Source organism: Eucyclogobius newberryi, unplaced genomic scaffold (genome assembly GCF_026437365.1).
Source record: "Eucyclogobius newberryi isolate DKJ021-1_F unplaced genomic scaffold, fEucNew1.0.hap1 SCAF_4, whole genome shotgun sequence".
Lineage (NCBI taxonomy): Eukaryota > Metazoa > Chordata > Actinopteri > Gobiiformes > Gobiidae > Eucyclogobius > Eucyclogobius newberryi.
The window spans coordinates 10,324,097-10,468,275 of NW_027316056.1; the positions used below are offsets into that span (position 1 = coordinate 10,324,097).

Sequence of the window (144,179 nt, forward strand, 5' to 3'; positions counted from 1 at the left end):
AACTGAGATAGAACGAGAAGTGGGATAGGGGGTAGGTGAAAACAGTTATCTGAGCAGTGGAGCCCCAAATGCAGGACAATACAAGACCAACTCAAACAAGTATAAATCGATCAAAATACAACTCGTTTATACAACTTGTGTAAAATGTGTTTTATATTGTGTTTTCCTGAAATGCACTTGACTTGTAAATAAACTTAATTTGTTTAATTAGGGAATGTGCAGTGAATCTGGATCAAATCGTGATCCAACTGCTTCAAACAGGGACTGATCGGGTCTTTTGAGTCGTGATGTGTCAGTGAAATCATGTGGTTTGGAGCAGAGTTCAGACTTTGGAGGAAAACATTTCACTTTTCTAACTGGCAACGTGAAATGTCTCTGTCCAGAGAGTTTTCTGCCACTTCTGTCAGTGTGGTTCTGTTTATCTGTGAAGAAGAATCCAGTAGCTCTTGTGTTTGTGTTGTTCATCTTGTGGTAATTACGTGATGCTGGAAGCTGCTGGAACTCATGAACTCATAAATTGCAGACAGTGGAAAGTCACTCATTGTTCTATGGATTTGTGTAGTTTTTTGTTGTAGATTTTTAAACATGCACTTTCTAGCTTGTAATTGTAATTTAGAATTCCCAATCGTGAGACTGTGAATTGTGGCTTCAAACAACTTAATTCAGTTTAAAACTGTTTAATCGATCAGGTTTTATACAAAAAGCTGATCTATATGTAACACTTGGTTGTAACCAATGGCAATAATTACAACTTTATTAACTTTTCTAGATGATTAAATCAGGCCGCAAAATAGACGGGGGCCCGGGGCCCGTAAGCTGTCAAATCTCCGGCGGCCGTTTTGACAGACATGCCAACTTCGCAGTCTTCTCGCTTCTCATTGGCCGAGCGGGGTCCGTGAAAGCGGGCATCTGATTGGCCGCTGCGTTCGCGTCTCCTCGGAAATGTCTAATTTTGCGGCAAAAGTGAAGACTGTATAGCGGACTGAGAAATTCAGTATTTATGCTCTTCCTTCATATCAAATAAAAGAACTTTGTTTTAAACCTCGTTATTCGTTATTTAAACCTCGTTATTCGTTATTTAAATGTATCTTGTTATTATGATGCCGCGTGCGCTTGTGGGCCTCTGAAATTGCTGGGGGGCCCCTAACTTTTTTAGGAAGGGGGCCCCCCTGGTCCCTAACTTTGAAAATCTATTTCTCAGCCTGCAAATGGAGAATAGTAAGCACAAACAACTTTTGATTTGACCAAAACAGGATTGTTTAATCAAAAAATAATGAAATTAAAACATTCCACATGTATAACTTTTTATAACAAAGTGTCCACTTTTTTAAAACGGGTAGTGTCATCCTTTTCACAGTTTATTTTTGTTCAGTCAAGTTTTACTATGTGGTATAGTTCGTGATCATTAATCCAAAAGGGCCTCGTTGCAATGAGGAGCCCAAGTGTTCTGGATCGTAGGGTTGTCCTCGGCCTCAGTGTCGAGGAAAAGCAGCGGCAGGTGATGTGGTCCTCGTAAAAAAACAACCTGCATATTATGAATTATACGTTACTGTCACAATCCATATGCAGGGCTGTCTCATATCTTATTTACATTCACATTTACAAGCTTGTATTAATCTCTCAATAACAGTCTTAGTTTACAAGTAAAAAGCATTGGCCAAATGCTAAATTTAACAGCAGACCACAGTTATACACACACAAACCACATTCTGGTACATTGTTCCAAAATACAGTCATCTCCGATCGGTTTTTTCCATTCCTTTCAGTGAATTAGCATGGAAGCTACAGTTAGCTAGCAAGATTAGCTCAACTCAAAACACCCAAAATGACTCACCAGAGAAGATCTCTGCAGAAAACTGTTACTGCCGGGATGAATTACATCTGTTAACCCGTGAGCTAAAGTTTTAACATATATTTTCTTAATAAGAACAGACCAGAATCCCAACGTGTTCTTGACCCATGTCTTTACCATGGATGTATTATGGTCTTTACCTGATACGTTTCTTTCCATTTCCGCATTTTACTGACTAGAGCAACCGAAGAAAAACAATAGAGCGTATATTGCCACCTGCTGGCGGATAACTGTAACTGCACCCAAAACGTCTATAGTCGAACAAGTGAACAACTTAAGATAAGATAAGATAAGATAATCCTTTAATGTCCACACATGGGGAAATTTAGTTGTTACAACGCAGTAGATACAGAGGAAAAGGACAGATAATAGGAAGTTTAAAAAACACACTCTTAATAGAAGAACTCTTATGAACAAAACAAAAAACTCTTATTAACAAAACTCCTCTCATATCTTAAAGGTCCCATAACATGCAAAATCGACTTTTCAGAGCTTTTAACCTTCTTACATTGCTATTTGTGCTTCATATATGTTCCCGGAGTGTTTTTTTTATTGATTCCCGCAGTGTTTAGCTATATTACAGACTATCTCCTTTCCTCCAACCTCCAAACTGACGGGTGGTGGGGCAAGACCGCGTCATGACGGCAAGCACGCGTAGCATAGCTAGCATAAGACTAAATAATACTAATAGTAAGTATGTAAAAAAAAAATTTACTGCGGCAGTTGAAAATAAAAGATAAATAATGAATAAAGACAATGCTCCAATTAATGGGGCTTACATATAAATATATAAAAGTTATACAATTGTACTTTTTGGTTTTACTTAAAGCAACAGTAACTCTCCGGAGGTGGAAGTCCCCTGCAGGTTTCAAATAGAACATGTTCCATGACTATAGATACATTTAATGTTGTACTGTGGAATATTATCTCCAAAGAAACAACATTTCCATGGAAACAAGAAGATGGAGCATCCTCCAGGCCGCTCACAGTCAGGATGAGAACGCCACCTGCTGGTCAGTGGAGGTATAAGATGCCTGAGGATGATCTTGTTCCTGTCAGAGCTCAAACTCACGAGGTCATAAGAGAACTTCCATCAGTCCAGCTCCAGCTTCCACTTGATCTGCTCAAACCAATCCAAACCTTTTCTCCAAGTAGTTTATTCAAAAACATCTAAGGACAAATGTGATGGAACAAAGTTATGTGATTATTGTTGCTCTTTTTAAGTTCTTGATATAAAAGAACTCACCATTTCTTCTTGACTTTTGATAACAGCCAGGTCTGCACCCATGACACGACATCCACGTCCGCTTCTGTCCCAATTGTCCCTGACTTGAGACAAAATGTAACATCTGCAGCCAAACCTCTTCCATCCAGCGGGACAAGACTCTGTGACTTCAAATAATAACAGCAGAAGTTAGTGTTTGACAAACGTCCGAGAGAGAGAATGTCTTGTACATTTGACTCATTCGTCAGTGTCGGGACCTTGTTCGTGACAGAAATGAAGAATCACTAAATCTTTAGGTTTTTTCTCACAATAACCATAAAAGTACATTTGTTACAGTGACGTTGGGAGCAGCTGTAGCTCATTGCACACTTCCATGTGACGATAGTTGCATCTGCAGTATCTGTACTTTACTTTTTTACACTGGATACTTTTACTTTTACTTCACTGCATTTGAGAGCAGGAATCTGTATGTTCTACTAAAAGGTCAAAAGTACTTTCATGTTTTAGAACGCCTGAAATGAGGAGAGTTAACAACACAATTTACAATATACAAATAAACACATTAAGAAAAAATAGGAAATAAATTCAGTTGAACAATTATTTTTATAGATGTTTTTTTTTTATTTTGCTTTTATAGCTGTTCCTTTACTTAATTAACACAAATGAGCAATTCCTCCTCATTGCACATTCAACAATCAAAAATGAATATAAAAAGTACATAGATAGATAAATGGATGGGAATATATAGTGATAGATAGACTGTACTGAGCTGATGGACTTAAAATATCTTTCAGGATATGATTTAGTTTCAGCAGTTCATTTGTACAAACAGCAGATTATAAAAGTTGTGAAATAAGGGTCAGAAGTCTCACCCGTGTTCACTTTGGCCGTGTCCAGCTCTTTCTTCACAGAGAAGTAACTGGTGTTGATCTGGTCTCTTTCCACGGTCAGGTTTAGGATCTGGATCTGCAGAGCTTGTGTTTCCACAGAGAGGTTCACCCAGTGTCTCATCAGCCGGCCACACGCTGTGCTGTCTGTGAATATATATATATATATATATATATATATATATATATATATATATATATATATATATATATATATTACACACATTGTGTTGTGTAACACAGCAAGATCAAGACTTGACACTGATTGAGTTGATTGAATTTGAATGTGTTTTTTTGTATCACAAACAGAGACAGATACATTGGGCACATGAAACGTGCTTTGACTGACATTCTATCATCAGGTCTGTGTGTTTTCAAATATATATTAAAAACTCATTTAAAATGATAAAAAACAAAGAAGAAGAAACTGACACTCATGGACGACATGATTTTAACACATATAGAACCTAAAAAGCTACTGCTCTCATTAAACATTACGCCGCCTGATCAAAAAAATAAAATAATGTCCACTTGGATATAACTGAGCAAATACCGTGGGTGGCGCCTCCTACTGGAGAACTGCTGCATGTGCCATGATCTTTCAGCTTCAACACGGTATTTAAACACAACTGATGCAGTGAGTGGCTTCTCATTTCTGAAACAACCATGTGGAGAGACAAATCCCGTGGTCATGGAGCAGATGTCAGTGTGTTTGAGGAGGGTCAAATCACTGGTATCGAGCAGAAACTAATGTACTCCAGATCTGAACCCAGTGAGAGTGTTTGGGACGAGCTGGAGGAGGCTTTGTGCAGCGGTCACTCTCTCACATCATCAATACAAGATCAAGTGTGAAACATAATTCAACACTGGACGGAAATAGAACTTTAAATATTGCAGAAGCTCATTGAGACTGTGCCACAGAGAATGTGAGCTGTGATCAAAGAACTTGACGGTCCTACCAAATATTAGAATGTGTGTGTTGCTCATCTAGTTTATTGTGCTGATATTTAATTGTGATGCTAAATTATTATTACTTTTGTGTGTTAGATTGTACATGTTAGCACGGAGCACTTTAATTAGAGTGAACGTTCATGAAAGGGGCTGTACCTGGACGGCGTAGGGCGTTAAAAGTAGGTCAGCCACGCCTATTCATTGGTGTTGAGTGTGGCCCAGGTGTGTTGTGGGTGTTGTACCCCTGCGTGACTCAAATGTGCCTCAAATGTGTTATTCTGAACCGTGGACTTAATAAAAGTTGCAAAACGGAATGTATCGGCGTATCATTCGAGGGTGCAACAGAAATCTTGGTGCGTGACCCGGGATTGGAGATCGCATTGGGACAACACCCCTGTGGTAAAACAGCTGAGTGGAGGTGACGTAAGCCACCAGCTGAGAGGCCACAGCGCCGAGGCCCATTCACAAGGACTAAAACGCTTTTAAACCTACACGCTAAGGTAAAAGCACAAATCATGTCTACCGGTCGGAGAATGTCCGTGATCTGGGAAGACACTGGGACAGATCGAGGAGAAATTATTGACTTTGCCTGCTTTGGAACTCTATGATCTGTGCACAATGTTGGAATTAACTGTAAGGGAAGAGGACAAGAACTTACCTCGCAAAATGAGAAGGATTATCCTCCACAATCTGGAAGGAGAAGACATCGTTTCGCTGGAGGATGAAGGAATGTCTCTGTTGCTCCGAGTTTGTGACCGCATTGACGAACTAAAGACGTTAGCTCCGTCTGCTTCTCCAATGCAAGAGCCCCCTCTGCTGGACTCATCAGGTACTGCACCTAACGCTCAAAACGTGCCTAATGTGTCCAACGCTCCAGTTGCTGCCTCTAACGTGAGTGTTCCAGTTTATAATGCAAATCCAGCCTTTGTTCACCAGTTTTACAGAAAGGAATTCAAAATTGCTGGGCAAATTGGTGAACCACATCAAAAGGATAAACTTGGCTACACTAGTTTGGAGAGGCAGATCCAAAAAGCCCTAAAAAAAGGATACAGTGAGGCTGACATTGTGGAGGCTGTAATTCAGGCCATTGTTCCAGGAATAAAATTAAAAAGCTACCTGGAAAGCAGAGTGGACTTGACTCTTTGTGCATTGAGACAAATTCTGAGGACGCACTTTATTGAAAAAGATGCTACTGAACTTTATCATTCTCTGACTAGGGCAGCACAGGACTCCAGGGAGACGCCCATTCAGTTTGTTCTCAGAGCAATGGACTTAAGGCAGCAGATTCTGTTTGCATCTGAAAGGGTTGAAACTGGACTCAAATATAGCCCTGAATTAATAAAGAACCAGTTCCTGCAGACCGTCCTTACAGGTCTGATGAATGACACAATCAGGACTGATTTAAAGCCATATTTGCGGGACCCAAAAGTGTCGAATGAGGTGCTGCTGGAGAGGGTTACAGATGCATATACTTTGGAAATGGAAAGAAGAAACAAGTTAGCCGCCATCTCCAAGTCACGAGCTGCCAGAGTTTCAGCAGTGGGGGAGGAATTTAACATGGACCGAGAGAGTCCTGATTTGACACTCACCAGCAAAAAGTCCACTGAGCCCCCCAAGCGTGAGACACTTCTGGAAAAAGTAGACCAGGGCAATAAGGCAATCTGTGAGGCTATTCAGCAGCTTTCCACCCAGCTCTTCAGCCTTCACCAAGCCCCAAGACCCCCACCAGTAGAGAAGTTCAGCCGACCATATGGCAGAAGAGCCAGGTTCCAGCAGAGACCACCGATCTTCCGGAAATGTCAGCGCTGCCAGACAACGAACCCCGACGGCAAGTGTGACCACTGTTTTAAATGTGGCAGTTCTGATCACTGTCTGTGATCGTAAAGTTACTTATGCCTGGCTCAATAAGATAAATACCACAGTACATCTTGGTAAACTTGGCGTCCAGTTCAGCCAGGCTGCCCCTCTAACTAGCAAGCAGAGACAAACAGCTAAGCTAGTGGGAAGAAGGTGCCTGGTTCGAGCTTCTCTAAATGGTGTGGACACAACTGTGTTATGGGACAGTGGCTCACAAGTGTCAATTGTTGGAGTGGACTGGAAAGCAAAGTACTTGCCGCATGCCCAACTGAGACCAGTGGCGGAGCTCCTCGAAGAAGGTGGGCTTGACCTGTCTGCAGCGAATGGGACAGAAATCCCCTAATGAGGGGTGGATTGAAGTAGAGTTCACCTTGGCTCACAAGGCTGTCCCAGGAATGAGCGGGCAGTCTGTGTTTGTTCCTGTCCACGTGGCCAGCAGTGACCTGGAGTGTCCCATAATTGGATTCAATGTCATAGAAGAGCTGGCCCTAACCAGTGACGCCTCTGGGAACTGTAACCCAGTGGGTCACATGGTTCAGAGACTCTCTTCAGCTTTAGAGGTGGGCTGTCGCACTGCTTATGCTGTGTTGTCTGTATTAAAGCAGCACCAACCCGAGAGTATCCCTCACATTGCTCACCTCAGCCGACGCCCCATCACTATACCCCAAAATAGTATTCTAAATGTGTATTGTGGACAAGTAAACGGGGGGATAACTTACGCTGTGCTGGAGCCCAACCCAGAGGCACCATGGCCTAGTGGGCTAAAGGTAAGAGAGCAGCTTGTTGTGTTCCCCCAGGACAAGACACGATTTACGGTGGCGGTGGAAAATACAACTGACAGAAACATCACACTGTGGGGCCGCACCACACTTGGCTGGCTGCATAGTGTTGACGGTGTATACCCACTTGAACCTAAGCAAATACCAGAGGGAGGAACCACGGATGTAATGGAGCAGTCTACTGAGATGCCACCAGGGGAGCTGTGGGATCCGCCTGTGGACCTGAGTCATCTCTCCCAAGAACAGCAGCAGAAGGTACGGCAAATGTTGAAAGAGGAGAGTCAAGTGTTTGCCAAAGATGACTGGGACACGGGCTGTATTAAAGGACTGGAAATGGACATTCAGCTAAAAGACAATATCCCAGTGCAAAGGACATATAATTCCATCCCACGTCATCTCTATCAGGAAGTAAAGGCACATATTCAAGACCTGTTAAGTAGAGGATGGATCCGGGAATCATGTTCACACTATTCTTCACCTATTGTCTGTGTCCGGAAGAAAGATGGGAGTCTCCGTCTCTGTATGGATTACAGACTATTGAACCAAAAAAACTTTGCCCGATCGCCATCCTATCCCTCGGATCCAGGAGATTCTGGAGAATCTCGGGGGCAACTCGTGGTTCACTGTCCTGGATCAAGGAAAGGCCTTGATCCAGGACATCAAGGTTTTGTGAGTGAGAAGAGCCGACCATCTACAGCCTTTATTACACCTTGGGGACTATATGAGTGGGTACGCATTCCGTTTGGACTCACAAATGCCCCAGCAACATTCCAGCGCTACATGGAAAGCTGTCTTGGGGATTTCAGGGATGAAGTGTGTGTTCCCTACCTCGACGATGTCCTGGTCTTCAGCCATAGTTTCGACCAACATGTACACAATGTGAGACAGGTGCTCCAACGGCAAAAAGTATCTGGCATCAAACTGAGACCAACAAAGTGTGAGTTCTTCAAGCCTGAGGTGTGTTATGTGGGGCGCATCGTCTCGGCTGAAGGCTACAGGATGAACCCCAAAGAGGTAGAGACAGTCCAAGCTCTCCGATATGAGACCCCATCTACTGTCAGAGATGTGAGGAAGTTGATGGGATTCCTCAGCTACTACAGGTCATACGTCCAAGACTTCTCAAGAACCGCAAAGCCACTCTATGACCTTCTCTCCAGGCCCAAGTCTGCAGAGAAGAGACCCCAAAATAAGCCCTCAAGTGATCAGTCAACTCAGCTTCACCCATCACATCCAGTGCAGTGGACCACAGTTCACCAAGCACCCCTTCAAAAACTTGTCAACCACCTGATTAATCCACCAGTGATGGCCTATCCGGACCTTGAGAAGCCTTTCATCCTACACGTGGATGCTTCAGAAGAAGGACTCGGCGCGGTTCTCTATCAGAGACAAGGGGGAGTCCTCAGAGTAATTGGGTATGGCTCCAGAACATTGTCTGCCACGGAGAAGAACTATAAACTCCATTCTGGGAAACTGGAGTTTCTGGCTTTAAAATGGGCTATTACGGAGCGCTTTCGGGACTATCTCTTCCATGCACCCCACTTTACCGTGTACAGTGACAATAATCCCCTTACCTATGTCACCAAATCTGCTAAGCTCAATGCTACAGGACATCGGTGGGTTGCGGAGTTGGCTGACTACCGGTTTACAATTAAGTACCTTCTTGTTAAAACACCGACCTATTCACACATTCATTGAAGAGTGCTCTGAGGAATGCCCTCAAGAGGACATTGAATGCATTGGGATGGGTGTACAAGGAGAGAGCAACGGTGAAATCAACTGGATATCAGCTGTCACCTGCAACATTGACGCACTGCCAGAAGAGGTCAGCATTTTTCCACCTGTTCAGCCCTTGGTAGTTAAAGACATCAAGGCAGCACAAGGGTCTGACTCAACCATAGCCAGAGTCCTGTGCCTGAAGAAGAAGCTGTACCTCAAGTACAAAGAAAAAGTGGCAGAGAGTGCACCAGTTCGACACCTGCTCAGAGAGTGGCCCCGCTTGCATGTAGATGAAGATGGAATTCTTTGAAGGGAGACAGCCTACCGAGCACAGTTGGTTGTTCCAGAGTCCATGAGGGCCCTTATTTATAAGCACCTGCATGAGGATATGGGACATTTGGGAGCAGATAGAGTTGTCATCTTGGCACGCGAACGTTTTTTCTGGCCTAAAATGAGGCAAGACATTGAACATCATGTCACACGTGTCTGCTGCTGCCTAAAGAGAAAAAAGCCAAATAGAGTCACTCGGACACCAATCCAGAGTATCAAAACGTCAGCCCCGTTCGAGATGGTCTCCATTGATTTCCTGCATTTGGAGAAGAGTAGCGGTGGGGAGGAGTACATCCTTGTACTCGTCGATCATTTCTCAAAATATGCGCAGGCCTACGCTACGAGAGACAAGTCTGGGAAAACGATGGCCAAGAAAATCTTTGATGACTTTGTTCTTCGTTTTGGATTCCCATCAAGAATTCATCATGACCAGGGGAGACAATTTGAAAATCAGCTCTTCCGTAAGCTCGAGAGTTATTCTGGTGTCAAACACTCCCGTACGTCTCCTTACCATCCACAGTCTAACCCAGCGTAACGCTTCAACAGGACATTGCTAGGCATGTTGAGGACACTGGCAGACACCCAGAAGACACGTTGCAAAGAACATCTCAGTAAAGTTGTCCATGCATATAACTCAACTGCCCATGAAGTCACTGGATTTTCTCAATTTTTCCTCCTCTTTGGCCGGGAGCCTACTCTGCCCATTGATCTGCTCATCCCTCGCAGGAGAAAGGAGAAGGAACATCAGTCTGTGGTGGTGTATGCAGAGAAGTGGAAGCCATGCAACAGGCTTATGCCATAGCCATGGAAAACATGTGGAAATCGGCCAGAAGCGGGCAGCAGTGCTACAACCTGCGCACATGGAGTTCTACGCTTCAGCCTGGTGACCATGTGTTAGTTAGAAATCTGACCCCTAGAGGTGGTCCTGGAAAGCTGCGGAGTTATTGGGAGGAAAACATCTACGTTGTTAGCGAGAGGAAGGGTCCAGACAGTCCTGTTTACGCAGTCGAGCCCCTGCGAGGTCCTGGGAGGAGACTGGTGTTACACCGCAATCTGTTACTGCCCTGCCCTTACCTGGTAGAGCCTCCAGCAGACATTCCTCAGCCAAGCTCAAGTCCCCGTCAAGCTCAAACAAGGAGACCGAGAGTCCAGCCAGAGCTGCAACGATCCAACACTGAGAGTTCAAGTGAAGAAGAATTTGGTGTATGGACCGCAAAACAACCAGTTCCCCCTGTCACCAGAGCAGCTGCAAGAGAACCCCTGATAAGAAGGAGGCATGAAGAGAGAGCTATGCCTGCTCACCAGCCGGAGGTTGTTGCCGCTGAAGTTCCTGGAGGCGAGCCAGAGCCCCAGGAGGGTTCACAAGCCTCTGACAGAGTCTGAAGGAGAGCAAAGAGCGCTTACAGCCGCGCCATCAAGACCTGTGAGGGTGAGACAGCCACGACGTCTTTACACCTACGAGCAGCTAGGAGAACCATCGGTCCAAGAGCTGCACAGCTGTACCGTTGATGTGAGAGGAGCAGGAGGGGTCTCTGATGACTACAAAAGACCCTATACGTATCCTTTTTCACGCTATTAAGTAGAAGTGCCAATGTAAATAGTGGTTTATTGATTAAGGTTTTGACAGTGGGTGAAGTAAATGGTAACAGTAACAAAGTAGAAAAGTGGATGTACTAATTAGAATTATGATATTGTGGAAGTATCTAGTAATTTTAGGAAAGTAAGGATTATGGTAGAAAAATTATGTAGTAATGTTTTGGGTGAAACAAGTATTTTCCTTGTCCCATTGTGTGAAGTGGGGGAGGGTGTTGCTCATCTAGTTTATTGTGCTGATATTTAATTGTGACGCTAAATTATTATTACTTTTGTGTGTTAGATTGTACATGTTAGCACGGAGCACTTTAATTAGAGTGAACGTTCATGAAAGGGGCTGTACCTGGACGGCGTGTGGCGTTAAAAGTAGGTCAGCCACGCCTATTCATTGGTGTTGAGTGTGGCCCAGGTGTGTTGTGGGTGTTGTACCCCTGTGTGCCTCAAATGTGTTATTCTGAACCGTGGACTTAATAAAAGTTGCAAAACGGAATGTATCGGCGTATCATTCGAGGGTGCAACATGTGCCCCTGTTTTCTGTGGCGACTCTTTTTGCTCAGGCAGTGCAGTTTAAAGTCTCTCTCAAAGGGGTAAAACACACACTGGCCCCATGTTGAAACTCACATTTGGCCCCGACTCCTACAGCAGCGACGAGCAAAGCCAAACTGAGGACTCCCAGACAAACTGTGGCCACTTTGAAATGTGCAGTTTCTGAAGCGAGCACAGCTTCTGCTCCCTCAGTGCGACTGTCTGTGGACACAACAGCACTTTAAGAACACGAGCACCCTTTAATGCACTAAAGTGAGGACAATGTGTGTTGTATAATAAAGAGGAGAACACCTTTTATTACAGATTATGATTGTTCACTTAAAGTACAAAATGCTCCTATGTCTCATTAAGCTCTGTGTAAATGAGGCGTTGGGAAGGAGACCCAATCTTGCGACCTCTGAAGGACTGTATAAGTTCTGGATATATATTTCCCTAATCTTCCCAGGTTGTCCGGCCAGAACAAAGGAGGACGTCAGCTTTGCTTATCACTCTTTATTCGCTTGATGTTCGGGGTTAGATGTGTGGTTTGATGTTTGGTTTCTACAATACAGAAGTACAGTGAATAGTGGATATTAAAACACAATAATTCAATGAATATGGACAGATAAACATAGAATATATAGACAGTAAAGGTGTGAATAGTTTGCTACGTTAAAACAAGTTCAAATGAGAAATAAACAGTATATAAGCAGCAACATTCACAACAACACAACAGAGCAATGATCTCCAGCCATTTTCTCGCCAAAAACTATAAATTCCGATCGTCCTTGAACGCATCACTACTAGCGCCAGCGTGCTGCGGAGTGATGCTGGCCTATGGGCCGTGAACGCATCGTCGGCGCAGATTACACTGCCGAGATGGAGCCGGATAAATAAGACAAACTAACTACAGGTAATGACTAATAGTAGCACAGTTAAAACAGACAAAGACGAAGCATTAGGAGGATTAAACTCACATTCTCAAGGACCAAACACACAGGAAAAGCACACGAGGAACGGGAAGCAGACGGAGGCACCGTGCCATACGAAGGGGAAAAACAACACAACAACTTTGCTAAACACACAGAAGTCCCGTCAGGTGCTGAACTATGATTGGTGGAGAGTAAGAGGACGTGATTGGCTGGACTATAGCTGGAGATCAGGTTACAACTGGTAAATAGAAACGTAAAAGAATAGCACTAATAATAAACTAATAACTAAACCGGAGTGATGAACAAATCAAACACTATATTTACATGCAAACACTAGACCCTTGTTAACACTCTGTGTTCCTCTATGACTCGTTTTGTTATCTGGACTGAACCCTGCAGCTGTTCTCATATGCAAACACATATGTTCAAGAAAGGAATTTAATAATGACTCAAACAGAATGGAAACTGGACAGGAGCCAGTGAAGAGACTCCAGCACCGGCGTCTTTTAGTTCCTGTTGGTAATTTTGCTGCTGCATTTTGAACCAGTTGAAAGCTTTTTACAGAGCTTTTAGGACACGCTGCGAGCAGGAGTTACAGAAGTTTAATCCAATTTCCCTCAAATCCAATTGCCCACATTTGGCACATTGATGATTGGACGTATTTAGTCTTAGTTTATGTACAAAAGCAGACAGCCAACATAAGTCTGATGTTAAACACAAATAAATCATTATCATCAGTCTGGCTCCATCATGTTGTTGGATGACTCAAAACGCCCGACGACAGAGGACTGGATCCACATAACAACAGGAATCAGACTCATGGAAACAACAACATTCAAACTTAAGTTGGAAAAGGACAAATTTGACCGACTCTGGACTCACTGGGACTTTTATTATTATTTTCTTTAAAAATCAAACAAATTAAAGAAATTGGTAATAGTGTCTCAGACCACATGCCCCTGACCTGCCACAAGGGTCAGTCCTGGGACCCCTTCTGTTCAACCTCTACATGCTGCCGTTAGGTCAGTTGATACGCAGTGAAAATTTGTCCTGTCACAATTATGCAGACGAGTCAGATCTTGTCATGGAATTAGACATACACCGATGCTATTCCTTAACACACAGAGAACACAATTCAACTTAGAATATGAAACGACACAGAAATATCAGACATTTGTATGGCATGCATGGGAGAAAACGCCGGACTGGTCACGCCTCCTGCGTCTCACGCATTTTTTCCCATGCTGGTTGGTTTTATTAGATATTCTGGAATAGGCGGGTCACATTTCTCATTGGTCAGCTTCACATCAAGGCACTTGTTTTACAGCTGGTATTTTTCCTAGAGATCAAGCCTTGGGTAAACATTACCCAAACTCCTCTGGGCTGTCACACCCCCCCCTGGGGCAACATTCTTTACGACACCTTCACAAACAAACGCTGTCACACACCCGTTTTTCTCTCAGACTAATGATGCAGATAAAATATCACTATTATGCAGATAAAATACATCACAGAAATATAATCATATATTCACATTTTATCACAGATCTATGTGAGTCTGTGGTGAGAAGAGATTCTTTATTTGTGCCACAAACTGTAGTTTTGAACAAAATGCAGTAGAAAAACAAAAAGCATCAAACAAACACTAAACAAACAAAACTCTCCCAGCGTCATGAGCCAGAGCAAAGACAAGAGCTGGTGTAAATGGAACACAGAACCCAAGGCTCGTTTGCACTGATCAACTGTTCTATCACAGACTGAACAACTGTAAGGTTCTTCTGCTGCGTGAACGTGAACACTGTAATGCAGGACTCGTCCTGGTTCTCTCACTGAAGGAGCAGCTGCAAGAGCCACAAACACTCAACAACCCAAGAGAAACAAAAGAACGAACGAACAAAAGAACTCAGGAACTTTCAGCAATATTAATAAAGGAAGGCTAAAGTTCTTGATTGTTTTCTTGGTGTTACTCCAAGTGTTCATGGTTCTTCTGGTTAGGTGTTGTGGTGCAGGGCCTGGATCTGGTTCCGCTGGAGAACCCTGCTGAAGGTTCCTCTTCAGTGTCAGAGTGTCTGTCTCTGTGAGTGCGCATGTGGTCGTTGAGATGACCTTTTTGGGCAAATGTTCTCTTACAGACTGAGCAGCTGTAAGGTCTCTCTCCAGTGTGAGTGCGCATGTGGTCGTTGAGATGACCTTTTTGGGCAAATGTTCTCTTACAGACTGAGCAGCTGTAAGGTCTTTCTCCAACGTGAGCGTACATGTGGTCGTTGAGATGATTTTTTTGGGCAAATGTTTTCATACAAACTGAACAGCTGTGGGGTCTCTCTCCAGTGTGAGTGCGCATGTGGATGCGGCAATTACCATTATGGGCAAATGTTTTCTTACAAACTGTGCAGCTGTAAGGTCTCTCTCCAGTGTGAGTGTTCATGTGGTCGTAGAGATTACCTTGTTGGGCAAATGTTTTGTTACAAACTGTGCAGCTGTAAGGTCTCTCTCCAGTGTGAGTCGTCATGTGGCGGGAGAGATGACCGTGTTGGGCAAATGTTTTCTTACAAACTGTACAACTGTAAGGTCTCTCTCCAGTGTGAGTCTTCATGTGGCGGGAGAGATGACCGCTTCGGGCATATGTTTTCTTACAAACTATACAGCTGTAAGGTCTCTCTCCAGTGTGAGTCTTCATGTGTGTGTTGAGAAGGGTTTTTTTGGCAAATGTTTTCTTACAAACTGAACAACTGGAAGTTTTCCCCCCTGTGTGGATTCTGGTGTGTGTTTCTAGCATCAGTTTAGTCTTAAATCTCTTCTGACAAACAGAGCACATGTGTTTCTTCTCTCCTTCTCCTGCTGCTCCTTGTGTCCTTGTGTCTTTTATCTGGTCTTGGTTGTCGTGGTCTCCATCAGCCTCTGTCTCCATCTGTGCAGTTGAACTTCTGGCTGGAGGTTCCCAGTCTTCACTGTCAGTGTCAGAAGAGTTCTCAGTGTGCTCCTCAGTGTCTGAGTGTAACTGTGGGTCTAAGCTGATGTCTGCTCCTGCTCCTCCTCCTCCTGCTCCTCCTGCTCCTCCTCCTGCTCCTCCACACTGCTCTCCCTGGGTCTCTCTGTGCTCTCGTTGTTCCTCTGAGTGGAAATGCTTTTCTCGGGTCTCGGGATGTTCTTTTATATTAGAGGTTTTATCATGGACTGGACAGCTGAAGGGTTTGTCCGCTGAATGATCAGTTTTAGCATCACACAGTGAAAATACATCACTAATAATAATGTCTGGAGTCTCTGATCTCTGTTCCTCTGCTTCCTCTTTAATCTGAGGAGTCTCTGGGTTTTCCTGCTTCACTCCGGGCTCCTCCTTAACACCTGCAAGACCTGGCTCCTCCTTAACACCTGCAAGACCGGGCTCCACCTTAACACCTGCAAGACCGGGCTCCCCCTTAACACCTGCAAGTCCGGGCTCCACCTTAACACCTGCAAGACCGGGCTCCCCCTTAACACCTGCAAGACCGGGCTCCACCTGAACACCTGCAGGACCGGGCTCCATCTTAACAGCTGCAAGTCCGGGCTCCTCCTTAACACCTGCAAGACCGGGCTCCACATTAACAGCTGCAAGTCCGGGCTCCACCTTAACAGCTGCAAGTCCGGGCTCCACCTTAACAGCTGCAAGTCCGGGCTCCACTGTAACATCTGCAGGACCTGGCTCCACCTGAACACCTGCAGGACCGGGCTCCATCTTAACAGCTGCAAGTCCGGGCTCCACCTTAACAGCTGCAAGTCCGGGTTCCTCCTTAACAGCTGCAAGTCCGGGCTCCTCCTGAACACCTGCAGGACCTGGCTCCACCTGAACACCTGCAGGACCGGGCTCCATCTTAACACCTGCATGATATAATCAAAATTACCTCAAACAAAATGACATAACTATTAGTGTAACATGACAAATAATGTTTTCAGCAAACTTTTAACAATAATAAAAAAAAAAGTAGGCTCCCTGTGAATGAATATTAATTGCAAATTGTTTTTAATAATTGTCTTTTTAAGTATGAGCTCACTTAATGAATCACATCACTGTATAAAGGCAAATAGAATTGTTTTAGGGGCATATAGTTCTAACCAGGACCAGATGTCTGCTGCCTTTTGGCCACTCATGTGTTACATTTGATCTTTGTTCATTTACTTCAGTCTTTGAAAGTGGTAAAACTCTGTAAGCTGTATTTTAGGTGACTTTACATTATAGTATACAATGGTATATAACGGTATAGGTTGAAAGAAGTTGAAAGAAGCAGTTTTTCCTTGTAAAAATGTGGACTTACCACTGGAATTGTATCTTGGAATCCTTTTTTCAGATTCTAATGTGAATATTTGTACTTTTAGCTCATGAAGCTCTTGTTGATATTCCCTTCCTCTCCCGGACTGGCTCGTCGCTGGCTCGATGTTGTTAAAACCGGGGTTAAAACTGTAAAAATGTTCTTCCAAATCCTTGGTTTACTTTAAAAAGTCATAAGCAAAAATGCAAAAGAAAGACAAAAACTGATTAAAAAGCAAAATAAATAAGGAAAGCAGCTGGAGCAAGCAAGAACACATCTGCACAAGAGAATGCAGGAAGCAAAAGAGAGATAACGGGAGCCTTTTCCTGTGGGCGGGGCCAGGGCGCTGGAAGCTGGAGTGGGATGTGCCAGTCCATATATGTGACCGGCCGTATGAAACCCAGTTACATGTCTACCCGGAGACATTTTGAGTTATTCACAGATTCTGAAAGTGTGAATTCAAAGCTTTCCAATGATGTCTTACTCATGTAGATCTGATAAAATTTGAGTAAGTTGTGGTCATTTGAATGTATACAACTCTCAAACCCATTCACTGAGAAAACGGCTTCCAAAGTTTCTCACCGGAGCGAGCCCAGAGTCACAGGGGGGCTCATTTGCATCTCATTGAGATAAGCCCTCCCCCCTGTCACACTGACACCACCTCCCCCTACAGCTGTCACTGAAGACTCAAGAGGAGTGTTGTTATTGATGGTAACTGGACTTGAATCAGAATTAGAAGTTACTATATTAAAATGGAAATACTTGGATTACAAAAGGCCCTGAATAGAATCAAAGAATCAGAATGAGAATAGGGTTCATTGCATTTGTCGATAAACATAATTCACAGGTGATTCAGTGCACCATCAATGGTGCACTGAATGATTCAACACAAACAACAAAAAAAGATAAGATAAAATAGCCTTTAATGTTACAACGCAGTAGATACAGGGGGAAAGGACAGTAACTTATAGGAAGTTTAAAAAACACTCTTAATAGAAGAACTCTTATAAACAGATGCCAGGGCCAGGTATACGAACTGCAACGGGTCCATGGCTTGAATATATGAGATATGAGATAATAGATATGATATGTACACCACCAGAGTCCAATTACATCAGAGATCACATCCTCATCCTCTTCTTTGTCTGTGCACTCTTCTGTGCTGTGACTCTCGGCTCTTGGCATCAAAGCTGTAAACAAATAACAGGACATTTAAGAAATGGCTAACTATTTCACATAAAACACTCATTAACTATTTTTTTTTTTTAACACAACGTGAGAGTTTCAATATAAATACCTGAAGTGCTGATAACTCTTGATCTTTGGAAGCCGTCTGAAGAAGTGGGATATTGAGGTGAGACTCAGGAGAGCTGTTTTCCACTACCTGATGACAAGGGCGACACTGTAAAAAAATGAGAACAGAAGAAACATATCTTAAGCAGAGAGCAGCACTGAAGTTTTGCCAGGCTAATGTTTACACATTACAGTAGTCAAATAATATAAACTAACCTCAGCGATGTCTTCCAAAGTGTCAACCCTGGTCTTCATGTATGCTCGCTTGATAAGTCCAAAGCCGCAATCAGGGGAGAATTTGGTGTGGCCAGCAATGAGGAAGTGGATGTCCATTGTGTAGTGAAGCTTGGCCCCGTCTGCAGAGGGTAGTAGACAGAGAGAGAAAAGGAGATTAGATTAATACATATGACATTTGATTAAGACGTATATGTCTCTATAATTGCTATTCTGCATTTGCACTATCATTAGTACCTGCTGTGCAAAGTCAAAGCTGTAATGCATCCTGATGTCTTTGCTTGCTGGCGGTGAGGGTCCGAAAGACAGCACATTAGATTCTGTTGTAGAGATCTGTGCGTGGCCTGCAGCTTCTGATGTGTGGGAGAAGCTGTTTCCACAGTGATCTGAAGCTTGATTTACAAACTGCAGGCTCACCTGAAAAACAGATGTTGCTTATGGTTAATTATACTCTAATCATTAAAACACAAAAATCACCAAAATAATGTTTTACACTTACCACGCTCCTTAGCAGACTTCACGTAGAGACAGGTCATGTCAGTCAGGGTGTCTTTGCCAATTCTGAAAAGGGGGATAAAAGGATTAGGGTTAACAGTAATATGGGAATAACACGCTTCACAGATAACAGTTCACATTGTGACGTTAACGGTGTATTTAAGATGCAAAACGCGGAGATATTGGGACATCTGCCCTCGGCTAGCGATGCTAGCTAGCTCACTTGAGATAACACTGCTCGTAAAAGCAAAACACTTGCAGAACAGCACACCAAAACATAAACATACACTCAAGTTTAAAACCGGCGCACATTAAAGTGATTAAAAGCGGGTGTTTTAGTCGCAAAGCTTACCTGGTTCAGCCGTCCTGTTGTCTCTTCCAACACCGTGCTCAGAGACACACAGGAAGCTGATAATGGCCAGGCTAGCGCGTGATTGGTTCGAGTGACGCAGTGCGTGCGTGACGTGCAACGTACGTAAGCCACGTGACCAGAAGTGGTATCGGGAGTTGTAGTTTTTTTCTCTTCCCACGCCGAAACAGACACAAAGCACGACCCACGGGTCAAGAAATACTACATAAGTATATAATTTGTACAGACAAAACGCCGAAAAATAACCCGATAACATAGCAAAGTTTAGCTTACAACTTAGCTCCGAATAGCTGCGTTTAGCTCCGGGCTGTGGGGCTAACAGCCGGTTTAGCACCATAAAACACACGCAAAGCACGACCCACACAACCCACGCTGAAAAATAACCCGATAACATGGTGATAACAGCAAGTAGTCACATTAAGCCCGTATTGCAGAGTGCACTGAAGCAACATGTTAGCTTAGCATTAGCTCCACCGGAGCAGACAAGTAAGATTCTAAAGTGATCACGAGACCGCCTTAAAACACAGCGTTAAAGCAATAATTTAGTAGTAAAGTAAAAGTGTACCTGAGTAAACAGTTCCGTTGCAATGTAGTCCAGGAAATGTAAGCTCTGAAGACTGTGCTCTGCAGACGGTCTGGAGTAATGAGAGAAGCACACAGGGCACGCAGAGCACGCAGCTGTAGCCATGCGGATCACAGCTGATTGGTGGAAAATGTAAACAACACGTTGGCTAGAAAAAGGTGACGCCCCCCAGGAGAGCAGGAAAAAGACCCGAAAACTCCACATTTTTAACAGCTTAATGTATACGTTTAAGACAACCAATAGTGTTATCTGAAGCACACAGGGGCTTATTCATAACTTCAACTAGCACATTCTGCAAAAAAACGAAAATCACAAATTTGGGGAAAAAAAAGTAAAATGCTGTTTTTCTCAGTTTCACCGAGGCCGACATGGTCCGACAATTCTCGTCGGACCATATTATGGTGATAGTGTTTGAACCAATAACCGAGAACTATGGCGTTCTAAAGCGCCCCCTGTGGGAGATGTTTGTCATGGCCTCAAAGTAGATCCATGAGTATTCCCCACGTCCAGCTCCCGGTGGAGTATTTCTGGACTTGGAGCACAAACTGATCCCGATTCTTCCCAGAAAAGTTTATTTAGGAGCTGTTTTCATGTTTAATGAAGGTTCCTCATCAGATGGTGGACAAAAGGGAATAAATGAAGACAGTCAGTGGGCTCCTAATATTAAGAGGTGTTAAATACCTGTATTTAGGAAATTAATGCATATGACTTAGAAATGTTTTTGGGCCGGATTAAAACGTCTGGGGGGGTTTTCTCTGACGCTTTGTGTGTCACGCTTGTTTGGCAATAAAAAAGCTGTCTTCTCGACAGCAATGATTATTTTGCATTAATCAGTTTAATAACATGATATTCTTTATTTTGTCAAGTTCTTTACTGATGACAAAATGTTCTGAAGTTTAATGTTGGCCTCACATCCGGGTAAACTTTGTCATGCTCGTGCAGTCAGACATCTTAGGCTAAAACAACTAGATTAAATTAACATTCCTTATATATTTATTATCTGAGAATGATAGACGGACCAGACATACTTTTTATCTTCAACATTGTATTTCTGTATTCATAATCAAGCGTAATATCATACTTTGATATGACTCATACAGACAGCAATAAGCTCTGCAGTTTGTCACATGGCCTCACGATGGCGCTCTTGTCTTCTCGTCTTCACTCGTGACCTGAGGAAACTAGAAGCTCATTTCCACCTGAAATCATCATCTCAAATCAATAGATGTGGGAAGTGATAAGTGAAGAATGAATGACTGAATGAATAGTGTGTTCTACTTGAGTCATAGTATTTTATTAATATAATCAATAAAATATCCCTTCTCTTTTTCTAGTTTTTGTCTGCAACTCTTTTGATCAGCTTTTTCTTCAGCTTTTTTAAATGTACCAATGGAGAAGGTGGTGCCATAAACATGGAAATATGGAAATATCTGATAAAGTCTGTGCAAACTCATGAACCCAGTCCCCAGTTTGCCACGTGAAACCACCTGCTGCAGTGTTAATACGTGTTAGACATTTGTGTACCATTTCTGACAAAGAAATACATGTATTCAGACTGATCATTTTATCTATTTACAAATGAAAGATTATCAACAACCAAATGTCATTAACAGGGACATTTTGCCTATAAAGCTCACGATCCAAAAGGTCATTTCAGAGTTTTGTATAAGTAATATCTAGGGCGATGGTTCTATACATCAACCACCCAACCACACGAGAGTTACACCAGAACTCATTACCACAGGTAGAAGTGTTTATAGGTTGTTACCATTAGCAACTAGCATGCATGCTAACAACCTTAATAAACAGTTCTTAAAATGTCATTGGGGACATGAATACACATAAAACAGTGCAACAGTTTGACAATTAAATTCATGTTTTGTTTCAAATTGTGCCACAAATAAAGTATCAGGTGGATTTTGGGTCAATTAGTTTTGTAGTTGCCCCATTAAAATGAATGTAATAGAACGTTTACACGAGTACCAGGCTGTGTGTGCATTTAAGATAAGATAAGATAAGATATTCCTTTATTGTCCCACATGGGGAAATTTCATTGGTGCAACGCAGGTAGATACAGAGGTAGATACAGAAGAACAGATCACTTATAGGAAGTCTGAAAAACACTTTCAGTAGAAGATCTCCTATAAATAAATAAAAACTCCCATAGACAAATAAATAAATAAATACATAAATACCATTGCATGTGATCACGACAGTAATTGCACATGAATATGTGTCACGACAGCACATAGATTGCACATGAATTTCACAGTAATTGCACATGAATTGCACATGAATTCCAACAGCAATTGCACATATGACAGAATTGCACATCAGTATTAGGTTAGGTCAGTATTGCGAGTGTTCAGGACTAACAGTTTTTGTTATAAAGTCTGACAGCAGCAGAAGGAAAGACCTACGGAACCTTTCCTTCGCACATCGAGGGTGGATCAGTCTCTCACTGAAGCTGCTCTCCAGAGCGGACAGAGTGTCCTGCAGGGGGTGACACTCATGGTCCAGCATAGATGTGAATCTAGCCAGGACCCTCCTGTCCCCCACCTCCTGCACCGAGTCCAGAGCACAGCCCAGGACGGAGCTGGACTTCTTGATGACTCTGTCCAGCTTCCTCCTCTCCCTCTCTGTGATGCTGCTGCTCCAGCAGGCCACACCGTACAGGAGGGCTGATGCCACCACAGAGTCGTAGAAGGTCTTCAGGAGTGGCCCTGTCACTCCAAAAGACCTGAGTCTCCTCAGGAGGTAGAGCCGACTCTGGCTCTTCCTGTACAGTGCGTCTGTGTTATGAGTCCAGTCCAGTTTGTGGTTCAGATGAACACCCAGGTACTTGTATGAGTCCACTCTCTCAATGTCCCGTCCCTGGATGTTCACTGGTGAGGGGGCAGTGGGGTGGCGTCTGCGGAAATCCACCACCATCTCCTTGGTCTTCCCCGCGTTGATGAGGAGGTGGTTCCGCTGACACCAGTCCACAAAGTCCTGCTCCAGTCCTCTGTATTCCGCGTCATCGTCGTCCGTGATGAGTCCGATGATGGCAGAGTCGTCAGAGAACTTCTGCAGGACACAGCTGTCCGTGTCATGTCTGAAGTCTGCAGTGTAAAGGGTGAAGAGAAAGGGCGCGAGGACAGTGCCCTGGGGCGCCCCCACACTGCAGGTCCGAGTGTCAGACACACAGTTCCGGGCTCTCACAAACTGGGGTCGGTCTGTGAGGTAGTCCAGGATCCACTCTGCCAGGTCATACTCCACACCAGCCGTCTCCAGCTTGTCCCTCAGGAGCAGCGGCTGGATGGTGTTGAAGGCACTGGAGAGATCGAAGAACAGGATCCTCACAGAGCTGCCAGGCTTTTCCAGGTGAGAGAGAGAGCGGTGCAGCAGGGAGATGACGGCGTCCTCCACTCCGATGCCAGACCGATATGCAAACTGGAGCGGGTCCATGGCTGAGCTCACGGTGGAGCGGAGGTGGTCCAGGACTAGCCGCTCCAGTGTCTTCATCAGGTGGGACGTGAGAGCCACTGGCCTGAAGCTGTTGAGGTCTTTGGGGCGCGGTGTCTTGGGCACAGGCACCAGACAGGAGGTCTTCCAGACCTGTGGTACCACCCTCAGCTTCAGGCTCATGTTGAAGACATGCTCCATAACTCCACACAGTTCATCTGCGCAGGACTTAAGGAGCCTGGGGCTGATGCCATCAGGTCCTGCTGCCTTCCTCACTTTAATCCTCTTCAGCTCACTCCTCACCTGTGCTGCTGTGACAGTCAGTGGTTGGCAGGGGGACCGTGTGCTGGGGGGATGGGTGAGTCCAGGCGAAGTGGGGAGCTGATGGTCCGGGGCAGATAAGCGAAGAGGAACAGATGCAGGGCATTGTCCAGCTGTGGAAGAGGGAGCATGCAGCTGTGCAGGGGGAGGGGCGGGTGACCGATCAAACCTCAAGAAGTGAGCATTTAAATCATTCACCCACTGTAGATCCCCCTCTGTCTGGGCAGGGGGGATTTTGAAGCCTGAGATGGTTTTCAGGCTCCTCCACACTCCCTGAATGTTCTTTTGCTGCAGCTGCTCCTCCATCCTCCTCTTGTAGCCGGTCTCAGCCTGCCTGATCTTCCTCCTCAGCTCCTTCTGCACAGTCCTCAGCTCCTCCTTGTTCCCTGACCTGAAGGCTCTCTTCTTCTCCTTCAGCAGAGCCTTCAGTTCACGGTTAATCCATGGCTTGTTGTTTGGAAAACACCGCACCGTCCGGGAGGGAACAATGTTCTCAAAACAGAAGTTGATGTAGTCCGTGATGCACTCTGTGATGGTGTTGATGTCCTCCCCATGTGGGTCATAAAGCTCAGTCCAGACAGTGGTGCTGAAGCAGTCCCTCAGAGCCTCCTCGCTCTCAGCAGACCACATCCTCACCTCACGGGACACCACAGGCTGCCTGCGCACGATGGGTTCATACACAGGCCTCAGATGTACAAGGTTTGTGGTCCGAGCTGCCCAGGGGAGGGAGGGGGGAAGAGGAATAAGCCTCCTTGGTGTTGGCAAAAAACAAGTCCAATGTTCTATTCTCTCTGGTGGGGCAGGTAACATACTGGGTGTATGTTGGTAGGACAGAAGAGGGAGAAGCGTGGTTAAAGTCACCAGAGATGAGGAAGAGAGCCTGTGGATGCTGTGTTTGCAGCCTACAAGTGCAGGAGAGCAGTGCTTCACAAGCATTTTCAGCATTGGCAGACGGGGTCACATAGACTGCGATTAAAATCACATGTGAGAACTCCCGGGGCAGATAGTATGGCCTCATGCCAATAGCCAATAGTTCAATATCCTTGTTACATAGCTGCTCCCTCACTGTGCAGTGTTCGGGTTTGGACCTGCTCGTGTTCACATACACCGCCAGACCGCCTCCTCTTTTCTTCCCGCATTCTCTCGTTCTGTCCGCCCGCAGCAGATGAAAATTGTCCAAACCTACAATAGAGTCTGGCATTTCTGCTGTTAACCAGGTCTCTGTGAAAATCAAGACGCTGCTGTCCCTATACATCCTCTGGGACCGCATGAGGCTCGCTATTTCCGTCATTTTATTTTGAAGGGACCTCACGTTACCCATGACTACGGCAGGAACCGACTTCCTGTTTGTCCCTCTCTTCTCTCGGAGTTTACGTCCAGCCCGTCTGCTTCGTTGCGTTTTCCTTAGGATATCCGCCGGGATAACGTGACGATCTCCGGGTAAGACGACTGTTCTCCGCAGTTTCATGAGTTCCTCCGTTGTGTAAACGCGGTACGCGCCGGCCGGGGGGCGGGGCCGGAGCCGGGGGGCGGGGCCGGAGCCGGGGGACTCAGAGCCAAGACACATCGCCACGACACGACGAAAACACTCAATCCAGCCGAATAAAGTCAAAACAAGTTAATTTAAAGCGATTCCAGTGCGTGTCCCGATCGTTCGTGAAGTTCCTCTTTCATATAAACGTGTATATAAACGTGTACCGACGACACGCCGTACTTTAGCGCGGCCGGAGGGCGCGGGGGGGGCTGGTGGGCTCGCTCGGAGCTAGCTCACGTCACAACAACACAACGACCGCAACGAAAAACGCTCAAATCCAGCCGAAAAAAGTCAAAAACAGTTGAATTAAAAAACTATTCCAGCGCGTGTCCCTATCGTACAGTAAAATAGTTAAAATATACTAATTATATTTACAAAATATAGGAAATAAAGCACAATAAGTGTGAGAAAGAAGAGAGAGCGTTTACACCGGGCTGCCAGCTGTACCAGCGCCTTATCCCAAACACATCACTCCTGGAAGGCTCAATGTGAACGTCAAGACATGTGATTGATGGAGAACCAAAGGCTGTGATTGGACGACAGCCGAGTATATTACTTTTGCTTTGTGGTATATTTCTTGTGGTACATTTTTATCATAGTTTTACATCAGTGAAGTGGCAGTTTGTGAAGATTTTTTTTTAAATTAAATATTAAAATTACAGAAAGTAGTGCTGAGTTATAAAACAGAATCAGAAAAGGTTTTTATTGCCATGAGGGAACAAAATTCACAAACTATAGGAACTTGCTTCGGCGGTGCAACATACAACAATATATAATAATGTAAAGAGTATCTATACTATCTATCTATCTGACAGTTTAAACAATTTACAAAAATAAAAGTGTTACAAGATATTATTAATTGTCAAGTTATAATTCAGATCAGTTTGACACAATAGTAATAACATTAGCCAGAGCCTCCACCAGAAAAGTCTCACCTTTAATGATCATTAGAGTGAATTACATACGTTTTACACAGATACATTTCACAATAAGAGTCTTTCTCATGTGTCACGAAAGGACAAAAATGACAACAACAGATTTAATGTCAATAGAAGAATGAGAAGTAACAATGGGATCCTTGATGCATTTATCTGATGATCTGACGTTTTTGTGTACTTTTCTTATAATGATTAACTCATAGTTCATCGTCGAGTTCCTGTTTCTCATATCTGACTTGTGTTCGTGTCCAGACTTGTCATCAGTGAGTAAAGCTTGTTCTACTTGATCAAACTGAACTAAACCCTGGCTGCTCAGCAGGAGGTCGAGGATTGGCCCAAAACTATCACATGATTCATAATGTTTGTCATTTTTAAATCATACTCACAAAGCTTAAGGTCAGTAATGAAATCAATTTAACACGAGAAAAGATTAAAAAAAAGAAAATAATGATTAAAATAAGGACAGTTCTGCCATTTGGACTTAATTTGAAAATGGCCAAATTTGACAAACCTTGAATGAGACGCTGCTGTTCTGACGTGGTCTGTGTTTATTAGTTTTTGTTTTACTTTAAAAACGCCTTTAAACATTACATTTAAACATAAACATTACATTTAAACATTACATTTAAACATTACATTTAAACATTACATTTAAAAAGGAAATTGGGACCATTGCCATAGCAAGTAACAATGAAAAAAAAAAAAAATGAAATAAAAGATAATCTTTAATGAGATAATGTCCTCAAAATGATGCATATAACAGGAACTCTGAGAGTTACTCAGGACAGTACAGGATTACTCAAACATGTAGGAATCAATCAAAAGACAATTTTGAGTGAACAAATGATGATCAAATAATGTGACAAGGTCAAAAGCTCATGAAAGGTGATTTTGTGTAATATTTCCCCTTTAATGTAGATAACGCATGTTGAAAGTGTGAGGTCTTATGGCAGGGAATATCCATGTGGTTCAGAATGAGTTAGGATTGTTGCCGTAGTAAGACTTTTAAAACTCTATTACATCTTTTGAATGTGAGAAATGGAACTAACCTGTTGGCTTTAGAAAACATGAATAAATGAATGAATAAATAAGTGCATTATATTGTCATTTCAACGTGAGCTCAGGCACAAATCAATGAAATTCCGTTTCTCATCAGTTAAAAAAGAAAGTACAGTATAAAAACATGTTACTACACTACACACATTCTACACACTCTAGTTGTTCTGACAGTTAATTTGCCTGTGTTTCCACTAAGAGGCTGTGGGAGGATCACAATGATCTCAGTCCTTCTGCTTCTTCCGCCTCCTCGCCCTGTTTGAGAGAAGAATGTCAGGAGGAAGAAGAAAAGGGAGAAGTCAACGATGAGTCATGTATAAAATGTGCACAGACATTTCAGACTGTGATGGACCCGGAACGTGCTTCTCTCTTCATATTAAAGTTTCCTTTTCCACGGGCCCGGGACAGAAGAATAAATCATGCATAAAGTGCCTCGTGTCGGAGAAATATCATATAACGGGGAATAAATACATGTCACAAATTATAAATTGCCATCGTAATATAACAGGCTCTTTCAAACGTGTTTTATATGTTATATGATCCATAACACACCGTGAAAGTCAATGCGGGGGCGGGGCTTATGTAAAGCGCATCTGAGTCAAAGCCATGAAGAGCACGAGTCATTCTCCCACTAAACATGGATTTATTATTGTGGACATCGTTTCTTTTATCCACTTTTGGTGAGTTATTCCCGTTCACTTCCTCGTTTGGTCGGGTTTGGAAAAGTTGCCTTGTTTATGTGCTCCTCAGTGCACAGACTTTAGGCGTTTTATAACTTCATAAATAGTCTAGTTCATCTCTATAATGACGTACCCCACATCATAGAGGTTTATAGTTTGATTTGCCTAGAAATCACGTCTATATTTGTGCCTAAGTTTAGTTTTATGTTGTTAAGAGTCTAGATGTTGATGTAGAAAACAACATGCACTTTTCTCTCTGATAATGACCTCACTGGCCTGTGTTTGTGCTCTACACTTTTGCACTCTAAAGCATTAGGACTAAAGACTAACAAGGACAAAAGATCATGAAGGAGGTGGAAATCATAGGCTGCATTTGACTCCTAACATCTTATGAACTCAGAAGCCCTTTATTTGTGTGTATTTAGTATTGTGCCATGTGGGCTACTTCATTATTCTGTTTCTTTTATGTAAAGTGTGAATGAATGTGGGCAACAGACTGTGCTGTAGTTTCCTTTAGGATTCATAGTATTTGTTTGTCTAAACCTCTCTCTATCTTCACATTCAGCTTTAGTGTAGGCTTCACTTTTCACATTGTGCAAAGAATATGTGATCAGTGACTTTGGATGAAGATATTGATCTGTAAATAGGCTTAAATAAACACTATCACTATCACTTATTAAAACTGGTTCTAGAACAGAAGAGTCATAGTTTGTAGTTTGTTGTTCTGAGTTTGTGAATGAAGCTTGATCTAACTGTGTCGTGTTCATGTTTTCACAGTGTTCACATGTGATGCAGACGTGAAGGTTCCTCTAAAAGCTGTTGTGGGATCATCCATCACATTCCCCGACTCTGTGAAAGAGAGAGGATTTATATTATTCGGACCAAAATATATTGCTTCTGTTTCTGATGGAGTATTTGTGATTGAAGATGACATTTACACAAACAGACTTCACTGGAGCAGCAGCACTGGACTCTTCACTCTGTCACATCTACAACAAAGTGACTCTGGAGTTTACGACATCAATTCTAAAAAAGGAAATGTGTTTAAAAATATATATGAACTCAAACTTTATGGTGAGTAAACCTTTTTTATTTAAAAAAAATTGTAATAGAGTTGGCTGCAGTTCCCTCATCACTGATAAGTACCTGATGATCATCTGAATGACCAGAGCTGATGCTGCCACATGGCTTCACATGCTGTTGTATTATGTGTAAACTGAACCATAAACCTCCATTTCTGTTTAAATAAGACAAAACATTAACTAACCTGGCTCTGCTGGATTGTGTATAATCTTTCTGAATTGAGTTCTGCACAATATCAGTCTGCACAGACTCTCACTGAAAGAAGTCAGGAAAAGACTTAACATTATGACAAATATTTGAATCTGATTGGTCAAAGCTCTCTCTCTCTTTCTCCTTCTCCTTTTCTATAATTATTTATTTAATTGTATGTATGGTATAGTGTAAACACATACTTTAAAGAAGTACAACTACAGTAGGAGGCGATTGATGCACCTTTTCAGTCGCTGCCAACCGCCATTAAAAGTAACACAACAACAACAAGTCCAGAAATCCAACTGTTGTTGAATCCAAGTCTTTAAATACAAAGTGCTTCTACCTGCACATAAAAAAAACCCTAAATAGTCTGGTAAATCTGCTAAAATAAGCCAAAGTACGAGTTTGGGAAACAAATATCATGAGAATTCACCTGGTGGAGCCAGGTTACTCTTTAACTCCTCTTTCAATCCATCTCTTCTCCTGCTCAGAATCTTCAGCTCACTGTCTTCCATAGAGTGGTTTGTGGCTTTAAGATGAAGATGCACGGCGCTCTGTGGTCCTGAACTCCAGTGTCTTCTGTGTTGATAAATCCTCTTGTGCAGAGGCTGTTCAGTCTCACCTGTAATGCTCTTTACAACTTTCCTCACTGTTGGATAGAATGATATAATTTATTTTTTGATTTAAAACATTTTTCTGCATGGGTTTGTCCTCAGAGTGAGTCATCTCATGCACACAATTTATGTTTAGTTTAAACCGGGCAAGACTTTTAGACAAACTGGTTCACCCTAAGGACAAGATGACTACAACTGAATGTGTTACTACAATGAAACACTCCTGGAAGAATGAGGAATTACTCTGATTTAGACTATTTAATTTTGCATTTATATCTCCAAAAATCCAATGAATACAATCCATGACTTATATTTTCTCGGTTATTTAAAAAGAATAGGACTGTTTGTCTTTTTACTTTATGATGTCTTTAAATCAAATCAATAATTCACTTGATAAATGTATTTCATAAAAACATGAAGTACACAGGTGCATGTGCATGAATCCTGCTGCTGAACTGCTCACTCTCATACACGGCCTGTTCAGACTTGTACCTGAGTCTGAAACGCTTTGAACTGGAAAGAAGAATGAGCTGCTTTTGCTTTATTGTTTGTATAATTTGAGAGCCAAGTCTAATTCACGTATATTCACTGTAACTTCAAATATTTACAGAGGTTTTACTGAGTGATATTGATATTTCACATATTCACAGGATCCAGGATTTGCACATGTAAAAAGGTGTAGAGAGACAGAGATGACAAATAGAGACAGACAAATTCTGTCTTAATTCAGTTGTAAACAACACAAGTCCAAATGTAGCCTGGATCCAGACTGGTTCTCTTTACGTCTAATACAAAGGACGGCTCAGTCTGGTCATGACCTTCTCCTCTGCGTCTCAGGCAGAACTCAGACAGAACTCTATCACGTTTGATTATTTCATTGTCTAATCCACCTGTAAATCACTTCCATCTGAGATCTGGGAGATAAAACCTCTTGTCCAGACTCACATCTTTGGTATTGGAGAAGCATGTGTTCTTGGCTGGTCAGATAAACCCAAATGACCTTAAGGCTCATTAATGCTCTACATTCTAGACGCACACAGATACACTTAGAGGCTTTTGTCCGTCCTCTGTGTTTTTTAACCCAACAGTTTGTCCAAATATGATTTGTCTTCCACAGTTGTTTTGGACAATTGTCTAACATGACTTTGAGCGCCCTCTGGTGGTTATTTACTAAAACACAGCCTTGACATTAGAAAGGTTGAAAGTGTAAATCGGCTCTTTTCACTATTTCCGGTTTCCTTAAAAGTGCAGATCTTCACTCCTTCTTCCATTCATGTGGGAATTAGGGAATTATCTGAATCTTGCACACAAAAAAGACAATGAAGAGCGAGTTACAGATGGATAATCACTGGCAGCATGTTAAGACATTTACATAATATGTAAATATGTGACAGGAGGAAACCTATGTGTTATAAAAGTATGTGTTTTTGTCTCAAAGTAAAACTCTAACATTCACTGTCTGTGAAAGTCAGTGTTTAGTCCAAAAAAAAGTCGCCACAGAACCAGAGGGTCACGGGCTAAAGGCCTTTATCTGTTCTTACAGACACATTCTCTGTGGCGTAGTCTCAATACGCTTCTGTAATGATGATGATTTATTTCCATCCAGTTGATCTTGTATTGATGATGTGAGAGAGTGACCGCTGCACAAAGCCTCCTCCAGCTCGTCCCAAACACTCTCACTGGGTTCACATCTGGAGTACATTAGTTTCTGCTTCTCTTTAGATCTTTTCTTGATGCCAATGATTTGACCCTTATTTTGTTTGTTTCATTTGTAAAGCCAAATTAAGCTGTTGGAGTTGTTCTTTATCTTGAAATGTTTGGTGACCATCTGTCACGATCCTCAGAAGCATCATCCGACTGTTGTTACATGTCACTTATCAGCTGCTCTCCCAGACTGGCCACGCCCCCTGTCACTATGTGGGAGCATGAAAGCTTCTCCCTCTGCCGGTCCTTCTCCTCTGGGATGAGGCTTGTGAGTTGGAAATATGTTCTGATTACGGAGACTTTGTGTGAAGTGGATAGTTCTGAAGTCCAAAGCAGGTTTTGATCTGTGTGTGTTGGTTTTCTATAAAATGTAGTTTTGAGTTTTTTGTTTCTTGTTTATCTTGTTTGCTGAGCGTGTCAATGTCTTTTCTTTCTACTTTTGTAACGTTGCTGCATGATATCTGTGTGTTTTTTAGTATTCCTGTGATGTGTAACTCTACGTTTTCCCCCTGATCCTGTATTTTATTGTGTGCAAATTCTGTAGCAAAGAGGAAATCCTCATTCAGTACCCGTCTGGTGTTATTGCAAAAAATGGGTTCTTTATGCTTCGGCTCTTTGGTGTAATATCCTTATTCTATATATATCATTCTTCAAGTTAAATCATTGGTGTTTTTTGAACTTCTCCAAATGGCAGTACAACACATTGTTGTCTGTATCTTCCTCGTAATCCATTAACGAAATTCATCATGTCTTCTTTTAATTAGTCTTTTGTTTGTTTGGTTTAGAAGGATCAATACGTTGTTTTTTTGCTTTAACATGTTTCGGTGAGAATCTTCCTCAGAAGCTACTGTGATGTGTCACTTATCAGCTGATTGACCAAGAAAGTCTCATTTCAATGCAGCAGGTTCTAAACTGCAGATCGCTGTATATCACATGTACTTCCATCTCTAAATGAACTCTTTCAATTGCATCTTGTACTGATTGATTCTTTTTCATTTCCAGAGGCCGTGTCAGCTCTAGTCGTGTCCAGTGTGAACGTGAGCGCTGACAGCTGCACTGTTCAGTGTTCAGTGAAGCACACGGAGCAGACCACACTGAGCTGGTTCAGAGGAGAACAGCCTGTGGACAGCAGCACATCTGCAGTGCTGCTCCTCACTGTCCAACTGCAGGATTACACCTCCCAGTACAGATGTGTGGCTCAAAACCCAGCGGACAACAAGGCTGTTATAGTCAATATAACTACAGTCTGTGAACACAAGGAGACACTGTCAGATACATCATCAGGGTCAAAAGGTAAGAATTCAAATTCAAACGATAAACAACAAACAACAATTAACCTATAAATAATAATGCCTCTATCTTTTGTCTTGTCTTTTTTTGTTAGCTGTCTATATTGTAATTCCCATTGTCTTGACTGTACTCATCATCATCATCATGGCCTTCGTGCTCTATGTGATCAAGAAGTGCTCTAAAAAGGAATCTACACCACTTCAAACAGAAGGCAAGTATTTATACCTTTAGACATTTGAAAAGCTAAAGTGAAGAGAGCGTGTGAGAGCGCTCATTTCAGATCCTGTGAAACCACATTTAGGCCGACTGCATTTCACATGAAACACTGAGGCTGCTGAGGTTTTTGTTGCTGGACAAAAGCGTGACAGGAAGCAGTGCTAACTTAAAGGAATAATGGAGGATTTTTCGTCGATTTGAGAACTTAAGTGGAATGCGCATGCGCACTCCCCGTGCAGACGCACACAAAAACCTTGTTGCTGCACATGCGTTTGTTTATTAGCGCGGCGGATCGCATCGCATCTCTCGTCTCCGTAGATTTCCGTTTCTTCTGAGACAGCTCAAACTGTATTTATCGGTCTTAATTTTGTCCTGTACACTGAGGGAACTATATTATGATAGATCCATGCGCTTAGACACAGGGAAACGTGCTGCTCTCCTGGGGACGAGCCACACGCGGCTGCAGGTGAGCGGTAGGTGCGTTTTATGATTGATACGTGGCAGGACTAATCGAAAGTCCACGCCACGAGGAAATAAGACTCAGATTTGGTGCCAAAAAATCCTCTATAATTCCTTTAATGTTTTCATCTCTGTGGATGTTTTTATCACTAGTAAACCTAAAATGTGTGGTATTTCCTAAATATCTGACTAATTTCCATGAAGTTCTTGCTCAGTGTTGTCGTGCTTCCTATTCAAAAAACTATAGAAATGAATACAAGACTTAGAATATCATTTTTGTGACCAAACTGGAAATCAGTTCTGTTTCTGTCCATTGGGTTCTTGTGTTGGTGAATTTTTCTGCATTAATAACATTTACTTACACAACATTTATAACATATTTCCTCTGTTATTAACACTCACCTACTAATGTACTAACCACCTTTTTATTTTCACAGACTCAGTCCAATACGCTCAAATTACACACTGCATGAGAAATCAGGTTGGTTCAACTGCAGACTTTAAAGGCCAATGATTCTTTGCAGCTCACGCTTCTGATGTGACATTTCTGTCATTTATTCAGGCTCATTCATGACACTAATCAGAGGTGTGGACTTGCAAGTCGTGGCTCAGACTTTTGATGACTTGAGACTTGATTGATTGATTGAACTAATCACAAAAAAATATAAATTGCTAAAATATGAGCCATTTGACTTGAAATGTAAAGACTTGGACTTGGACTTGGACTTGAGGCCAAAGACTTAGACTTACTTGACACTTGTGAAACACCTCGGACTTGGACTAGAACTTGACTAAATGAGTCGACATCAGGACAAAATCAAATCAAGACAACTTTGAATGCATCTGTAGTTTGAATGTTGTTTGGTTTAAACCTACTTTCAGATCACCGCACACACTTGGTAGTTGTAGAATTGGTTAAAGCGTAAAACCTCCTGCAGTTTTCTCTAGAATGTGGCATCAGTGGTTTTCACCTGAGGGCAGCTTATATTCAGCAGGTTAAACCTTGTGTTTACAGTCTGCAGAGCCTCATATGGCAGACAGATGCTAATCTTGTTAGCCACAAAAGCAAAAACACAAGCCCACCCACCAAAGCTTAGGGTGCATCACTCTGGTCCTGGTCTGGTCCTGGTTTGAGCTCAGTTTAGTCCTGATGTAGATTTGGTTCAGCCTTGATCTAATCCTGGTTTAGGCCTCGTCTAATTATCGTGCATTTAAACCTTTGCAGGATCAAATCTGCTAAAATGTCCAAATTGTGAAAGAGTTTTGAATTCCATTGGATCCATTGGTAAATGACATCACATCTGTAACTTTAGGATTCTAAAACTGCATCGCACTGTTCAGCTTCATAACTACATCTGTTTTTGCAGTATCATCTGTTGTATATCTGTGAGAAGTCACATGAGTCAGTGATCTCACAGGATTCTGGGTCATTTCAGTAATGTGAGCCATTTGTTTTGTCTCCAGCTAAAACACGAGGAGGATTTCAGAGGCCGATAATGTTCAAATCTACATTATTCCAATTCACCCCAACCAATCCAATAATGTGATAAGGAGCTGAATCAAATGGGCATTTAGAACATAAATCATTGGCTCTAAAATATTCTGATTGTGGTTTGTTTGTTTGTTTGTTTGTTTGTTTGTTTGTTTGTTCGTTTGTTTGTTTGACTCTAATCTAATCTCTTGCTGTAACTATCTGTAATAACACCTGTGATTAAATAAATGGTATAAAATAGACACATTTAATGCTATACTCTGCAACATTCTAAGCAAAGCAATAACCTCTCCAAGTAGACAGGAAGGTGGCTGGAGCTGGAACAGAAAGGTTACATAGTGCACCTTTAATTATTATTCAGTTTCAAGTTCAAGTGCTGTGTAAATTTAACTATGATCATGATCATTTACATTTTAGTCACACTCACTTCTGCTAAATTGGAACCGTGGCCATAGCAATTAAAAAACTAATCCTTCTACATAAGAATGACCAAAATTCCTCGAATTGGTGCCTATAAATCGAGACTAAAGCAGTGAATTCAGTTGCCCTCCCCCTGGACGCTCTTGAAAAGCCACATTGTCTCAACCGCCTCTGCTCAGAGCTGTGCAAAACAGGAACTGCCTTGATAGCGCTCTGTCACGTACATCAATAGATCAATGCAAATACATTATTCAGCCGTGGTTATCCACTTGGGCTGGCTTCCTGCTGCAACGTTTCAGTTTCATTCTGAGTCCTACAAAAAAGAACACAACATATTTATAACAGAACAAAACAGACTAAAAACTTTATTTGGTGTATTTAAACTTGTTGTAAAGGTTTTTAAGGTTGGTTTTACACCCATCAAAAAGTTTAAACATCTGTAGAAAAAACTAAGGACACTCATTCCATCCAGAGTTTATGCATAATTTAATTTTAAAATAAATTCATATCAATTAAACATCATTGTAAATAATGACAGAAGGCAGTACATTAGTTTAGTCTTGGTATGTACTTTCCCAGTGTGATGTCATCAATTACAACCAGGAAGTCAAATTATAAACCACAAAATTTGCTAAAAAGTTGAATATATTTCTCTTAACTGCATTTCAGTTCAGGTCCAACCTGTAGAGAATTTGTGGTCACATATCTTCTTTGTTGCTGTTTATGTTTCCAATAAGTCATACATTTATCACTGTAAAACTTCCAAACTAAATCAAGTCCAAACATTCTGACATGTTTTCAGTCTAACTCTGCACTGGACCAGCACTGGCAGATATTGTATTGTAAACAAACAAAAGTATTGTTCATAAAACCTAATTATCCTTCTTGTTTTGTCTCTACAGTGCAGCGTCCCATCAGTTCCAATGAGAAGCCCTGACCGCCCGGATCTGACTACTGGCCATTTACTCAAACTGTGGACAGGAATTCATGTGACTTTAAACCAGGAAAACTGCATGTGGGCGTTTCCCAGTTTCCAGAATCTTCTGCAGCGCTTTACATCAGACACTGTCTGAAACCTTTACTCCACATGGTCCAGTCTCCAGGTTTCTTCTGCTCTGCCTTTCCCTCATTTTCCTCCTCTTGCATTCTACCTGGCACATGAACACGTTTAATCCAGCCACAGAGGGTCAGACTAGTGTCATTTCTGTGACCGTCCCAAGCCCAAGAAATGGAGAGGGAGTGTTTGTGTGTATGAACGACCAGAGTTTGAGAGAAGGAATAAGTCAGACTCAACCGACTTGTTCAGGAAAAACCTGTTCTAACGGTTTTCCTAACGAGTTCTAGAGTCATTGTTTGTCTGAGGTGAAGTTAACGTACCATGAGTTCCAGGACCAGACGATTACAACACATTCTGCAGGTATTATTCACCTGACTATGATTCCACACAAGGAGGTTTAAACAGTAGAAGACCAGATTGTAGATGAACTGAGATAGAACGAGAAGTGGGATAGGGGGTAGGTGAAAACAGTTACCTAAGCAGTGGAGCCCCAAATGCAGGACAATACAAGACCAACTCAAACAAGTATAAATCGATCAAAATACAACTCGTTTATACAACTTGTGTAAAATGTGTTTTATATTGTGTTTTCCTGAAATGCACTTGACTTGTAAATAAACTTAATTTGTTTAATTAGGGAATGTGCAGTGAATCTGGATCAAATCGTGATCCAACTGCTTCAAACAGGGACTGATCGGGTCTTTTGAGTCGTGATGTGTCAGTGAAATCATGTGGTTTGGAGCAGAGTTCAGACTTTGGAGGAAAACATTTCACTTTTCTAACTGGCAACGTGAAATGTCTCTGTCCAAAATTGTTTGTGTGTTTGTTTGTGAAATTGATATTGAAAGCAATTTATTTTTGTGAGAAAATGAAGCCTCAAATTGAAAATCATGACAGAGAGTTTCCTGCCACTTCTGTCAGTGTGGTTCTGTTTATCTGTGAAGAAGAATCCAGTAGCTCTTGTGTCAGTGTTGTTCCTCTTGTGGTAATTACGTGATGCTGGAAGCTGCTGGAACTCATGAACTCATAAATTGCAGACAGTGGAAAGTCACTCATTGTTCTATGGATTTGTGTAGTTTTTTGTTGTAGATTTTTAAACATGCACTTTCTAGCTTGTAATTGTAATTTAGAATTCCCAATCGTGAGACTGTGAATTGTGGCTTCAAACAACTTAATTCAGTTTAAAACTGTTTAATCGATCAGGTTTTATACAAAAGGCTGATCTATATGTAACACTTGGTTGTAACCAATGGCAATAATTACAACTTTATTAACTTTTCTAGATGATTAAATCAGGCCGCAAAATAGACGGGGGCCCGGGGCCCGTAAGCTGTCAAATCTCCGGCGGCCGTTTTGACAGACATGCCAACTTCGCAGTCTTCTCGCTTCTCATTGGCCGAGCGGGGTCCGTGAAAGCGGGCATCTGATTGGCCGCTGCGTTCGCGTCTCCTCGGAAATGTCTAATTTTGCGGCAAAAGTGAAGACTGTATAGCGGACTGAGAAATTCAGTATTTATGCTCTTCCTTCATATCAAATAAAAGAACTTTGTTTTAAACCTCGTTATTCGTTATTTAAACCTCGTTATTCGTTATTTAAATGTATCTTGTTATTATGATGCCGCGTGCGCTTGTGGGCCTCTGAAATTGCTGGGGGGCCCCTAACTTTTTTAGGAAGGGGGCCCCCCTGGTCCCTAACTTTGAAAATCTATTTCTCAGCCTGCAAATGGAGAATAGTAAGCACAAACAACTTTTGATTTGACCAAAACAGGATTGTTTAATCAAAAAATAATGAAATTAAAACATTCCACATGTATAACTTTTTATAACAAAGTGTCCACTTTTTTAAAACGGGTAGTGTCATCCTTTTCACAGTTTATTTTTGTTCAGTCAAGTTTTACTATGTGGTATAGTTCGTGATCATTAATCCAAAAGGGCCTCGTTGCAATGAGGAGCCCAAGTGTTCTGGATCGTAGGGTTGTCCTCGGCCTCAGTGTCGAGGAAAAGCAGCGGCAGGTGATGTGGTCCTCGTAAAAAAACAACCTGCATATTATGAATTATACGTTACTGTCACAATCCATATGCAGGGCTGTCTCATATCTTATTTACATTCACATTTACAAGCTTGTATTAATCTCTCAATAACAGTCTTAAAGCAAGTAAAAAGCATTGGCCAAATGCTAAATTTAACAGCAGACCACAGTTATACACACACAAACCACATTCTGGTACATTGTTCCAAAATACAGTCATCTCCGATCGGTTTTTTCCATTCCTTTCAGTGAATTAGCATGGAAGCTACAGTTAGCTAGCAAGATTAGCTCAACTCAAAACACCCAAAATGACTCACCAGAGAAGATCTCTGCAGAAAACTGTTACTGCCGGGATGAATTACATCTGTTAACCCGTGAGCTAAAGTTTTAACATATATTTTCTTAATAAGAACAGACCAGAATCCCAACGTGTTCTTGACCCATGTCTTTACCATGGATGTATTATGGTCTTTACCTGATACGTTTCTTTCCATTTCTGCATTTTACTGACTAGAGCAACCGAAGAAAAACAATAGAGCGTATATTGCCACCTGCTGGCGGATAACTGTAACTGCACCCAAAACGTCTATAGTCGAACAAGTGAACAACTTAAGATAAGATAAGATAAGATAATCCTTTAATGTCCACACATGGGGAAATTTAGTTGTTACAACGCAGTAGATACAGAGGAAAAGGACCGATAATAGGAAGTTTCAAAAACACACTCTTAATAGAAGAACTCTTATGAACAAAACAAAAAACTCTTATTAACAAAACTCCTCTCATATCTTAAAGGTCCCATAACATGCAAAATCGACTTTTCAGAGCTTTTAACCTTCTTACATTGCTATTTGTGCTTCATATATGTTCCCGGAGTGTTTTTAGGCCCGAGCCCCAGCAGGGCGGAGGGCCTATTGCTCCCGCAACGCTGCCGAAGGCAGCGTTGCAACTGTCTGACCAAACATGCGGGCGCAGCCCGCATGTTTGGTGCCCCGTCGCCCCTGGCAAGTACAGTGAACTAGCCCATGCCGAAGGCATGGATCATGCATACTTACTCCTGCTATGACAGAAATAGTCAACAATTTGTGAATGGGCATAGCCCATTCACAAATTGTTGACAACAGCAGCGCGAAGCGCTGCATTCCTCCAAAAACCCTCCTGGCATCGTCCCGTACGCGAGAATCCATGCCGCAGGCATGGGCCATGCTTGTTTCTGCTCAAATCAATGGAAGTCTATGGGGAGTGGGCGGGGCATCCTGACGAAATAGGGAGTGACGAGCGCGTAAGCGCGCGTAATGATGATTCCACCCCATGGCGGCATGGGGAAGGCTTAGAGCTTTCAAACGATGTACAATTTGTTGTTATAGAAAAAACGGCTATATTGTTTTTGCTAAAAATATTATTATTTTTATTTTTATTATTAGGCCCGAGCGCCACAAGCTGGCGAGAGGCCTATCAATCTCGTAAGGCCGTGCGAAGCACGGCTGCGAAAGTGCGCACGTAGTGCGCACGAAATCGAGCGCGAAGCGCTCGCCCACTTCCAAACACTCACTAACGCACTCCTCCACTCATGCACGCCCCGTGCATACTAATTAGTTGTAGGAAAATGGAACATTACCGTTGTAAACGGGCGAAGCCCGTGCAAAAGTTCGCACTAAACGAGCACTTTACATTGGGATGACGACCGCGAAGCGGTCGTCATCCCCATATAAGGCACTCATTTGCGCTAAGTAGCTCACGAATACGTTCCCCATCTCTTGCATGTTCCGTGCATATAAGCATGTAATGCAAAAATTGAACATTATTACTGTATAGAGGGCCAAAAACACAAAGTGGGCGGAGCCCACTCAAAATTATCGAAAGTACCCGTCAGTGACCAGGGACCCACACCATGAGGTAGGAAAGCGCGAGCGCTTTCCGAAAATGTATAGTTTATGATATTTGAAAAATGGGAAACATTGTTTTCGCATCGGAATATTATTCTTTCTTTCTTTCTTTCTTTCTTTCTTCTTCTCGGGACCAACCCCCCTATTTTTCACCCAGTGAACATTGACGAAAAGTCACAAAAATTTGCACACCTCTAAAAATCGTGCCTCTCTACATTCTGGCTATTTCCCTTTTCTAAAATAAAAAAAAATTGGCGCGTCAGCGCCACCAAATGTACCAAAAATGCATTGAGAGATGGGAAATGACCCAAAAAAAATCTGATCGTAGAATCATGAAATTTGGCGCAGAGGTAGATGGTGACAAGAAAAGTAAAAAATATTATTACGGCAACGCCGTCCCCCGAACCAAATGTCGGCCATATTGCTTCAAAAATGGCTAAACATGACTTCGGAGTTTTTCCAAACGTCGTACTTTTACGAACTCCTCCAAGGGCGTTGGCCCTAAAAAGCTGAAATTTGGTGAAAATGCTACTGAGGAGTGGGACATGAAAAGTTATCCAAATTACATTGATACCTCTCACGGTCTCTGTGCGGCGAAGCCGCAAACTGTAGCTAGAATTTCAGAAATCTCCCATATTTAAAATTTCTGCCGTTTGCGCAGATAAAGTCCGAATTGCGTCAAATTAGAATCAGTTGTTAAACTCTTTGCCCTAAACCTACTTGAAGTGAAATAAATTCATTTGGCGCCACAGCGCCCCCTACAGATTTTATATGGAGGTTAAATGTTTAGTTATGTTTAGCGTAATAAAAGGACAATTGGGGCGCGTTAGCGCCCCCTCCTCTTGCGGCGTGGCGGCGGTGTGGCGGCGGCGTGGCGAGGGCCGATCATTGCCGCTTGCGGCTATATTTTTTCTTGTTCTTCTTCAGCGCTTTGATCTCTAATTTGCCCCCCTGAACATGCTCAAAAACTCACCAAACTTTGCCCAAAATTCAGAATCGGCGAAAAATTTTGTTTTTTCTGGGCCATTTTTTTTTGCGTTAAAAAATGGCGCGACAGCGCCACCGACAAAAGTCAAAATACATTGCGCCTATGGAAGACGCCCCGAGGTCAACTTTGTCGTAGAGCTACGAAATTCGGGACACGCATTCCTCTTGTGAGGACAAAAAAAAAATATTATCGTGGCCACGCCCCCAGACTTACCCTATGGCCACCATCTTCCTTTGAAAATGAAAACACGCTGTGTTAGCCATTTTGTTCACGTCAAACTTTGACGAACTCCTCCTAGGGCTTTTTGCCCACCGACTTCAAAATCGGCGTACGTCCTCTGGACAAGTGGGGCATCTAAAGTTATTCAATTTTTTGAGATACCTTTTACGGTCTGTGTGCGGCGCAGCCGCAAAGTTGGACAACTTATTTTGGAATATTGCAGGTCTAAAAATTGCTCCCATTTGATCAAAACCAGTCCGATTAGGACCAAATTTGAATCATTTGTTAAACTTTCTAGTTTGGACCAGTTTAGGCTGACAAAATTGAAATGGCAGTGATAGCGCCCCCTACGGAGTGACCTTTAAATTAACATTGAAGGTCAAAAATTAGTTTTACCAAAATTGTCTAAACTTTACCCAAAATTCTATTTTGCCGTCCCGATCACAAAAGCCAATCACAAAAATGCCAAAATTTTTACGCCGTAGTCGTAGCGATGACAGAAACCTCCCATGTTATCCCTATGGGAAAACCACAAAATCTCTCAAATTACCACATTTTTATGTTTTACACTTTAACGAAGTCCTCCTAGTGCGTTTTGCCCACCAACCTCAAAATCGGTGTACGTCCTCTAGACAAGTGGTGTATCTAAAGTTATCCAAATTTTAAGGATAACTTTTACGGTCTTTGTGCGACGGAGCCGCAAACGTTTCCCAGAATTCTGACTATTTGGCCTTCAGAGTGGCCTATAAACAATAGAGTTTTTCCAAATGACATGATATTTTGAACAAAATTCTAATTTGCCATCCTGATCATAAAAGTATGAGAGCCAAAGTCATATTTTGTACGGCGTAACCGTAGCGTTGACAGAAACATCCCATGTTATCCTTATGGGAAAATCGTAGAATCGCTCAAATCACCACATTTTTACGCTTCACACTTTAACAAACTCCTCCTAGGGCGATTGTCCGATCAAGTTCATATTTGGAGAATATCATCTACACAAGCGGGCCATCAAAACTTACCCATATTTTGATTCTAAGTGCTACGGTCTCTGTGTGGCGGACCCGCAAATATATGTCAGAAATGGGAAAACAGCGAAATCTCTAAAATCACCACATTTTTACGCTTCACACTTTAACGAACTCCTCCTAGGCCGATTGCCCGATCAAGCTCATATTTGGGGAAAATCATCTACACAAACGGGGCATCAAAAGTTATCCATATTTTGATTTTAAGTGGTACGGTCTCTGTGCCGTGGAGCTGCAAATATACTGTCACAAATGGGAAAAACGCCAAATCCTTGAAATGTTCACATTTACGCTTCACACTTTAACAAACTCCTCCGTGGGCAATAGCTCGATCAAGCTTTACTTTGGGAAATATCATCTACACAAGCGGGGCATCAAAAGTTATCCATATTTTGATTCCAAGTGCTACGGTCTCTGTGCGGCGGCGCAGCAAATTTGACTGACACTTGTGTTCATTTGCACTGGATTGGCCATGTCCAATGTGTCGCCGTCTGTCAAGTTCTTTTTTTATTCAACACACAATAAGGGCGCCATCTTTATCAAGTCAAAAGCGCAGAGTCGGAAGGCCGGCGGCCCGCGAGGGCCGTTGGATGCCGCTTGCGGCTTTAATTTTTCTTGTTCTTCATCGCTTTGAACTCTAATTTGACCCCCTGAACATGCTCAAAAACTCACCAAACTTTGCCCAAAATTCAGAATCGGCGAAAAATTTAATTTTTTCTGGGCCATTTTTTTTTTCGTTAAAAAATGGCGCGACAGCGCCACCGACAAAAGTCAAAATACATTGCGCCTATGGGAGACGCCCCGAGGTCAACTTTGACGTAAAGCTACGAAATTCGGGACACGCATTCCTCTCGTGAGGACAAACAAAAAAAATCATTGTGGCCACGCCCCCAGACTTACCCTATGGCCGCCATCTTCCTTTGAAAATGAAAACACGCTGTGTTAGCCATTTTGTTCACGTCAAACTTTGACGAACTCCTCCTAGGGCGTTTTGCCCACCAACTTCAAAATCGGCGTACGTTCTCTGGACAAGTGGGGCATCTAAAGTTATCCAATTTTTTGAGATACCTTTTACGGTCTGTGTGCGGCGCAGCCGCAAAGTTGGACAACTTATTTTGGAATATTGCAGATCTAAAAATTGCTCCCATTTGATCAAAACCAGTCCGATTAGGACCAAATTTGAATCAGTTGTTAAACTTTCTAGTTTGGACCAGTTTAGGCTGACAAAATTGAAATGGGCGCGATAGCGCCCCCTACAGAGTGACCTTTAAATTAACATTGAAGGTCAAAAATTTGTTTTACCAAAATTTTCTAAACTTTACCCAAAATTCTATTTTGGCGTCCCGATCAAAAAAGCCAATCAGACAAATGCCTTAATTTTTACGGCGTAGTCGTAGCGATGACATAAATCTCCCATGTTATCCCTATGGGAAAACCGCTAAATCTCTCGAATATCCACATTTTTCTGTTTCAAACTTTGACGAACTCCTCCTAGTGCGTTTTGCCCACCGACCTCAAAATCGGTGTACGTCCTCTAGACAAGTGGGGCATCTAAAGTTATCCAAATTTTAAGGATAGCTTTTAAGGTCTCTGTGCGACGGAGCCTCAAACGTTTCCCAGAATTCTGACTATTTTGCCTTCAGAGTGGCCTATAAACAATAGAGTTTTTCCAAATGACATGATATTTTGCACAAAATTCTAATTTGCCATCCTGATCATACAAGTATGAGAGACAAAGTCATATTTTGTACAGCGTAACCGTAGCCATGACAGAAATATCCCATGTTATCCTTATGGGAAAATCGCGAAATCCCTCAAATCACCACATTTTTACGCTTCACACTTTAACAAACTCCTCCTAGGGCGATTGTCCGATCAAACTCATATTTAGGGAAAATCATCTATACAAGCGGGGCATCAAAAGCTATCCATATTTTTGTTCTAAGTGCTACGGTCTCTGTGCGGCGGAGCAGCACATTTGACTGACACTTGTGTTCATTTGCACTGGATTGGCCATGTCCAATGTGTCTCCGTCTGTCAAGTTCTTTTTTAATTCAACACAATAAGGGCGCCATCTTTATCAAGTCAAAAGCGCAGAGTCGGAAGGCCGGCGGCCCGCGAGGGCCGTTGGATGCCGCTTGCGGCTTTAATTTTTCTTGTTCTTCTGCTTTTTGATCTCTAATTTGACCCCCTGAACATGCTCAAAAACTCACCAAACTTTGCCCAAAATTCAGAATCGGCGAAAAATTTGATTTTTTCTGGGCCATTTTTTTTTTCGTTAAAAAATGGCGCGACAGCGCCACCGACAAAAGTCAAAATACATTGCGCCTATGGGAGACGCCCCGAGGTCAACTTTGGCGTAAAGCTACGAAATTCGGGACACGCATTTCTCTCGTGAGTACGAACAAAAAAAATCATTGTGGCCACGCCCCCAGACTTACCCTATGGCCGCCATCTTCCTTTGAAAATGAAAATACGCTGTGTTAGTCAGTTTGTTCACGTCAAACTTTGACGAACTCCTCCTAGGGCGTTTTGCCCACCGACTTCAAAATCGGCGTACGTCCTCTGGACAAGTGGGGCATCTAAAGTTATTAAATTTTTTGAGATACCTTTAACGGTCTGTGTGCGGCGCAGCCGCAAAGTTGGACAACTTATTTGGAATATTGCAGATCTAAAAATTGCTCCCATTTGATCAAAACAAGTCCGATTAGGACCAAATTTGAATCAGTTGTTAAACTTTCTAGTTTGGACCAGTTTAGGCTGACAAAATTGAAATGGCCGCGATAGCGCCCCCTACAGAGTGACCTTTAAATTAACATTGAAGGTCAAAAATTAGTTTTACCAAAATTGTCTAAACTTTACCCAAAATTCTATTTTGCCGTCCCGATCACAAAAGCCAATCACAAAAATGCCAAAATTTTTACGCCGTAGTCGTAGCGATGACAGAAACCTCCCATGTTATCCCTATGGGAAAACCACAAAATCTCTCAAATTACCACATTTTTATGTTTTACACTTTAACGAAGTCCTCCTAGTGCGTTTTGCCCACCAACCTCAAAATCGGTGTACGTCCTCTAGACAAGTGGTGTATCTAAAGTTATCCAAATTTTAAGGATAACTTTTACGGTCTTTGTGCGACGGAGCCGCAAACGTTTCCCAGAATTCTGACTATTTGGCCTTCAGAGTGGCCTATAAACAATAGAGTTTTTCCAAATGACATGATATTTTGAACAAAATTCTAATTTGCCATCCTGATCATAAAAGTATGAGAGCCAAAGTCATATTTTGTACGGCGTAACCGTAGCGTTGACAGAAACATCCCATGTTATCCTTATGGGAAAATCGTAGAATCGCTCAAATCACCACATTTTTACGCTTCACACTTTAACAAACTCCTCCTAGGGCGATTGCCCGATCAAACTCATATTTGGAGAAAATCATCTACACAAGCGGGGCATCAAAACATATCCATATTTTGATTCTAAGTGCTACGGTCTCTGTGTGGCGGACCCGCAAATATATATCAGAAATGGGAAAACAGCGAAATCTCTAAAATGACCACATTTTTACGCTTCACACTTTAATGAACTCCTCCTAGGCCGATTGCCCGATCAAGCTCATATTTGGGGAGAATCATCTACACAAACGGGGCATCAAAAGTTATTCATATTTTGATTCTAAGTGTTACGGTCTCTGTGCCGTGGAGCTGCAAATATACTGTCACAAATGGGAAAAACGCCAAATCCTTGAAATGTTCACATTTACGCTTCACACTTTAACAAACTCCTCCGTGGGCAATAGCTCGATCAAGCTTTACTTTGGGAAATATCATCTACACAAGCGCGGCATCAAAAGTTATCCATATTTTTATTCCAAGTGCTACGGTCTCTGTGCGGCGGCGCAGCAAATTTGACTGACACTTGTGTTCATTTGCACTGGATTGGCCATGTCAATTGTGTTGCCGTCTGTCAAGTTCTTTTTTAATTCAACACAATAAGGGCGCCATCTTTATCAAGTCGAAAGCGCAGAGTCGGAAGGCCGGCGGCCCGCGAGGGCCGTTGGATGCCGCTTGCGGCTTTAATTATGTTTTACACTTCAACGAACTCCTCCTAGTGCGTTTTGCCCACCAACCTCAAAATCGGTGTACGTCCTCTAGACAAGTGGTGCATCTAAAGTTATCCAAATTTTAAGGATAGCTTTTACGGTCTCTGTGCGACGGAGCCGCAAACGTTTCCCAGAATTCTGACTATTTGGCCTTCAGAGTGGCCTATAAACAATAGAGTTTTTCCAAATGACATGACATTTTGCACTAAATTCTAATTTGCCATCCTGATCATAAAAGTATGAGAGCCAAAGTCATATTTTGTACGGCGTAACCGTAGCGTTGACAGAAACATCCCATGTTATCCTTATTGGAAAATCGTAGAATCGCTCAAATCACCACATTTTTACACTTCACACTTTAACAAACTCCTCCTAGGGCGATTGTCCGATCAAGCTCATATTTGGGGAAAATCATCTACACAAGCGGGCCATCAAAACGTATCCATATTTTGATTCTAAGTGCTACGGTCTTTGTGTGGCGGACCCGCAAATATATGTCAGAAATGGGAAAACAGCGAAATCTCCAAAATGACCACGTTTTCACGCTTCACACTTTCACCAACTCCTCCTAGGCCGATTGCCCGATCAAGCTCATATTTGGGGAAATCATCTACACAAATGGGGCATCAAAAGTTATCCATATTTTGATTTTAAGTGCTACGGTCTCTGTGCCGTGGAGCTGCAAATATACTGTCACAAATGGGAAAAACGCCAAATCCTTGAAATGTTCACATTTATGCTTCACACTTTAATGAACTCCTCTGTGGGCAATAGCTCGATCAAGCTCATATTTGGGAAAAATCATCTACACAAGCGGAGCATCAAAAGTTATCCATATTTTTATTCCAAGTGTCACGGTCTCTGTGCGCTGGAGCTGCACATTTGACCGACATTTGTGTTCATTTGCACTGGTTAAGCACAGCATTGAACATGTCCAATGTGTCGCTGTCTTAGTTCTTAGACAATTGCGTTAGCGCCATCTCTGTAAAATGCAGAGAGCAGAGTCGGAAGGCCGGCGGCCCGCGAGGGCCGTTGGATGCCGCTTGCGGCTTTAATTTTGATTGATTCCCGCAGTGTTTAGCTATATTACAGACTATGTCCTTTCCTCCAACCTCCAAACTGACGGGTGGTGGGGCAAGACCGCGTCATAACGGCAAGCACGCGTAGCATAGCTAGCATAAGACTAAATAATACTAATAGTAAGTATGTATAAAATTGTTTTACTGTGGCAGTTGAAAATAAAAGATAAATAATGAATAAAGACAATGCCCCAATTAATGGGGCTTACATATAAATATATAAAAGTTATACTATTGTACTTTTTGGTTTTACTTAAAGCAACAGTAACTCTCCGGAGGTGGAAGTCCCCTGCAGGTTTCAAATAGAACATGTTCCATGACTATAGATACATTTAATGTTGTACTGTGGAATATTATCTCCAAAGAAACATTTCCATGGAAACAAGAAGATGGAGCATCCTCCAGGCCGCAAATAAACACATTAAGAAAAAATAGGAAATAAATTCAGTTGAACAATTATTTTTATAGATGATTTTTTTTTATTTTGCTTTTATAACTGTTCCTTTACTTAATTAACACAAATGAGCAATTCCTCCTCATTGCACATTCAACAATCAAAAACGAATATAAAAAGTACATAGATAGATAAATGGATGGGAATATATAGTGATAGATAGACTGTACTGAGCTGATGGACTTAAAATATCTTTCAGGATATGATTTAGTTTCAGCAGTTCATTTGTACAAACAGCAGATTATAAAAGTTGTGAAATAAGGGTCAGAAGTCTCACCCGTGTTCACTTTGGCCGTGTCCAGCTCTTTCTTCACAGAGAAGTAACTGGTGTTGATCTGGTCTCTTTCCACGGTCAGGTTTAGGATCTGGATCTGCAGAGCTTCTGTTTCCACAGAGAGGTTCACCCAGTGTCTCATCAGCCGGCCACACGCTGTGCTGTCTGGGAATATATATATATATATATACATATATATATATATATATATATATATGTATATATATATATATATATATATATATATATATATATATATACATTGTGTTGTAACACAGCAAGATCAAGACTTGACACTGATTGAGTTGATTGAATTTGAATGTGTTTTTTTGCATCACAAACAGAGACAGATACATTGGGCACATGACACGTGCTTTGACTGACATTCTATCATCAGGTCTGTGTGTTTTCAAATATATATTAAAAACAAATTTAAAATGATAAAAAACAAAGAAGAAAAAACTGACACTCATGGGTGACATGACTTTAACACATATAGAACCTAAAAAGCTACTGCTCTCATTAAACATTACGCCGCCTGATCAAAAAAATAAAATAATGTCCACTTGGATATAACTGAGCAAATACAGTGGGTGGCGCCTCCTACTGGAGAACTGCTGCATGTGCCATGATCTTTCAGCTTCAACACGGTATTTAAACACAACTGATGCAGTGAGTGGCTTCTCATTTCTGAAACAACCATGTGGAGAGACAAATCCCGTGGTCATGGAGCAGATGTCAGTGTGTTTGAGGAGGGTCAAATCACTGGTATCGAGCAGAAACTAATGTACTCCAGATCTGAACCCAGTGAGAGTGTTTGGGACGAGCTGGAGGAGGCTTTGTGCAGCGGTCACTCTCTCACATCATCAATACAAGATCAAGTGTGAAACATAATTCAACACTGGACGGAAATAGAACTTTAAATATTGCAGAAGCTCATTGAGACTGTGCCACAGAGAATGTGAGCTGTGATCAAAGAACTTGACGGTCCTACCAAATATTAGAATGTGTGCCCCTGTTTTCTGTGGCGACTCTTTTTGCTCAGGCAGTGCAGTTTAAAGTCTCTCTCAAAGGGGTAAAACACACACGGGCCCCATGTTGAAACTCACATTTGGCCCCGACTCCTACAGCAGCGACGAGCAAAGCCAAACTGAGGACTCCCAGACAAACTGTGGCCACTTTGAAATGTGCAGTTTCTGAAGCGAGCACAGCTTCTGCTCCCTCAGTGCGACTGTCTGTGGACACAACAGCACTTTAAGAACACGAGCACCCTTTAATGCACTAAAGTGAGGACAATGTGTGTTGTATAATAAAGAGGAGAACACCTTTTATTACAGATTATGATTGTTCACTTAAAGTACAAAATGCTCCTATGTCTCATTAAGCTCTGTGTTCCTCTATGACTCGTTTTGTTATCTGGACTGAACCCTGCAGCTGTTCTCATATGCAAACACATATGTACAAGAAAGGAATTTAATAATGACTCAAACAGAATGGAAACTGGACAGGAGCCAGTGAAGAGACTCCAGCACCGGCGTCTTTTAGTTCCTGTTGGTAATTTTGCTGCTGCATTTTGAACCAGTTGAAAGCTTTTTACAGAGCTTTTAGGACACGCTGCGAGCAGGAGTTACAGAAGTTTAATCCAATTTCCCTCAAATCCAATTGCCCACATTTGGCACATTGATGATTGGACGTATTTAGTCTTAGTTTATGTACAAACGCAGACAGCCAACATAAGTCTGATGTTAAACACAAATAAATCATTATCATCAGTCTGGCTCCATCATGTTGTTGGATGACTCAAAACGCCCGACGACAGAGGACTGGATCCACATAACAACAGGAATCAGACTCATGGAAACAACAACATTCAAACTTAAGTTGGAAAAGGACAAATTTGACCGACTCTGGACTCGCTGGGACTTTTATTCTTCTTTTTCTTTAAAAATCAAACAAATTAAAGAAATTGGTAATAGTGTCTCAGACCACATGCCCCTGACCTGCCACAAGGGTCAGTCCTGGGACCCCTTCTGTTCAACCTCTACATGCTGCCGTTAGGTCAGTTGATACGCAGTGAAAATGTGTCCTGTCACAATTATGCAGACGAGTCAGATCTTGTCATGGAATTAGACATACACCAATGCTATTCCTTAACACACAGAGAACACAATTCAACTTAGAATATGAAACGACACAGAAATATCAGACATTTGTATGGCATGCATGGGAGAAAACGCCGGACTGGTCACGCCTCCTGCGTCTCACGCGTTTTTTCCCATGCTGGTTGGTTTTATTAGATATTCTGGAATAGGCGGGTCACATTTCTCATTGGTCAGCTTCACATCAAGGCACTTGTTTTACAGCTGGTATTTTTCCTAGAGATCAAGCCTTGGGTAAACATTACCCAAACTCCTCTGGGCTGTCACCCCCCCCCCCTGGGGCAACATTCTTTACGACACCTTCACAAACAAACGCTGTCACACACCCGTTTTTCTCTCAGACTAATGATGCAGATAAAATATCACTATTATGCAGATAAAATACATCACAGAAATATAATCATATATTCACATTTTATCACAGATCTATGTGAGTCTGTGGTGAGAAGAGATTCTTTATTTGTGCCACAAACTGTAGTTTTGAACAAAATGCAGTAGAAAAACAAAAAGCATCAAACAAACACTAAACAAACAAAACTCTCCCAGCGTCATGAGCCAGAGCAAAGACAAGAGCTGGTGTAAATGGAACACAGAACCCAAGGCTCGTTTGCACTGATCAACTGTTCTATCACAGACTGAACAACTGTAAGGTTCTTCTGCTGCGTGAACGTGAACACTGTAATGCAGGACTCGTCCTGGTTCTCTCACTGAAGGAGCAGCTGCAAGAGCCACAAACACTCAACAACCCAAGAGAAACAAAAGAACGAACGAACAAAAGAACTCAGGAACTTTCAGCAATATTAATAAAGGAAGGCTAAAGTTCTTGATTGTTTTCTTGGTGTTACTCCAAGTGTTCATGGTTCTTCTGGTTAGGTGTTGTGGTGCAGGGCCTGGATCTGGTTCCTCTGGAGAACCCTGCTTCTGGTTCCTCCGGAGAACCCTGCTGAAGGTTCCTCTTCAGTGTCAGAGTGTCTGTCTCTGTGAGTGCGCATGTGGTCGTTGAGATTACTTTTATAGGCAAATGTTTTCTTACAGACGGCACAGCTGTAAGGTCTCTCTCCAGTGTGAGTGCGCATGTGGTCGTTGAGATGACCTTTTTGGGCAAATGTTCTCTTACAGACTGAGCAGCTGTAAGGTCTTTCTCCAACGTGAGCGTACATGTGGTCGTTGAGATGATTTTTTTGGGCAAATGTTTTCATACAAACTGAACAGCTGTGGGGTCTCTCTCCAGTGTGAGTGCGCATGTGGATGCGGCAATTACCATTATGGGCAAATGTTTTCTTACAAACTGTGCAGCTGTAAGGTCTCTCTCCAGTGTGAGTGTTCATGTGGTCGTAGAGATTACCTTGTTGGGCAAATGTTTTGTTACAAACTGTGCAGCTGTAAGGTCTCTCTCCAGTGTGAGTCGTCATGTGGCGGGAGAGATGACCGTGTTGGGCAAATGTTTTCTTACAAACTGTACAACTGTAAGGTCTCTCTCCAGTGTGAGTCTTCATGTGGCGGGAGAGATGACCGCTTCGGGCATATGTTTTCTTACAAACTATACAGCTGTAAGGTCTCTCTCCAGTGTGAGTCTTCATGTGTGTGTTGAGAAGGGTTTTTTTGGCAAATGTTTTCTTACAAACTGAACAACTGGAAGTTTTCCCCCCTGTGTGGATTCTGGTGTGTGTTTCTAGCATCAGTTTAGTCTTAAATCTCTTCTGACAAACAGAGCACATGTGTTTCTTCTCTCCTTCTCCTGCTGCTCCTTGTGTCCTTGTGTCTTTTATATGGTCTTGGTTGTCGTGGTCTCCATCAGCCTCTGTCTCCATCTGTGCAGTTGAACTTCTGGCTGGAGGTTCCCAGTCTTCACTGTCAGTGTCAGAAGAGTTCTCAGTGTGTTCCTCAGTGTCTGAGTGTAACTGTGGGTCTAAGCTGATGTCTGCTCCTGCTCCTCCTCCTCCTGCTCCTCCTCCTGCTCCTCCACACTGCTCTCCCTGGGTCTCTCTGTGCTCTCGTTGTTCCTCTGAGTGGAAATGCTTTTCTCGGGTCTCGGGATGTTCTTTTATATTAGAGGTTTTATCATGGACTGGACAGCTGAAGGGTTTGTCCGCTGAATGATCAGTTTTAGCATCACACAGTGAAAATACATCACTAATAATAATGTCTGGAGTCTCTGATCTCTGTTCCTCTGCTTCCTCTTTAATCTGAGGAGTCTCTGGGTTTTCCTGCTTCACTCCGGGCTCCTCCTTAACACCTGCAAGACCTGGCTCCTCCTTAACAGCTGCAAGTCCGGGCTCCACCATAACACCTGCAAGTCCGGGCTCCACCTTAACACCTGCAAGTCCGGGCTCCACCTTAACACCTGCAAGTCCGGGTTCCACCTTAACAGCTGCAAGTCCGGGCTCCACCATAACACCTGCAAGTCCGGGTTCCACCTTAACAGCTGCAAGTCCGGGCTCCACCTTAACAGCTGCAAGTCCGGGCTCCTGAACACCTGCAGGACCGGGCTCCTCCTTAACACCTGCAAGACCAGGCTCCACCTGAACACCTGTAGGTCCGGGCTCCATCTTAACAGCTGCAAGTCCGGGCTCCACCTTAACAGCTGCAAGTCCGGGTTCCTCCTTAACAGCTGCAAGTCCGGGTTCCTCCTTAACAGCTGCAAGTCCGGGCTCCTCCTGAACACCTGCAGGACCTGGCTCCACCTGAACACCTGCAGGACCGGGCTCCATCTTAACACCTGCACGATATAATCAAAATTACCTCAAACAAAATGACATAACTATTAGTGTAACATGACAAATAATGTTTTCAGCAAACTTTTAATAATAAAAAAAAATTGGCTTCTGTGAATGAATATTAATTGAAAATTGTTTTTAATAATTGTCTTTTTAAGTATGAGCTCACTTAATGAATCACATCACTGTATAAAGGCAAATAGAATTGTTTTAGGGGCATATAGTTCTAACCAGGACCAGATGTCTGCTGCCTTTTGGCCACTCATGTGTTACATTTGATCTTTGTTCATTTACTTCAGTCTTTGAAAGTGGTAAAACTCTGTAAGCTGTATTTTAGGTGACTTTACATTATAGTATACAATGGTATATAACGGTATAGGTTGAAAGAGGTTGAAAGAAGCAGTTTTTCCTTGTAAAAAATGTGGACTTACCACTGGAATTGTATCTTGGAATCCTTTTTTCAGATTCTAATGTGAATATTTGTACTTTTAGCTCATGAAGCTCTTGTTGATATTCCCTTCCTCTCCCGGACTGGCTCGTCGCTGGCTCGATGTTGTTAAAACCGGGGTTAAAACTGTAAAAATGTTCTTCCAAATCCTTGGTCTACTTAAAGTCATAAGCAAAAATGCAACAAAAGACAAAAACGGATTAAAAAGCAAAATAAATAAGGAAAGCAGCTGGAGCAAGCAAGAACACACCGCACAAGAGGAAGCAGGAAGCAAAAGAGAGATAAGGGGAGGGTTGGCACTAGGTCATATAGGGAATTGGACAGGAAGTGACGAAATCCAAGATGGCGGCGCTCTTGCTTTCCGTTTTCCTACACCTGGTGGTGAGAGAAATTACTGTCTCGCAGCATCAATTTATTGTTTGGACCCAAGAGTGAACATTATTGATGGATCAGCAGAATTAGCGGGACCGTTCGCCATGTTTACTACGGTGACCACCTGTTTACTTCCGCCCGGCTCCCGCCATGTCGTCACGGGCCATGTCGTCACTTCCTCCTGTCCAATTCCGTATATGACCTAGTGCCAACCCCATGAGTATTCCCCACGTCCAGCTCCCGGTGGAGTATTTCTGGACTTGGAGCACAAACTGATCCCGATTCTTCCCAGAAAAGTTTATTTAGGAGCTGTTTTCATGTTTAATGAAGGTTCCTCATCAGATGGTGGACAAAAGGGAATAAATGAAGACAGTCAGTGGGCTCCTAATACTAAAGGTGTTAAATGCCTGTATTTATTTTTTTCTTCATCCGTCTCATCCATAATTTAAAATATAACATCTTTATTAATATTACTTAATTATATAATCAATAGAAGCAGTCACTGGGAGTGCCCATATAGTGTAGTGACATGCAAACACTGGAAGTACCAGTGTACTATTAAAAGGTTCATATTCATAATTCAGTAAAAAGGTTGAGACAGTAGTTATATCCATTGTATCAATTTGACCTAAACATGTGGCTGTTTGTTCATTATTTTCTAAAGCTCAAACGCTTTGTTCAAATGTCTAAAAGCCAAACGCTGAGTTTTGGTGAATGAGCAGCCGCTGAAGAGATATTTGTACCTTTGAAAGAAAGAACCAGAGGCACCAGGAGCGGCTCAGGGAGCGTGGTCTTGGAGCATCTCTGGGGTTTATTTCAGAAACGTTTCAACGTTACTTCTTGGAGACGATCCACTGTGGTAAATAAACTAGCAAACGTTGATAATATGAAAAAACTTGGACAGTTGTGTTTCTTGCACTGCTCCTGCAGATAAGAATGTTTTTTTAATATGTTTTTTATATGTTTTTGCACTTTTAAAATCCTTCACATTATCAGAAGATAATGAATCAGATGTTACATTATAGTTAGTTTCCTCAAATACTACAATAACCCAGTGATCAAAACACAAATGAATAAATTAAACTTGAACATTGCTGTTGCTCGCACTTGTTTTAAAAAGCTTTATTGGTGCCAACTGTGAAATTAAAACGACTTATGTACACATTCAAAATAATGAAACAGTACATTTTATACAATAGAAATACTTTTGATTTTAAGGTTCATCACAGGCATGATCGTAAACGAGATATTTAAAAATGCAGATTTCATTGTCATTCGTCATTCACACGCTCATGTTCATGTTCGTCGCACACATTCAAACCAGACACTAAACTAAAACACATCGTCGTTAGGTTCTGCGCTTTAAAAATGTCAGATTCAATCACCATTCACGCCCAAAAAACAAAACTAAAACATCATTTGAGGGTTCTTTTACTGCTGCAGTAACTTCTACCTGGACAACGTGGAGATCCTGTGGACAAAACCACATCAAATATGTTAGTTTGTTACTTCGCCGTCATGACAACACACTAAAAACAATCTTCTATCAAAAAGGCAAACACCAGTCTCCCGGTCTCGATGCAGGATTAAGATGAGCCAAAGAATAAAAATGAAAAAGTACATGATTTATTTGGGGCCAGATCACAATTACGATACTCGCAGAGGTGGGATATTTATCGAAAAATGGATCAGATTGCAATTGTTGTTTATGCTAAATTAAAACAGCTAAAACTGAGCTCAGAGAGAATAAAAGTAACGTTTCTACAGTTCTGGGCTTCACTTTTTGTCCGACTCATGTTTTGTGCAATATTTGAACCTCAACAGACATTTACAGAGAGATTTTGCACATTCAAGAGAAAACTATCACAGGAATGAGATCGTGATTGGATTTTTATCACTGTTCCTTCCCCAGTCGTACCCCCAGTTCACTGCCCGTCAAATAAACCCAAGGGCAAAAGAAATCTGCAACCACTTACTACACCTTTATTCCCCTTAATAAAGTATTGAACAAGTACATTATTGAGTAGTTAATATGCATAAATCATTCTTAACAATTTGTGACATTGAAGTCTTTGTTCATCATTTGTCATCGAGTGTTAGCAACTGGTTATTGTTCAGTATAATCAGCATTTTAAGCAATTATACCTGTGCCTTTTTAGCAAAATGTATTGTAAAATGTGAATAGTTTACGATGTTAATATCAAAAGCATTGTATGGTTTAATATTGGGTGTGTTTATGTCCGTTAGACCAATCACACTGTTCATGTCCAGACAAAGGGTGTCAAAAGTAACAAAAAACAGATAATACTAGAATAATAAAACTAGAATCAAAACTAGATATTCACTTCGATACTAAAGAAAAAAAAAAATGGAATGGAGAAACATTTCAGTATGGCAACAAAGCTCTTCCTCCTCCTTATCGATCGGACCCTGGTCACTTCTACAGCTCGTTCGGACTGTGGCTGGGGCAGACTTTAGGCGTTTATCTGCCCAAAAAAAGAACACAAAAACAACACCAAACTTACTGTAGCTTGTCCTGTAACAACTCCAGTCTTTGCCGGTCGACGTAGCGAGAGAAGAGCGAGAGGAGGTTTGGAGGCGTGAATAACGGAGGAGAAAGAGACGCGGACGGGACGGAAAGCAGCTCCCGCGTCACAGAGAAGACCAGCTCAGTCCTGGGGGACACGGGACACAGAGGGTTAAACATGTGCAGAAGTCCACCATTATTCCTTCTGTTTTAAATACATTATCCACCGAATAAATGGTGTAAATGTGGTGACTGAAGGCGCCTGGATACAGAATATTCACAAATAAAGTAAAGTATTATTATTGTTATTAAAGAAGTATGATTTTTGATTTAATAATGTCTTTGTAATAGTTCTCAAAAAGACATTTTGTCAGAATCAAAATACAAGTACGTTTACTTTTAAAGTCACACTTAGATTGCAGTAGTGATGGGCAGAGCGATACCAAATATCTACATATCGACACTGACACAGGTATCTAAAAGTATCAATGGCCAACGTAAAGGTGTTCGCGATATTTGTCTTAGTGTACATTTGTATTAGTATTTCTTGGTATCGGATCGAATTTTTAAAAAAAATCACTACTTTGCAGCCTAATTGTTCTGTAAATCTTTATCTTCAAGTGTCTCAGAAATACAATAGTTTGAAGAATGGACTAAAATTGCTTCTTCAAAACGCTTTTGTTACTGATTTTCAAACTTTGAAAACATAACGTTAACACTTTGTGAAGGATTGAGTTGCTCTGAAGCGTCCACGACTGAAGGACGATCCAACCAGAGGATTAAACCCAGATCTGAACCTTCCATTGTCAAACTGGCTCAAATACTGGCCCATTTGTATGATACTCAAACTTTGAATTTGAGGGTTGAATAAATAAAGTGCAGCGTAAAACTATGACTTAAAATAATTCAAATAGTGTCGTTCTTTTTGAGACGAGAAGAGGGAAATCCAAAGCTTTTACCATCGGTTGTCGTCCATGAGCTGACAGTTTGGGTCCGAGCTCTGCATCCGCTCTCCTTCACTCAGGATCAGATACAGCAGCGTCACACCAAACTACACACACACACACACACACCAGAGAGCAAAGAGTTACACCAAACTACACACACACCAGAGAGCAAAGAGTTACACCAAACTACACACACACCAGAGAGCAAAGAGTTACACCAAACTACACACACACCAGAGAGCAAAGAGTTACATCAAACTACACACACACCAGAGAGCAAAGAGTTACACCAAACTACACACACACCAGAGAGCAAAGAGTTACACCAAACTACACACACACCAGAGAGCAAAGAGTTACACCAAACTACACACACACCAGAGAGCAAAGAGTTACACCAAACTACACACACACCAGAGAGCAAAGAGTTACACCAAACTACACACACACCAGAGAGCAAAGAGTTACATCAAACTACACACACACCAGAGAGCAAAGAGTTACATCAAACTACACACACACCAGAGAGCAAAGAGTTACATCAAACTACACACACACCAGAGAGCAAAGAGTTACACCAAACTACACACACACCAGAGAGCAAAGAGTTACACCAAACTACACACACACCAGAGAGCAAAGAGTTACACCAAACTACACACACACCAGAGAGCAAAGAGTTACATCAAACTACACACACACCAGAGAGCAAAGAGTTACACCAAACTACACACACCAGAGAGCAAAGAGTTACACCAAACTACACACACCAGAGAGCAAAGAGTTACACCAATGAACAACTGGTGTGTGCTGTGTTGTGTAGCTGGTGCGTACCATGTTGTGTAGCTGGTGTGTACGGTGTTGTGTACCTTGTTGTGTAGCACTGATGCTAGCTGTCCTTCGTTGCTCTGGAGCTCCTGGAGTAAATCCGTGAGGGCGGAGCTCGACATGGACTGGACCACAGCAGACACGGGTTCTACCAACCAACACAGCACCTACAAGAGGAAACGACTGTATTCAAGCAGTTAACCCTGTTTGAACCGCCCCCTGAACATGGAGGGCAAGACTCTTAACTACAGCACCACCGGCGAAGCGTGAGCATGAACCTTTCAAACAAGAACGGCATGAGAGTGTGCATTGTGTCGTGGTAACTTTGTGCTGGCTGGACGAGCTGCAGAGATTAAAGATGCTGTTACTAGTTCTAAAATATAATTAGAGTTTAGTTCTGCTTCCCAACGCATAAATCTATAATCTTGTATATTTTCCATTTAGATTTGATTTCAATGTATTTCTTATACAGGGAAAACCCAATGATTAAAGTTTATTTGAGTCAATATTTGATATAATTCTTCAAACATTACATTACTCAAAGTGTGTTTTCCTCACCTGGTCCTGTTTGTCCTTCTTGGCGAGCGCGGGCAGGTTTCGGGCGGTCGCCATGAGAACGGCAGTGGCCTGGGCAGCGGGCAGGAGGGGGAGGAGCCTGGATATTAGCCGCTTCCCTTTCCTCACGGACATGATCATCACCAGCTGCTCGTCACTCACCCTGCAGGCCGGGAAGAACAATGACTCTTACCGGTACTTTTCTCCATTTTGCACCAGTAATTATTTAAATGACGCTATATTAATAATGGCAATGTATATATTATTGTAATAAATAGTGGAGCTAAATAGAGACATTTATATTCAACTGTTTTTAGAGCTGAAACAAGAAATATGTCTCATAAGCCTTTCTATATGTTTGACAATTTCCAAATTTCCAAGCTTAGATACATTTTCCAAAACCTTTTCTTTGTTAAATCTAATCACGACGAGGAATTATTTCACAAACAGACTTTTTGATGAAAGAATCCATTTTGTCTGTAACGGTTCTCAAGACGTCCTTAAGCAGCATCACCAGATTTTGCTGCATCTAATTTAGTAAAAATCTCTATCTTTACAAGCCTTTCGAGATCTAACCACGAATCACAAATCAATCAGCTAAATAACAGTGAGTTGCTGCCCTAATGTTTTCACAAAACTATGTGAAAATGTGCTGTATGAATACAACGGAGAACTTAATGTCAATATTTAAAGGTACAAGATAAAAGTGTTGTTGTCAGTTCTAATCTGCTTTGGTCTCGTACTTGTCCTCCCACTCTTTCTCCCGCAGAGAGTTGCAGAGCTGAACCGTGTTAGTTTTGTGTCGTTCGAGCAGCGCCTCTCGCTCCTCTTCAGGCGTCAGGACGAAACGCTTCTCAAAGTCCTGCACCTCCAGCAACAAACTGTACATCTGCAGAAAACAAGCATTTGACCAGTTTAATAATAATAATAATAAAATACTAGATTAGTTTTAATGTCTCTGTGATATGATTATATTTCTGTGATGTATTTTATCTGCATCATTAGTCTAAGAGAAGAACGGGTGTGTGACACAGCATTTGTTTGTTGTTGTTTTATGGCGAAGGTATCATAAAGATGGGCCAAAGAATGTTGCCCCAGGGGGGGGAGTTGCACCCCCCCTTGCAGGCTTGATCTCTACGGAAAAATACAAAGTGCCTTGATGTGAAACTGACCAATGAGAAATGTGACCCGCCTATTCCAGAATATCTAATAAAACCAACCAGCATGGGAAAAAACGGGGTGAGACGCAGGAGGATCACGGAGGCTGCTTTCTCCGTTTTCTCCCATGCATTACATACAAATGTCTAATATTTCTGTGTCGTTTCATATTCTAAGTCAAATTGTGTTCTCAATGTGTTACGGAATAGCATCGGTGTATGTCTCCTCCCAAAGACATTTTCTAATTCCATGACAGTCTCAGCGCTCACGTTTACCTTTTCCACTGTGTAGAGGATCTGACGCCTCTTATTCCAAACCTGCTTCTCACGTTTTTCCTGCAAATGAACAAATATTATTCATGACCAACATTTGGTATAAACAGTAGTACTTTAAAAAGGTACGAGTGCAGAGAACAGAAGAAGTTAAACAATCTTACTACTCAACCCGTCCAACCCGGTTTCCCCCCCACTTTGTGCTCTTTGAATATTACTATGTTCACCAGATCTAGGTAAAAGTATTAGGTCTTTAATCGACTAAAGACATTCTTAATCTGAAGTGGTGCGAGCGTGAAACTCTCAATGATTTAAACTGACCTGATGTAACTGACCCAAACTGTTCTCAATTATCGAGAAAACCAAACACATATAAAGGAAAGCACCAGAAAACTGTATTTATGATATATGTAAGAAGGAACATTGGGGTTCAAGCTTTAATTGAGTTCATTTTCATCTTGATGTGGACTTGGTTTGGTCCTGTTTGAGTCCCGGTTCAGTCCTGATCTAGTCCAGGTTTAGCTTCAGGTTTAGTCGATGCATTGAATGTGTAAGTGTGAACGCACCGTTAAACTCATGATTCTCTCTCAAATGTTAAGCAAACTCTCTCCATGACTCTTGTGGTCGATTAAAACACCATCGACGGATTAAACGAACCCTAAAGTCTGAAAACTCTATAAAGTATATTAACTGACGACTGTTTGAGACCATTTCATATTTGATTAACCTTCGTTTAACCAGGTCACACCAATTGAGATCAAAACCTCTTTTTACGGAGTCAGTTTCTTTTCCGGTCCTCTCCTGGTTTCTGTTTTTTACCTTCCCGTTGCACAAACCTCGTCATCGGAGCGAGTCGTCACCACGGCGTCGATCATCTTTCGGGGGTTGTTGACGCTGGAGACGGTGAGTTTACCCAGAGATCCTGCGAACTGGACTGTGGACACAAGAGCGGCGCGTAAACCTACTGTACGTGGAGAGTAAATGGTGCTGGAGAAGGCAAATTATCAAAAGGTATCTGCATCAAAAGGGCGATTAGGGAGGATTCACAATTATTTAAGTAATATAATGCCCTCGACAAATTATCCAGTCAGATCATGTTCTCTCAAATGTTAAAGCTCCAGGAGAGTTTATAATGTCAACTAAATCATCTAATTGAAAATCGAAATCGAGTGTTTGTCACAAAATTGCAATTAAATATTTTTCCCAAATATTTCCGCCCCAACTGGGACACAGCAGCTCCCACATTACATCTTAACAAATGAACACAAAGACTGCCACAATTAATTGGAATATTGAGAATATAGTCGACTTAATATTTAAATAATTGCATAAGTATTTTAATAATAATGAAATTGTTATCACGAAAATACTGACTCTAAAAATTGAATAACCAATTTTCAACATTAATCCTTTTTATGTGTAAATATCCTCCATCTAGAAGCTTCAATCAGCAAATTTAAACCTTCAATTGGTTCAGTTACAAAATCTAGAAATAATTGCTGACTTATAAACTACTAAAAATCCATATTCAGTTCAGAGTTCACATTTGCCTTAAAGATATTATTACCAAAAGTATGAAGTAATGGAGTAGATTTTTGGAGTCCTGCTGTTGTTGACAATAATATGAAATTTCCCCATGTGTGGACAATAAAGGAATATCTCATCTTATCTTAATATCACAGCAAGTAGAGCAGCACAATAAAGAAACTAAAGAGTAAAATGTAAGAACGAAATTGCAATAAGTTGCGTTAAACTTAGCAATAAATGTCTAAAACAAAGGATAATACAAGAATCTAATATTTGTAGAGTTTTAAACTACACGTTCTATAAAAAGACAGAAGATATTTTGTGGATTTCAGATATTTTAATCGGAATAACTGCAGTGTTTGCGATTTAATAACTGTCAAGTCAAACTGTGATTTTGTTTGATTGCAACATTTTGTGCAGCAAGTTCCAAGTTATGTAAAGTTCACAAATTAACTTTGACTTTTAGTCAAAGTTACAACAAGTTATCTGGGATATAAAATAATTTGTTACATGATTGTGTGGATTTTGTTTAGCTGATATCCAATATTTGTCTTGCTCTGGATTTTTGCAGAAACTACTATTTTAATTAAGGTCATATGAAGGCCCACAAATCTATTTGAAACAGAAGATTATAAAATAATTTATTATACGATTGTGTAAATAGCAATGTTTTTTGTGTGTGTAGTGTGTGCATGTCATGTGTGTGTGTGTGTGTGTGTGCGTCATGTGTGTGCGTGTGCATGTCATGTGTGTCGTGTGTGCGCCATGTGTGGGTGTGTGTATGCCGTGTGTGTGTGTAGTGTCTGTGTGTCGTGTGTGTGTAGTGTCTGTGTCGTGTAGTGTCTGTGTGTCGTGTGTGTGTAGTGTCTGTGTGTCGTGTGTGTGTAGTGTCTGTGTGTCGTGTGTGTGTAGTGTCTGTGTGTCGTGTGTGTGTAGTGTCTGTGTGTCGTGTGTGTGTAGTGTCTGTGTGTCGTGTGTGTGTAGTGTCTGTGTGTCGTGTGTGTAGTGTCTGTGTAGTGTCTGTGTGTCGTGTGTGTGTGTAGTGTCTGTGTGTGTGTGTAGTGTCTGTGTGTCGTGTGTGTGTCGTGTGTGTGTCGTGTCTGTGTGTCGTGTCTGTGTGTAGTGTCTGTGTGTCGTGTGTGTGTAGCGTCTGTGTAGTGTCTGTGTGTCGTGTGTGTGTCGTGTGTGTGTCGTGTCTGTGTGTAGTGTCTGTGTGTCGTGTGTGTGTAGTGTCTGTGTGTCGTGTGTGTGTCGTGTCTGTGTGTCGTGTGTGTGTAGTGTCTGTGTGTCGTGTGTGTGTAGTGTCTGTGTGTCGTGTGTGTGTAGTGTCTGCGTGTCGTGTGTGCGTCATGTCTGCGTATTGTGTGTGTGTAGTGTCTGCGTATTGTGTGTGTGTGTGTGTAGTGTCTGCGTATTGTGTGTGTGTGTGTAGTGTCTGCGTATTGTGTGTGTGTGTGTAGTGTCTGCGTATTGTGTGTGTGTGTGTAGTGTCTGCGTATTGTGTGTGTGTGTAGTGTCTGCGTATTGTGTGTGTGTGTGTATTGTGTGTGTGTGTGTGTAGTGTCTGCGTATTGTGTGTGTGTGTGTGTGTGTGTAGTGTCTGCGTATTGTGTGTGTGTGTGTGTGTGTGTGTGTAGTGTCTGCGTATTGTGTGTGTGTGTGTGTGTGTGTGTAGTGTAGTGTCTGCGTGTCGTGTGTGTGTCGTGTCTGCGTGTCGTGTGTGTGGTGTGTGCGTCATATGTGTGTGTGAGTAGTGTCTGCGTGTCGTGTGCGTGTGTCTCGTGTGTGTGTGTCATGTGTGTGTCGCATCTCACCCGGCCTGTATGTGTGCTCCACCTTGGCCACTTGTGGAGTGATGAGTTTGGTGGTGTGCTCCTTTTTGCTGCTGTCTCGCTCCTTTTCCTGACGCTTCTCCATCTTTTCGTAGTAGTTCTGTGAGAATGAAGACGGACAACGTGCAAGACAAGTTTAATGTACGCTACCAAAAAGATTCGATTCATCGCAACTAATCCTTTATTGAGGTAATTGTCAACTCATTTAGTAATTGAATAATTGTTATATGGACAACAAACAGACTTCAAAAAAATAAATGTGCTGAAAGATACAAAATACCACAGGAAACATGAAAATCATGAGCATTACATTCGCTTTTTGTGGATCAAATGTAAAAATCTCACGAGTCGTGCGAGAACAAAACTATTAGATTAATTATGAATGAGAATAATCATAAAATTAGTCAAATGGCAAAATAATCTTAAATTTTAAATCAGACATTTTATATTATTTTCTGACATTATGATGTAATAATGCTGCTGTCGTTATTAAAAAAGGTTATTTAGCATGTGTTTTCATGACTCTAGTCCAGATCTAGATCAAAATATGATTACAACAGTTTTAATATTTACTGTACTTTTCGCTACTCTTTCCCCACGCTTTGAACCCTGCAGACATTACAACGTTGCGTCTAATTTATAGATCTTTATTGGCCAACGGCCACCGGGGGGCACTCCAGCAGGAAGAGGAAGCATGTGACACACTGTAGGAGAAGACTTCAGTGGACAGTGGACACTGTCCAGGGGACAAGTCGTGTTTTTTATATTTCAAGCCTCAAAACGCTGTGTGTTTAATTACAATCAGACTCATATTCACAGAGAAATAAGTCTAATTAGACACGGGATGCAGCAGACCACAGGTGCCCCAAAAGACAGCTGGCGCATCACTATTTTTCGTGACACATATTCATGTGCAATTACTGTTGTACATATTACATGACACATATTCATATACGAATATGTAATGTAATATGTAATATTACATTACATATGTAATATGTAATGTAATGTACATGTATGAATATGTACATATGTAATATGTGCAATTACTGTCGTGATCACATGCAATGGTATTTATTTATTTATTTTTACCTTTATTATTTTCCCCCTCCATCCCTTGTTGGGTAATGGGAGGTTTTGTCTATGGGAATTTTTGTTTATCGGAGATCTTCTATTGAAAGTGTTTTTCAAACATCCTATAAGTTATCTGTTCTTTTCTTCTGTATCTACCTGCGTTGCAACAATGAAATTTCCCCATGTGGGACAATAAAGGAATATCTTATCTTACTACCGTCTATTATATGTGTAGATGTCTCATGTTACAACGTGGGAACCTACGGTTTATTGTCAGGTACGGCCCGTACAGGTACAATTTATCTTTTCTTTGTAAATTTCGTTGGCGCTGCTTTTATTCAGGAGCGCCGCAGAGCCCGAAAATGATGGAAATTATTTGGATGAGGAGTTGCAGTCCTAGTTTAAATGGATTTCGTTTTTAATTAATGTGATGAAATATCAGGCCATTTGGTCATAGTTTTAATATTACATCATATTTTTGCTCTTCCATGAGTTCTCTCTGACCTGATAGTAGTAGTCGTCCAGATATGGGTCAGTGCTCTGGAGCTGCATCATCTGGATCTTGGTGACCCATTCCTTCTCCTTCTGGGTCATCAGGTTACTGTAGGGGTCTCTGCTGCGGCGGTCCAGTCCAGGCCGACACCTGACACAGGACAAAGGCTCGTTTAACAGACCGTTGTGACGTGGCCTCTGAACTTGAACTGTCTCAGAGTGGTTTTGATTTAAATAAAGATAACAAAAACATCAAAGTTATCATTTCTTAAGTGACAAGTCTATTATTGTGAGACTAAACAAAGTACAACACCCTCATAAACATTAAACTCCTGGTCTTAGTCCTGGTCCTTACCCTCCTCGGCTCTGCAGCCGCTGCGTGAGCATTCTCCGGTGCTGCGGGTGCAGGTGGGTGGTGTTATGTCGGATGGGCAGGGCGTGGTTGGGGGGTCCGTGGGGTTGTGGCAGTCCCATCCTGTGTCCGTGTGGAGGAGGAGGACCACCGAAGAACGGCCTGAACCCACCGCCGGGCATCATGGGAGGAGGGCCACCGCGAGGGAAGCCTGCCACCTTCAACAACAAAGTCAAACCCACAGAGGTCAAGCAGACAATAAGAGCTATGACACTCACATTTAACTGAGTCAAACCCACAGAGGTCAAGCAGACAATAAGAGCTATGACACTCACATTTAACTGAGTCAAACCCACAGAGGTCAAGCAGACAATAAGAGCTATGACACTCACATTTAACTGAGTCAAATCCACAGAGGTCAAGCAGACAATAAGAGCTATGACACTCACATTTAACTGAGTCAAACCCACAGAGGTCAAGCAGACAATAAGAACTATGACACTCACATTTAACTGAGTCAAACCCACAGAGGTCAAGCAGACAATAAGAACTATGACACTCACATTTAACTGAGTCAAACCCACAGAGGTCAAGCAGACAATAAGAACTGTGACACTCATCACATTTAACTGAGTCAAACCCACAAAGGTCAAGCAGACAATAAGAACTATGACACTCATCACATTTAACTGAGTCAAACCCACAGAGGTCAAGCAGACAATAAGAACTGTGACACTCATCACATTTAACTGAGTCAAACCCACAAAGGTCAAGCAGACAATAAGAACTATGACACTCATCACATTTAACTGAGTCAAACCCACAGAGGTCAAGCAGACATTAAGAACTATGACACTCATCACATTTAACCGAGTCAAACCCACAGGTCAAGCAGACAATAAGAGCTATGACACTCATCACATTTAACTGAGTCAAACCCACAGGTCAAGCAGACAATAAGAGCTATGACACTCATCACATTTAACTGAGTCAAACCCACAGGTCAAGCAGACAATAAGAGCTATGACACTCATCACATTTAACTGAGTCAAACCCACAGGTCAAGCAGACATTAAGAACTATGACACTCATCACATTTAGCTGAGTCAAACCCACAGAGGTCAAGCAGACAATAAGAACTATGACACTCACATTTAACTGAGTCAAACCCACAGAGGTCAAGCAGACAATAAGAGCTGTGACACTCACATTTAACCCATTGATAACTATAATGATGTAGATGATGTAGAGAGGTGGAAGTTGGGCCTATATTCTAAGAATCCAACAAAATTATTTAGAATAAAAAAATATTTTTAAATTCAACTCCGACTTTTGGATGGTAGAAATGTGATTTGATCCCCTTTTAAAAATGCCAAGGAAAATCTGGTGAACATTTTCAAATCAATTCATTTTGACAACATAAAGAATAACCAAAAGAGTATTGTTACTTCAAACAAAACATAAAACTGTCAGAAAACTAGTCTGAAAGTTTAAAGTCTAAAAGTTTAATTTCTTCAATAAGTTACTAAATGTAGCTTGACCAAATTAATACAAACAGGTCCCGTTTAATCAGAAATAATATATATTTTGTTTACACAGAAGGGGAAAAAAGGTCAAGTCAAACTCAAGCCTGGTGAAAATGAAAAGAACAGACTCAATAGTTCATCATAAAAAACTGGTGCGTTGCTGAACCAAAAGCAGAAAAAGATGTTAAGAGTCAAACCTGAGAGTTGAGCATTTGAGCCCTCTGGATCTGAGACAAAACTCCAGGAGGAAACGGACCTCGACACAGAGGAGAGTTCTGCAGAAACACAAAACACACTCAAATATACTGAAAATATATTCAATATCCTTAAAAACACATCATTTTAAACATTGCACAGTGTTTGAGGAGTAAAGCACTTATAATTATGTCTCTACTGAAACCACACATTACTTTCCATCAGTGAGTTCCCTCATCAGGATCATCTGCATCTACTGGAGACAACAGATGGAGCGGTAGATTTGCGGCAGAAATGCACAGAACGTCTGGCGATGATTTATAAACTTAAAAACAGCACAGGATTTCTCTCTGATGTCACAAATCTGGGAACTTTAAAACTTTGAAATGAGTGTTTTTGTGAGGCTCAGAGAAGACGACCTTGCAGACAGGAGTGCTGAAACAAGCGTGAATGAAGCTTCAACTCCAGGTGTGTTTTGGAAGAGTTGTACAGGGCGTTCTCACAGTCAAAGAGGAGGAGGACTCACTGCTATGTTGAGGAGTGTGTTTGGAGAAAGGCGATCGGGGAAAGGAGGAGGATGATATCTGTGTGGCACCGGGGCCCGGATGTGCACCGCTGTGGGGTGATGGATCTAAATACAACACACAAACACAAAGAGAGAGGGTCAGGAGGGACTTAAGTCACAGTCACTATCACAGATGTTAGAGGAAAGAAAAGACAAGGTGTTTCTTCTATAAAACAAATGGCAAAATCTATATTTACAAATCAATATTGTCAAGAACTTAACATATCTAGTGTCAAGTTGGGATCTTTAAACAATGGCCGACTGTTGAACATTTAGTATTTTAGTTTTCAAAATGTTGTCCTGGTTACACTTGTATGTATACAAAGCATTTATAAATGTACTAATCATTGACAAAAATTGTCCAAAATAGTAATATATGAAAAGTATTTAACATTGGCCTATAGAACGTCATCTGATAATCGTCACCTGATGGTTGAGCAAATGGCTCATTGGTTGTTTGGGTGGAGTTCCGATAGGCACCGCCCTCACAGGAGGAGAGCCAATCACAGGCGAGGATGACCGAGGGGGCGGGACCCTCTCCGACAGGTCTCTGGCTTCGTCGCTTCGGTTCTGAGGTCTTTTAGGCAAACCCACCTCTTTGATGATGGACATGAGCGGACTGTCCTGAGGAACAAGTGAAGAGAATTAATTGCAATAAAACACACAACGTTTTGAAGCTTAAAGGTCCCATATCATGCTATTTTCCCTGTTTCATAGTCTACCCTAAGGGTATATTTGATAATAATTGTGTGATTGAATAATTGTGTGTGATAATAAAGTGTTGTGCAACACCCATAACATAATAGTTATAAAATATCACCCATACCTTGGACCCCGCTCACAAACCCGGAAATGCAAACGGCTTAGTTTGAGATTCGCGCCCCACCCTCGCGAAGAGCGATCTGCCTCCCCCGCCCAACCCGTGACGTAGTCTCAGCGAGAGCGTGTGTCACCCGCCCACCCCTGAGACGTAATCTCAGCGAGGGCGTGTGTCCCCCGCCCACCCCTGAGACGTAATCTCAGCGAGGGCGTGTGTCCCCCGCCCACCCCTGAGACGTAATCTCAGCGAGGGCGTGTGTCCCCCGCCCAACCCGTGACGTAGTCTCAGCGAGGGCGTGTGTCCCCCGCCCAACCCGTGACGTAATCTCAGCGAGGGCGTGTGTCCCCCGCCCACCCCTGAGACGTAATCTCAGCGAGGGCGTGTGTCCCCCGCCCAACCCGTGACGTAGTCTCAGCGAGGGCGTGTGTCCCCCGCCCAACCCGTGACGTAGTCTCAGCGAGAGCGTGTGTCACCCGCCCACCCCGAGACGTAATCTCAGCGTGGAGACGGTGTGAATGTAAACAGAGGCCGAGGCGTGCGTCGCTACACAGCACAGCACATGGCAGAACATGTCAGCAGCAGCACTGGAACAAAAGAAGTAGCGTTTGAAGCTATGTGAGCCTAAATTGCCTAAACATAACAGCCAAAGTGGCTGGTATGTTTATATAATCACACAGGCTGCGAATTAGACGGGGGCCCGGGGCCCGCAAGCAGTTGAATCTCCGGCGGGCCGGCGGTTTGAAATAGGAGGGGGCCCGCCGTGCCCCTCCTCGAAAAAAAATCAAGATTTAACAAGTAATTTGGCCATGTTGTTGTTGTTGTTGTTTTATGGCAGTTGGCATCCGAGTGTTGCATTACCGCCAGACTGTAATCCTTAGACTTCCAGTGCTTTGACTTCCAGTGCTTTGACAAGTTGGCCATATTCGGGGCATTTTCATCGCTTAAGTTTCATTTTGACAGACATGCTTCTCATTGGCCGAGCGGTCTCCGTGACGTAATATCGATGAAAGCGGGCGTCTGATTGGCCGCTGCGTTTCGTGTTGCGTTCACATGTCCTCGGAAATGCCCGGTCTAATTTTCAGGGCAATGTATATATGTTAGTAGTTTATTTTGTAGGACGTGATTTCATATATTCCACAAGATCTCCTTGTGTCAAATGCTGTAAACAGTATTTTTGTATCTAAGAAATATAATTATATTGAAAAACAGTTTTAAAGATCATGATCTCTGGTTTATATGATTCAGTATTTGTGCTCTTCATATCAAATAACAGATAAAAGTACTTTAAATTGTTTTACATGCTAATAACCAGGTTTAAAACAACACATTTATCTTGTTCTTATGACGCCGCGATGCCGCGCGCGCTTGTGGGCCCTTGAAATTGCTTGGGGGCCCCTAACTTTGAAAATCTATTTCTCAGCCTGTCACACTGTCAAAATGAACGCAATTTGACCCAAGAAATGCTCAGAACAAGTCTGGCGATGATTTTAAACTTCAAAACAAAATATGTGGTTGTAACTACGGTTAGACAGCGCTTAAAGCACTGTCAGTGAGGATGAAACAGAAGTGCACAGACTCTAAACCTATGCAGCAACAATCCAGGAAAAAAAATTAAATGTGTAATTTCTGAGGCACAGAGCAAGACTTCCACATAAAAAAGATGAATGTAAAGATGATGAATGAAGCTAAATACAACTCCAGGTCCATGGTCTTTGATACATGGAACAATGTTATAACAAAAGTATATAATACAGCATAATAATATTATGCTGTATTATATACTTATGTGTCCTTTAAGACTACACTCACATATTTCTTATCAAACAGAACAAGTGCTTTTGTTTGCAAAGTGCTTCTTACCTCCATGTGTGTGCACAGCCCAGGGGTGAGACTGACCGGGCCAAACCCCATTGTGCTCTCCCATATACTGTGAGAGTTAATCTAAAACAGGAATAATACATATTAGCAATGAGCTCGGGAATAAACAAACAAACATAAACATTATTTGTCATAATACAAATTACATAAGTAAAAATGTAAAATGAAAGTTACAGACGTATCTATGGTTCTATGAATGCACTGAAGGAATCCCTACGCATGCGTAGGTCAGCAGGGATGAAATAGAACCATGTCTGACCTGTCCCATGGGAGACGCTCCTCGGCGCATCAAATGCTGCTGTTGCTGCTGTTGGAAGCTGAGCAGCGATGCAGGACCAGGAGCCAGACCTACAACAAACACAGACTTTACTTTGAATCACTACCTACAGTGGCATTCTGACTAAATCTGTTCTGATGCTCTGGATTTGGAAACTTTATATCCAAAGACACAACTACTGTCTCCAGGGTAATTCATGTAGATTTTTAGACCTCTTCACACTTGGTAGGTTTACTTTCACACCACACTATGTTTACATTTAGATCATTATCTGATCTCTGGAGTGATCAGATTATTGAAATGTAATATAAACATGACGTGAGTAAGCAGATTTCTGTGATTGATCCAAGTGTTTGTTTATTTTGGATCTATTTAAACTCTAATTATGAGTGTTAGTTAAGGATAATATGCGATTTTATAGTTGCTTTTAAATTTTTCTTTTTTTAAATCCTACTTTATCATTTCTCGAGGCTGTGGAGGGAAGCGCGGATACATTTTTTTATCTTCTAAGGGGGCGTACCAGAAAAAGGTGGAGAAGCCCTGTACCAATGTGCTTACAGTAACTGTACAGCTTCAAAAAGCAAGCCTCGAAATAACGGGTCGGACGCGGTCAATGTTTGACGCAAAAATCAGTTTTGACCGACTCCAAAATCAAGGCTCCGGACATACTTACCGACGAAATTTTTTCGCTGTGATATATTAGATACAGCACGGTGAACATACCCAAAGCGATTCCTATGCACAAACTGGGCGCGCTACGCTACAGCACAGCGGCGGAAGGCAGCATAGCTTGGAAACGCTTAGAAAATCATGGCAGATAAACACCACGCTGCTGCCGCTGTCAAACACAAACAAAACCAGCGATTGCAAGGACACTGAAGACGATCACTGTCAAGAAAAGGATTGATGATGATCTCGCTAAGTTTAGTGCCCGTGACTGGCCGTCCTTCTCAAATAGTGGGGCAACACGTCGGGAGCGTTTGATCGTCGGACGCTTTGGACACTCCAATTTAGCTCTGAACCTCTTTTATTCTTTTAACTAGAAGACTAGTGGGAGAGCTCTTCTGTGATTACAGAAACATGTGGCTGCTCCGTGTTGTCGTCCGCTCCGGGAGCAGGCGAGGTGCGAGCGGGAGCAGACAGCAAACATTGGGATTTAAAGGAGTACATCAGAGCGCGTTTTAACCACAATGGTTTCATAAGGAGCTTAAACGACACTGTGTAATCGTGTCTGATTAGCCCATTTTGCAGAACACCAATCACAGGAATTTTGCCGTGATCGTCCAAATCATGATCGAGGGCCGATTGATCACAGCACCTCTGAACAAAATAAGTAAGAAAAATAAAATGAGAAAATAAGGAAGGGGTGGCATCCAAAGAAAAGAAGGTTAAAGAATATCAAGACAAAAATAGAGGTCCATTGAGTCTGTCAAATTTGTCACTTCAGTTTGAGTCCAGAAATGATTTTCCCCATTTTGCATATGTTAAAGGCGGTATGGACGATTTTTCGGCGATTTGAGAACGCAGGCGGAAGTGCGCATGCGCACTCCCCCGTGCGGACTGATACAACACACACGTGCGTTTGTTTATTAGCGCAACAGAGCGCATCACATCTCTCGTCTCCCGTAGATTTCTGTCCACTTCTGCGTCAGCTCGAACTGTCTTTCTCCGTCTTCATTTTGCCCCGTACATTGAGGGAACTATATTATGATAGATCCATGCACTTAGGCACGCGGAAACGTGAGGAGGAACCGCACGCGGCTGCAGGTGAGCGGTAGGTGCGTTTTATGATTGATACGTGGCAGGACAAATGATTTATCCACGCCACGAGGAAATATGATACAAAATTTGCTGAAAAAAATCGTCCATACCACCTTTAATTATGATGTCAGTCCAGTCCTTAATCATCAACGCAATTTGTGCCATCGATTTTTTTCTGAGGGCCTTCATTCAGCTGCCTGACGTATGCTCCAAAGACATCCTTCCATTGTGTCCATGGCAGGGGTTTTGAGGCTCAAATACATTGTTCTGAAATTGTTCAGTTCTGTCCAATATTGCTAATTTTTTCATTTTAAGTGCAGAATATTATATGACGTAAATGAGCTCAGGCTGCACCTATTGATTATTTACAGATCAAAAAGTCTAGCGATAATTCTTTCCACTAATCTGTTTGTTGTTTGGATTGCAAAAGGCCGGCAAAGATGCAATGTTTACTAAATCTGACCCCATGACGCTAAAGCAATGCCACTTGAGATCACACTGACAGATCATATTTACAAGCAACGTAGTTTGTACACGTTTCCTGTGCTTTCTCACCGGACGTGGAGGGTCCCGGGGGCAAATGGGGGTGCGGGGGGAGCTGGTTGGGGACTCTGGATCGGTCTAAACCCTGTAGACCAGACAGAGCGGGGTTTGGTCTTTCCGCCGCGCCCACACCAGCGATAGCAGGGTCTGCGTCCAGGATGAACCGGGCTAACGACTCTGCCAGGTCACCGTCGCCTCCGCCCCGCTCCTCTGCATCTAGACATGAAGATTTAGGATGATTTTATTTGGTTAAAGACAATTACAAAACATTTCAAAAAGATAACATGGAAGGCCAGAGTTAAAAAAAACACTTTATTTCCTTTATTTCCTTTTTAACATGTGATTTAAAAGTTGACAGAGATGGACAGTGTCTTCTTGTTAAAGACAGACTATAATTAGACTATAATTGAAAGTTGATCTTATTACTTTCAGATTGTTGCACTGCATGGTTTACTTTGGTAACGTAACAATGACAGAAATTATGTATATTATGATCTCTACCAATTGAAAACTTGAACACCTATAATATAATTTCCCTGTTCAACTTCACTGACCTGGACGAGGAAAACCAGAGGAAGACGTGAAATTCATTGATGGCAAAGAAGACGCTGGAGGCCCGAGTGGTGGGGGGTCTCCTGCTCGTCCCAGAGCCCCGAGCCCTGATCCAGACCCTGGTCCTGATCCAGACCCTGGTCCTGATCCAGACCCTGGTTCTAATCCAGACCCTAGTTCTAATCCAGACCCTAGTTCTAATCCAGACACTGGACCTGGGCCAGACCCTGGACCTGGGCCAGACCCTGGACCAGACCCTGGTCCTGATCCAGACCCTGGTACAACACCTCCCAGTCCATCCAGCCCTGCCAGACGTTTGTGCTCCTCCTGCCAGCCGTCATCTTCTAAAAAAAGGAAAAACAAAACAATAATCATTATTAATTTGTGTTTTCTTTTGTCGGAAGTGACTGTTTTAAAAATGTATTTTGTTCTATGGACGCCACAATATAAAATGTTTGTGTTATGATAATGGGAGAAGGACTTTACAATGACCGTACTCACAATGATTGAAATGGCGAAACAACAGTAGTTAATGTGACACAAACAAGCTGATAAAAAAAGCACTTCACACCTAATTTGCCTTTTTGGTGTATTGAATTAGATATTATTATTAGGCCCGAGCGCCACAAGCTGGCGAGAGGCCTATTAATCTCGTAAGGCCGTGCGAAGCACGGCTGCGAAAGTGCGCAGGTAGTGCGCACGAAATCGAGCGCGAAGCGCTCGCCCACTTCCAAACACTCACTAACGCACTCCTTCACTCATGCACGCCCCGTGCATACTAATTAGTAGTAGGAAAATGGAACATTACCGTTGTAAACATTACCGCGCAAAAGTGCGCACTAAACGAGCACTTTACATTGAGATGACGACCGCGAAGCGGTCGTCATTCCCATATAAAGCACTCATTTGCGCTAAGTAGCTCACGAATACGTTCCCCATCTCTTGCATGTTCCGTGCATATAAGCATGTAATGCAAAAATTGAACATTATTACTGTATAGAGGGCCAAAAACACAAAGTGGGCGGAGCCCACTCAAAATTAACGAAAGTACCCGTCAGTGACCAGGGACCCACACCATGAGGTAGGAAAGCGCGAGCGCTTTCCGAAAATGTATAGTTTATGATATTTGAAAAATGGGAAACATTGTTTTCGCATCGGAATATTATTCTTTCTTTCTTTCTTTCTTTCTTCTTCTCGGGACCAACCCCCCTATTTTTCACCCAGTGAACATTGACGAAAAGTCACAAAAATTTGCACACCTCTAAAAATCGTGCCTCTCTACATTCTGGCTATTTCCCTTTTCTAAAATAAAAAAAATTGGCGCGTCAGCGCCACCAAATGTACCAAAAATGCATTGAGAGATGGGAAATGACCCAAAAAAAATCTGATCGTAGAATCATGAAATTTGGCGCAGAGGTAGATGGTGACAAGAGAAGTAAAAAATATTATTACGGCAATGCCGTCCGCCCAACCAAATGTCGGCCATATTGCTTCAAAAATGGCTAAACATGACTTCGGAGTTTTTCCAAACGTCGTACTTTTACGAACTCCTCCCAGGGCGTTGGCCCTAAAAAGCTGAAATTTGGTGAAAATGCTACTGAGGAGTGGGACATCAAAAGTTATCCAAATTACATTGATACCTCTCACGGTCTCTGAGCGGCGAAGCCGCAAACTGTAGCTAGAATTTCAGAAATCTCCCATATTTAAAATTTCTGCCGTTTGCGCAGATAAAGTCCGAATTGCGTCAAATTAGAATCAGTTGTTAAACTCTTTGCCCTAAACCTACTTGAAGTGAAATAAATTCATTTGGCGCCACAGCGCCCCCTACAGATTTTATATGGAGGTTAAATGTTTAGTTTTGCGAAATTATATGAAATTTGACACACAACTCAATTTTAGCATCCCCATCAAAAAAGTCAATGACTCATGTCATAATTGTTATGGCGTTGCCGTAACGATGACCGAAACCTTCCATGTTATTCCAATGGGGAAATCGCCAGAACATGTTTACACTTTAGACTTTCACAAACTCCTCCCAGGGCGTCAGCCCTATTAACCTGAAATTTGGTGAGACTCATCTTCAGGGGTGGACCATCAAAAGTTATCCACATTTTCATTCAAAGAGTCACGGTGTCTGTGCGGCAAAGCCGCACATTTTGCCAAGAATTCAAAATAAAATAGCTTTTTGATGGTAAAACAAAGGGGAGAAGATTCAGATTCAGCAGTAGGCGTAATAAAAGGACAATTGGGGCGCGTTAGCGCCCCCTCCTCTTGCGGCGTGGCGGCGGCGTGGCGAGGGCCGATCATTGCCGCTTGCGGCTATATTTATTATTATTTTTGCTCTTTAAATGATCAGTTATTTGTGTTTGATTGTTACAATGACATCGAGACGTTACTAATTGCGGTTATGGAATAATCAGATAATCTTGACTTCCCCTTTTGTATTAATATGTGATTGAGTGAATACAAGGAACCACGATGAACCAGCAATGTCCAGTTCTTCAGTGGCAGGTTAAGTATTGAAAATCAACAGCGCACTCAGTCCCGGAAGACAAACGCAAACTTAATATCTCTGTGCAGTAATAGATAATACTTTTGGATGACGCATTTAAATAAAATATAAACTAGACTTAACCCTGCCCAAACACAAAATTCAACAAGTAAAAATACTAATGTACAGACAATGCATTCCTACATTTTCACATTTACTGACCAATTGCGCCTGCTCCAAAAGTGTCATCGTTGAACTGATCGATCTCGTCTTCTTCCTCAATCAGCCCGTCATCCTCCTCCTCCAGCGTACAGTCGTCGTCCAGGGACTAAAACGCAAGCAACGAGGGGCACTTTGTTAGGAAAACAGATGTAACAAATGTACAGCAAACATCGCATTGAGAAATCTGTAGCAGTAAAGATGATCAGGTGACGTATCAATACATTGTCAGTCAAGAAATAAGAATATACCGTCTTGTTCTTGTCAAAGTCAGATTACTTATGATGTGATAACACCAAACAAAGTAAAAGGTGACGATCACAAGCCATGAGGAGATAAAGTATGTAAGGCCCAGTAAGTTTTTTTTTTGGGGGGGGGACCTTCTGAACATCTAAATTTTAAAGATGAGTGTTAAAGATTTCTGAAAAATAATCCATCCAGAATCAAGATGTGTGTTAAACCAAGATTCAGACACTGTACGTACTTACACAACATGCAAGACTGTTCTAATTTGAGTGAGTTGATGGATGAAAAATAAAATGCTAACTTTGAGAAGAATTACATGCATTTCTGAAATAGTTTTCAGAAGCTTAAACAACAAAAAAAGCAGGTTTGAAACACATGGAGACATGGTATTCAGTTCTTACCAAAGAAGGTTATAATATCTTAATTATCAGCCTTTGAGATTTACCAATTGTGACCATTCAATGTGTTTTTATGTGATTATTACTGTATCAACTTACTGTTCAATAAATCATAGACAGAACAATATATTTTGGGGCTCAATGTTTTTCGTGCATACTATTCTTTGTAGAATGGTAAATGTTTTGTTTCTGTAACTTCTATGTCTCATTCTGGATTAGGGCGGCAACAAGTTAATCGATTAATTGCAACAAATTGATTATTAAAATAAAAACTAATTTAGTAATTGAATAATCGTTAACGGGTAAATAGGCCTCAAAACATGCCATGACGGAAATTGAGCCGTAGTTCTATGAAAATGATATGTATTCGATAAAAAACACTTGTTCCATAATTATGTGCTCCACCAGGCCTCAAATTACAGGTTAATCTGGGTCAAAAGTAGTAAAACTCTTTTCATTATGTGACTTTTGCGTTTTAAACAACTAATGGAATAGCATTATGGTCGTTAGTTGCAGCCCTATTCTAGATCTATTCATTATTTCATTCCACTACTTGTAGATCATGTTTTATAACAATAATTTATTGAGTATTGTGCTTTAGGGTTATTCTATCAATGGCATAAAGTAGTTTAAATATTTGTGTTTACAGTGGCCATTTCTGTGAGATATACTGCACTTCATAATGTGTTTACAACTCTTAAGTGTGATAAATCTGGCGTCCCCAATGGCATTATTAACAGCACTATTGCATTTTGTTGCTAAGCTTCGGACAAAACCAAAGTCAACAAACACAACAATGCAATCCAAAGCCAAGTTATGCCCATTCTTTCCACAGTTATATAAAAATATGCACGTGTAGCGTCCAGCAATCCATTTAAGGACAGAAAATCCATCGTTTTCACTGAATACAAGTTAGATTTGAGAGGTAACGAGCCGTCCCTTGTCCATTTTATCACAGAATACAGCCCCCGTGTGTAAAATGCACCACTGCCGCATGTTTGTATGTCTCTGGAGATGTCTTGTAGCGTCAGTAGCACTCGTTAGCCACAATGCTAACACTGTTACATCACGTAAAAGACGCACGTCCACCGGGAGACGTGGACGGACCGTGCGCTGCAAATGCATTTGGACAAACAAACACGACATTTGTGTAACGCCGGCGGCTCCGTGGTCCCGGTGTAACGAGTTTGTCCTCGTCCTGCGTGTCCCCTTTGGCTCATGTCATCGGGACAAACTGCACAGGCCGACACCGCATTGGCCACGGCGTAAACAAAGAGCCGCGGCTTCGTCTGAACACGTTTTTAACTTCGTTTCCGGGGAGATAAAAGCAGCGCGGGTCGGACTGAAGCCGCGCGGGGGGTTTTGTCCTCACCTGAAATCGAAACATCTGTCTTCAGGTTTTCGGGAAAAGAAGTGCATCAGGAGCAAGGCGCCGCGCAAATGACGTAGCTGCTTACGTCGCCTTCTACGCGCCGACGGGAGCGCGCACGCACATGTCGGGCACGCGCAAACAGAAGGGACTGGAGGAAATGTTGTCTTTACATGAGAAATAAATATTGTTTCCTTGACGTTGTTATCATCTTATGGATTTGTCTGTAATGTTCCACACGCATTAAACGTGTAGCTCCAGTTCAGAGCCGTCTTGTTCAGGGGGGCCTTCAGGGGGGCCTTCAGAGGGGCCTTCAGAGGGGCCCTGGGATAACTTTATTAATGATAAGTTGGCGCTTTCACAATTTACATTATAGTGAAGAAATGCTTATCCTTACAGTTGTTACATGTTCAAGTCTGGTAGTTATGTTTGTCATATCTCATGGGGCCCTCTTAGGCCCCTGGTACATTGACAGCGTCAGCGTTTACACATGTAAATTCACAATTTGACTGCAAGTGTCTCTTTGAACAGATCTAAAGTGAAACTAACTTGTGTTTACCGTCTGTGCGGGTGGATCATGTGACTGCACACGCTCTGCTCCAGTCAGTTAGCAAGAACCTTGTTTTCAAGTTATGTTTCTGGACTGGCTGAACGTAACGTCCAATTTATTTGTTTTGGATTATACAAAAAATATATTTAAAACTTAAAATCTTCTATCTAAAGACACATCATGAATCTTTGTTGGGGTGGAATGTCATCACGTGCATAATTTCATGGAAATAGAAAGTTAAAATCATATTTTGGGAACATTGTCCCTGCAGATAGATTATTTTTATGCCATTCTGTGGAATATTAGCCAAAGGAACTATATTTCCATGGAAACGAGCAGGAGAAGCTCCTCCTGGCCATGTACAAATCAGCCTTCCACTCAGTGTCCACTCACAGGACAGTTTTTAAAAAATACATTTTTAGAGCAGCAAAACCACCCAAAAACAAAGCATGTTTGGTTTGGTCTTGACTTTATGACTGTATTTTTATGTATGTGTCAACATTTTTGGGATGAAGAGATGAACAGGTGTCACCAACAAAACTTAGATGTGGAAGTGTAAGAAAAAACACTGAAGTTTCTTTGGTCAGGTTTTAAGGAACAGACATATTTCAGTTTCAGTTTATGGTTTTATATCACACTCTGTGTTTTCACCCTTGAAGAACAGGCAGGATGTCTTTGGATGAGGACATTTATGTGAACTTAGAAGAGCTGGAAAAACAAGCACATGGACAAGCGCACTCAGGTAGAACTATTTTATGTATAAATGTTTCTTTATTGATGTTACAGCCCAGGCTCAAAACAGCACAGTCTGAATAAGAGTGGAATACAGCCTTTTTCTATCACTATTTTTGAGTCCTTATTAAATTCCTTTCTTGTACATATGTGTTTGCATCTGAGAACAGCTGCAGGGTTCAGTCCAGATAACAAAACGAGTCATGGAGGAACACAGAGCTTAATGAGACATAGGAGCATTTTGTACTTTAAGTGAACAATCATAATCTGTAATAAAAGGTGTTCTCCTCTTTATTATACAACACACATTGTCCTCACTTTAGTGCATTAAAGGGTGCTCGTGTTCTTAAAGTGCTGTTGTGTCCACAGACAGTCGCACTGAGGGAGCAGAAGCTGTGCTCGCTTCAGAAACTGCACATTTCAAAGTGGCCACAGTTTGTCTGGGAGTCCTCAGTTTGGCTTTGCTCGTCGCTGCTGTAGGAGTCGGGGCCAAATGTGAGTTTCAACATGGGGCCAGTGTGTGTTTTACCCCTTTGAGAGAGACTTTAAACTGCACTGCCTGAGCAAAAAGAGTCGCCACAGAAAACAGGGGCACACATTCTAATATTTGGTAGGACCGTCAAGTTCTTTGATCACAGCTCACATTCTCTGTGGCACAGTCTCAATGAGCTTCTGCAATATTTAAAGTTCTATTTCCGTCCAGTGTTGAATTATGTTTCACACTTGATCTTGTATTGATGATGTGAGAGAGTGACCGCTGCACAAAGCCTCCTCCAGCTCGTCCCAAACACTCTCACTGGGTTCAGATCTGGAGTACATTAGTTTCTGCTCGATACCAGTGATTTGACCCTCCTCAAACACACTGACATCTGCTCCATGACCACGGGATTTGTCTCTCCACATGGTTGTTTCAGAAATGAGAAGCCACTCACTGCATCAGTTGTGTTTAAATACCGTGTTGAAGCTGAAAGATCATGGCACATGCAGCAGTTCTCCAGTAGGAGGCGCCACCTACTGTATTTGCTCAGTTATATCCAAGTGGACATTGTTTTATTGATCAGGCGGCGTAATGTTTAATGAGAGCAGTAGCTTTTTAGGTTCTATATGTGTTAAAGTCATGTCACCCATGAGTGTCAGTTTTTTCTTCTTTGTTTTTTATCATTTTAAATGAGTTTTTAATATATATTTTAAAACACACAGACCTGATGATAGAATGTCAGTCAAAGCACGTGTCATGTGCCCAATGTATCTGTCTCACATTCAAATTCAATAAACTCAATCAGTATCAAGTCTTGATCTTGCTGTGTTACACAACACAATGTGTGTAATATATATATATATATATATATATATATATATATATATATATATATATATATATATATATATATATATATATATATATATATTCACAGACAGCACAGCGTGTGGCTGACCCTTATTTCACAACTTTTATAATCTGCTGTTTGTACAAATGAACTGCTGAAACTAAATCATATCCTGAAAGATATTTCAAGTCCATCAGCTCAGTACAGTCTATCTATCCCTATATATTCCCATCCATTTATCTATCTATGTACTTTTTATATTCATTTTTGATTGTTGAATGTGCAATGAGGAGGAATTGCTCATTTGTGTTAATTAAGTAAAGGAACAGCTATAAAAGCAAAATAAAAAAAAAAACATCTATAAAAATAATTGTTCAACTGAATTTATTTCCTATTTTTTCTTAATGTGTTTATTTGTATATTGTAAATTGTGTTGTTAACTCTCCTCATTTCAGGCGTTCTAAAACATGAAAGTACTTTTGACCTTTTAGTAGAACATACAGATTCCTGCTCTCAAATGCAGTGAAGTAAAAGTAAAAGTATCCAGTGTAAAAAAGTAAAGTACAGATACTGCAGATGCAACTATCGTCACATGGAAGTGTGCAATGAGCTACAGCTGCTCCCAACGTCACTGTAACAAATGTACTTTTATGGTTATTGTGAGAAAAAACCTAAAGATTTAGTGATTCTTCATTTCTGTCACGAACAAGGTCCCGACACTGACGAATGAGTCAAATGTACAAGACATTCTCTCTCTCGGACGTTTGTCAAACACTAACTTCTGCTGTTATTATTTGAAGTCACAGAGTCTTGTCCCGCTGGATGGAAGAGGTTTGGCTGCAGATGTTACATTTTGTCTCAAGTCAGGGACAATTGGGACAGAAGCGGACGTGGATGTCGTGTCATGGGTGCAGACCTGGCTGTTATCAAAAGTCAAGAAGAAATGGTGAGTTCTTTTATATCAAGAACTTAAAAAGAGCAACAATAATCACATAACTTTGTTCCATCACATTTGTCCTTAGATGTTTTTGAATAAACTACTTGGAGAAAAGGTTTGGATTGGTTTGAGCAGATCAAGTGGAAGCTGGAGCTGGACTGATGGAAGTTCTCTTATGACCTCGTGAGTTTGAGCTCTGACAGGAACAAGATCATTCAACAAATGACACTAACAATTCTCTGTATTTCTTCAGATATTGGCAAGATTATCAACCCACCGGTACTTACTATACTACAGGTCGATATCAACTGAACAAGAATTGTGCAGCTTTCAACAGGTTCAACTCACAGTTTACGTTCAATACGATCAAATCTTGGAGTTCTGAGTCCTGCAACAGCCTTTACAAAGGAGTTTGTGAGAAAAAGCTTCTGCCTTCAGTGATATAGATCAGTGCTTCTCAAAGTCTGGGCTGAGTACGGCCGGTGGCACACGGCATAATTGGTTGAGCTACTCTTTGTGGAATAAAAACAATATTGTGTATAATATGTTTTCTTTGCTTTTGTGAACAAAGATCATATATAAAAACAGGATTCAAAGATGAGGAAAAACCGGATTTGTGAACTTCATTTTTCTGTCCAAAAATAATATTGTGTTTTATTCACAAAATCAATAAAAATAAAATAAATACAACAAAGAGAAACTACAACAAACGTTTATGAAGTTCATCATGAAAAAATATAGAGCTCGTGTCTGAGTCGTTTGCTTTTATGTTGGAAAGGCACAACACAAATATTTTCCCCTTTGAATTCAAACTTGTTTTTTATTTTGTGCGTTCCTGTTCTTAAGAGACACAGCTGCACACACAGCTCTCTCAAACTGACTTCTTGTGTTGAGTGTATTTTGTTTTAAGTCCAAGACAAACTTCCCCAAAGTCATAATGAAGTACATCGTGTATTGTATAAACCATTAATAAGAAGTGTGTCGCTGTAGCTGTCATGGAAACTTAAATTGAGTCACGTTATATTATTATTATGAAAAATAATTCCACATTTTACACTATTTTACAAACTCAACATTTCCTGTAGATGGCAGTGTTCCCCTTTTGTCCAAAATAAGGCATTTCCTGTTGTTACTGAGCAAGTGCATTATTTGAATATTGATCCACCTTCCATTGAAAAATGACTTCTGAACAAAGAATGATCCATATGACCTGCTACATGTGCACGTTATTGATCTCACATCAGAGAAATCTTATCATTGCTTTGAAAATTGCAACATAAGATAAAGATATTTAAGATAAAGGATAAGACATTATAGCCACAGCTGCCCTGGGGCGGACTGAAGGTGTTTGAAACAAGGATCCAACCAGTCTTGGGAGAGGCCAAACATTCTACTCAAGTAAGAGTACTGTTACTGCCAGAATAATAGATGAAGAAATGACTGAGACGAGTTGGCCCCTGTCCAGGATGTACCCCGCCTAAGGCCCGAAGTCACTGGGATAGGCTCCAGTCACCCGCGACCCCGAAAGGGAACAAGTGGTAGAAAATGGATGGATGGAAATGACTCATAAATGACTCACCACATAAATGATAGTGATAAACTTCAGCGAGTCTGAATATGAGGAACGAGAGACAAAATGTGAGGCTGAAGATGAAGAGCGGTAGATGAGCAGTGGGGGAGGTTTTGTCTGATCTTGTCCACACATCTGTTTGAATGCTTTTGTCTGGAATTTCACTGAAAATACATAATTAATACATAAAAGAGCAAAGCGATCAAAACAGCAGCAGTGCAAAAAACATAATGAAACATTTCAATCGTCGACATGAAGCTTTTGTCACTTGCAGACTCACTGTGGGAAGAGGAACTCAAACTTTTACTCAAGTAAGAGCGGTGTGAGGGAAGTTACTTTTGATTACATTACTTTATTAGTAATACTGTGAAAATGTATCAAATATATAATATATATGTTTTATGAGTGACATTTACACAGAGGTAAACGACAAGTGAGTTTTTAAACGGTTTCAAATGGCTCAACATCAATAGAAATGTCAAACATCTCCACAGCTGCTACAAACTCTCTCTGTCGCCTCTGAGGTGTTCACCTGCAGCAGAGTCATGTCTCTGTGTGTTTTACACTTTAGCTCCTTGTTTAGGCTCTGTCCTTTTAAAGGAAGGTTTCATTCTCTTCCTGATGTTGTTTGTGTTGTAACTGAGTATGTTGTTAGTAACAGTAATTTCATTACAAGTATTTACATGACTAAGTTACTTAAAATTGTAATTGAATTACACACAACACAGAGTAGTACTTTTACACTGTTAATTGTAGTATGAGAGAAGTAAATGTTACTCTATGTTGCTCAAGTATGTGAGTAATGTTAGAGGAGTACAATACCCTCTGTCCCTCATCAGTCTCTATCCCACATTGATACAAATGCATCCTTTTTGTTTTCGAGCCTAAAACCCCCACGTTTTTTCCAAAGAATCCAGATTTTTATAAAACGCCTCGTTTCTCTGAAGGAATGTTATGTTGACGTGTCAGATCCTGTTACACCCACGAGTCCCCTCCTCTTGTACCTCCTGTACTTCCTGTACCTCCTGTACCTCCACTGACCAGCAGGTGGTGCAAAGACTCATACATCCGGTTTCTCATTATAAGTTTGGACAAACAAAGTTTGTTATTTAAAAGAAGGCAGGCTGTAGTTTAGACAGCGCTGGAAGACAATGTTGTACTTAATGTTGTTCATCATATTCGCCACAAAATAAAAACGTTTTTAAGAATCATTTTTGGATGTTTTCATTGCACTTAGAAACAGAAAGAAAGAAATAGCATCCTTACTGTGAGCGAGCTGCATCTCCACAAACCGGCCTGGAGGATGCTCCATCTTCTTGTTTCCATGGAAATGTTTCTTTGGAGATAATATTCCACAGTACAACATTAAATGTATCTATAGTCATGGAACATGTTCTATTTGAAACCTGCAGGGGACTTCCACCTCCGGAGAGTTACTGTTGCTTTGAGTAAAACCAAAAATCTACAAAAAAAAATACTACACAAAAATCCAAATTACAGTGACAGAAATATGGTAGTTTAAAAGCCCTAATTCTTCATCACTCTGAAACCCATGGACAGAATCATAGATAAAGACTATGTATGTATTTATAAACTGTTATATGAAGTGCACTTTTATCTTCATAATGTTGTCAACCTAAAGATAACACGGTCTTGTTGATTCTCATGTTTATCATTCGTTTAACTTTTTAGGATGTTTCAACAGTGAAGTTTAAGCTTTTAAAATGACAACACTAAAGCAAGATGTGACCCAATACATTTTAAAACACTAAAAACAAAAACAGAAACTCCTGACGAGGCGACAAGTACAAACTCATACTATGTGGAAACCTATCATCATAAGATCTGCAGCGTTGCTTAATCAGCAGCTTCCAGCATCACGCAATTACCACAAGAGGAACAACACTGACACAAGAGCTACTGGATTCTTCTTCACAGATAAACAGAACCACACTGACAGAAGTGGCAGGAAACTCTCTGCTCATGATTTTCAATTTGAGGCTCAATTTTCTCACAAAAACAAATTGCTTTCAATATCAATTTCACAAACAAAAACACAAACAATTTTGGACAGAGACATTTCACGTTGCCAGTTAGAAAAGTGAAATGTTTTCCTCCAAAGTCTGAACTCTGCTCCAAACCACATGATTTCACTGACACATCACGACTCAAAAGACCCGATCAGTCCCTGTTTGAAGCAGTTGGATCACGATTTGATCCAGATTCACTGCACATTCCCTAATTAAACAAATTAAGTTTATTTACAAGTCAAGTGCATTACAGTCACGCAAATTCAGATCATTACATTTTATATAAACACAAAAACACATTTTACACAACACTAGTTTACTCAGAGTTGATTTTGATTGATTCATACTTGTTTGAGTTAGTCTTGTATTGTCCTGCATTTGTGGCTCCACTGCTCAGATAACTCCTGTTTCCACCTATCCCCTATCCCCGCCCACATCCCTCTACTTAGTTGTGATTATTTGATTATTTACATTATAAAATTAAGACATGTAGGGTTCTAAAATGTAACGCAGCACTTAAAATAAATATAAAAAAACATGTAAATGACAATCTGCTGCTTGAAAGGAAATTAATATATTTACTTTTGAATAAACTGTCACTATGAAGAGGCGGAGCTTAAACGTTCTGCAGTTTTGAACAGGAAATAAATGGATGTGAAATGATGACCTATTTATGGTTTAGTTCCACACAGTTGAGTAGTATAGTAAGTGCCTGAAAAAAATATATCACAGCCTGAAATCAGGACTGATTTAAGACTGAATTTAAGACTTTTGGTGCAGCTGCCAAATGAAATCTGTAACACCTTTTGTTATTGTTTTAAATGAAATGGTGAAATAAATACATTCATCTTGGTTTGTTGGGCGGTGCATGGAGCCCCACACAGGATCCTCCCTCTACAGTTTTGAAACGTGTTGTAGAGTTTTCCAGCTCTTGCTCTTGTCTTAACAAGGACACGTTTATGTTGTTAGCTCTGTTTACGAAGAGTCATCGACTGTTACAATATTTATTCTTCACTGACAATATTTGCTTCAGCTGCTCTCACAGAAGCTGTTTGCACACTTTGCACTTCTCGTTCTATCTTAGTTCATCTACAATCTGGTCTTCTACTGTTTAAACCTCCTTGTGTGGAATCATAGTCAGGTGAATAATACCTGCAGAATGTGTTGTAATCGTCTGGTCCTGGAACTCATGGTACGTTAACTTCACCTCAGACAAACAATGACTCTAGAACTCGTTAGGAAAACCGTTAGAACAGGTTTTTCCTGAACAAGTCGGTTGAGTCTGACTTATTCCTTCTCTCAAACTCTGGTCGTTCATACACACAAACACTCCCTCTCCATTTCTTGGGCTTGGGACCGTCACAGAAATGACACTAGTCTGACCCTCTGTGGCTGGATTAAACGTGTTCATGTGCCAGGTAGAATGCAAGAGGAGGACAATGAGGGAAAGGCAGAGCAGAAGAAACCTGGAGACTGGACCATGTGGAGTAAAGGTTTCAGACAGTGTCTGATGTAAAGCGCTGCAGAAGATTCTGGAAACTGGGAAACGCCCACATGCAGTTTTCCTGATTTCCAGTCACATGACTTCCTGTCCACCGTTTGAGTAAATGGCCATTCGTTCTGGCTTTATTTGATCATAAACAGTGGTCAGATCCGGGCGGTCAGGGCTTCTCATTGGAGCTGATGGGACGCTGCACTGTAGAGACAAAACAAGAAGGATAATTAGGTTTTATGAACAATACTTTTGTTTGTTTACAATACAATATCTCCCAGTGCTGGTCCAGTGCAGAGTTAGACTGAAAACATTGTTCTTGTCAGACTGTTTAGACTTATAGATCTATAGATAAATGTATGACTTATTGAATAACAAAAAACGCAACAAAGAAGATGTGACCACAAATTCTCTACAGGTTGGACTACTCTATTATTTAACATTTTTACAGATTTTGTGGTTTGTAATTAGACTTGCCGGTTGCAATTGAAAGTACGCACCAAGACTAAACTAATGTACCGTACTGTCATTATTTACAATGATATTTAATTGATATGAATTTATTTTGTGTAAATTATGCATAAACTCTGGATGGAATGAGTGTTTACTGATCATTTATTACACCCATCAAAGGTTACACTTTTTGATGGGTATAAAACCAATATTTAAAACCTTTACAACAGGAATAAATAGACCAAATTAAGTGCTTAGTCTGTTTTGTTCTGTCATAAATATGTTTTCTATTGAAGCAGTCTTCTCTTTTGTAGGAATGAAACTGAAACGTTGCAGCAGGAAGCCAGCCCAAGTGGATAACCACGGCTGAATAATGTATTTGCATTGATCTATTGATGTACGTGACAGAGCGCTATCAAGGCAGTTCCTGTTTTGCACAGCTCTGAGCAGAGGCGGTTGAGACAATGTGGCTTTTCAAGAGCGTCCAGGGGGAGGGCAACTGAATTCACTGCTTTAGTCTCGATTTATAGGCACCAATTTGAGGAATGTTCTTATTCTTAGATATAAGAATTTGTTTTTTTAATTGCTATGGCCACGGTTCCAATTTAGCAGAAGTGAGTGTGACTAAAATGTAAATGATCATGATCATAGTTAAATTTACACAGCACTTGAACTTGAAACTGAATAATAATTAAAGGTGCACTATGTAACCTTTCTGTTCCAGCTCCAGCCACCTTCCTGTCTACTTGGAGAGGTTATTGCTTTGCTTAGAATGTTGCAGAGTATAGCATTAAATGTGTCTATTTTATACCATTTATTTAATCACAGGTGTTATTACAGATAGTTACAGCAAGAGATTAGATTAGAGTCAAACAAACAAACAAACAAACAAACAAACCACAATCAGAATATTTTAGAGCCAATGATTTATGTTCTAAATGCCCATTTGATTCAGCTCCTTATCACATTATTGGATTGGTTGGGGTTGAAGGAATTAATAAGCATTTAATATTGTAATGCATTAATATACCTTTCATTGTTATTGCAGACTGGACACACACACACACACAGACACACACACACACACACACACACTGCACATTCTTTGATCTGCTTGGTCTGTCTCTGCTCCCCCAGCTTCTCTGTCTGGGTCGAGGGTCGCATCTCACGACCATATTAGGACGTCCTGGAAGGTACAGCCTGGTACCAAGAGGTGCCAGAAAAGATCCACCTTCTTATGAATATTCATATTCTTTGTCCTGTGTGTGAGAAGCCCCCAGATGAGGAGCACAGATGTCTGATGGGAACTTGAGGGACATGACATGCGTTTTAATCTGTTAGTTTTGTAATCGTAGGGAATAAATACTTTTATTATAACGACCAGAATCTTGTCTTGTTATTCTCAGTAAATTAGAACCAACAGGATGAATTGGAATAATGTAGATTTGAACATTATCGGCCTCTGAAATCCTCCTCGTGTTTTAGCTGGAGACAAAACAAATGGCTCACATTACTGAAATGACCCAGAATCCTGTGAGATCATTGACTCATGTGACTTCTCACAGATATACAACAGATGATACTGCGAAAACAGATGTAGTTATGAAGCTGAACAGTGCGATGCAGTTTTAGAATCCTAAAGTTACAGATGTGATGATGTCATTTACCAATGGATCCAATGGAATTCAAAACTCTTTCACAATTTGGACATTTTGGCAGATTTGATCCTGCAAAGGTTTAAATGCACGATAATTAGACGAGGCCTAAGGAGACAAGGTTTAACCTGCTGAATATAAGCAGCCCTCAGGTGAAAACCACTGATGCCACATTGTAGAGAAAACTGCAGGAGGTTTTACGCTTTAACCAATTCTACAACTACCAAGTGTGTGCGGTGATCTGAAAGTAGGTTTAAACCAAACAACATTCAAACTACAGATGCATTCAAAGTTGTCTTGATTTGATTTTGTCCTGATGTCGACTCATTTAGTCAAGTTCTAGTCCAAGTCCGAGGTGTTTCACAAGTGTCAAGTAAGTCTAAGTCTTTGGCCTCAAGTCCAAGTCCAAGTCCAAGTCCAAGTCCAAGTCCAAGTCCAAGTCCAAGTCCAAGTCCAAGTCTTTACATTTCAAGTCAAATGGCTCTTATTTTAACAATTTATATGATTTTTGTAAATAGTTCTTCTTTTTAAAACGTCCTGGTCACATCTAAGTGTTTGAAAAACACATTTATTTTTTTGAGAAGCATCAAATCAATTCAAGTCAGAAGAGTCCATTTTATCAAGTCTCAAGTCATCAAAAAATCTCAAAAGTCTTGACTCGAGTCTGAGCCACGACTTGCAAGTCCACACCTCTGATTAGTGTCATGAATGAGCCTGAATAAATGACAGAAATGTCACATCAGAAGCGTGAGCTGCAAAGAATCATTGGCCTTTAAAGTCTGCAGTTGAACCAACCTGATTTCTCATGCAGTGTGTAATTTGAGCGTATTGGACTGAGTCTGTGAAAATAAAAAGGTGGTTAGTACATTAGTAGGTGAGTATTAATAACAGAGGAAATATGTTATAAATGTTGTGTAAGTAAATGTTATTAATGCAGAAAAATTCACCAACACAAGAACCCAATGGACAGAAACAGAACTAATTTCCAGTTTGGTCACAAAAATGATATTCTAAGTCTTGTATTCATTTCTATAGTTTTATGAATAGGAAGCACGACAACACTGAGCAAGAACTTCATGGAAATTAGTCAGATATTTAGTGCTAAGAGGAAATACCACCTACCATTTTAGGTTTACTAGTGATAAAACATACAGGGCTGAAAACATTAAGAGAAAAATGTATTTACTGATATTAATTAGATTATATTTATGTTGCATTCACTCCAACAGCAAACAACAAGAAATAATTTGGCATCATTTTAACATTTTTGAAGCCTGTTTTATAACAAGTGTTTGTCTTTGGTAAGACTGAAACTAATCTGAACAAATCATCAATTAATTTAATAATACAATGATAAAATAATTAGGTAAATTTGTTTTCTGAACTCAAAATCCTGCCATGTGCAAAGAGAAGAGGAATTACACCACAAATATACAGGAAATGTGTTTGAAAACCCAGTTGGAATGGATGGCCTTCTCGATCTTATTCTTGATGACAGAAAACAGAGCAGCAGAGGAAAGACCCCAGACTCAGGAAGAACATGCAAACTCCACACAGAGAGAACCACCGGGTCTGAGAGTCAAACCTAACCCTGACCCAAACTCATGAACGATTCTAGTTTAACCTTTTTACTGACAAACTGTATTGTTTATTGACCTTTCCTTAATAAAGACTATTCTCCTTGTGAATGAGTCGTTCATTGTTTAAGGACTTAAGCCACACAAACCCCACAGTTAATCCTCTGTAACACTTTAATACAAGCTCTTTGGACATGACAAACACAATTACTGTCTACTATTACGACAAGTACAGTCTTCTGTCTATATTCTATTTCACAACAAGAGATCCATTTAAATCCTTAAGAAATTATAAAAAAATTGTAAACAATGGAACATTTTTCAACGTCCTATTTACAACCCTGTGTGCATTATAAAATATACAAATACACTGGATATGTCCGTGTTTCTCACCTAATGCATGAGAAAAGTTTCACAGCAGAAAACAATAGCCAGACAAAGAAACCACATCCTCTTTATGACTCACTATGACTTCAAAGGACAAACAAGCTCACAATCTTCCTGTGCAATGACTTCAGATTATCATATAACCAGTATTTTATGTGTCTACAAGAAACATGTTATTCCATCTACACTTGTCTGAAGGTTCAATCATTGTGGTGGGTCAACGTTATCCAAAAGGGTAAGGTGATATTAAAAACAAGGAGTCTACAGCCTGATACAAAAGAGGAAATGTTAGTCCTCTGATGGTTAAATGCAGCTCAGTCGTCACAGAAACAGTGGAAAAAGAGCTGCATTCAGCATAAACCACAAAAAGGAATTGGATTTTTATTGCCACATATTTCCCAAAACTCATTATTCATTAATTTCAGTCACAATTTGAAATGCAAACTAAATCTATTACCATTATTTATTTATACTACAGTAAGGGGATTCACACCATAAACTCTCTGGCTACAGGGCGACCGAGTGACCAAACACATGCTCATGGAAAATCCCCTGAGTCCCGACAACAAAGAGGCGTTATCCATCTGGTCCATTAGACCATTATCTTTCAGCTCCAGTTACACATTAAACACAGGAAGTCTCCAGGCACAGCTGCTCATGTTACAGGTGTATGAGGCCAATGTTCAGGTAGAGTGAGGACAAAAGCCAAATTCAAGAAGATTTATTTTGGTCTGAAAAAAGATTGATAGCAAAACATTCTTAAATGATATGTATTTTTTCCATAGGATTTCTTTGTTGTTCTCCTAATGCAAATGCAGACTCACTTCCTGTCATCTGACTCCCTTTCTGCCAGTCAGCAGAGTTCAGACTCAGCACAACATTTTAAATGTCTTCATCATCAATACAAGAACCATTCTTTTTAATTATGCCTTAGGAATTATGACTTTATACTTTCCATAAACTTGTCACGCTTTCTTACAAAACAATACATGAATGATCAAATTAAATGTTACATTTATATTTAGCAGTTTATTTTCTCTGATTTGCTGTTGTAAAAATACTATAATGGATGAAATAACATATTAGTTTATCATTAACAACTCTTGATGTGGAGGTTTTCCACAACACGTTGAAGTAGTTTAAACGTTTAAAGAAGAACTATTGTTCTTTTGTCTTCTATCTGATGTAGTTCTTATTTGCAACGCCCGGATTTTGAACATCCGTGTTGATAATCGCCGCGTTGATTTGCGTCGGCCTCTTTACGTTACCTCGCCTTTGGAGAGCTGCGGTTCACCGGCGCAAACAGAGGAGTTTCTTTTCATTTGTGCCAAAATGGCAAATGAGTGGTTTAATGAAAAGGGGTAGAAGTTATTATATGGGTAAAGGCTCCTAAAAGTCTCAGAACTTGTTTGTGCGCGGGTGGAGTTTTCCTGTGACTCCTGTGCAGTCACTTATTTTTCTTTCTTTCAGTTTTCCACTTCACAACACTTCAGATACACCTTTATCATGAATCCACACACATCCTGACCTCTGCTGGTGTTCCCAGACCATCAAGAGTGTATGACAGTGTTTGTCAGTTTTCTGTTGTCTTGAGTTTGGAGGTTATCTGCTCTGGCTTCAGAGCTGGGCCAGGACAGTTTGGAGTCTCCTTGAAGCTTTTGGCGTTTTAGGACAATTTGTTAAAGTTAGTTGCGTTCTTTGGGCTGTGGTAACGCCATTGTTTTGTAAACCTAGTGTCTTTTCAATGCGTTTTGTTTGGTTTGTGGAAGCGTGACGTAACCTGCTTTTTGAGGTGTTTGGATTCTCACACACAGAAGAATCCTTTGGTTCCGACGAGTGTGTTGTGGCAAAGTGAGATGAGCATTTTGACCCGTTTTCAGTCAATCAGGTGAGTAAAGGGATTGATTTCTCGACTAAAGACCAGTGTCCCTGTTTAGAGGTGTCGCTCTTTTGGCTTCACCAATCTGTTTGTTGTAAGTCACAGTGGAGTGGTAAGTGTCAGTAGCCTGCAGTGACTCTTGGATGGGCAAGCATCAATATTTAGAGTATAACATTTGCAGGCAAAAGGAGGTGGTCTTGTTCCCTGCTCTCCCACACAGAAGATGAATCTGGCTGAGCTAAACTGCTTGTGCTCTAATGAAGTGTAGTCAATAGTGTCGCTTCACTTGTCAAAACACAAACTAGCTCTGGAACAGAGCCTTAGCTACAGACAAAGACTTGTCTCTAAAAGGTTGTTTTTAAGTCACTTGGCGCTGCTGTTGCCTCTCTTTTCTTCTGCACATGCTCATTTGAGTTAAAACCTGCAAATATCAAAGATTCCCACAGGTTTATTCGGCCTGGTTTGAGGCTGTGTGGTCCTCAGAGCATGTGCAGAGCTCTACAAGAAGTTAATGTCTGCTCTGGATCTAAAAGCTCATGTTAGAGAGAGGAGCATGAACAGGTCTGTTTAAGATGAGACAGTGCACAGTGCTGGAAATGACAACAACAACAACAACAACCAAGATTCCTGCAGTACTGCTCAGTGGCCTGTAGTGGACACTAAAAGACTTCCAGCCAAGTGTTTGATTGGAGAGGCCATTTTGAGTCTCCATCTGAGGGGTTCAGACCAGTGTGTCGTGAGCCGCTGCTCAAAATGGGAAAATGCTACAAACTGGATATTGGCGACGACTTAAGGAAAAAGTAAGAGCCATATTAGTGGTTATTAACTTTATTAGGGTGCTGCAAATTCCTTGGCGCCAAACTTAACTTTTGAGCAACAGGCTGTTAGAGTTACAGTTTGAGATTGAAAGAGTGAAAATGGAGCAAATGAAAGAAGGTCGACAACATGATATGGTCCGTGGTTGCGTTCTTTGCAAAATGATCCCGCACTCAAAGCCCAAGTAATGATATAGTGTCATAAATGATAAACCTTGATTTGTGCATCCTTAGCAACACAGTTATAAGATGGTTAAAAGCTCATCAAAGTTTCTTTTACATATCATGTCTCCTTTAACTCAAACAGGGATGATTACATTACTATTCTTAATCTCCAGGTGGTGTGATTGGACACTAAAATAACTGTATTCAATCTTATTATGAATGAAAAGGAAACTATAATACTACAAGATTGTTATATGAAAATAAACAAATATCCTATGAGAGAAGAATAGAATTGTTTTTTTTATGTTGGTTAAGTTAGCACTGCTTCCTGTCACGCTTTTGTCCGGTAACAAAAACCTCAGCAGCCTCAGTGTTTCATGTGAAATGCAGTCGGCCTAAATGTGGTTTCACAGGATCTGAAATGAGCGCTCTCTCACGCTCTCTTCACTTTAGCTTTTCAAATGTCTAAAGGTATAAATACTTGCCTTCTGTTTGAAGTGGTGTAGATTCCTTTTTAGAGCACTTCTTGATCACATAGAGCACGAAGGCCATGATGATGATGATGAGTACAGTCAAGACAATGGGAATTACAATATAGACAGCTAACAAAAAAAGACAAGACAAAAGATAGAGGCATTATTATTTATAGGTTAATTGTTGTTTGTTGTTTATCGTTTGAATTTGAATTCTTACCTTTTGACCCTGATGATGTATCTGACAGTGTCTCCTTGTGTTCACAGACTGTAGTTATATTGACTATAACAGCCTTGTTGTCCGCTGGGTTTTGAGCCACACATCTGTACTGGGAGGTGTAATCCTGCAGTTGGACAGTGAGGAGCAGCACTGCAGATGTGCTGCTGTCCACAGGCTGTTCTCCTCTGAACCAGCTCAGTGTGGTCTGCTCCGTGTGCTTCACTGAACACTGAACAGTGCAGCTGTCAGCGCTCACGTTCACACTGGACACGACTGGAGCTGACACGGCCTCTGGAAATGTCAAAGAATCAATCAGTACAAGATGCAATTGAAAGAGTTCATTTAGAGACAGAAGTTTACATTAAAAATTGTACGTGGGATTACGTCCTTAAGGCTCATTTATGCTTAATTTTTGTATGTAAACAGCTCTGTGCATTTGAAGCCTGGTTACAGAACATTTATGGGCCCTTTTAATGAAACTGAACGTCTAGTTCCGGTTTCATGTTTGGTTTAAGCCGCTACTTTTGCCCATACAATGGTGTTGTATTTTTACTGGCTAACGGCCACTGGGGGGCACTCTGGCAGGAAGTGCAAGCGCTGTAGAAGAAGATGCCAGTGGACAGTGGTCGCTGTATGTTAATCTTGAAAATGCTGTGTGTTTTATTACATCAGACTCATGTTCACGTAGTAATGAGTCTAAAGAGGAAGTGAATCTAGACGCGGCGAAACGCAAAGACACATGTGGAGCGCGGATATGTGATGCACGGCGGTCTGCAGGTTAGAACCTGACGCATTGAAATTAAACTTTCTGGCATGACCTGACCCCTGCCTCACTACCATGGACCATATTTTTGTGTAAATATCTCATGTTACAACATTACACTCACTCGCTAAACACAAGCTCAGGAGCAGATGATCCAGATGTGAAGACACTGACACAGGTAAATCAGCTCACACAGAGTACTGAAGGACAGAGGGGACAGCAGGGACAGCTGTGTTGTGTTTCAAGCTTTAAAATGCTGTGTGTTTTATTACAATTAGTCTAATTAGACCTGCGCCACGGACACGCGAGACCCCCGTGTCAAAAGAAAACCGGCGTGTGTAAATATCTAATTTTACAATGTGGGCACCACAATTTGATTTGTTTCTTTGTAAATTTAGTTGGAGCAGCTTTTATTCAGGAGCGCTGTATAGCCTGAAAAGTACGGTCATCAATCATGTTAAAATAACTCAAAAAACTGAAGTAACCTGTTGACAAAAACATTCGACTTTGCATTCTATGTACTTTTATCAAGTTTGTCTGTCTTATATTTAAGTGAACGCTCCCTGTCCAAAAAAAAAAAGCGTTCTCTTGGATTCAACTAAGCAAATACAGTAGGTTTCTTTGTGATTTTAAGGCATTTTTCCTGCTGTGTGAAGCACTTTGAATTGCCTTGTGTATGAAATGTGCTCTACAAATAAACTTGCCTTGCCTCGCCTCCTACTGAAGAACTGCTGCAGGTGATGAACTTTCAGCTGCAACACTGTATTTAAACCCGACTGATGCAGTGAGTGAGTTCTTATTTCTGAAACAGTCATGTGGAAAGACAAATCCCGTGGTCATGGAAAAGATGTCTGTGTGTTTGAAAAGAATCAAAGCCATTAATAAAATGTATCAAGTCTGGCCACGCCTGCCACCCGGTGGTCTCTGGAGAAGTGTGTCCCAGACGTGAGGGAACATGAAAGCTCCTTCGTCTCTGTTCATTGTTGTCGTGGACAGTCTGTCAGATAGGGTTGCCAACCGCCCGGGACGTCCTGAATTGCCCGGGACGTCCCGAATTGACAGACCAGAATTGAAGACCTTCTATGACTCTGTGGTGGCATCAGCTCCTGTAGGTGTGGCCTGCTGGAGCAGCAGCATCACAGAGAGGGAGAGGCAGGAGCTGGACAAAGTCATCAAGAAGTCCAGCTCCGTCCTGGGCTGCGCTCTGGACTCGGTGCAGGAGGTGGGGGACAGAAGGGTCCTGGCTGGATTCACATCTATGCTGGACCATGAGTCTCACCCAAGCCCCCAGCAGCCAAGATGGCCGCCCATTCAAGTCAATGAGAGCTGCTCAGTGGCGCATGTCGCCAGTTAGCCTTTAGCTCTTCGGACACTGCAGCCCAGAAGTGACGTAAGTCTGCGTCCGGTTTGCGTACCATGTGATCGTACTGACCAATCAGAGAGAGTTACTAGAGCAGCGCAGAGCACAGTGTGAGATAAAGTGAAATATTAAACAACTGGTTTTAAGAAACTTTTTCACTGACAATGGAAATAATTCTGGTCCTTATTAAGTACATGGAATGTTTGATGTAGCATTGATTTCTTAAATTACGGATTTTTAATCATATCATTCTACAACATGTCAAATGTATTCAGATGACACGTTTATCTACATGCAAAACATGCTAAAGTCATGATTAAGTCCGTATTTAGGTTTCTTGTCAGAACAACACTGATGGACACAAAACGTAACATCGATTAGTTTATACCTGGCAAAACATTCCATTTCCATAGCATTTATTACGTGATTTAGTTTTTCAGGCAGAAACATTAAGACATCAAGACATCACTTCTGAGCAGTAGATCCACGGCCCTCAGATCCGTGGTGGTCATTAGTTCCTTGATTTGTTCAGTTATTAAACCCATAGATTCATAGTTTTACACCTGTAGCTTATTCGTGGCATTTGGGCTCTTTCACGGCATCTCTGCCCGTTCACTTCACATACACGCGCTCTGATTGGTCTAGACCAGGGGTGTCAAACATCCGGCCCGCGGGCCGGATCCGGCCCGCCAAACGTTTTAATCCGGCCCGCGGAACATTTTTGAATCAATATTTTTTTTTTAAATAAAACATTTTTTTAATTTTTTTTCGTTCATAGAACCGTAGTTACTTCCGTAACCGTTGTTAGCGCTAAAACTACACGTCCCACAATGCCGCTGGTGGCCGCCCCTCCCCGCGCGGCTTTTCACTGCTGTGTGTACTGCGGAGGGAGTGCTGAGAGAAGTAAGACACGCGTTTGCGCACTTTACAGCACTTACGCACCTCAGAGCAGAAGTCTGAGCGAGGACAGAGACGTGTGGCTTTATGAAACACAAGGAAGAAAGAAAGAAGACTGTTTTGTGGATGTTAGAGTTGTGCTAAAAGTGGAGCTAACAACAAGAAAATTAACTTCTGTGATGATGGTCTGTGAGGAAAACATCCTCTACAAACCTGGACAGATCAGGAGCCACAGGTAAAAACACAGGTTAGAGTGTAATAAAGTCTGGACATGACTGTGAACACACTAATGTGACTGAACACAAACACAATGACCTCATTTGAGTCACTACATGAATCATTTGTCACTAAGATCAACTTAAACTATGAAAATAGCGAGCTCATATTAAGTTTGAGCAGAAACATGTCTGTGATATGAACATTTCACATCAGAAATGAGCAGTCTTTCACCTGCTGCACATTAGTGCAACAATCTCCACAACTATTACTAAGCTGTAAGAAAGCTATTTTTAAGCTATAGAAAAGAGTTTGGTTTGATGGAACATTGTGGCTCATGCACTTATTCTATATTTTCAAGGCCTGAGGGGAAACTTAACCTCCTTAAATGCTCCACGTGTGTTTGTATTTAGTGGTGAGTCAGTTCAGGTGTAAAGAGAACTACAGAGAACTACAGAGAACTACAGATAACTACAGAGAACTACACAGATGTGGAAATGTTAGTTAGTACATTTAAAAGGTTTTTTAAATCTTGAGAAGTTTATTTTGTTATAAAGTCAAATACAATATTTTTCAGTTCCAAATACCTATTTAAACAATATCTAACAATAGACTAAATGTTTATCTCTGTAGATCAACTCTGAAGTTGTAATGCACATAAACTGAAGCACAGTGTTGGTGAAATGACACTTGTTTTTCTTAACACATTTTAGTTTATGAGAACTATGTTTGTAATTTCTTTTAATTGATCCAGTAATTGCTTCAAAAACAGTGTAAGCTATATAAAGCTATTTATTTCTTATATATTTTTAAGATGTTTTATGTTTTACGTTATGTTCGGCCCGCGACCCAAAATGAGTTTGACACCCCTGGTCTAGACGGTCACGAGCTGGGCTAGAGCGGCGCGCTAGAGCGTAGCCGAAGCTATCAGCTTAAAATGTGTTTTAAAGACAACTGAAGAATCTTAAAATTAGAAAAAGTCCATGACCCATAAATAAGTAAGAATTGCCGCTATATCCGACTTTTCTGAAAGCTCCAGGTGCTCTGTCAGCCGAACACGAGCAGTTTTTTGTTACATTGCGCTCTAGGGAAAAAAAGCTTTCTAGACGCACGGTTTCTTTGGCTGCAGTACCAATGGAGCGGCCATTGGGGGAGTCTGCCCTGAACATGTGCAATACTGACTTAACCATGTGCAATACCGTCATATTCATGTGCAATACTGACTTAACCATGTGCAATACCCTCATATTCATGTGCAATACTGACTTAACCATGTGCAATACCCTCATATTCATGTGCAATACTGACTTAACCATGTGCAATACTGTCATATTCATGTGCAATACTGACTTAACCATGTGCAATACCCTCATATTCATGTGCAATACTGACTTAACCATGTGCAATACTGTCATATTCATGTGCAATTACTGTCGTAGTCACACGCAATTAATGTCATTCATGTGCATACAACTGATGTAAATAAGTGTGTTTACTTCATCATTATTATTAGTATTATAGTCTTATGCCAGCTATTTTTATTTATTATTTTTATTTTCTGCCCTCCATTCCCTATTAAGATATGAGAGGACCTGTTTACAGGGTTTTGTTAATAAGAGTTTTTGTTTTTGTTTATAAGAGTTCTTCTATTAAGAGTGTTTTTTTAAACTTCCTATAATCTGTCCTTTCCCCCTGTATCTACTGCGTTGTAACACTGAAATTTCCCCATGTGTGGACATTAAAGGCATATCTTATCTTATCTTATCTTATCTTAATTATGGGTGATTTTGATTTGTCGCTTCCGGGACAGCTCCAGTCCCTTATTCCAATCACAGCCTCGCCGGCCAATAATTGGGTACTGCAAACGCACTACTGAGCTTTACGCCTACATTTACCACGCGCCTCTCAGAGCTCCACTTCCTGGAATTACCGTGACAGACGCGTGTCTCAGCCAATCAGCGTGCAGCAGCCGAACAGCGGCTGCTCGCTCTGATCCGAGGTTAGATTGAACTGAAATACCTGGCCTGTCCTCACTCTCTGACTGCCACCACAAGCCATCAAGTATTATTCATATCCAGAGAACAGAAGGTAAAGCGTGTTGAAACCGAGGCGCCCACACATAAGCTCATAGATTGGGGGCAGTATTTCTCAAACTGATTATGATTTGTTTCTGTCATTTACTGCAGGCTAAGAGGAGGTCCATGAAACAGACAGAGACACAGACAACTGAGGGTAACAACAGAGACACAGTCAAGAAGACAATACAGTGTAAGAAACAACAGAAACAGGTCAGGAGAGCAACACCAATACAATTTATGTAAGAGAGAAAAACTAAAGACAGATGGATAATAACAAAAAGTTCTACACCTGTCAAATTACATGTTTTAAAAGCTTAAATGTCAGAGTTATAATAAAACATTAATATATAACTTACATAAATGTCTTTTTCCCCCTTCAATATGATATGGCCTCCCATGTACTGCTCAGAACTGGGATAAATTAGTTTGACAATGGTTTAGGCCTAAAGCTTTTCAGTGTCTGCAGCACATGGTTATAGTCTAATGCTAACATGACATTTGAGAGAAACTTGTGATAATTGTCTTCACTATTCACATGAACAATACATCCAAGCAAGTACAGTAGTGGTTTGCCAAAATTACAATGACATTAGTAGGTTTATGGTATGGCTAATGAAACCTTGCAATTTCCATTATTGTTGGTCAGCTGTTGGCGCGCGCATGTGCACCTGGAAGAAAGTGTCCCTCATTTGGGGTTGAGGTAACCCTACTGTCAGATGTTGCTTCTGCGGAAGGTGACAGATCCTCACCGAAACTTGTCAACGCAAAAAAACAACCCAATTTATCTTTATAAACAAAACAAACAAAAGACTAATTGAAAGAAGACATGATGAATTTCATTAATGGATTACGAGGAAGATACAGACAACAATGTGTTGTACCGCCATTTGGAGAATTTGAACAGATCGCAGGCCCGTTTCAAAAACAACAATGATTTAACTTGAAGAATAAGGATATTACACCAAAGAGCCTAAGCATAAAGAACCCAATTAAAATTTGCAATAACACCAGACGGGTACTGAATGAGGATTTCCTCTTTGCTACAGAATTTGCACACAATAAAATACAGGATCAGGGGAAAAACGCAGAGTTACACATCACAGTTACAGGAATACTAAAAAACACAAAGATATCATGCAGCAACATTACAAAAGTAGAAAGAAAATCCATAGACATACTAAAAATGGACAGCACAATTACTATAATACCAGCCGACAAGGGCAGAAGAGCAGTAGTCCTGGACACATACACAAAAAAATAGGATGTTACTGGGGGACAAGGGCACGCATGAGCTATTAAACAGGAACCCAACAGAAGAAAAGAAAAGACACTCAAAGCATTATTAAAACCACGCATATGGCACTTCAAAAGTACACAAGAAACACACTCCACTATGATCCAAAGTTGTCAGCACCGGCCACGTTACATACAATTTATCAAAGGGTCTAGTGGACATAATAAAACCTCTCCCTGGACAAATTGAACATCACTGCAAAAATTCCAAACAACCAGTTCAAGAACTCTGAAACTTTAAAGTAGAACAGGATGAAATATTAATATCATGTGAAATCACGTGAAGGAGCTACCCTTAAAAAACAAACAAATCTCTCCATCACAGATATTCATTCACTATTATCCTTTTCCAATACAAAAGCAATATTTATAAACTAAAAGAAGGCTTCGTCATAGGGGATCCACTCTCAGCCATTATGAGAATTTTTTTTAAGGGAGTGTCTGCAGTGCCGCGGCGCGCGGCCAAAACTGCCATGTTATTTTTGTGCCGGCCACGCGCCGCTATTTGACCGCGTTTTAGCGCCGTTTTAGACCGCGCCGGGTTAAAGTTAAAGGTGGTATGGCCGATTTTTTTCAGCAAATTTTTTATCATATTTCCTCGTGGCGTGGATAAATCATTTGTCCTGCCACGTATCAATCATAAAACGCACCTATCGCTCACCTGCAGCCGCGTCAGGCTCGTCCCCACGTTTCCGCGTGCCTAAGCGCATGGATCTATCATAATATAGTTCCCTCAGTGTACGGGGCAAAATGAAGACGGAGAAAGACAGTTCAAGCTGACTCAGAAGTGGACAGAAATCTACGGGAGACGAGCGATGCGATGTGCTCCGTTGCGCTAATAAACAAACGCACGTGTGTGTTGTATCAGTCCACACGGGGGAGTGGCATGTGCACTTCCGCCTGCGTTCTCAAATCGCCAAAAAATCGTCCATACCGCCTTTAAGGTTAAGGCTAGGGTTAAGCTTAAGGTTAGGGTTAGCCATGACGCTATAAGAGAAGTCTCGCGGTTCCTGAAACTGCGCGGCCATTTGACCGCGTGCCGCGGCACTGCAGCCACGGCCTTTTTCTAATGGAAAAGGCCATAAAAACAGCACCACCACCAGGTATGTGGATGACATTTCAGAAAAAATAAAACAAGGACACACACACAGGTGCTAAAGGAACACCGGAAACATAAAATGCACCTGTGAGGAGGAAAAAGAGGGAGCAACAGCCTTTTTTTGGGACATAAACATTGAACACAAACTGGACGGAAAACTCAAAACTACATTTTATAGAAAACCAACACACACAGATCAAAACCTGCTTTGGACTTCAGAACTATCCACTTCACACAAAGTCTCCGTAATCAGAACATATTTCCAACTCACAAGCCTCATCCCAGAGGAGAAGGACCGGCAGAGGGAGAAGCTTTCATGCTCCCACATAGTGACAGGGGGCGTGGCCAGTCTGGGAGAGCAGCTGATAAGTGACATGTAACAACAGTCGGATGATGCTTCTGAGGATCGTGACAGATGGTCACCAAACATTTCAAGATAAAGAACAACTCCAACAGCTTAATTTGGCTTTACAAATGAAACAAACAAAATAAGGGTCAAATCATTGGCATCAAGAAAACATCAAAGAGAAGCAGAAACTAATGTACTCCAGATCTGAACCCAGTGAGAGTGTTTGGGACGAGCTGGAGGAGGCTTTGTGCAGCGGTCACTCTCTCACATCATCAATACAAGATCAACTGGATGGAAATAAATCATCATCATTACAGAAGCATATTGAGACTACGCCACAGAGAATGTGTCTGTAAGAACAGATAAAGGCCTTTAGCCCGTGACCCTCTGGTTCTGTGGCGACTTTTTTTTTTGGACTAAACACTGACTTTCACAGTCAGTGAATGTTAGAGTTTTACTTTGAGACAAAAACACATACTTTTATAACACATAGGTTTCCTCCTGTCACATATTTACATATTATGTAAATGTCTTAACATGCTGCCAGTGATTATCCATCTGTAACTCGCTCTTCATTGTCTTTTTTGTGTGCAAGATTCAGATAATTCCCTAATTCCCACATGAATGGAAGAAGGAGTGAAGATCTGCACTTTTAAGGAAACCGGAAATAGTGAAAAGAGCCAATTTACACTTTCAACCTTTCTAATGTCAAGGCTGTGTTTTAGTAAATAACCACCAGAGGGCGCTCAAAGTCATGTTAGACAATTGTCCAAAACAACTGTGGTAGACAAATCATATTTGGACAAACTGTTGGGTTAAAAAACACAGAGGACGGACAAAAGCCTCTAAGTGTATCTGTGTGCGTCTAGAATGTAGAGCATTAATGAGCCTTAAGGTCATTTGGGTTTATCTGACCAGCCAAGAACACATGCTTCTCCAATACCAAAGATGTGAGTCTGGACAGAGGTTTTATCTCCCAGATCTCAGATGGAAGTGATTTACAGGTGGATTAGACGATGAAATAATCAAACGTGATAGAGTTCTGTCTGAGTTCTGCCTGAGACGCAGAGGAGAAGGTCATGACCAGACTGAGCCGTCCTTTGTATTAGACGTAAAGAGAACCAGTCTGGATCCAGGCTACATTTGGACTTGTGTTGTTTACAACTGAATTAAGACGGAATTCGTCTGTCTCTATTTGTCATCTCTGTCTCTCTACACCTTTTTACATGTGCAAATCTACTTATGTGAGCCTGGATCCTGCGAATATGTGAAATATCAATATCACTCAGTAAAACCTCTGTAAATATTTGAAGTTACAGTGAATATACGTGAATTAGACTTGGCTCTCAAATTATACAAACATGAAAGCCAAAGCAGCTCATTCTTCTTTCCAGTTCAAAGCGTTTCAGACTCAGGTACAAGTCTGAACAGGCCGTGTATGAGAGTGAGCAGTTCAGCTGCAGGATTCATGCACATGCACCTGTGTACTTCATGTTTTTATGAAATACATTTATCAAGTGAATTATTGATTTGATTTAAAGACATCATAAAGTAAAAAGACAAACAGTCTTATTCCTTTTAAATAACCGAGAAAATATAAGTCATGGATTGTATGAATCGGATTGTTGGAGATATAAATGCAAAATTAAATAGTCTATATCAGAGTAATTCCTCATTCTTCCAGGAGTGTTTCATTGTAGTAACACATTCAGTTGTAGTCATCTTGTCCTTAGGGTGAACCAGTTTGTCTAAAAGTCTTGCCCGGTTTAAACTAAACATAAATTGTTTGCATGAGATGACTCACTCTGAGGACAAACTCATGCAGAAAAAACATTTTAAAACAAAAAATAGATTATATTATTCTATCTGTGACAGGTTAAAAAGTGAGTCACAGATTTGAAATTTGTCATAAGACACTATTTTCACCTTTTAGTTCATTATTGTGGTCAAAACTGTGTTCAGTACAAAAAGTATAAATGCTAAAAATGTACATATGACCTGTTAACAATGTTTATTTCTATTGGCTGGCGGAAATGTTTGATATGCGCCTGCACAAAGTTTTCAGTGTTCTTTCCTGATATAAAACGGAAGAGTAAGGACGTGAACGTCTCTGTCCTTCATTTTCCCATTCAAAAAGCACCACGTACCTCTCCCAAACTGTCGGAGCAGAGGGCGCAACATATCCAACAGTGAGGAAAGTTGTAAAGAGCATTACAGGTGAGACTGAACAGCCTCTGCACAAGAGGATTTATCAACACAGAAGACACTGGAGTTCAGGACCACAGAGCGCCGTGCATCTTCATCTTAAAGCCACAAACCACTCTATGGAAGACAGTGAGCTGAAGATTCTGAGCAGGAGAAGAGATGGATTGAAAGAGGAGTTAAAGAGTAACCTGGCTCCACCAGGTGAATTCTCATGATGTTTGTTTCACTTTGGCCATTTTAGTAGATTTAGCAGACTACTTTTTTTTTTTTTTTTTTTTGAACGTATTTGAGGACTGGATTTAATAACAGTTGAATTTCTCTTTAATGGCGATTGGCAGCCAACTGAAAAGTTCATTCATTCATTTGTGAATTTGTTCCCTTTCGGGGTCACGGGTGACTGTAGCCTCTCCCAGTGACTCATGCGGGGTACACCCTGGACAGTGGCCAACTCGTCGCAGGGCCAACACAGAGACATAGACATTACAGACAACCAATCACTCTCTAGGGCCAATTCAGAGTTGCCAATTTTGCCTAACACATGCATGTCTTTGGACGGTGGGAGGAGCCGGAGAACCCACGGTAACACGGGGAGAACATGCAGACTCCACCCAGAGAGATCATGTGATGTTGGTCCGGGAATCAAACCCCTGATCTCCTTCTTGGGAGGCGAGAGCGCTAGCCACCTTTGCCACCGTGCACCCCATTTTTCAAATTTTTGTAACGCCCAAAATCACAACAACGGTTGCCTCTGAGGGCGACAGTGAGGCCACCACCTAATGTAGTTGTACGTCTTCAAAGTATGTGTTTTAAGCTATATCATACATAAAATAATAATAAAATAGGGAGAGAAAGAGGGAGAAGAGAGAGAGAAGAAAGAGAAAGAGAGAAAGAAAGAGAGAGAGAGCTTTGACCAATCAGATTCAAATATTTGTCATGATGTTACGTCTTTTCCTGATTTCTTTCAGTGAGAGTCTGTGCAGACTGATATTGTGCAGAACTCAATTCAGAAAGATTATACACAATCCAGCAGAGCCAGTTTAGTTAAGGCTATTTTTGTTTAAAAAGAATAAATAAATAATAATAATCCTAGTTTAAACAGAAATGGAGGTTTATGGTTCAGTTTACACATAATATACAACAGCATGTGAAGCCATGTGGCAGCATCAGCTCTGGTCATTCAGATGATCATCAGGTACTTATCAGTGATGAGGGAACTGCAGACAACTCTCTACCTGTTTTTTTTTAAATAAAAAAGGTTTACTCACCATAAAGTTTGAGTTCGTATATTTTTTTAAGGACATTTCCTTTTTTAGAGTCGATGGTATAAACTCCAGAGTCATTTTGTTGTAGATGTGACAGAGTGAAGAGTCCAGTGCTGCTGCTCCAGTGAAGTCTGTTTGTGTAAATGTCCTCGTAAATCTCAAATGCTCCATTAGAAACAGAAGCAAGATTTGTTGTTCCCAATAATATAAATGCTTTCTCTTTCACAGAGTTGGGGAATGTGATGGATGATCCCACAACAGCTTTTAGAGGAACCTTCACGTCTGCATCACATGTGAACACTGTGAAAACATGAACACGACACAGTTAGATCAAGCTTCATTCACAAACTCAGAACAACAAACTACAAACTATGACTCTTCTGTTCTAGAACCAGTTTTAATAAGTGATAGTGATAGTGTTTATTTAAGCCTATTTACAGATCAATATCTTCATCCAAAGTCACTGATCACATATTCTTTGCACAATGTGAAAAGTGAAGCCTACACTAAAGCTGAATGTGAAGATAGAGAGAGGTTTAGACAAACAAATACTATGAATCCTAAAGGAAACTACAGCACAGTCTGTTGCCCACATTCATTCACACTTTACATAAAAGAAACAGAATAATGAAGTAGCCCACATGGCACAATACTAAATACACACAAATAAAGGGCTTCTGAGTTCATAAGATGTTAGGAGTCAAATGCAGCCTATGATTTCCACCTCCTTCATGATCTTTTGTCCTTGTTAGTCTTTAGTCCTAATGCTTTAGAGTGCAAAAGTGTAGAGCACAAACACAGGCCAGTGAGGTCATTATCAGAGAGAAAAGTGCATGTTGTTTTCTACATCAACATCTAGACTCTTAACAACATAAAACTAAACTTAGGCACAAATATAGACGTGATTTCTAGGCAAATCAAACTATAAACCTCTATGATGTGGGGTACGTCATTATAGAGATGAACTAGACTATTTATGAAGTTAAAAAACGCCTAAAGTCTGTGCACTGAGGAGCACATAAACAAGGCAACTTTTCCAAACCTGATCAAGCGCGGAAGTGAACGGGAATAACTCACCAAAAGTGGATAAAAGAAACGATGTCCACAATAATAAATCCATGTTTAGTGGGAGAATGACTCTCGGGCTCTTCATGGATTTGACTCAGATGTGCTTTACATAAGCCCCGCCCCGCAGTCCCTTAGCACTCGTCTCGGCTCCGAATTCGCTGCGCCCAAAATACGCATCTGATCTTAAAAAACGGGGTTGTCACTTGGTAGTCTAAATGTGAGTATTTTGATATGTGAATGATCTGCAAAGACTTTTGCATTTTGGAGCTATTGACCTCGGAAGTCCGAATCTGTGAATATGACGCTAACTTTACCCCGCATTTACTTTCAGGGAGTATTTTGCATATCAACATATAAACCAATATAATAGATCCATGATATAAAAACACGTTTGAAAGAGCCTGTTGTATTCAATGTATGACAGCATGTTATAACATGTATTTATTCCCCGTTATATGATATTTCTCCGACACGAGGCACTTTATGCATGATTTATTCTTCTGTCCCGGGCCCGTGGAAAAGGAAACTTTAATATGAAGAGAGAAGCACGTTCCGGGTCCATCACAGTCTGAAATGTCTGTGCACATTTTATACAAGACTCATCGTTGTCTTCTCCCTTTTCTTCTTCCTTCAGACATTCCTCTCTCAAACAGGACGAGGAGGCGGAAGAAGCAGAAGGACTGAGATCATTGTGCTCCACCCACAGCCTCTTTGTGGAAACCATGGATCTATTATAATATCAAGTTCAGTCACACTTCATTAAAATAGTCCAGAAAAGTAAAACAGAACAAAACTTTACATCAACAGAGAATTAAGCTTTATTACTAATATTGTATTGGCCTGTTGTCAGTGAAAGTACAATATCTTCAGCTTTAGCCTGAGCCGGGTGAAGCAGACACTTCTTTCTCCTTGAATGGAAAGGACCGTTTTGTATAAACTGATAAGAGGAACTCTCAGAGTTCCTGTTTTATGCATCATTTTGAGGACATGATCCTATTCAAAAGATTTTCTATTTTTCTTTTTTTTATTGTTACTTGCAAACGTACGTCAAATTTGGCCATTTTAAAATTAAGTCCAAATGCAATTTTTTTTAACGTTTCTACTGGCAGAACTGTCCTTATTTGAATCATTCTTTTTTTTCAGTCTTTTCTTATGTTAATTGTATTTCATTACTGACCTTAATCTTTGTGAGTATGATTTAAAAATGACAAACATTATGAATCATGAGATTATTTTGGGCCAATCATTGACCTCCTGCTGAGCAGCCAGGGTTTAGTTCAGTTTGTTCAAGTAGAACAAGCTTCACTCACTGATGACAAGTCTGGACACGAACAGAAGTCAGTTATGAGAAACAGGAACTCCTACATTTATGTTGATTAACCAAGAGTTAATCATTATAAGAAAAGTACACAAAAACGTCAAATCATCAGATAAATACAAGGATCCCATAGTTACTTCTCATTTTCCTATTCACATTATATTTGTCTGTTGTTGTCATTTTTGTCCTTTTGTGACACATGAGAAAGACTCTTATTGTGAAATGTATCTGTGTAAAACTTATGTAATTCACTCTAATGATCATTAAAGGTGAGACTTTGCTGGTGGAGGCTCCGGCTAATGTTATTACCACAAGGAAAACATGGAATTTAATTGTCAAACTGATGCAGTGTTTTATGCGTATTAATGTCCTAAATAACATTTTAAGAAATGTTTATTAAAGATTGAATGGACAATTTTTTTGGCCCAAATTTGAGTCTTATTTCCTCGTGGCGTGGACGGCCGATTAGTCCTGCCAATCATAAAACGCACCTACTGCTCACCTGCAGCCGCGTGTGGCTCGTCCCCCGAGAGCAGCACGTTTCCTCGTGTCTAAGCGCATTGATCTAGCATAATATAGTTCCCTCAGTGTACGGGACAAAATTAGGACGGAGATAGACGAGCTGACTCATAAGAGACTGAAATCTACGGGAGACGAGAGATGCGATGTGATCCGTTGCGCTAAATAAACAAACGCACGTGTGTGTTGTATCAGTCCGCACCATGGATCTATTATAATATCCGCACGGGGGAGTGGCATGTGCACTTCCACCTGCGTTCTCAAATCGCCAAAAAATCGTCCATTGCGCCTTTAAATATTGTTAGCATGCATGCTAGTTGCTAATGGTAACAACCTATAAACACTTCTACCTGTGGTAATGAGTTCTGGTGTAACTCTCGTGTGGTTGGGTGGTTGATGTATAGAACCATTGTCTTTTAGATTTTATTTAGAGAAAACTCTGAAATGACCTTTTGGATCGTGAGCTTTATAGGCAAAATGTCCCTGTTAATGACATTTGGTTGTTGATAATCTTTCATTTGTAAATAGATAAAATGATCAGTCTGAATACATGTATTTCTTTGTCAGAAATGGTACACAAATGTCTAACACGTATTAACACTGCAGCAGGTGGTTTCACGTGGCAAACTGGGGACTGGGTTCATGTGTTTGCACAGACTTTATCAGATCTTTCCATATTTCCATGTTTATGGCACCACCTTCTCCACTGGTACATTTAAAAAAGCTGAAGAAAAAGCTGATCAAAAGAGTTGCAGACAAAAACTAGAAAAAGAGAAGGGATATTTTATTGATTGTATTAATAAAATACTATGACTCAAGTAGAACACACTATTCATTCATTCATTCTTCACTTATCACTTCCCACATCTATTGATTTGAGATGATGGTTTCAGGTGGAAATGAGCTTCTAGTTTCCTCAGGTCACGAGTGAAGACGAGAAGACAAGAGCGCCATCGTGAGGCCATGTGACAAACTGCAGAGCTTATTGCTGTCTGTATGATGGGGCTTCCACACCGCCGCGGCCGAAGCGTCAAGTTTACATTCAAAGTCTATAGTAAATGCGCGTCGAGCGCGTAGTGCGTTATCCGCGGCGCGATTTCTTTGATTTTGCGGCGCGATTGGTGCGTTTTCTTACGCTCTCAACGCTTTGAGCGCGCGTATGAGCCGGCCGAGGCGGCCGATGCGGCTTACGCGACGTGTTCAGATATGTTCAGATCTCTGCAGCTGAAGCGTAGCAGCCGCCGCAGCAGCCAATCACAGCTGACGCGCCAGTGTACGTATTTCCCCTCGCATTTCCGGTATTCCCCGTGGAATTCCCCAAGAAGCGCCACTTTTTCCTTGCTCGTCAACAATGGCAGACGAAAGACTGATTGTGGCCGTGTGTGGGAGAAAGGAGCTGTACGATGTATTCACGGTGGAACAGAAAAAAACAAAAATAATAATATCTGTCGAGAAGACACTTTGTGACACACAAAGCGTCAGAGAAACCCCCCCAGACGTTTTAATCCGGCCCAAAAAACATTTCTAAGTTATATGCATTAATTTCCAATATATAGTGTTTTTCATTAATAAAACTACTAAGAGTCCCACAGTCCTTTGCAGCCGCTGCCCCTCCCCCACACTGCTCAGTGCTGCTGTGTGTGCTGCTGGAGCGAGTGCAGAGGGCTGAGAAGTGCAGACGCGCAGTAAACTTTACAGACTTGAGCAGAGATCTGAACGAGGAAAGAAAAGTGTGGTTTTGGGAAAAACTGGAAGAAATAAAGAGATTGTTTTGTGGTTGTTAGAGCTGTTCTAAAAGTGGAGCTAATGTGGAGCTAACAACAATAAAACAATCTTCTGTGATGCTCCGTGAGGAAAACATCCAAACCAGAGCAAACCTGGACAGATCAGGAGCCACAGGTAAAAACACAGGTCAGAGTGTAATAAAGTCTGGACATGACTGTGTCCACACTAATGTGACTGAACACAAACACAATGACCTTATTTGAGTCACTACATGAATCATTTGTCACTAAAATGAGCTTAAACTATGAAAATAGTGAGCTCATATTGAGTTTGTGCAGCAACATGTCTGTGATATCAACATTTCACATCAGAAATCATATCACAAGTGACAAGTCCATGTTCCTGTTCCTGCTGCAGTGCCCACAAATAACTATTACTAGGCTGTTTATTTCCCATATTTTTTATTGTTTTTATTCTATTTACGCTGTGTTTGGCCTTTGATAAAGAATTGAGTTCATTTTCGGTGAAAGGACATGACTGAATTGATAACTTAATTTATCTAGTCATTTTTATTTATAGATTATATAGTTTAGTCATAAGTCTGTCTTTAACTAAACATTTTCGGCAGGATGTCACCATGGCCTTTTACCTCAAACCCTGAACACTTCAGAGCAGAAAGTACAGATACCTCCTCTCAGATGTTGTGAAGTAAAAGTAAAAAAGGGTTAATAATATAAAGGGAATGTACAGTACATTTACATTTGTACTTTGTTACTTTCCACCACTGGTAATGTGTGAGCTTTGTGTCTATTTATTTCACTTGTGGATCGATAATCATCAAAAATCATCCAATCGGGACTCTGAGATTTGAGTTTCTAAGACTTGGGACTGAATTTGAGGTTCATATTATAGGACTTGGATTTGAACTCGGACTTGTGGACAAGAGACTTGACAGTTACAGTTCAAGTCTTTTATATCTCATTTTTTGGAAATATGCCTCTGAGTTTTGGGGGGAAAAGATAACTCTGCATGAATTTGAACTCGATTTTAGATGACTCCGCTTGCACTTTATTTGAGGAGTGGTTTCGCATTGTAAAAGCTGAGGATTCATTTTTTAAAGAGGTGAATTCAAAGGTTTTTTCACATGGCAGTCTGCAGTATTTATTGTAAGAGATTAGGTGAAGAGTACTACTTTTATAACTGTACAATACTGTGTGCGTCCGGTATGCACTGACTACTGATAGGTCTTCAACTGAGTCTTCCTCGGTCAGAAGGAACAAACTCCAGTTCACACTTCGGAACATTTATTGAAGGAAGCAGATATTGGGATGAGGAGGTCTATTTACATATGGGATGTGAGAGTGTGTATGTGTGAGTAAATGTGTGTGTGGTTATCTGAAAAGAAAGACAATAAAAACTATGTTATGAAACACTGACAAACATGTTGCATCGAATTTGTATAAAGGCATGTAGTTACACTAAATGACCACAGGAAGGAGCCCTAAGCTTACAAATGAAGTTACAAAAAAACATAACTCTTTCCAAGAAACGTCTCATTAAAATAAAAGGTAAACTGCACAATATATACATGAGGCACTATTTACAATGAAATATACAGGACAAAGGATTGAATTATGGACATGTAAGTGTATAATTAAAGCACTATCATTACGTAATAACAAGTGGAACCCAGCCACACCCATCACTTTAACAGTGAACATCAGCTTGTAAAACAAACATCTGAGCTAGAACTTATAGAACTTAGATATTCAAACATGACTGCAAACAATACTCTCATCATATGGACGCACACAGTACTTATACACACAGGATATGCAAGATGAACAAACAGCAACACGAGGCTCCACTCCTACAACCGTAACGGCAAACACGGCAATAACATATGGGCCTTAGGGAACGACAATAAACCATGTTGCATTATGGGAGGTGTTGTACTTTCACAGGAAAAATACACACATACTAAAGTCCGCTGGTGGAGAAATACTAACAGCGTCCTTAGGCACTGCAGGAAGCTCCACCAGTTTGTTACTTGTAGATGATCCCCAGTGCTTCTCTCTCCATCTTCACCAGGTACGGGCCAAAGACATGTAGTTTGTACAGTCTCAGGCGAGATGAGGGAAGATCAGCCATTTTAGGAGTAGAAGGAGAAGCGTGCCATCTTCTGCAGTCAACACACTGATGTTTCTCTGTATCTCTGCATAGAGTCTCTCTGCGCCAGGGTGAAGGAGTTGAGCATCTTAGTGTTTAATGACGAGCATAGACAGAGGATGATCTGCTGCCAGCACTATAGGATGAATGCTGTCTGGGTCTACATCTGTGGCCTGACGCTGACGTCCTCCAACTCTGATCAGTTCACTGAGGCTGTCGTATTCAGGAGAGAGAGCACTCAGGCAGCTGCCAGAGTGCACAGTGTGGCCTGTTCGGAGGGCTTGAACCTCCTCAGGAAAACTGTCAGTTTGTGCAGAGCAAAGCAACTGTGTCTGGGCCTCGAGTCGCTCAGCTGCAGTGAAGGGAGTGGCCGCCTCATGCAGGGACTGGGGAGTGGCCAGGACCAGGTTGTTCAGCGTTGTATACTGTTGAAGCATATGATTTTATTTAATATTAATCTGTTTGATTTAAATTTATTTGGAGAATGTATATTTGACATTGATTTGAAGGTTTGATTATAGTGTGTTGCACTTATTTTATTTTGGGAACATTTATTCATGCTGTGTATTGTCATATGTGTACATGTTGTGTGTTGACACTTGACCCGGATGCTCTACGGCAAACACTATATATGGGAGTGTGAACACCTGCATGATTTCTGTAATCAAACCTGTGTGACCTCGTGCTGCCTGTGTTCTGCAATAAAGCCACGTTTACAATTAAACTACCGCTCGTCATTTTACATATATTGTTTCAGTACAACCCTTTTTGTTGACTCACAGGAATGAATTGAATTGAGTTGAGACATGGCGTAAAGAGGTCAAAGTGCAGTTGTGGTGGCTGGATCAATGCTCGTTTGGGGCGTCGGGTGTAGACAAAGGATTCACGTTGACAAAGCTCTGCAAACTTTTCAAGGTAGTTTATTTACAGAGAAAGCAGTGTCAAATACAGGACAGCAGAAAACAGCGCCCTGGGTCCGCTGGTAATCAGGAAGACGAACCTCGTCTCTGGGCGTATCTCGCCTTTATATACTGAAGACGCACAAAGACCGATAAACAATATCTGACAGGTATGACCCTATCCATGTACCAACGGATTAGCCAATGAGAGAACAAGATGTAAAGGTATCCTTATTTGGGTAGCACCAGGGGAAAGTTACAGGATGAGAACATACGTTTACACAGATGTATATGGAGCGTCTCAAGGCCTCGCAGCCAATGGAGACATCTCCCATTCGGTAATTAATCAGATGTGGGCCCCTTACATTCCGTGGAATAGACATTTTGGTAGAAACACACATATTCCTAAAAGCCAGTCTCAGAATGAGGCCTAACTTTGCATGGACCTTGTTTTAATACACTTCATATTCCTCCCTTCTGAGTGATTAAGCTCAGATCAATTAATTAATTAGACACGATCAGCGACAAGCTAGAGCAAAAACCTGCTTGTCGATGCTTACTTTTGTTTAGCAGGAAAAATTCTCTCGCGGCACCAACCGTCAGTTGTTCTGACCGATCTTGGCTACCACCCCTTCTGGCTGTCCTTGATCGTGTTATCTAACGACCTAAACAGCCTCACTTCTTTGATTATCATTAAATTTAAGAGTAAATTTGTCTTCGATCTTAAGTTATTATCCAATTGAAGCAATCCTTAATCGCTACTGTGTGAGGATATTCGTGTCGCCACACAACCTAAACATCAGCACTGGATTATCAACAACACCTCAACACATCAACACATGAGTATAATTTATTTCATCAACCCTTTACTTATTTAACCAAATCTTTTAATTAACCCTTTTATCATTCTATTATAACTCTTTTCACCACTCCTCTCAGCGATGATTATGTTGTCTTCAAAGGTGTTGGTATGTTGTGACGTTTGGCTCCAGCGTTCTCCTCTGATATTCTCAATGTCCACTCCAGTTATTGTTATTGTCCATGTCCATTGTCCTTTTAACAGCATTTCAGCATCGTCCTGGAACAGTATCTTGTAGCTTGCAATCTTTTCATGTAAAAACATCCTCTAAAAAGTATTTTTTTTTTTTATGTGAACAGAATATAGATATATATATAAGTGTGATAATATAATGGTTAACCAAATTTAATAAGTAAACAATCCATGGAATGTATACAACAAAAACAATAGAAAATAAATGTAAAAATGTATGTAATGTAATGTAATGTACTGTAATGTACTCCTCCCTTAAACCAGAACACTCCTTCTATGTGAGTGATAGGCTAACCATCATTCATGATCATGTGCATGCATCTCCTTTAAGGAACCATCACCATGAATGATAACTCCCGTTGAGTTAATCTAATTTACTATTAACTAATTCTAAACCCCATTTCCATTTTAGCTGTTGATGTAATAGTCAATGTTCTTGCTGTTTTAACAGACAACTTCATCTTTGCTGTTGTCCTAGTTAATGTTGATGTCAACGTTGACTCAGTCATCTTGTACTTAATCATTAATGTAATCATTAATGCAAATATTTCTAAACAGCACCAATCTATAATTTTGTCTTCCCCTATAATTTTCTTATGCAAAACGCCATTCCTAATTTCTTCTAATCTAGATATTTCTCCCATTATTATAAAGAATATATCTTCTCTGATTATTTCCTCTTCAGTATTTTCCCTTAATTCAAGATTTCCCCTTTTTAGTCACTACTAAATTTAGCTTCCTATTTGGTTTTGAACCCAGTTATCAAATCAACTTCGTCAGTGGAAGTTGCTTAAACCCTTAGTTTAGAGATTAATTTCTGTTCCAATTGTCACCACTGTTTTCCCCATTTCAGACCGATTTGTCTGCAATGTCTGTAGATAATTCCTCATCAAATGTTCCCTCATATCTTAACATCTGTTTGCATCTTGTTCTCTAATAGCTTTAAACTATGGTTCTTACCACTAGTGCAAACGCTGCGTTGACATATGTGCACCCGTCACCACTCATGTGCTTTCATTTGAAATTGTAAACTCACTTGAATGTTGTCAGTGTCAGTGGAAGCTCTTCTCCCAGTTTAAACCTCTATTTTGCTAGATTATTTTCCAAAAGTCCATTTCTAATTTGTTTCCTACATTAATCTAGTCTTTAATCTAGGTTAATCCCCTTAAATCCTATTGAACCCCAATTTGATCTAATTTTATTAAATTTCATTTATTCAGTTTTTTATTATTCACAAATTCTGTCTTTCACCAGAAAGATTCTGTTTGACAGGCTCCACCTCCTTATGATTGTCTACACAAAACTTCACTACACACAAACTTGGCAACAGATTATGCATCTCTTCTGTTCAAGTTTTGAAAGTAGTTCAAAGTAAATATTGTCTCTGGTTGGTGTCTAATTGTCTCTTAACCTCCTCCTTGCACCATGCGCTAAGCCATGTGTTTCAAGAATAATTAGAACCAACAGTCTAAAATCAAATCTTTAAAATCTTTAAAAATCAAAATCATCTTTAAAAATGTAATATTTTCTTTCAAATTCACAGCATGTGTGACTTAAAGAACTTCTCCTCACTGCATTTTCACCGGTCACAAGGTTTGCAGCTTCTTCGGCTGTTCTGTTTACTTTGTGAGACTTTTAACTCTTAATTTATGTAGTACATTTAGCTATTGCTATTTATTTATTTATTATTATTATATTTTCCAATTCTTCTTGCAGTATGGTAACTTCTTTTGAGACTTTGTCTCCCTTTTTCCCAATATTTTCTGTAACATTTGATAGTCTTTATGGCACATTTCTTGATTCAGTGAATAATTATCATGTCATCCATGTCTTTGAATGATCGTCCTTTTCAGATTCTTGTTCAATTTCAGCCAAATTTTCTTCAAAAATTTCAGACTCTGTTTTAGTCCCATGGGAAGTTTTTCCTCAATCATAATCTTCATGAACCATTGTTCTTCCACCAACTTTTACTTGATTCAGTTTTCGAAGCACTTCTTGATCTTGCTCTCTTTGATCTTCTTTCTTTTTCCGATATAGCTCCACTTGGTGAGCTATGTGGTCTGTGTAAATCTTATTTGTCATGCTTCCAAGGCCAACAACTTCTGCCAGTTTATTTTTTACTGGTATCGGCAAGCCTTTTTGAATTTTAGCTCGCAGAATTGATTTCTCCATTTGATTCAACTCTGGATTGTTGCCAGTGACATTTCTCCACACTTGATGAGCTTTTGAAACGTATGCTCTTGGATTCTCCTCCTGTCCGAGCGGTTGTAGAATGATGTTGTCGGGATGAACGTTTGTTGGAAACATCTCACACATCGCTCTCCATATTGTCCCTTTTCGAGCGACGCACAGCTCTGCGTCGTACACTGCTGTCTTCGCATATTGGTTCAGTCCTGCTTTTGTCAAGACTTCTTGCATCCCTGCCATGCCAAGAATAGTTGCTAGTAGTCTCTTCATATCTCCCATTGCTGCTTGTGTCCCCACTAACATCTCCTCCAGTTTAGCTATCCAGGGGTGTGCACCATCTTGGAGTATGGGCAACTTTTCCATCAAATCCGACATATCGACATTTTGCCATGGTTTGTATTCCAAACGTTGTCCTTTTATTATTATTGGGCACATCTTCTGGTTTATTCCCTTTGTCACTGTTCTGTTGTGCAGTTCATAATGCAAAAGCTCTGAGAATGAAAATCGATGTTTACTAGATGCTTTCGGTCTGTTCTCTGCATCTCTCCAGGATGTTGAATCAGAATCATCACTCTGATCTTGAATCTCCTTATTTGAATCCGATCCGTCTTCTGACTCTTCATCGCTGTCCTCTGTTTCAGTGTCATTGTTCTCCTTTTGTGTTTTGCATGTCACCTTTAATGACTTCTTTCCTTTCTTCTCTGTGGCAGCCAAAACTCTCTTCACAGCTGGATTGTATCCATTCACTGCTCCTTCTTCTTCATCACTTTTGTCATTTTTGGTGGACAATTTTCTGAGTCTTTGTCCCACGGTTTTTGGGCTTGACTTCTTCTTCTTCTTGTTTTTGAGTTTTTGATACATTGTTACAGTTGTTGTAGCTTTACCAGTCTCTATTACTTGTTCATTTTCATCTTCAATTTTGCATCTTCCATCTCGAGTCATCACTGGGAGCTGTGGATATTCTTTTGCAATATCCTGTAATTTCTCGTAAAGTGGAGGCATCTTCACTGTTGCCTGCGTATATGAGGATGATCTATTGATCTCTTCCCTCACTTTGTCCACTATTGGCATGTTCTTTTCACTCTCCATCTTCATTTTATCTCTTCGTTCTTTGTTTTTGAACCATTTTACAACTTCGTTTTCGAACAGTTGCATCACTTCCAATTTAATTCTTCTCTTCTCTTTGCGTTTCCGTCCAATTCTTCCTCTCTTTTGGTTGGCTTTGTATGTTTCGATCAACACCTGTAGTATTTTAATTACGTCCTTCACAAGATGATTGTTTATCTGCACCAAATCCACTGTAGTATTTAGTCTTGATGTCGCCATCATGCTATATTTTCTTTCTTTAGATTTATTTTATTTTATTTTGTTAAATTCATTTACCTCACTTCCCAAGTTATTTAGCTGCTTGGTAAAAACTTCAAAGACCGTTTGCCAATCTCAGCAGATGTGAAAGAAATTGGTGTTCAATGTCAATCAAAAATCTGAATTATAACTAAAGAGTAAAAATAAATCCAATGTCTATCAAAAACCAAAGTTATTTTTATCTAACTAAAGAGTAACAATAAACAAATTCAAAATTATACCTTATCCAATTAACCTTAAGATATGAGAAAATCAAAGCTATATTTTTATTCAATTGAAGTTAAATTTCAGCAAAATCTCACGATACGCAGTGGACCAACTAAAAATGTAAAATTCTTAATTGTAGTACTATGTCACTGGTTATTCAAACTAGGATATAATAGAACCAACTAAATTTTTATCCGATTAAGTAGCATAAAAACAATTCTCTTAACTCACAATGGACCACACCAATGCAACAGTTCTCAATTATAAAGATACGCCTTATCTTATGTAATTATGTGTACCCCCAAAAATCAGTCATTGCCAAGTTTTTGCATAACAGAAGTATGTGATTATAAATGTGTAATTACACAGTCTTTTTTAATGCAAGAGTTTGTGAATAGAAACAAACTGGCCTTTTCCAAGGTCTTCTCCTCCAGTTGACGGCTTGGTTTCGTCAAACTGTTCTGCTCCGTTTCCTGTTTCCTTCTGTCACTCCGATCTCGTATGTTGTCGCAATAACAGAAAAGAGAAAACAGTGATTAGTTCACGTTAATCCTTTGCCAATTCAGGTTATTTCAAACAATTATCATAACATAATTTTCATCATGAATAATTTTCTTAATCATCCAATAAAGGATCTTATTTTTGTAATACCATCATTCGTCCTTCACTTATCTATTTATTTATTAATTCATTCATTTCTTTCTATTTTCTCGTTAATGAACCTCTTTTTATCTCCAACTTCCTCCCTTTTCTTATTAATCCTATAATAATAAATCGAGTACAGCCTGTGATAAACACAAACGGTCGAGATTGCCTCTTAGTCCGATGTATCTAACAATCTGCTTTTTTCTCTCTCTCTTTTCCTGCTACTTCTTCGCACCCTGCTCTGCCTCACACACACGTAGGAGGAGCCAATAGCTCCGCCCCCAATAGCGTTAACCTGCTCAGTCTTTCTTCCTGTCCTCTATCTAAGCACTTCCGCCGTGCCTTCACTCTTTCTCTGTCTTTCTTCACACCCTGTAGGAGGAGCTAAACTCCGCCCCCGACTTCTAAAAACTATCTCAAACGCGGTCCAGTTGTCCCCCTTGAAACATCTCTTAACAGACTCCACAGAGCGAAGAAATTGATATAAAAATGACCGACAAAAACGACTCCACACTCCGGATCAGCACTCACACAAAGACAACATCCGCTGCTCAACTTAAAGTAAATTTCTTTTTACTTTAAGTTAAACTTCACGTTTCTTCAAACTTAGAAAGACTATCTGTGTTCTCTCTCAGGCCGCACCCTAAAAACACAATTTTACTCTGCAAACAAAGAAACACACAAAGACAAAATAACCTTCGAGTTCCAGCCTCAAGGATAACTAACCAAAAAAACAAAATCCCACATAAAAACCAACAAACAACAAACTCGAGTAACGTAAAACTTATTGCATGCTTTTTAATCTCAACTTCAAACTGTAACAGCGCTAAAAACTAAATCTTCTCTCTTCAGTTTAGCAATTTGCTCTCTTTAACCTTTAAACTTCAACAGTAACGTTACTTCTCAAAACACAAAGACCCACTCTGAGGGTCAAACTGTCCCCGGGGCACTACTTTATTATCTTCTTTTTCTTTCAACTTAAAACTTCGGCGTTTCTTCGAACTTGAAGAAACTGTTCCCAGGTACTTTTTATTCTCTTTTCAACACAACCACCTTAGGAACCATAATGCATTTATTTTTTTTCTCTCTCCTGGCCAGGGTTAACATCTACTACCGTAACGACTTTACGTCACGTCTTCCTCTCTCTCTTCTCCCCTTCTCCCCTTCTCTCTCTGCTCGGCACACACAGACACACAGAACTGCAGGCCGCACACACGGAGCAGAAACGAGAAATGAGCAAAGGTGGGGGCTAGATCTCACCTCTCTGCCGTTTTATTTCTGACAGGTTCTTTCCGTTAACCGTCTATATTTTCAGTTTTAGTTCAAAATACATTTTTGGACACGTATATCATCCCTTAGATACTAGTCTGACTCTTCACCGAGGCCTACGGTAAATGATGCTAAATCTAGGGTCTTTGATCACTACGTCTCCTCAGTATTTAGACAAAAACAATTTATCTTTCCAAATTCAACTAACACATTTTTAGACGTGTCCCCCTTTCCCACACACGCGCCTCACCGAGCATCACCTCCACACAGCTCTTTAACGGAAACAGGCATAGGACAACAGCACTCACACAGCATCAAACCAAAGGTCGAAAGGTAAAACTCACCTAGGCCAATGATTTTCTGCTGTTTAGAGGCTTCGATCCAGTCTGCAATCCGTCCCGATTTCGTGGCGCCATTTTGTGTCGTGACGCCATTTTATAGTGGCTGGATCAATGCTCGTTTGGGGCGTCGGGTGTAGACAAAGGATTCACGTTGACAAAGCTCTGCAAACTTTTCAAGGTAGTTTATTTACAGAGAAAGCAGTGTCAAATACAGGACAGCAGAAAACAGCGCCCTGGGTCCGCTGGTGATCAGGAAGACGAACCTCGTCTCTGGGCGTATCTCGCCTTTATATACTGAAGACGCACAAAGACCGATAAACAATATCTGACAGGTATGACCCTATCCATGTACCAACGGATTAGCCAATGAGAGAACAAGATGTAAAGGTATCCTTATTTAGGTAGCACCAGGGGAGAAGTTACAGAAATGAGATCATGCGCTTACACAGATGTACACAAGGCATCTCAAGGCCTCGCAGCCAATGGAGACATCTCCCATTCGGTAGTTAATCAGATGTGGGCCCCTTACATTCCGTGGAATAGACATTTTGGTAGAAACACACATATTCCTAAAAGCCAGTCTCAGAATGAGGCCTAACTTTGCATGGACCTAGTTTTAATACACTTCACAGTCTAAGGGAGGTTTGTGCCTTCGTGAAGGAGAAGTATAAACTCTACTGTGGAGCTGGAATCAGGAACTCTGATTCTAACCAAAACCTTTCATCCTCAGTCTCTATAAATCAGGATTTTACAAACTTTTCAGGCTGAGATCCTAAAATGAAAGAGTTTCATTTGAGTAAAACACTTAAACTCAGCTTTAATTCTGTTTCACCAAAATAAAGTGTTTTCAAATCAAAACAGATCAAATACAGTTCTTATTTGATCAAACTCCATGTGACGTCGCTTTAAATCACGTTCTACAAAATGCTCTGTTTTTCTTTTCTACATTTTCCAGACTCTTGTGTCAGAGACTTTATAAAGGTGGAAAACAACACTTTAAACTCTGTCAAAGCTTTAACGTTCAGCTTTATTTATGTTCTTACTTTGGTCCAAAGTCTGAAAGTGAATTAGAATGTTAAACTAGAGGTATCCACTTATTGTGTCCACAGTATTTGACAGGACTACGATAAAACACCAAAGAAGAAGAAGAAGAAGAAGAGCTAGTCTCCGGTCTGGAGAGACAGGAGATGGCGGAGGAGAGTGGATCGGTGGTCGAAGACGTTCTGGACGGCGTGGAGGAGCAGCCTTTTCTGGCTGCACGTGCCCGGAAACGTAAAAAGTCCCTTAGCTCGTCCGAGGGTTCTGGGAATGAGCAGCAGGATGAGGCTGAAGCTATTGATATCCGGAGTGAGAGCAGAGACTGTAAGGTGATCATAAAGCTTGCACAGGATAGTGCATCCTTTAAGGAGTGGAATTCAGTGGCATTGTCAAAGAGCCTAACTGTAGCTGTGGGAGTGATCAAGAGTGCGAGTGTCCTTAGAGATGGCTCGCTGCTGGTCGTGTGCAAGGACGTGGCTCAGCAACGGAAGGCGATTGGAACTAAACGTCTGGGTGGAAAGGACATTCTTGTGTCTGATGCTGAAAGAAACACGGTCAGAGGAGTTATCGTAGGTGTCCCTACGGCGACGTCTGTGGATGAAGTTAAGGAGAATTTGACTGGAGCTAAGGTGGTGGACGCTAGGCGGTTGAAGGTGACCCGGTCTGGGGTAAGATGTGACAGCTTGTCGGTAATGGTAACACTTGAAGGGAGGTGCCTGCCTAGTAAGGTGTTCATTGGGTTCATGTGCCATGACGTTAGGCCATATGTTCCACCGCCCCTGCGTTGCTTTAAGTGCCAGCGCTTTGGGCATATTGCAGCGGTCTGTAGAGGGAGGCAAAGATGTGGTAAATGTGCAGGAGATCACAAGTATGGGAAGTGTGACGTGGGAGCAAAACTGAAGTGCTGTAACTGTGGGGAAGAACATAGCTCTGCCTACGGGGGATGCAGGTTTAGCAAAAGAGCTGCTGAGGTGCATAAAATAAAGGTCTCTCAAGGTATATCCTATGCAGATGCAGTCAAGAAAGTTTCAAGTAACGAGTTTAGAGTAAATCCAGAGAGAGGAGCCAGCGCTGCTCCCAGCCAGGGCGAAATGAGAAAGGCCAGCGTGGCTCCCAAGAAGTGTGAAGGTTTCAAGAGTGGAGGTCCCAAGTGTGCAGGTTCCAGAATTAATGAGAATACCCTGGTTGTGGATAGAGAGGATTTTGTACTCTTCATGGTGGATGTTGTAAACTGTGCTGCTCAGACTCAAAGCAGAACTGAAAGGATCAGGATCATTGCTAAAGCTGCAGGGAGATTCCTTGGAACAAAGGAGCTTGATTGGGCAGATATAGAAAACAGGCTAAAGGCGCTAAATGGGAGTCGGAGTGATGGGGGTCTGCTTTTGGGGAGTCAGGGTGATCAGAGTGATGAGATGGGGGTGGGGGTGGTCTCCTGTCCTCGCCCAGTCTCGTAGACGCACGGCTACCAAGCAGCGACATCAGCACGGCTACCAAGCAGCGACAGTCTCTGCTCTCACCCCGGATATCAATAGCTTCAGCCTCATCCTGCTGCTCATTCCCAGAACCCTCGGACGAGCTAAGGGACTTTTTACGTTTCCGGGCACGTGCAGCCAGAAAAGGCTGCTCCTCCACGCCTTCCAGAACGTCTTCGACCACCCATCCACTCTCCTCCGCCATATACATCTACCACCGGTTGGTCTCTGAAACAACAACAACTATTCTAGTCACAAAGACATATCATGACCTCATGGGCTTTGTAACACCAAAGCAATGGAAGGAGTACTTTTACGGACTACGACAGAGTCTGAGGACTACGAAAAGTCTGAGGAATAAAGTCTGGCGGTAATGCAACAATTGGATGCCAACCGCCATAAAACAACAACAACAACAACACAACAACTATTCTAGTCACAAAGTCATATCATGACCTCATGGGCTTTGTAACACCAAAGCAATGGAAGGAGTACTTTTACGGACTACGACAGAGTCTGAGGAATAAAGTCTGGCGGTAATGCAACACTCGGATGTCAACCGCCATAAAACAACAACAACAACAACAACTACGAAACGTCTGAGGAATAAAGTCTGGCGGTAATGCAACACTCGGATGCCAACCGCCATAAAACAACAACAACAACAACAACGGTGGGAGTTTTGTACAAATATAAAGAGTCACATCTGTGTTGGTTCATCTCAGAACAAAAGAAACACACTTTCTCCAACTGTTTCATGAATAAAGAGTTCAATGATGTTTAAAGCCACATTCTGGAGCTTTTTCTGTCGTTTCACACAAACAAATGTAAAAATAAAAACATTTTAATGTTTGTGTCTCTTTTGTTCGTTTCATGAATGAACTTTTGATCCAATGACATTTAAAGATCAGATTTGAAATATTCACACAACTTCTGCTTTTATTATTGATTCATATTCATAAAACGTCTGTGTCTGAAAATTCAAATAGTTAAAAAAAATGTACAAAGAATTTTGATCAGAAAAACATTCTGAGTTTCACCAGTTAAAATGTAAAAACATGTTCTGGTTTTGAGGTGGAGATAGTTTGTGTTTGAGTGATTATTATGAATGTGCTGAGGAAACATCTCACGTGAAAGCTCCTGCTCAGTCCTGGTTCTTTTCCTGGTTCTTTTCCTGGTTCTTCATTTAAACGTCGGATTCTGTGTCTTCAGTAAAACATGAAGTGAACCTCCGATGACTCCTTCTGATAAAAAGAATAGAAGTTTTACCCCAGAGCGAATACTTGTCTGGGCTGGAGCTCGCTTCCTCTGGATTCTCTGGTTTGTGTTCAGATTCTTCTGCAGACGCCGCTGAGCTGACCATGGTTCCTCTGCTGCATCACTCATGGTTCCTCAGGGGTTCCTCTGCTGCATCACTCATGGTTCCTCTGTGGTTCCTCTGTGGTCCATCTGTGGTTCCTCTGTGGTTCCTCTGCTGCATGACTCATGGTTCCTCTGTGGTTCCTCTGTGTGTTCCTCTGTGGTTCCTCTGTGGTCCATGTGTGGTTCCTTTGTGGTTCCTCTGCTGCATGACTCATGGTTCCTCTGTGGTTCCTCTGTGTATTCCTCTGTGGTTCCTTTGTGGTTCCTCTGCTGCATCACTCATGGTTCCTCTGTGGTTCCTCTGTGGTTCCTGTGTGTTCCTCTGTGGTTCCTCTGTGTGTTCCTCTGTGGTTCCTCTGTGGTTCCTCTGCTGCGTCACTCATGGTTCCGCTGTGGTTCCTCTGTGGTCCATCTGTGGTTCCCCTGTGGTTCCTCTGCTGAATGACTCATGGTTCCTCTGTGGTTCCTCTGTGGTTCCTCTGTGTATTCCTCTGTGGTTCCTCTGTGGTTCCTCTGCAGCATCACTGATGGTTCCTCTGTGGTTCCTCTGTGGTTCCTCTGCTGCATCACTGATAGTTCCTGTGTGGTTCCTCTGTGCGTTCCTCTGTGGTTCCTGTGTGTTCCTCTGTGGTTCCTCTGCTGCGTCACTCATGGTTCCTCTGTGGTTCCTCTGTGGTTCCTGTGTGTTCCTCTGTGGTCCATATGTGGTTCCTCTGTGGTTCCTCTGCTGCATCACTCATGGTTCCTCAGGGGTTCCTCTGCTGCATCACTCATGGTTCCTCTGTGGTTCCTCTGTGGTCCATCTGTGGTTCCTCTGTGGTTCCTCTGCTGCATGACTCATGGTTCCTCTGTGGTTCCTCTGTGTGTTCCTCTGTGGTTCCTCTGTGGTCCATGTGTGGTTCCTTTGTGGTTCCTCTGCTGCATGACTCATGGTTCCTCTGTGGTTCCTCTGTGTATTCCTCTGTGGTTCCTTTGTGGTTCCTCTGCTGCATCACTCATGGTTCCTCTGTGGTTCCTCTGTGGTTCCTGTGTGTTCCTCTGTGGTTCCTCTGTGTGTTCCTCTGTGGTTCCTCTGTGGTTCCTCTGCTGCGTCACTCATGGTTCCGCTGTGGTTCCTCTGTGGTCCATCTGTGGTTCCCCTGTGGTTCCTCTGCTGAATGACTCATGGTTCCTCTGTGGTTCCTCTGTGGTTCCTCTGTGTATTCCTCTGTGGTTCCTCTGTGGTTCCTCTGCAGCATCACTGATGGTTCCTCTGTGGTTCCTCTGTGGTTCCTCTGCTGCATCACTGATAGTTCCTGTGTGGTTCCTCTGTGCGTTCCTCTGTGGTTCCTGTGTGTTCCTCTGTGGTTCCTCTGCTGCGTCACTCATGGTTCCTCTGTGGTTCCTCTGTGGTTCCTGTGTGTTCCTCTGTGGTCCATATGTGGTTCCTCTGTGGTTCCTCTGCTGCATGACTCATGGTTTCTCTGTGGTTCCTCTGTGGTTCATCTGTGTATTCCTCTGTGGTTCCTCTGTGGTTCCTCTGCTGCATCACTCATGGTTCCTCTGTGGTTCCTCTGCTGCGTCACTCATGGTTCCTCTGTGGTTCCTCTGTGTGTTCCTCTGTTGTTCCTCTGTGGTTCCTGTGTGTTCCTCTGTGGTCCCTCTGTGGTTCCTCTGTGGTTCCTCTGCTGCATGACTCATGGTTCCTCTGTGGTTCCTCTGTGGTTCCTCTGCTGCATCACTCATGGTTCCTCTGTGGTTCCTCTGCTGCGTCACTCATGGTTCCTCTGTGGTTCCTCTGTGTGTTCCTCTGTGGTTCTTCTGTGTATTCCTCTGTGGTTCCTCTGTGGTTCCTCTGCTGTGTCACTCATGGTTCCTCTGTGGTTCCTCTGTGGTTCTTCCGTGGTTCCTCTGTGGTTCTTCTGCTGCGTGACTCATGGTTCCTCTGTGGTTCCTCTATGTATTCCTCTGTGGTTCCTCTGTGGTTCCTCTGCTGCATCACTGATGGTTCCTCCGTGGTTCCTTTGTGGTTCCTCTGCTGCATCACTCATGGTTCCTCTGTGGTTCCTGTGTGTTCCTCTGTGGATCCTCTGTGTTTTCCTCTGTGGTTCCTCTGCTGCGTCTCTAATGGTTCCTCTGTGGTTCCTCTGTGTGTTCCTCTGTGGTTCCTCTGTTGTTCCTGTGTGTTCCTCTGTGGTCCATCTGTGGTTCCTCTGTGGTTCCTCTGCTGCATGACTCATGGTTTCTATGTGGTTCCTCTGTGGTTCCTCTGTGTATTGCTCTGTGGTTCCTCTGTGGTTCCTCTTTGGTTCCTCTGCTGCATCACTCATGGTTCCTCTGTGGTTCCTCTGCTGCGTCACTCATGGTTCCTCTGTGGTTCCTCTGTGTGTTCCTCTGTGGTTCCTCTGTGGTTCCTGTGTGTTCCTCTGTGGTTCCTCTGTGGTTCCTCTGCTGCGTCACTCATGGTTCCGCTGTGGTTCCTCTGTGGTCCATCTGTGGTTCCCCTGTGGTTCCTCTGCTGAATGACTCATGGTTCCTCTGTGGTTCCTCTGTGGTTCCTCTGTGTATTCCTCTGTGGTTCCTCTGTGGTTCCTCTGCAGCATCACTGATGGTTCCTCTGTGGTTCCTCTGTGGTTCCTCTGCTGCATCACTGATAGTTCCTGTGTGGTTCCTCTGTGCGTTCCTCTGTGGTTCCTGTGTGTTCCTCTGTGGTTCCTCTGCTGCGTCACTCATGGTTCCTCTGTGGTTCCTCTGTGGTTCCTGTGTGTTCCTCTGTGGTCCATATGTGGTTCCTCTGTGGTTCCTCTGCTGCATGACTCATGGTTTCTCTGTGGTTCCTCTGTGGTTCCTCTGTGGTTCATCTGTGTATTCCTCTGTGGTTCCTCTGTGGTTCCTCTGCTGCATCACTCATGGTTCCTCTGTGGTTCCTCTGCTGCGTCACTCATGGTTCCTCTGTGGTTCCTCTGTGTGTTCCTCTGTTGTTCCTCTGTGGTTCCTGTGTGTTCCTCTGTGGTCCCTCTTTGGTTCCTCTGTGGTTCCTCTGCTGCATGACTCATGGTTCCTCTGTGGTTCCTCTGTGGTTCCTCTGCTGCATCACTCATGGTTCCTCTGTGGTTCCTCTGCTGCGTCACTCATGGTTCCTCTGTGGTTCCTCTGTGTGTTCCTCTGTGGTTCTTCTGTGTATTCCTCTGTGGTTCCTCTGTGGTTCCTCTGCTGCGTCACTCATGGTTCCTCTGTGGTTCCTCTGTGGTTCTTCTGCTGCGTGACTCATGGTTCCTCTGTGGTTCCTCTATGTATTCCTCTGTGGTTCCTCTGTGGTTCCTCTGCTGCATCACTGATGGTTCCTCCGTGGTTCCTTTGTGGTTCCTCTGCTGCATCACTCATGGTTCCTCTGTGGTTCCTGTGTGTTCCTCTGTGGATCCTCTGTGTTTTCCTCTGTGGTTCCTCTGCTGCGTCTCTAATGGTTCCTCTGTGGTTCCTCTGTGTGTTCCTCTGTGGTTCCTCTGTTGTTCCTGTGTGTTCCTCTGTGGTCCATCTGTGGTTCCTCTGTGGTTCCTCTGCTGCATGACTCATGGTTTCTATGTGGTTCCTCTGTGGTTCCTCTGTGTATTGCTCTGTGGTTCCTCTGTGGTTCCTCTTTGGTTCCTCTGCTGCATCACTCATGGTTCCTCTGTGGTTCCTCTGCTGCGTCACTCATGGTTCCTCTGTGGTTCCTCTGTGTGTTCCTCTGTGGTTCCTCTGTGGTTCCTGTGTGTTCCTCTGTGGTTCCTCTGTGGTTCCTCTGCTGCGTCACTCATGGTTCCGCTGTGGTTCCTCTGTGGTCCATCTGTGGTTCCCCTGTGGTTCCTCTGCTGAATGACTCATGGTTCCTCTGTGGTTCCTCTGTGGTTCCTCTGTGTATTCCTCTGTGGTTCCTCTGTGGTTCCTCTGCAGCATCACTGATGGTTCCTCTGTGGTTCCTCTGTGGTTCCTCTGCTGCATCACTGATAGTTCCTGTGTGGTTCCTCTGTGCGTTCCTCTGTGGTTCCTGTGTGTTCCTCTGTGGTTCCTCTGCTGCGTCACTCATGGTTCCTCTGTGGTTCCTCTGTGGTTCCTGTGTGTTCCTCTGTGGTCCATATGTGGTTCCTCTGTGGTTCCTCTGCTGCATGACTCATGGTTTCTCTGTGGTTCCTCTGTGGTTCCTCTGTGGTTCATCTGTGTATTCCTCTGTGGTTCCTCTGTGGTTCCTCTGCTGCATCACTCATGGTTCCTCTGTGGTTCCTCTGCTGCGTCACTCATGGTTCCTCTGTGGTTCCTCTGTGTGTTCCTCTGTTGTTCCTCTGTGGTTCCTGTGTGTTCCTCTGTGGTCCCTCTTTGGTTCCTCTGTGGTTCCTCTGCTGCATGACTCATGGTTCCTCTGTGGTTCCTCTGTGGTTCCTCTGCTGCATCACTCATGGTTCCTCTGTGGTTCCTCTGCTGCGTCACTCATGGTTCCTCTGTGGTTCCTCTGTGTGTTCCTCTGTGGTTCTTCTGTGTATTCCTCTGTGGTTCCTCTGTGGTTCCTCTGCTGCGTCACTCATGGTTCCTCTGTGGTTCCTCTGTGGTTCTTCCGTGGTTCCTCTGTGGTTCTTCTGCTGCGTGACTCATGGTTCCTCTGTGGTTCCTCTATGTATTCCTCTGTGGTTCCTCTGTGGTTCCTCTGCTGCATCACTGATGGTTCCTCCGTGGTTCCTTTGTGGTTCCTCTGCTGCATCACTCATGGTTCCTCTGTGGTTCCTGTGTGTTCCTCTGTGGATCCTCTGTGTTTTCCTCTGTGGTTCCTCTGCTGCGTCTCTAATGGTTCCTCTGTGGTTCCTCTGTGTGTTCCTCTGTGGTTCCTCTGTTGTTCCTGTGTGTTCCTCTGTGGTCCATCTGTGGTTCCTCTGTGGTTCCTCTGCTGCATGACTCATGGTTTCTATGTGGTTCCTCTGTGGTTCCTCTGTGTATTGCTCTGTGGTTCCTCTGTGGTTCCTCTTTGGTTCCTCTGCTGCATCACTCATGGTTCCTCTGTGGTTCCTCTGCTGCGTCACTCATGGTTCCTCTGTGGTTCCTCTGTGTGTTCCTCTGTGGTTCCTCTGTGGTTCCTGTGTGTTCCTCTGTGGTCCATCTGTGGTTCCTCCGTGGTTCCTCTGCTGCATGACTCATGGTTTCTATGTGGTTCCTCTGTGGTTCCTCTGTGTATTCCTCTGTGGTTCCTCATTGGTTCCTCTGTGGTTCCTCTGCTGCATCACTCATGGTTCCTCTGTGGTTCCTCTGCTGCGTCACTCATGGTTCCTCTGTGGTTCCTCTGTGTGTTCCTCTGTGGTTCCTCTGTGGTTCCTGTGTGTTCCTCTGTGGTCCATCTGTGGTTCCTCTGTGGTTCCTCTGCTGCGTCACTTATGGTTCCGCTGTGGTTCCTCTGTGGTTCCTCTGTGTGTTCTTCTGTGGTTCCTCTGTGGTTCTTCTGTGTATTCCTCTGTGGTTCCTCTGTGGTTCCTCTGCTGCGTCACTCATGGTTCCTCCGTGGTTCCTCTGTGGTTCTTCTGTGGTCCATCTGTGGTTCCTCTGTGGTTCCTCTGCTGCATGACTCATGGTTCTTCTGTGGTTCCTCTGTGTATTCCTCTGTGGTTCCTCTGTGGTTCCTCTTTGGTTCCTCTGCTGCATCACTCATGGTTCCTCTGTGGTTCCTCTGCTGCGTCACTCATGGTTCCTCTGTGGTTTCTCTGTGTGTTCCTCTGTGGTTCCTCTGTGGTTCCTGTGTGTTCCTCTGTGGTCCATCTGTGGTTCCTCTGTGGTTCCTCTGCTGCATGACTCATGGTTTCTATGTGGTTCCTCTGTGGTTCCTCTGTGTATTCCTCTGTGGTCCCTCTGTGGTTCCTCCGTGGTTCCTCTGCTGCATCACTCATGGTTCCTCTGTGGTTCCTCTGCTGCATGACTCATGGTTCCTCTGTGGTTCCTCTGTGTATTCCTCTGTGGTTCCTCTGTGGTTCCTCTGCTGCATCACTCATGGTTCCTCTGTGGTTCCTCTGCTGCGTCACTCATGGTTCCTCTGTGGTTCCTCTGTGTGTTCCTCTGTGGTTCTTCTGTGTATTCCTCTGTGGTTCCTCTGTGGTTCCTCTGCTGCGTCACTCATGGTTCCTCTGTGGTTCCTCTGTGGTTCTTCCGTGGTTCCTCTGTGGTTCTTCTGCTGCGTGACTCATGGTTCCTCTGTGGTTCCTCTATGTATTCCTCTGTGGTTTCTCTGTGGTTCCTCTGCTGCATCACTGATGGTTCCTCCGTGGTTCCTTTGTGGTTCCTCTGCTGCATCACTCATGGTTCCTCTGTGGTTCCTCTGTGGTTCATCTGTGGTTCCTGTGTGTACTTCTGTGGTTCCTGTGTGTTCCTCTGTGGTTCCTCTGTGTTTTCCTCTGTGGTTCCTCTGCTGCGTCTCTAATGGTTCCTCTGTGGTTCCTCTGTGTGTTCCTCTGTGGTTCCTCTGTTGTTCCTGTGTGTTCCTCTGTGGTCCATCTGTGGTTCCTCTGTGGTTCCTCTGCTGCATGACTCATGGTTTATATGTGGTTCCTCTGTGGTTCCTCTGTGTATTGCTCTGTGGTTCCTCTGTGGTTCCTCTTTGGTTCCTCTGCTGCATCACTCATGGTTCCTCTGTGGTTCCTCTGTGTGTTCCTCTGTGGTTCCTCTGTGGTTCCTCTGTGTTCCTCTGTGGTCCATCTGTGGTTCCTCCGTGGTTCCTCTGCTGCATGACTCATGGTTTCTATGTGGTTCCTCTGTGGTTCCTCTGTGTATTCCTCTGTGGTTCCTCATTGGTTCCTCTGTGGTTCCTCTGCTGCATCACTCATGGTTCCTCTGTGGTTCCTCTGCTGCGTCACTCATGGTTCCTCTGTGGTTCCTCTGTGGTTCCTCTGTGTGTTCCTCTGTGGTTCCTCTGTGGTTCCTGTGTGTTCCTCTGTGGTCCATCTGTGGTTCCTCTGTGGTTCCTCTGCTGCGTCACTTATGGTTCCGCTGTGGTTCCTCTGTGGTTCCTCTGTGTGTTCTTCTGTGGTTCCTCTGTGGTTCTTCTGTGTATTCCTCTGTGGTTCCTCTGTGGTTCCTCTGCTGCGTCACTCATGGTTCCTCCGTGGTTCCTCTGTGGTTCCTCTGTGGTCCATCTGTGGTTCCTCTGTGGTTCCTCTACTGCATGACTCATGGTTCCTCTGTGGTTCCTCTGTGTATTCCTCTGTGGATCCTCTGTGGTTCCTCTGTGGTTCCTCTGCTGCATCACTCATGGTTCCTCTGTGGTTCCTCTGCTGCGTCACTCATGGTTCCTCTGTGGTTCCTCTGTGTGTTCCTCTGTGGTTCCTCTGTGGTTCCTGTGTGTTCCTCTGTGGTTCCTCTGTGTGTTCCTCTGTGGTTCCTCTGTGGTTCCTGTGTGTTCCTGTGTGTTCCTCTGTGGTTCCTCTGTGGTTCCTCTGCTAAATCAAAGTTTCTTTGGTCAGGTTTTAAGGAACAGACATATTTCTGTTTCAGTTTATGGTTTTATATCACACTCTGTGTTTTCACCCTTGAAGAACAGGCAGGATGTCTTTGGATGAGGACATTTATGTGAACTTAGAAGAGCTGGAAAAACAAGCACATGGACAAGCGCACTCAGGTAGAACTATTTTATGTATAAATGTTTCTTTATTGATGTTACAGCCCAGGCTCACAACAGCACAGTCTGAATAAGAGTGGAATACAGCCTTTTTCTATCACTATTTTTGAGTCCTTATTAAATTCCTTTCTTGTACATATGTGTTTGCATCTGAGAACAGCTGCAGGGTTCAGTCCAGATAACAAAACGAGTCATGGAGGAACACAGAGCTTAATGAGACATAGGAGCATTTTGTACTTTAAGTGAACAATCATAATCTGTAATAAAAGGTGTTCTCCTCTATTATACAACACACATTGTCCTCACTTTAGTGCATTAAAGGGTGCTCGTGTTCTTAAAGTGCTGTTGTGTCCACAGACAGTCGCACTGAGGGAGCAGAAGCTGTGCTCGCTTCAGAAACTGCACATTTCAAAGTGGCCACAGTTTGTCTGGGAGTCCTCAGTTTGGCTTTGCTCGTCGCTGCTGTAGGAGTCGGGGCCAAATGTGAGTTTCAACATGGGGCCCGTGTGTGTTTTACCCCTTTGAGAGAGACTTTAAACGGCACTGCCTGAGCAAAAAGAGTCGCCACAGAAAACAGGGGCACACATTCTAATATTTGGTAGGACCGTCAAGTTCTTTGATCACAGCTCACATTCTCTGTGGCACAGTCTCAATGAGCTTCTGCAATATTTAAAGTTCTATTTCCGTCCAGTGTTGAATTATGTTTCACACTTGATCTTGTATTGATGATGTGAGAGAGTGACCGTGTTGCGCCCTCTGCTCCGACAGTTTGGGAGAGGTACGTGGTGCTTTTTGAATGGGAAAAGTGAAAGACAGAGACGGTCACGTCTTTACTCTTCCGTTTTATTTCAGGAAAGAACACTGAAAACTTTGCGCAGGCGCATATTACACATTTCCGCCAGCCAATAGAAATAAACATTTTTAACAGGTTATATGTACATTTTTATCATTTACACTTTTTGTACTGAACACAGTCTTGACCACAATAATTAACTTAAAGGTGAAAATAGTGTCTTGTGACAAATTTCAAATCTGTGACTCGCTTTTTAACCTGTCACATACTCAAAATAGATGTTGTCCCCAACATAAGCATCTGAACAAAAAAATGAATGGGCACATACCACAATCATAACCAATATCAGAATTTCAATCAAGTGCATACTCCCAATTCCAATATTTTGTTTGATCAGAAAATCAAGTCTTTTAAAGTGTCCATCTCACATAAGGTGCCATTGTTTATATACCTGGTAAATAAAGAAAACAAAAACACAGTACTTGTGACGAATCACAGCCTGTACCTGAAGAATAACCAATTACAGTCTCAATTCAATAATGAAGAATAAACCCAAAATCAATATGAGTAAAATGTAGACACATCAACCCAAACTCTAGGTAATTAACCCAATCAATGTATTAACATTGTCCATAAAACTCTTGAAAACAATAGGGATGTACACCGTACAACCATGGCATATTCTGCTCTGCACGAAAAGGAAATGTCATAATGTTGTGACAAGTTGGTGTACCAAGTCTATCATAGGTGAATATCTTTGGTTTCCTGTGTTCTCTTCTTGGTCGCTGAATCTCTTCATCAGTATCACTGTGGGTAGGAGAAGGTAGTAGTTGAGGTTCCTCCTCAGGTGGATCTTCCACCAAGACAACTTCAGGCAGATGATATTCTTCTTCAGCTTCCGGCTCGTGCTCTGGCAGTGCATCTGCAGGCTGGTTATTGTCAAGAGACGATTCTGTGGTCCCCTCTTGAGTATTTGGATAGTGTGGCACTAGATAATACTCATCTTCCTCATCATCATCATCCTCTTCTGACTGGATCCTTTCTGGTGTTGTCTCGGATTGTCTTGCAGTTGTCTTCCTTTTTGATTGTAATGATGTCTCTAACGGCAAGTGGTCACATGGCAAAAGGAGATTACGATGTAATGTTCTGGACCTGCCCTTTCCTCTCTCAGGTTTCAGTTCATAAACAGGAATGTCCTTGTTTACTTGACGAACCACTGTATGCACAATGTCTTCCCAGTGACTTCTCAATTTGCCTGGACCCCCGCGTGGAGTCAAATTCCTAACTAAAACTCGATCTCCAGGTAACAGAGTAGAATACCTCAGTTTGTTGTCATACAGTCTCTTGCTCCTAACAGCAGCTTTGTTTGTATTTTCTCGTGTGACCTCATAAGCATCTTTCATACCCTGTTTCCACTTGAACATGTAACTCTGACGATCACAGTCACTCTGGTCTTGGTTTGGGGTTAAACTAAACAACATGTCCACTGGTAACCGTGGTGATCGTCCATAAAGTAAATAGAAGGGAGAAAACCCTGTCACCTCACTTTTAGTACAGTTGTAGGCATAGATCAGTTTGTTTAGTGAGTCCTTCCAATTGCTCTTTTGTTTCTCTGTAAGCGTCTTTAACATCTGAATCAAAGTCCGGTTGAACCTCTCGACCTGGCCATTACCCTGGGGATGGTAAGGAGTTGTCCTAGAGCCAGCAACCCCACAGTACTCTTTCAATTGGGCAAAAAGATGGTTCTCAAATTCACCACCCTGATCATGGTGAAGCCTCAGTGGAAACCCAAACTTTAAAGCATAGTCATTAAAGATTTTGTCTGCAACGGTTTTACCAGACTTGGACGTGGTGGCATAAGCCTGGGCAAAACGCGTAAAATGGTCAACAATAACAAGAATGTATTCATAACCACCCTTACATTTGTCCAAGTGTAAAAAGTCAACAGAAACAAGTTCAAAAGGCTGCGTTGTGACTATATTAGTGAGCGGAGCTCTAGTTTCACGACTGGGTCTTTTTGTTTTAAGGCACACACATTTCCTCAAAACATAATCCTCAATGTCTTTTTGCATGAAGGGCCAGTAAAAACGGTCCCGTACCAAAGAAATAGTCCTTTCAACACCATGATGGCCCATCTCATCATGAAGTTCTTTTAACACCATTGACCTGTGTTTTTCAGGGAGAACCAGTTGTGTTCTGTTTGTTGTTTTTCTGTACAAAACACCTCTGTCATTAAACTCGCTCAGGAAACACAAAATATGTGGACTAAGCTGTTTGAGTTCTGACCCTGACGGTTTTGTTTCTGCTAGTTTAAGTCTAATGATATGTCCAACAATGGGATCAGTCTCTTGATCTTGTTTGATCTGTCCAACAGTAAGTGGAGCTATAGGCACACTCATTGACACTGTAGCACATTTTGCTGAAATACCCATAGACCAGGCGGCACTAGCCTCACTCTGATGGTCGACTGCCTGTGTAGCTGCACTCACAGCATCATATGACATTTCTTTTGAACATGCCTCCATGTAAGTCTCCATATCTAAGGGCATCCTAGATAAACTGTCCGCATCTATGTTCTCTCTGCCTGGGCGATACTTCACAGAAAAATGGAAATCGGCAAGTTCTGCAACCCATCGGCTTCCTGTTGCATTCAATTTAGCGGTTGACAGTACATAAGTAAGCGGATTATTATCACTATACACTGTGAAGAATGGTGCATAGTACAAGTAATCACGAAACTTGTCTGTGATTGCCCATTTTAGAGCCAAGAATTCTAGCTTGCCTGAGTGTAAGTTATAGTTTTTCTCTGCTGCAGTTAGGGTTCTTGATCCATAAGCTATCACACGGAGTTTTCCATTTTGCCTCTGATACAATACAGCGCCTAGTCCTTGGTTAGAAGCGTCTGTATGTAAAACAAACGGTTGAGTAAAGTCAGGGAAACCTAAAACAGGAGGTTGTACTAAACAGTCAATTAGCTGCTCCAACACTGACTGATGCACACTAGTCCAATGAATAGGTGTACTGGAAGGGACACTGTTAGTTTTTCTCATCGTCACTTTTTTCCTTGTGTTCGGCTGAGTCTTTGTGCTCGACGGGGCTTTGAGCAAATCATACAAAGGACTAGCAACACAAGAGAAACCTTTGATATATTGCCTATAGTAGCTTAACAGTCCTAATATTGCTCTTAGCTCACCTACAGTACCTGGCTTCTTGTTTTTCAGTGCTCTCACAGCAGCTGTGTCTGCTGGGTCCATTTTACTTCCTTCAGCAGAAACAATCCTGCCCAGATATCTAACTTCTAGTTTGAAAAGGTCACACTTTCTTGGTTTTAGTTTTATCCCATTGTCTCTGAGGCGTCGCAATACTTTCCTGACATCCTCAACATGGTCATCAAAAGTCCTGCTGAATAAAAGTACGTCATCCAGATAAGGAATGCATATCTCGTCCCGTAGTCCTTCTAGACATTGTTCCATACACCGCTGAAACGCAGCTGGGGCATTCATGAGGCCAAACGGAATTCGAATCCATTCATAAAGGCCCCAGGGGGTCACAAATGCAGTCATATGTCTACTGTCTTTGGACATGAACCCCTGGTGATACGCCTTACCCTGGTCCAGTAGTGAAAAGGTTGTGTTCCCTCCCAGGCTGTCCATCACATCCTGTACCCGGGGAATGGGGTGTCGATCTGGGTGTGTTTTGCGGTTCAGTTCTCTGTAATCAATACACAAACGCAGTGTGCCGTCTTTTTTTCTTACACAGACTACAGGGGACGAGTAAGAGGAAATAGACTTTTCCACCCACCCCTGAGCTATCAAGTCCTGTAAATGATCCTTCATCTCCCTGTACAGTGGTTTTGGTACAGACAGATATGTTTTAGAAACTGGATCTGTGTCCTTTAACATAATGTCCATCTGCAGATTTGTCACACGCCCTATGTCATCATCAGTTTTCGAAAATGATGGAGACTCTTCCCTTAACATTTGCTGAACAATTTTACTTTGACTTTCATTCAAATGAGACAGGTCAACAGGAGGGTCCCATTGCTCGCTGGTGTGGGGGCATTCTGCGGCTTCACGAATGTGGACTTCATTAATGACAGTAGGTAGGAGATCTTTTTTGAAGATGTTGGCCGGATAAACAGACCCCACTGACTGCACAGTACCAATAGTAGTTCTACCAGATAAAGTAATGTCATGATTGGTTGGGTTCTGTACACTGACAACTATCTTGGGAATGGACCCTGCTTTCACTGAAACTAAAGTGTCACAAAACTCTAGTCCGTCAGGCCATTGTGGATTTTCTCCAGGTTCAAAAATCAATGTAACGTCTTCTCTGAACGTCTTAGCCTGCACCCTACACTCAATAAAAAGTGAGCTATGACTGGGTACAGTCATTCTCTCATTTGTTGTTCTCACATTGTACTCGGGTGTTTGTCCCACACTTACGGCTTTTATGAAAGTATCAGCTTTCTTTTTCCTGAGATGTGGAAAAGCCAGTTTAACTGCCCTCAGAAGTTTGTCTTTCCCCCCTGAGTCAGTCCCACACTTTAAACTGTCTAAGACCAAGTGCTCGATGACGTTAAACCCAATAATCGGACATCGCTGCTGGTTACCTTTAAGTACTAAAATTGGTATGAGTAACTCAGAGTCATTATCAGTAAGTCTGAATGGGACCTCTAGTCAGCCCATGTATGGCATATCTGTGCCATTGGCTGCCACAAGGTGTAGGGGTACATTAGGGTCAATAAACTCGTACACATCTTTTAGTGGTACCTCGGGTAAGTTAGTGTCTCTCCAAACTTCATCTACAGCACAAACCTGTGAGCCAGAGTCCCAAAGTGCTTCAAACTTTTTGTTTCCTAAAAAACACCTAATGAGACACTTTCTCCCAACTAATTCTCTGACAGAAGGTATTCTATCTTCAGAATGTTTCTTGTTGTTTGGTCTTTTAGAGGACATCCTATCCTTAACACTACCACAGATGTAGGGTTTACATTTACTTTTGTGCATGGACCAGTGCTCCTCTTGGCACTCTTTGGAACAGTAAAGGGCACTTTTACACACTGAACAACATTTTAAACTTTGAATTTCACTATTAGCACAACCGTAACAACACTGGGATCTGTCTGTCTCTGTGGTCACCCCATGTCCCGTTGGAGTGACCCGTGCTAGTTTAAAGCACTACCTCTAGCCTGTCTCACTGGCCTCTGTACTCTACAGCCCGCCCTGAAATGCTCATTGCTCCCACATCTAAAACAGTGCTGACAAAACTCCTCCCCTGCCTGAATGCAAGAGTAACACCTGGGCTGTGGGCGGGGCATGTGGTACCGCTGAGGGGCAAAGCGCTGCTGGAACTGGGTATTCCCTCTCGTTGGTCCCAGGCCTGGTGCTGGGTGGTACTGCTGAAGAGCTGCTTGGGAGTGCTGAGGGTAGAAGGTCCCAGCAGATGGGTCGAGCTGGTTCGGCAGTCGTGGCTCCTGGAACGGTGGACGCGGCTGGAAGGTTGGTGCTGAGTAGTGGTCCCCTGGTCGTCCGCTGAAGGGTGCTGCAACAGCTGTCGACTTCTGCATGGTCTCTCTGATTTGGCAAACCTCAGCCTTTAAGTAATTTAAAAGCACCATCTCAGAGCGCATCTTTTTAATCTCTGACAGGAGCTCCGGTGGCAAAGCGGCAGTGCTTTGTTTTTGGACTGTCTTTTTCTCTGCTGGGGCTGGGGTGTCGCTGGGCTGAACGACATTAACTGAAGTCGCTCTTTGGGTAACAGCATGTTTCTTTTTATCTTGTCGTTCCTTTTCATTTGCACACGCCACATTAACTTTCTCTAACAAGACTTCATCAGATGTGGTTTCCTGGAGAAGGTAGGGCTGCATGTCACTCTTGATACTGTCACTTTGCAAGCCAGTCAGGATGGTATGCATGAATAAACTCTGGACCAAAGCCGGATTATATTTCAGACCTGACTCTGCTTCTTGGGATGCAAAGAGAATCTTCTGCCGAAGGTCCATGGCCCTCAGAAGGAAATTTTGTGGAGTCTCCTTACTGCTTTGCACCTCAGAGGAGAGCTGCTTGTACAGTTCAGTGGCACCTTTCTCCAGATAGTGAGACCTGAGGATCCTCCGCAGAGCAGGAAGAGTGAGGTCCCCTTTACCTTCTAGGTAGCTCCTCAACTGCAAACCTGGTGTGATGGCACGGATCACTGCATCTATTATCTCGTCTTCTTGGTAGCCTTTACTGAGCCCACTTTCAATTTGCCTGGCCAAACTAGAGAATGTGAGCTTGTCTTTTTGTCCGGGCTCACCAATTTGGCCTGCTATCTTAAAGTCTTTGCGCCACATAGGGTTATCTTGAAGCGTTGGGGCTCGTCTTTGCACTGGCATGGGTTGTGGGGTCAGTTTTTTTGTAATCTGCTCAATAGCTTCTTCTTTTTCTTGAATCCTGGTTCGTAAATCATTTAACTCTTTTTGTAAATCTTCTCTTTCTTGGTCTTCACCTTGTCGGGCAAAATCCGACTCTGGCATTTTTGCATTTTCAATAGTGTCTTTAATACTGAGCAACTCAGACATTCCCTCGTCTTCTAGCTCAGCTAATTCAGCTCTTTCAACATGGCTTGTGATCAGTGCAATAAGTTGGCCACGACTTTTGTCTGTGAGTTGCTCTTTTCTCTGTCCAGATATTAGTGTCAAACACACGTTTATCAGTTGTTCAACATTCAGTTCATATAATGCACCTTTAATTTCAAGCTGCAAGGTTTCTAGCTCCGACTCCATTTTGATCAGATACGTGGACAAAGCAGTTCAACGAGGGCTTATTCAACTTCGTGGTCTTGCGGTGCCCTCTAGTGGTGGTTGTGCGCACTTGAGATACGACCTGTTGCACGTGTTGACAAAGCCACGTTGTCCGCGGTGCCTCGCTGCTGATGCTAGATTCCGATGCTCGGGTTCGAAGAAGGATATTCGGGTCGAGCTTCCACTCACGGCTGGTGGATAAAACTCTGGCCAAACATCCCAGCGGTGCCTCCAAATGTTGCGCCCTCTGCTCCGACAGTTTGGGAGAGGTACGTGGTGCTTTTTGAATGGGAAAAGTGAAGGACAGAGACGGTCACGTCTTTACTCTTCCGTTTTATTTCAGGAAAGAACACTGAAAACTTTGCGCAGGCGCATATTACACATTTCCGCCAGCCAATAGAAATAAACATTTTTAACAGGTTATATGTACATTTTTATCATTTACACTTTTTGTACTGAACACAGTCTTAACCACAATAATTAACTAAAAGGTGAAAATAGTGTCTTGTGACAAATTTCAAATCTGTGACTCGCTTTTTAACCTGTCACAACCGCTGCACAAAGCCTCCTCCAGCTCGTCCCAAACACTCTCACTGGGTTCAGATCTGGAGTACATTAGTTTCTGCTCGATACCAGTGATTTGACCCTCCTCAAACACACTGACATCTGCTCCATGACCACGGGATTTGTCTCTCCACATGGTTGTTTCAGAAATGAGAAGCCACTCACTGCATCAGTTGTGTTTAAATACCGTGTTGAAGCTGAAAGATCATGGCACATGCAGCAGTTCTCCAGTAGGAGGCGCCACCCACTGTATTTGCTCAGTTATATCCAAGTCGACATTATTTTATTTTTTTGATCAGGCGGCGTAATGTTTAATGAGAGCAGTAGCTTTTTAGGTTCTATATGTGTTAAAGTCATGTCACCCATGAGTGTCAGTTTTTTCTTCTTTGTTTTTTATAATTTTAAATTTGTTTTTAATATATATTTGAAAACACACAGACCTGATGATAGAATGTCAGTCAAAGCACGTTTCATGTGCCCAATGTATCTGTCTCTGTTTGTGATACAAAAAAACACATTCAAATTCAATCAACTCAATCAGTGTCAAGTCTTGATCTTGCTGTGTTACAACACAATGTGTGTATATATATATATATATATATATATATATATATATATATATATATATATATTTCAATTTTACTCTATATTTTCTCACAAAAATAAATTGCTTTCAACGTCAATTTCACAAACAAACACAAACAATTTTGGACAGAGACATTTCACGTTGCCAGTTAGAAAAGTGAAATGTTTTCCTCCAAAGTCTGAACTCTGCTCCAAACCACATGATTTCACTGACACATCACCACTCAAAAGACCCGATCAGTCCCTGTTTGAAGCAGTTGGATCACGATTTGATCCAGATTCATTGCACAGACTCTAATTAAACAAATTAAGTTTATTTACAAGTCAAGTGCATTACAGGAAAAAAAACACAATATTAAAAAAACTGAATTACAAAAAGCATTTTTTTTACACATTAGTTTACTCAGAGTTGTATTTTGATTGATTCATAAGTGTTTGATTCTTGATGCAGCTGCTACATGAAATCAGCCCTTCTTGTCCATAGTGATTAAACCAGACTAAACCATCTCATGTTTGTAAAAGCCAACAACGCCACCTGGGAGTTGGCCCAGGACCAGCTGAATATAAGAGGCACGTAGGTTCGTCGTTGATAGGCAGAGACTTGAGGTTAGAGAAAATGCATATATACATGGTCAATAAGTTATTTAATAATAATAATAATAATAATAATAACTTTTATTTATATAGCGCTTTTCAGTGACCCAATGACGCTGAACATAATAAAAAAGGGGGGGGGGGTATTTACAGACAGGGGGGGCAACACGTACAATACACATTAATATACAGATAAAATGAACAAGACAGAAGATTTGGACATTAAAGTTTGAATAATTTACGCACAGTTCATTGTTCGACGCTAAGGAACTATATGGCTCAGGTCATTCACAAATAGTTCGGAACCATGTGGAACAGTCAGGTAAAGCAGCAAGGAAAGACACAAGGCAAAGCAAGAAGGCGACAGTGCAATAGCTCCATGGCTCAGATCTATAAAAGACAACATGGTCACTGCTAAATGTACAGCTGGACTGTTGAATTACCCACTGCACCACACCACACACCTACAGCTGGACAAGTGCGATGGAAGACTGGACAGACTGTAAACAATAGCACGCCGATAGCCGGCGTAACGGGCGGCACACAGAGCGCACGGCCCATGGCAGCAAGCACTAAATTAAAGTTATAATCAGCGTTACAAAGAACGCTAACGTTCTCACATCTGAACGTTTAATACTACCTGAGAGTGGCGTGCGCAGCGTAAACACCGGGAACCCGGAAGTAAGAGTAAGAGCGAGAGGTCAGAGGGCTCAAAGTAAGGACGGAAGCGCTTTAAAGGTCCCATAACATGCAAAATCGACTTTTCAGAGCTTTTAACCTTCTTACATTGCTATTTGTGCTTCATATATGTTCCCAGAGTGTTTTTTTGATTGATTCCCGCAGTGTTTAGTTATATTACACACTATCTCCTTTCCTCGAATCTCCAAACTGACGGGCGGTGGGGCAAGACCGCGTCATAAGTGCAAGCACGTGTCACCATCCCCCCTCACCAAGCCGTCTGCATTTCCGGGTTGGTGAGGGGGTCCAAGGTCTGGGTGATATATCTTAACTATTATGTTATGGGTGTTGCACAACCCTTATTATTAGGATAGACTACGAAACGTGAAAAAAAGCATGTTATGGCACCTTTAAAGAGTGATTGACATCGCCGTCAGCCAATAGAAAGTCTGATCAGTAGTAGAGCTATATACTGCTACAGCACGTTAACTTCTCCTGCCTCAGACAACAATAACTCTAGGACTCGTTTCCTGTTGAAACATTTTTTCCTGAACAAGTCGGTTGAGTGAGTCTGACTTATTCCTTCTCTCAAACTCTGGTCGTTCATACACACAAACACTCCCTCTCCATTTCTTGGGCTTGGGACGGTCACAGAAATGACACTAGTCTGACCCTCTGTGGCTGGATTAAACGTGTTCATGTGCCAGGTAGAATGCAAGAGGAGGACAATGAGGGAAAGGCAGAGCAGAAGAAACCTGGAGACTGGACCATGTGGAGTAAAGGTTTCAGACAGTGTCTGATGTAAAGCGCTGCAGAAGATTCTGGAAACTGGGAAACGCCCACATGCAGTTTTCCTGGTTTCCGGTCACATGACTTCCTGTCCACCGTTTGAGTAAATGGCCATTCGTTCTGGCTTTATTTGATCATAAACAGTGGTCAGATCCGGGCGGTCAGGGCTTCTCATTGGAGCTGGTGGGACGCTGCACTGTAGAGACAAAACAAGAAGGATAATTAGGTTTTATGAACAATACTTTTGTCTGTTTAAAATACAATATCTCCCAGTGCTGGTCCAGTACAGAGTTAGACTGAAAACATGAAAAAGCTTTCCTTCTTTCATTGTTCTTGTCAGACTGTTTGGACTTGATTTAGTTTGGAAGTTTTACAGTGATAAACGTATTATTGATTAACAAAAGCAGCAACAAAGAAGATGTGTGACCACAAATTCTCAACAGGCTCTTAGACTACTCAGTGAACTAAAATGCAGTTAAGATACATATATTAAACATTATATTTAACTACTTTTTTGTGCAAATTTTGAGGTTTATAATTTGACTTCCTGGTTGCAATTGATGACATCCCACTGGGAAAGTACATACCAGTACTACCGTACTGCCTTGTGTCATTATTTACAATGATATTTAATTGATATGAATATGCATAAACTCGAGGAATGAGTGTCCCAAGTTATTTTCTACAGATGTTTAGACTTGCAATTTCTCCCCTGTGTGGACTAATAAAGGCATATCTTACTTTTTGATGGGTGTTAAACCATAATTTATTTTTACGACTGGTTTAAATACACCAAATTAAGT

At 41.8% G+C, this 144,179-nt stretch overlaps 5 protein-coding genes and 1 long non-coding RNA gene across 12 annotated transcripts; 2 read left to right on the forward strand and 4 right to left on the reverse strand.

Moving 5' to 3' along the window:
- Window positions 1–13,875: 13,875 nt before the first annotated feature.
- LOC140377383 (uncharacterized) lies at window positions 13,876–16,359 on the reverse strand. Its single transcript, XM_072462774.1, has 2 exons — window positions 15,722–16,359; window positions 13,876–15,595 (listed from the first exon to the last, which is right to left on the reverse strand). Exons 1-2 carry the CDS (start codon window positions 16,357–16,359, stop codon window positions 14,611–14,613), a joined length of 1,623 nt encoding a protein of 540 aa, XP_072318875.1. The 3' UTR covers window positions 13,876–14,610.
- A 12,308-nt stretch (window positions 16,360–28,667) lies between these two features.
- Window positions 28,668–32,732, forward strand: LOC140377595 (uncharacterized). The gene is made up of 2 exons (XR_011930110.1): window positions 28,668–28,952; window positions 32,474–32,732. It is a non-coding gene; the product is annotated as an uncharacterized lncRNA (long non-coding RNA).
- Window positions 32,733–50,699: 17,967 nt separating this feature from the next.
- Window positions 50,700–54,049, reverse strand: LOC140377578 (uncharacterized). Its single transcript, XM_072463037.1, has 2 exons — window positions 53,774–54,049; window positions 50,700–53,344 (listed from the first exon to the last, which is right to left on the reverse strand). The coding sequence occupies exon 2, from the start codon at window positions 53,334–53,336 to the stop codon at window positions 51,495–51,497; it is 1,842 nt and encodes a 613-aa protein (XP_072319138.1). The 5' UTR covers window positions 53,337–53,344; window positions 53,774–54,049; the 3' UTR covers window positions 50,700–51,494.
- Window positions 54,050–55,589: 1,540 nt separating this feature from the next.
- On the reverse strand, window positions 55,590–78,661 carry patl1 (PAT1 homolog 1, processing body mRNA decay factor). Of its 7 annotated transcripts, none has more exons than XM_072463034.1 (21): window positions 78,570–78,661; window positions 76,557–76,662; window positions 74,095–74,184; window positions 73,846–73,986; window positions 73,304–73,507; window positions 70,970–71,058; window positions 70,693–70,773; window positions 68,439–68,636; window positions 67,974–68,078; window positions 67,450–67,527; window positions 65,730–65,944; window positions 65,387–65,525; window positions 63,791–63,908; window positions 61,286–61,383; window positions 60,453–60,512; window positions 59,763–59,908; window positions 59,023–59,182; window positions 58,506–58,631; window positions 57,649–57,740; window positions 56,688–56,837; window positions 55,590–55,633 (listed from the first exon to the last, which is right to left on the reverse strand). In XM_072463034.1, exons 1-21 carry the CDS (start codon window positions 78,582–78,584, stop codon window positions 55,612–55,614), a joined length of 2,433 nt encoding a protein of 810 aa, XP_072319135.1. In that variant the 5' UTR covers window positions 78,585–78,661; the 3' UTR covers window positions 55,590–55,611. The 7 variants fall into 7 exon arrangements, with proteins under 7 accessions (XP_072319135.1, XP_072319137.1, XP_072319136.1 ...); XM_072463036.1 differs by having other exon boundaries at window positions 73,304–73,501; window positions 73,846–73,980; window positions 74,095–74,187; XM_072463035.1 differs by having other exon boundaries at window positions 73,846–73,980; window positions 74,095–74,187.
- A 1,124-nt stretch (window positions 78,662–79,785) lies between these two features.
- LOC140377385 (asialoglycoprotein receptor 2-like) lies at window positions 79,786–82,300 on the forward strand. Its single transcript, XM_072462775.1, has 4 exons — window positions 79,786–79,858; window positions 80,218–80,370; window positions 81,977–82,122; window positions 82,199–82,300. The coding sequence occupies exons 1-4, from the start codon at window positions 79,786–79,788 to the stop codon at window positions 82,298–82,300; spliced, it is 474 nt and encodes a 157-aa protein (XP_072318876.1).
- A 5,074-nt stretch (window positions 82,301–87,374) lies between these two features.
- On the reverse strand, window positions 87,375–113,132 carry LOC140377388 (uncharacterized). The gene is made up of 6 exons (XM_072462779.1): window positions 113,032–113,132; window positions 108,730–108,740; window positions 106,355–106,651; window positions 94,830–95,120; window positions 94,622–94,738; window positions 87,375–87,409 (listed from the first exon to the last, which is right to left on the reverse strand). Exons 1-6 carry the CDS (start codon window positions 113,130–113,132, stop codon window positions 87,375–87,377), a joined length of 852 nt encoding a protein of 283 aa, XP_072318880.1.
- Between the last annotated feature and the right edge of the window lie 31,047 nt (window positions 113,133–144,179).

Coding starts and splice junctions, on each gene's coding strand:
- LOC140377383 (XM_072462774.1), bottom strand. CDS start 16,359: ATGGAGCCCGGTCCTGCAGGTGTTCAGGTGGAGCCAGGTCCTGCAGAT. Junction 15,596..15,721: donor AGAGAGACCCAGGGAGAGCA/GTGTGGAGGAGC, acceptor TGACACTGACAG/TGAAGACTGGGAACCTCCAG.
- LOC140377578 (XM_072463037.1), bottom strand. CDS start 53,336: ATGGAGCCCGGTCCTGCAGGTGTTCAGGTGGAGCCAGGTCCTGCAGGT.
- patl1 (XM_072463030.1), bottom strand. Junction 71,059..73,303: donor CCCGGGACCCTCCACGTCCG/GTGAGAAAGCAC, acceptor TGTTTGTTGTAG/GTCTGGCTCCTGGTCCTGCA. Junction 56,838..57,648: donor CTCATGGACGACAACCGATG/GTAAAAGCTTTG, acceptor CGTGTCCCCCAG/GACTGAGCTGGTCTTCTCTG.
- LOC140377385 (XM_072462775.1), top strand. CDS start 79,786: ATGTCTTTGGATGAGGACATTTATGTGAACTTAGAAGAGCTGGAAAAA. Junction 79,859..80,217: donor ACATGGACAAGCGCACTCAG/GTAGAACTATTT, acceptor TTGTGTCCACAG/ACAGTCGCACTGAGGGAGCA. Junction 80,371..81,976: donor TCAACATGGGGCCAGTGTGT/GTTTTACCCCTT, acceptor TATTATTTGAAG/TCACAGAGTCTTGTCCCGCT.
- LOC140377388 (XM_072462779.1), bottom strand. CDS start 113,132: ATGGCTGATCTTCCCTCATCTCGCCTGAGACTGTACAAACTACATGTC. Junction 94,739..94,829: donor TACATCATCAGGGTCAAAAG/GTAAGAATTCAA, acceptor TTTTTTTGTTAG/CTGTCTATATTGTAATTCCC. Junction 87,410..94,621: donor TACACCACTTCAAACAGAAG/GCAAGTATTTAT, acceptor TTGTCTCTACAG/TGCAGCGTCCCATCAGCTCC.